This window comes from Rhinolophus sinicus, chromosome 17, assembly GCF_057876585.1.
Source record: "Rhinolophus sinicus isolate RSI-liver-muscle chromosome 17, RSI-T2T, whole genome shotgun sequence".
NCBI classification, from domain to species: Eukaryota; Metazoa; Chordata; class Mammalia; order Chiroptera; family Rhinolophidae; genus Rhinolophus; species Rhinolophus sinicus.
The window spans coordinates 87,329,911-87,474,089 of NC_142517.1; the positions used below are offsets into that span (position 1 = coordinate 87,329,911).

The following is a 144,179-nucleotide window of genomic DNA, read 5'->3' on the forward strand; positions in this document are numbered from 1 at the left end:
AAAGTGGAGGAAAATATGCAGAACAACACTAATTCATTCAAGTCTAGTTGATTTCTAAAATATTAATGATTGCATTTAAGAGTAAATATTCTTTCTCATTGCCTTTAAACAAAGAAGACTGAGTAATATATTATGCTCTCAGACAAGAGAAGGACTGACTGTGGATTTTTCCCAGTTAAGTGGCTGCTTATAAATGCTTTCTTACTCTAATTTAGTCTCTGCCATTCTGTTGCATTTTGAAGAACTGTATGAAGTATTAATTGAAATGACTGACAAAGCAGGTGCAAAAATAGTACTAGAGGGACATCAAAAATTCCTAGCAAAAGTGTCACACTGGGTGTTAATATGCAAATTTTATGAATATTCAGGGCAGGTGAATGTTCCAGGAATTGGTGGTGGAAACAGATGGGAATGATAGGACATTACGAATTGCTACACATTGTCATATATTATAAAGGACATCATAAAAAATACTGCAGACTGGGCCGAAGTAAATAACAATGCATGAACGGTGCTGAAAGAAACTATGGCTGAGGGCCAAATTTCAAGCCCTGAGAAGTTGATGAGAAGCAAACACCAACTGTCTTGAGTACATCTCCATAGAGTCTACACTCTTACAGATACTGTGTAGCCCATTTTGAGGATCACACTCACATTTCATGAACATCATCTACCTATAGTTTTAACATTATTATCTGGATAAGAAGACTCTCTGACAGTTTGTGTAAGAAAATCCTTAGATGCTTTGAGTGCTATATTCTCCTTAGAGAGGGAAATAAATTGGTAAGTTAAATGCTGTTTGATGTTATGGTTAGCAATCCTGGTTTGCCCACACTATAACTCTACATTACACATCATTGAAAAAGTCACGTACACATTGATAAGCATCACCATAGAATTGCATTTCGGTTATTGGTAAGTTTGACGTCAAACATAGATGAAGTAAACTGAGTGAATGTGCTTTACAAGGAATCCAAAAGGGTCCAAAAGAATAAATAATAATAGTATCAGGCAATTAAATAAGTTTCTTAAAGGAAGTTTAAAATATTCTACAACATATTCTATAGCTATGTATCAAAATTTATTTAACATATTTTATTTACAATGAAATGATTTTATTTTGGTGGAGAAATGGTCATTATGAAAAAAAGTAATGAAAATAATGGCATCAATATAGATATTAAAATATGCCAATCATATAGGTAGTTTATGGTAATAGTTAAAAATACCTTGTAGTATCTTATTTTGTTCTGTCTTCATTTCTAAGCAAACATAAATTATAAGGATTACACTGTAAAGAGGAAACTCATGCAGAAATAATTTCCCTGTAATGTTTCAACTAAAATGTTTTAGTTGGAATAATAATATAGTTGTTTTTAAATGAATATATCTATGGTTTTTTAAATGTTAAATAGTTAAATCTTAGAATTTGATAAAAATACAATGTGAATATGTGGAACAGTACACCACCAAGCCCAATGATTTGATTTAATGATTTAAACAAAAACAGCTTAAACAGGATAGGGACAGTGAAACTAACGTTATGCTGATATAGAATGTATCTGTGTAACTTCAAATAATAGGAGAAAAATGAAACAATATCTATAAAATATCTAGGTTTGATAGTAAACGATACAAAGATAGAGATCAACTTAATGATTAATTACAAAAACACCTGCTAAAAACAGTGAGGAATGAATAAAAACAGGAACCTAATATGTAGGTATTTAAGACTGAAAAGGATTTGACTTTGAGCATTAAATCAAATAAACATGTAGAGCTAAACAAATTTATTGTAAATTTGCATGCAAAGTTAAATAATGAAAAAGAGAAAATTGAATATGATTAAATCCTGAGTTAAATTAATGAAAACATGTAAAGGGATGTAAAGAAAGGGGATACTATTATTCTCAAAAGTGAAACAAAAATGTTATATTCCTAATCTTTCTTATGGGAGTTTCAAATTGTTATTATACTTTAACATTTATAAGAAAAATGGGAACATACATTTTTAAAGTTTTTCTCATAAGGAAATATTGAATTATTTTGACCGCAAAAAGGGCTCCTAGAATTTATCATTAAGAAAATAAAGTGCATGAAGATATTCAGTACTGTGTTATTTTTAACAGCCAATACTTGGAAACAGTCTCTTTAATACTAAGGAAAGGATTACATAAGTACATTTGTTCATAATATAATTTAATAACTAGACACAAAAGTGATGGTGAAAAATAATTAATAATAATATGGAAATATGCTTAAAATTTTGGATGAAAAAATTCATGTGTATGTAATTTATATGTGCATGTACACAGACACAATATACATTACATACAAAGTACATTAAAAATCAGCCTAAACTCTGTAAAATGTATGTTCAAATAAATACACAAAAATTGGTTCTTGTTTACATAATGGTTGTGGAACTCTAGGTAATGTTTCCTTCTTTTAAAACACACACATACACACACACACACACACACACACACACACATACATCATGATAGTTATGTTCTATAAAATCATCACAAAGGCTGAATTAGTGAATAGTGAACCATTACTTCTGGGAAAAACGTAAGGTTAGGGCCTATAAGACTATGATCACAACATTTTAATCAAAATATCAATATATAACCTTGTTTTACATGTTTCTATTTAAAGACACATTATTCAATATATTTTTCTTACAAATAATTTTATGCAGTATTTATTTATAACAAAACACTAGCCACAGAAGGTTTAATGTTTTCCTGATTCAGGGCAAGTGAATGTAAATATCTTTGGCTTTCAGCTTCACAATAGTAATGTCCAGGACACTTTTCTTTGTAATTGAAATATATTTGACATACAACATTTTGCAAATTTAAGGCACACAGCATGTTAATTTGATACATTTTTATATAGTAATATGATTGCCATTGTAGTGATGATTAGCACCTCTATCATATTACATAACGATCCCTTCTTTTTTGCAGCTGAAATCAGTAAGTCCTAGTATCTTAGCAAGTTTGATGACTATAAAATGATGTTGTCTATATTCAGTATACTGTGTATTAGATCTCTAGGGCTTATTTACTGCTTGTTGCAAGTTTGTACCATCAAACAGCATCTGTCTTATCCCCCACCCCCATCCCTGGAAACCACCATTTTACTTTCTGTTTTTTATGATTTTCTCTTTTTTTAGATAAATATAAATGATATCATATAATACTTGCAGGAAATGTTTTTTTTTATCCATGGTTACCTCATGAATTCATAAATTGAGCCATTTTCTGTTTTTCCATAGCTTCATACAGAGCATTTTTTTCTTGTTTTTCCTGGATCTACCATATTGTTGAGCCATTAACATTAGACTCAAGGACAACAGCCCTAGAACTCATGCCTGAATGAAACCTATCCAACACACAGATTTTTCCTCCTTAGGACACATCATAGCCTTCTGGTTTTTAGGACACTAGACAGCACTTTAGCCCTATGCATAGGGCCCATTTTAAACTACAAATTACCAACAAAAAGCACAAAATGCAAAATACATGGCACTAAATGAACTGCAGAAAGGACACTTGTTTACAGTATAAGAGCTGAAACAAGAAGGCAGAGTATCTCCTTGTTTGACCTCAGCTGGGAATATACCTGGGGTGCCAAAAAAGTGTATACACATTTTAAGAAAGGAAAAAAGTGTATTAAATTGTAATAATATATACTGATAACAAAAGATGAATACAAGTCATGTGTATACATTTTTTGGCCATATATATATATATCTATATATATATCTATATATATATCTATATATCTATATCTATATCTATATCTATATCTATATCTATATCTATATCTATATCTATATCTATATCTATATATATATATATATATCTCAATACTCAAGCCATGTTTTCAAAAGTGGAGTATAAAACTTCATAGCAAGCATTAAAACAAATTTTAGTCCACAGAAGAGTAGGTTGAAAAAATGGAGCATAACAGATAAACTGAGAACGCACCTTATTATATAGAAGCACTTAATAAGTAATGAAGAGAAATCACAACTTAGCAGAAAAAAAGAAAATCTGTTAGTAAATAGTGTAAGTTTAATTGGGACGCTTATTTATTAATATGTGTGTGTTTACAGAGATATTTTAGAGTTTTACCTCACATGCTGCTTCAATATTAATTACAAATATTGCTTTATTAAGTAATTGCTTGATTTAGAACAAGCCACTTAGACCCTCTGCATCATGGATCCTCCGTTTCTAAAATAAGGTGGTGGATCTGTCATTCTAGAAAGAATGGTAGGCTACATTAAATGATGTTCTGAAACAGGCTCACAGGCTCAGAAAGCTGATCATACAGCTCTCTTCCTAGTTCCATTTTTTTTGTGACAGCAAGTTGGTAGCTTGAAATTGATCATGGTGGGAATATTTATACCAGGGATATTGGTAAATGATGCGAAGTACACTCCCCCCAAAGAAAAAAAAAACCAGCATTTAGACACTTATCAAAACACCACCTACTTATACCTTTATAGATGATATCTGTGTTATCATATATAAGATTTGTTAATCCCAAATAATTTACAATGAGTAGCCATTTCAAATAGCATGAAAGGAGTTTTTGCAGAAAAATCGGAATGCTGTGAAATTATATTTGGTATAAACATTAAATTAGAGATTGAAGACACTATGGAGATATTTGGGATATAAAATATGAGGTGATGTAATTTCAGGCATGCAAATGATCTAGGGTAGTGACACTCAGCTGTCTACACATTGGAATCACATGAGACACTTGTTGGCACCTCCGTTCCTCCAAAGCTTTTTATTCAATTGGTTTGGGTGGGGCTCAGGCATCAGTGTTTGTTTAAAAGTTCCCGCAGAGTCAGACTGTCCTAAAATAGTCACCAGTGTTCTCTACAATTAGGGGGCTTTGCCTTCAAAGTTCCCATTTATGCTTAGATGTGCTTGAGTATAAAATTTTGTTTAGTTTTAAAAGTTGCACTTAAAATTCCAGTTTTCATACCTTTGACATTTACAGATTGACAAAGGTGAATGTGCTAAATGAAGGAGCTCAAAGCTACTTTCTTTGGCTATTAGAAAAACAATCTGCCGCTGTGGATAGAGGGGCTATGATTCTAAGTAAGGCTGGTATATATAATTTCCAAATCAGTGGAGGGGAAAACTGGGAATAAGGAAAACTCAGCAAGCCAATAGAAAAAACAAAAATGGAGAAAAGTAAATGGTGCGTAGAAATAGCAGCATTTTCAAAAACAATAAGATGGTAGAAACAACAGTTACCATAAACATAAATGAACTAGCATATAAAAAATGAAGACAGACTTTGTTAAAGAATATCCCAATTATATGTTATATATGTACAAAGAGATACACCAGAAACATAAAGAAAAGAGAAAGTTTTAGTCATTTGCTTTTCTTTCTTTCTTTCTTTTTTTTTTTTTTTTTTTCATTTAATCAAAAATTGTATACTGTGTTGGGCAGCATTCTTTGTTCTAGAAGTAGAGCCATAAACCAAATCCCTCCCCTCTTGGAGCTTCCGTTCTACAAACACAATAACTGGTGTTAGTAAGAGTAAGTAATATCGGGAAATAAAAAGCAGAAAAGGTCTATAGAAAATGTAGAGAGAATGATCAGGGAAGCAAGACTGAGAAGATGAAATGTGAGTTAAGACTGAAGGCCACAAGGGCGCAGCAGCACGGATATTGGGAGCAAGAGCCCTGCAAGGAATTGGCCCACCTGGAAGCCTGCCTGGATGCTCAAGGACAGCCAAGGTGAGCAAAGGTGGAGTACAGGAGGAGGACAGAAAGGTTCTGGTCCAACTGTGAAGAACTTTTTAAATTATTTAAGGATTTTGTCTTTATCCTGTGTGAAATGGAAAGCCACGAAGGTGTTCCAAGCAGTGGATGAACTGGGCTTATAGTTTAAGAAAAACCCTCTGGCAACCATGTTGAGAATAGATGGATGAAGAACCAGTTAGTTAGGAGGCTGTTGCATTGATCTATGTGAGAGAGGTGGTGATTTAAACCAGTATGGTAGCAATGGAGGGAAGGAAAGGTAGAGCCTACTAGATTGTGAGTCAATTGCATGAGAACAAAGAGGAATCAGAGATGACTCGTATTTTTGGCCTGAGTAACTGAAAGTATGATGCTGCCATTAACTGAGGCAAGGACGTTTTTAGGAGTTGCAGGTAAGAGTGGGAGAAGGTAGCATTTGGAGTTCAATTCACTGTGAACTTGACAAGAGCAGTTTCAGTGGAGATTAAGTCTGCATGCAGTAAAGTTGAATAGGATGGAAGGGGAGGAATTAGGAACAGTGGATGTATGCAATTGTTTCAAACAGTTTTACTGTAAAGAAAATAAAAAAGAATGGGACAGTTGTTGGGGGACAAAATAATGTCAAGACTTTTTATCCATGGACTACATAAGAGCCTGTTTGTTTGATGAGGAGGAACATCTCAGGTAGGGAAATCATCGTGGTGAAGAAGACAGAGAATGCTTGATAAGAAGGTTCATTTGGGTGAGAGGGAATAAGGACCCAAGAAACTGAACACCAATAAGAAGTGTTGATGGATTACAGGTCCTTGTAGGGCTTAAGCAGTGTTGAACTTGAGTTACCAGAAATATAGTAGGTGATGTATGGAAAGTTGGATATTTTGATAGAGATAAATGGATAGAGTAATAGCATAGTCTAATCTATGCCCACTAGTGGTGGAGGTTGGGTGAAAAAGAAATCAAAGAACTGAGTGGCCAGTATCCTGGAACTGATTGACAAATGCATATTAAAATCAATAAGAATTATGTCAGGAATAATGTTGTAGAGAGTGGCAATGAATCCAGGATTCTACTGACGACAGCAATTGGAGGCAGAATAGATAATGTAGGTAAATGATATATGAAGCTGAGGATATTTGGGGAGAAAGGGGTGGTGAATAATCTGAAAGCTGGAATGAGGAACAAGGGGAAAAGCGTCCCTACTTTTTGACCCGACAACACCTGAGGTATGGAAGGGAGAGCTTCTAAACTGCATAGGAAGTACTGTCATTCCCATGGGATATCAGTAGGGAGTGAAAGACACAGTAAGAAGAGTAAAATGATGTAACAGAAAAATTACACAAAACAAATTGGTAGTGCTATGTTAATTCAGCCAAAACTGACTCAGGCAAACAAACAACAGTGGGGATGATTTTAAAACTGTTCAACTCCATCTGTTCTTTTAGACATGTCAAGGGCCCAAGTCACATAACTCTCACTTGTTGTCCTCCAGAAAATCTACTTGGCATCCACCAATGCACCCCCTGAGAGTGCAAAGAGTTAGCACAGTGTGAACATTCTTGACTAATGAGGACGGGAGTTCTTTGCTCCATGGGCAAATAGTTTTGACATGAATTCGTAAGGTAATTAAGAACATCTCTGAAACCTACAGCACTAGACTAATTCCACAAGGCGTCCTTGATTGGCTTTCCTTCTTTCTTTATTTCTCTCTGCTTGTTCCTCACTCTTGCTCGCTGGCATCATCTCCAAATAAATTACCCGCCTGCTTCTGTCTCAAGCTCTGCTTTTGGAGGATGCCAAGTTTAGCACATGATTATCATATCTTGTGGCCAGTCTATATACGTGTGTGTATGTGTGTGTGTTTGTGTGTGTGTAAATGGAACTACGTCTTATAATTGGTCTTATTGTGTTGATTTATGTGCAACTTGTATACATTTATAGGTTTCAAACACTTGAGAGAACCTGGTATTAGTCATATGGTTTTGATAGAATATTTAGGATAATTTGATTAAATTTATTTAATACATGTATAAGATCAAGATATTAAATACTAAGCCAGGTCATGACAGTTCCTCTGCACAAAGTACCTCTCAGATATTACAAAATAATGCAACAATTATAACCAGTTTTTTAAAGAGCAGAGGGAAATTCTAGAATTCTATAAATTCTTCCTTGGGAATTCATGAGATCCCTGAAGATAAACATTCCAGGAAGTTGAGGATGATGGGCCCTGGGCCTCAGAGCAGCACAACCCAAGGCCTTAGGAATCCTGAGGGGTGGGATGCACAGAGGATGCTAACTCCATCTGGGGTCCCGTAACATATGCACATTTCTCTGATCTCTATCCCTCTCTTTTGAAAGTGTAATGTCTGCACTTCCCTGGAGCTTGTCGGTGAATTCCCAATTTTAACAGCATCATGTTGCCTGTTTTCTCCCTCTCCCTTATAAAGGAAGCTCAGAACAAAGATATTAAAACCTGAGTATACTTCTGAGAAAAAACAGTTAAAAACATTTTTTTTTCTTATTAATTTATAATGGCAAAATAACCAAAAAAATGAGGGACTCATTAATTTTTTAGTGAACATGTTACTCAGTAATGAATGTTTCTCCTATTTTGAAGTATTTCTTTAGGAAAGATTCCCAGAACTGGAATACTGAAACAAAGTTATTAAAAAATTAAAGGGCATTGTGTTTGAAATACACTAGCAAATTTAACCCCTTAGGGTACTCAAGGGAACCAATACACACACCAATTTGCCTTCATTGTAACTGGCATTGTTTTTGTTTTGTTTTTCTTTTTTTTTTTTTTTTGCTTTGTTTTTTAATCTGCAGATTTAGTAGTGAAAATAAAAACTGATTACACAACCACTAGCATCATCTCTTACACCTTCCACTTTATATAATTCTATTCTGTAATTTTTCTAAATCATTTTATCAATAAGCATGTGGAAGCAGTCCATTTTTTGTGTTCAGTTCTCATTTGAAACAGAAATTATTGTTTAATTATATCATCGTCCATTGAGATAGTCACCTGAGCAATTTACAACCAGGGAGTCCTCATTACTTATAAAAGACAAGTGTAATCAGTTAAATTCTTCAGTGAAGCTGAAAGAATTGCCCCCCAAATATTTATTCCAATCACCTACCAAGAGTATAATGTATACATAGCTAAAGCATGAGCTTAAGAAAACACAACCCTCAGCAAATTGCTCTTTCTAAACTTTAGCATTAAGCAGTTACCAATAACCACAACACTTAATTAGTATCCGCCAATATTGACGAATAATATGATCAGTATATTCAAATGATTTAATATGTTTGGTAATTAGTAGCAGGATGTTTATTCTCCTTCCAAAGCATGAAGTACATTGGACTTTGGCAAAGTTAAGTCCATGGGAACTACAGCAGAAACCACTATCCCTGTTAGTTCAACATTTAATAGTAATTTTGTTGTGAGCGCTCCAGTTTTCCATCTGGCTAAGATATAATTGGGAGACATTCTGCCCACCATTTCCAAATTTGGAGGCATTTCAAGGATGCAGCCTTGAGAGAGTAAGGTGTTGTTGAGACCATCTGGTCTGCATACTGAGTGAACCCTGTTCAGGCCTCTATATAAACTTTTAAGATTCTGGCAGACAGGTGCAGAGATTTATTCATCTTGCAACCACCCAAGGGAAGCCTCAGGAGTGAATTCCCTTGCTTATTAAACCTGCCTCCTACCCTAACAAACCAGAGTGGTCCGCCTCTCTCCTTGCCCTCTGTAAACAGGGGAGGGGGGACCAGTTTCAAATTCCACCCAGCAAACTCCCAAGGGTGAGAACCAACAGGAACATAAGTCAGTGTTTTAAAAAATTGAAATGCCATGAGTTTTACTTCAATAACAATTCATTACTGTCATGCGGGGCAGCCTGCGGGGCCCCCTGTCCCACTCCCCACACCAGAACACAGGATTTGGTGAGGCCAAAAAGGAACACCCACAGAGCCATAGGTAGGGGAGTCATACTACTATATTATCGCTGGCGGCTGGGTTGGAGAAACAGGAAGCAGGAGCCACACGATCTGCAATCCACACTCCACCACACTACGTGCTCGCCAGCCACCATCTTCTTGCTAGCCCCCATTTTTTACCAGCATAGCCATGGCAGTTATATTCATGGCCAATGGCTCACTGGTTACAGCTGACGGCCAACTAGCCACAGCTGATGGCCATCCAATCACAGTTGATGGCCATTTACTACCTGAGCCAGCACCTGTCTATGTGAGGCCGAGAGCCTGGAAACTGAACTCCTGGCTCTGTCCCCACAATTACACATTTTACCAACCTCTTGAGTGTTCTTAACAATTGTGGGCCTTGAAACTAAAGCATATAAATTAAGTAAAAAATGAAGTACATACTACTGTTCTCTTTTCTTTATTAGTTAACTCTATTCCTTTGAATTGTTCCTCTTAATATGCTCAAGGTAAAATATGGTTATGCCTAATATCTTAAAACTAAGACAAACTGTATGACAAGCTCTACTAATATCATTGAAATTATATTTCACTGAAGTGAAAAGTTATTCTTTTTTGGAGTGGGACAAGGATACTTTAGGTACAAATTATAGATTTTATAGTCGTCGTGCAGTTATTATTTTTCTATATAACATAACATTTATCTTTTATAGAAATTATCCTTTGTAAACTGGACACACATTTCCATTGTAAGTTAAAATACCCGCAAATGCCCCAAAGCTAAAGAATAGATTAACATATTCATAGTAAAACTATAAAAAGCTCTGAATACCTGTACCCACATGGAAATCATTCAAGCTATTCTCTTCATCTGGAATGTTTTTCCCTCTTCTTGCCTGCTGTGTATTGGTTTTGTTTGGATTTCACATCCACTTGTTTAAGACTTAAGTGAAGTTGTTTTGATCTAAGGGTGAATTTGTTTACATTGAGGAGGCTGTGCCAGGATGTTGTCATAAACACACAGTAGGTCAGCAATTGATGGGGGGACTTACCAAGAAGAACATGGGAGGGGGGACAATCAGGTGATGAACTTTTAAACTTTAAATACCAAGAACTTGTGAGGACTGACTAAGAGTGTTTGGTGGGCAAGGTTACTCTTTGCTACTCTAAACAGTTCTCTGAAGATCTAGAGGCACTCGCTCCTGCCATGACCAGGCTGTAAGGGGGGAACTTAAGAAATCAATAAGTTAGTCAGCCTACAGCTTGATTCACCTCCTAGTTTGCTATTCAGTTGTTTTCTCTTTGTTTCTCCCCCTCACTGCCCAATGTAACTGCTCTGCTTTCCCAAGGCTACGTGCATACCTTGTTAATCTAGTGAATCAGCAGAACTCTAACTTGCAAGAAACTGATACAGCCCTCGGGACACCAGCAAACAGGCGGTGATTCTGGACTGCGATTTTCTGTCAGATGACAAATGAATGACCCATAAGACAGGGTTCGAAATAATCATCGCAAAACAAACTGGATCCCAGGAAATGTTGTTTGGGAGGAGGCTCATAACTCCTCCTTTCCTTTTTTCTGCTTCTTCTTGTCGACCTATAAAACCTGCTGACCATTCTAGGAACATAGAGAATGGTCTTTGGAACAGGAGTTGGCCATCCTCCTGGAATGCTGGCCTTCTGCAAAAACCTGCGTTTCTTTCCACCAAATTTGTCTCTTGATTTTTGACTTTTTCAAGCTGCAGGCAGCCGGACCTTAGCATGATAACAAGGCTACTCTTGACCTGCAGGAGTGTTAAATAACTCAGCAGTTTCTGGAACAGAAGGGACATGTGTTTCCTGCCTTGGTGGAGCTACTCCTAGGAGGCAGTGGTGCTAGTGGTGTATTGGTCTTTGGAGTAATTACCTTCGGAGCAACCCACCTTGCCTGCAAACACTGGAGCCTTTGCCTGCTAGCTAAGTAAGTAACCCAGCAGCGAGGGAACTAAGCCATCAGCTGACACCCAGCTTTCAGTTGGAAGGATTGACTCCACCAAGAACCAACTCCTAGAAAGGTAGACCCCAACTAAATTTGGACTTAATTATCTTTCGTTTTCCCTTTGCTGGAACAATAATATGATTGATCTACTTTGGTTTGGAGTATATTTCTTTATTGACTCATTAAGAGACATTATCTTATATGCTATGGACTTACAAAATATTGTTATAAATTATAATTCCCACAGTAAACCTGTGTTCAATAAATTATTGGCAAAGACAATCTCAATCTCTGAGTATAATTTGCCCCAGATAAAATATTGCCAAATTTGTAAATTCTACTAATTATGAACAAGTTAATTTTCTGCCTTTAAAAGTGTTATTGATAATATAGCCTCTAAATTTAGTTACCTTAAACAATGGTCTCTCCTTTTCTTGAATTCCTAGAGCATTTATTGACAGTGCCTTCTCCTCGGAAGTTAGCTTAAGTTGGTTTGTAGTATTAGTTATGTTTTGTAAGTGTTATCTCTCTGAAAAGACTTCTTGTTCTTAGATCTGAGGGACTGACTCATAACTGTTTGTATCCTCTGGGCTTCAGGTGGTATCCATTTGTGATTATTGGAAGTTAAAGGAATTTTGTACTGATTAAAATTTTGAGACTTCTTTAAATTATTTGTATGATAATTGGTAGAAAGAAATAACAAATCACAAATATGCATGCATATATTATCATTGCACTTTTGTTAGTGCAATTTCTTCATGTAATTTGAAGGGAAAAAGATACAAGATAAAATTTGTATTTTATAGCGAGATTGGTAAATTGTTTTTGTTAAAGGCCAGGTAATAAATATTTTAGACTTTGTGGGCTATATTATTTCTGTAGCAACTGCTCAACTCAGCTGTTATAGTCTGAGAACATTTATAGACAATACATACACAAAGAAATGAGCATAGCTATGCTTCAATAAAACTTTATTTTTCAAAACCAATGGCAGGCCAGATTCAGCTGCTGAAATATAGAGGGTTTTTCTAGTCTGTTGTTCTACAGTGTTGATCAGAATATATTAAATTAAAAAAATACATCTTATTTCATTTGTACTTAGTGAGACAGAGTAAATAAACCAATATTAACTCAGAGTTTATTTTTCTCACATATTCCCTGATATTCAGCAAACTTTATGCTGGAAAACACATTTTATGTAGACTTTGGTATTGCAAATTTTGAAAATAGTAGTACAGCATAACTTGTCTGTGTTTTAAAAGTGTTATATCTTTTTGTATATATGTGGTTCCAGTGGTAAGATTATTTAGATAAAATAATAAAATAAATGTTTCATTATTATTGAGAATTGAAACACACAGTTATCATTTACTCATGATTCAAAGTTCATTTTAGACAGTTTAATCATGAAGTATGACTTTTATTAATCAATAAATGCATTTGGGAATCTTCTAAACAAATGCCACTTGAAGGGTTATTCCAGGCACCAGGAAAAACTTTGTCCAACTATGTACCTTCATCCTATTTGTCCTAAAAACACATTCCATGTGCATACTTGATGCTTCTCTTTTGTGTGACTCCAGATTATCGGAAGAAACAATTATAGATAGGAAGATGGATAGACAAATAGATAATTGTCTCTGTATAATTCATAAAAATATTGAGAAGTCAAAGTCAAGCTTTGGATTTTTATTTACAGGTATTATTAAAAATAAAATTATATTTATTTTTGAGAGAAGTTTGTTTTCCTGACAATAATCAATATTCACGGATCAAGTTGAACAATTCCTTTTGTTTTCACTGCTTTAAGTGTGTGGTAGTGCCACCTGCTGGTGAACTTTAAGCAAACGTTAGAATCATGAATAAAAGCAATCTACATGTTGGAGATACGGTAGTATAAAAATGCCTGTGAGAAGCTGCAAAATTAAATTATGTTGAACACTATGTAAGGTATGTGAAGTTACTTCATCTATTTTTAATGTTATTGTTTAAAGATTCATCTTTAAAGGCAATAAAATTGTCTGAGACCTTTAATGATCTTTTCTGTTATAGTAAAACTTTCTACTAAGGAATTTATAACTTTAGGTACCAAAATTGTGTTTATGCAACTTTTTTGTTTGAAGCTTTTCTAAAATTTCTTTGTACTTCTCAGTTTACTCAGACAGAATATTCCTAACACGATTTATCTGATGCATACTCATTGATAGCAAACATACGTTTAATCAGCTTCCACTCGATTTCCCAAGTCAATTGATGAACCATCACCATGTACTGTAATGAAAGTATTTCACAGTATTATCCTTTCTCTTCACTTCCAATTTTCTTTTTTTAAAAAAACAAAAAACAAAACAAAACCTCTTACATTCGTGGAAGCTTCCTAAACAATTTTAAAACATTTAACCTGCTTAAAGTAGAATTTTAAAATAATCATAATGGAAATATTACTGTCAGTTTGCAAAAAGGAGTGTAATTTAATGCTAGAATGTTTGTAGCGGGAGAAGGAGAGCAGACACAGATCTCTCTGCCTTAGAAAGATTTTTCGTTTGTTTGTTTTAATGAATGAATAAACCCAAAGTTTTAGCACCACGTATTAACTCTCAGTAACCGACTCCAACCTTCATTCACCCCATTCCTTCAACATCTTTTGGATAACAATTAACTGCTTTTTTCCTGGGTCAGAAAAGTAAGTAGAGAAGCAGATATATCTTGCAGGTGGAATTGAGTAGTAGACAAAGTTCATACAAATGTAATAGTTCCTTCACATTCACGTTCTGAGTATTTCTAAGAATCCCCTCTGACAACCATCCCCCACTTAGTATGTGTCTTCACACAGCACTCTAGCTACACAATGACTGCCACTAAAATACTGAATACATGGGATATTTACTGTCTCCCTTCATGCAGTCATCAGTACATAACAGGTCCTGGAATAATGTCCTTTCGTTCAATGTTGTTCCGTTATAACATTAATGGGATGCTCTAGGAAATTAACTCTTGTTTATATTAATTAGTCTATGGTAAAAATGGTTTTGTTATACATTGTTTCACCTTAAGTTGCATAATTTATCAATGACATTAAATGAGACCAAAGGCCATTGTACCCCTCTCTGCCTCCCTTCTACTGTATGGCTTTCGACATTTCTTCCTTATTTCATTTTTAATTGTCTAATTTTAAGTGCGTTTACCACAGGCAACCTCAAATTCCTTTAAAAGCAGTCTGAGTATAAAAAATAAACATATTCAATAAATAAATACCTGTTGCATAGGCTTTTTTTTTTTTCCCCTTGAAGACCTTTTTCTGAAAAATGATCTGCAGACCCAGTGGCTTAATGAATTTCTGGTTAAGGCTTTGCATGTTTGAGCCTTTTGAAAACTTTGCTTAAACCAAAAGGAGTCATATGAATGTGAGCATCTTATCTACCTGATATATTAGTGCTAGGTTATGGGGAGATATGAGGTCTTGTGGGTCTCTGGAAGTCCACCACATGTTTATTGCTTTTTCTACCCCAAATTAGAGCTGATCCAATGGGAATTTAACATGAAGGTGCCAGGACACTCTCATCTTAGTTTTGTTAGCATCACAGCCTACTTTGACAAAACAAAGAAACAAACTAAAACTTTTGTGCCCTTGCTAATGTGAAACAAATCTAATGTGACTTCTGTAGCAGAAACATTTAATGCTTTATAATGCTTATATACTCCACTAAAATGTAGCAAAGCCATATATTATCCCCTGTCTCTGTGGACACATATTACTTGACTTGAGTAGAGAATACTTTGTATTAATTCAAAGTATTAATCTTTTGAGGAAAACAATCATTTTTGTTGCCCTGTGGTGCTTTATCATTAAATGATAGTCAGTGCCAGCCATCTGCTTGAATGAGCAACAGGAAAAGTGACTAATTCTTTTTGGTGCTAATTCGTTGAGGGCTTGAGTTGGCATATCATTGAGGCAGCCTTCTGTTATTTCCTTAAACAGCTAATCTCTTTGTGTAAATTTGCTAAAGTACCTTGTCTGTCTCTAAAGAACTGTTTTAAGAAAGAGTTTCATCTGAATAAAAAACTTCATCTTATCTTATTACGCTCAGAATTCTAAATTTGCTCTTGGAGACTGTCTAGCCCGTCCTTGACAACGCACAATGCAGACTGTCTTAGTGACTATATCACTGTCAGAATAAACGGGACACTTTTTCAAGGTGTGCGAATTACCAGGAGCTAGCAAAATGAGATTTAGTAAAAACGAATGCGAATTTACTGAAAAGTGCCTGCTTGTACAATAGAAGATTATTTGCTATAAGAAGGTAATGACAAATTTTCTGCTTGTGTTATTATTAATACTCGTAGTGACTAACTAACAGTCATAGCCTAATTCAAAGACAGAAAGGTATGCACATGATTTCCTTAAGTACAAGAGTGCATATAATCCTAGCAAAAGTGAATATCCAGTAACTGTCCTGCGACCCAGTGCCAAAACTTGGGACCTTGGAAAGCATAATAAGGATTTCCGAAGTTATGAAGATCCTGTGCTAGAAAATACAGAGGCTCAAGTGTTGGTCCATTGCTCTACCTAAGCTGAGTGCTAGTATCATTTCCCACTCTGGATATTGACTTGGCATATAAAGTTTTACACTGAGTTATATTGCTTGCTATTGAGATTATAGGTAAAACTTATGAAATAGTTGAAAGGGGGCCAAAAAAATGATCCATAAAAAATAAATAACCCATAAACATGCTCACTAGTAATAAAAAATAATCACATTAAAAAGCAACAGTCAGTGACCATATTCTTTCTATCTACATATCGTTTAGCCCTTGAAGGGTATGTTGAGAACTTCACACTCATAAACAGGTAGTGAGAGTATAAATTTTAAAATCCTTTATAGAATGTAATTTGGCAATATGCGTGTAAACTCTGAAAGTGTTCCTATCTTTGAACAATTCATTTTCATAGCAATTCATTTTTATTAGTCTATTCTAAGGAAGTAGATGTTAGCAAATAGTAATTTGAGCATTATGTGTTATTAGTCAAATATTGAAATTGCCCTAAATATTCAAAAATAAGTTAGCATCAAATACAATAATATATATGAGAAAATATTATGTAGACCTTTAAAATATCTTTATGAGACATTTTAAAGACATGGAAAAGTTCTCATGCTATTAAATAAATATAATATAAACATATATTGACAGAAATTATTAACCAAATTACGTGTATTTGGCTAATTAAACACATATATCCTAATATTTTTGATGTCTTTCTTGTCTTGGTGTTTTCTTTCTTACATGGGCAAATGTTATTTTAGGCAAATAAAATAGGCTATAATTAAAAATTGATTGTAGGTTTTAAATTAGAGCTCATAATACTAAATTCAATATTTTTTTTTTTTAAAGATTTTATTGGGGAAGGCGAAAAGGACTTTATTGGGGAACAGTGTGCACTTCAGGACTTTTTTTTTTTCAAGTCAAGTTGTTGTCCTTTCAATCTTAGTTGTGGAGGGTTCTATTCAGCTTCAAGTTGTTGTCCTTTCAGTCTTAGTTGTGGAGGGCACAGCTCAGCTCTAGGTCCAGTTGCTGTTTTCTAGTTGTAGGAGGCACAGCCCACCATCCCTTACAGGAGTCGAACCGGCAACCTTGTGGTTGAGAGGGCATGCTCCAACCAACTGAGCCATCTGGGAGCTCAGCGGCAGCTCAGCTCAAGGTGCTGTGTTCAATTTTAGTTGCAGGGGGTGCTGCCCACCATCCCTTGTGGGAGTCGAGGAATTGAACTGGCAACCTTGTGGTTGAGAGCCTGTGCTCCAACCAACAACTGAGCCATCCGGGAGGCAGCTCAGCTCAAGGTGCTGTGTTCAATCTTAGTTGCAGGGGGCAGAGCCCACCATCCCTTGCGGGACTCGAGGAATTTAATTGGCAACCTTGTGGTTGAGAGCCCACTGGCCCATGTGGGAATCGAACCGGCAGCCTTCAGAGTTAGGAGCACGGAGCTCTAACTGCCTGAGCCACCGGGCTGGCCCCATAAATTCAATAAAATTTTACATAGCTATCACAATCTAGTTAACAAAAGGAAGAAACATATCTGCTCATTTTGATCAATATGTAAAATATATATGTATATTTACATATATACGTATATATGTATACATATATACACATATATATGTATGTATATATATGTGTGTATATATGTTACATATATATGTAACATATATATGATCAATATCTAAAATATATATATATATTTTTTAAAAACCCTCAATTCTTAAGGCACCATAGGCAAATCTGGATAATGGATAGATGTTTTTTATTTGATTTGCATTAATCTTTACAAGATAAATATCATTGCCCTCTTCCCTGCTTTGTATATATTCTTAGCCTCTCAGTGACAAGCTGTCCCACCAGGATGCCCAAATTAAGTATTCCCACCATCCAATCCTAAAGTCCAAGTCAATATGTGCCTATTACATGTCCAGTTGGGATTCTGTCTATATTATATAAATCTTACGATTTGTGGTTATGATGGGTCATAACTACATTTCCCCAACCATAACAGAGATGCATAATATAGAGCCCTATATCCTGGTTTACCCAGTTCACACTTGTTATCTGGTATAATTGTTAATAGTACCCACTTTCCTTCTAAAGACTGTCCATATTTGGATAATAAATTATATGGACACCCTAATCATTAGAGAAGGTGACTGTTTTAATAAAATTTAATGAAAGGATAACCAGTGGTTATCATCAAAGACTTATCAGTTGAGATAATTGTCAAGAAGGATTCTAGAAAGGTGTGTTCAATAACATCATGTAAGCAGCTATTAATTAACCGACATGTAGGACTAGTCCTGTTATTGACTTAGGGTTAGAAATGAAATTACTCAGTGCATTATGGTCACTCACTCATTTTATTTTTGCCACTAATTAAAATAACTTTCTGAACCTTAATTTCCTCATCTGTAAACTAAGACTGCTATTTCCTGTACTAATTACCAAAAATTAATTGTATAACTTAATAAATTATGTATATTAAGTTCATTGGAAGAGAAAATATGCAACATGATTTTACAAAAATTTGCTTTTTTTGGTTACATCTATTTTGGTTACTTCTGGTTTTTTTTTTTTATTAATGTGTCTCATTTATTTGCACTTTCTTAAAACATTATCATTTTTCTGTATCTTTATAATAAGGCTGATTTACTTCTAACCAAAGGGGTTAAGTTTGATTTTTTTGAACTTCCCATGAAATTATTCATTTCATTTTCAAATATAATCTTGCAGATTTTAATATTAAATATTAATTGTAGAAGGTGTAAATGTTCTTTCTCCCAGCTATGCTTTCAGTAAACTAGATAATCATTGCATTGCAAAAAATCCTTTAAAACCAACAGATGTGCTTACGCCAGGAGCTAGCTCCTCTAATCGTGGTGGATGAAGCCAGGGAGTAGGTGGAAACAGACATGATTCTTACTTATCTCAAAGGTGTAATTAAGAAAATGTAGTAAGAACCATCATTCTGGAAAGAAGTGCATATGAAGAGATTTTACAAAGGTTATATGATAGTGACATTCTTTTCAGTATTTTTTTTTTTTTAATTTGTTCAACAAGCTCCAGCTCCCTTCTACATCCCAGATTGATCATTCATTCATTCATTTGGATAAAGTTAGATTTGGATTTTTTCAAAAAGCTGATATTAGAAAACAGCAGTGTAATTAGGATATTGCCCTAGTGGCCATGAAGACAAATAGGAAAGCCATCCCAATTGCTTGCTGTATCTCCTCTGGCAGCCTCTGCAGCTTCTCTCATTTGGCCTTTAGTCTGGCTAGTCCACAGTGCCTTCTCTCCAGTTCAATTGCTACCCATGCTTCAAGGCTGCATTCCAGGCTTAAGCTCTGTATAAGTAATTTTCATAATGACCTCAAATTAAACAATATCTTCTTTTGCAATCTCCTTTAAATTAGTCTTAGAATTGAGGGCAGAAATTTTTTGGAGATGTTAGTTTACATTTTCTCCTTGTATTTTTTATCTTTTCTTTCTCCATCTTTTCTTTCCATCTCTTCAAGTGTGTCCATGGCTATTGTTGCAAGGCTTTCAGGATTATTTCCAAAAGTCTAAATAAAGACATGAGGAAAGGGAGATGTAAGCCCTCAAACTCTTGCAGCTGAGAAAATAGAGTGAGGTTGATACTTGGAGAAGAGGAGACATGCAACTCTCTGGAAGGACCCAAGGACCTCAGAAAGGTTGGTCACAGTGCTTGAGAAGGTGCAATCCACACCCAGAGCTCTGCACCAAGGATTTCTGTGTCACAAGCATGGCAGAGATGTAACAATGAAGACTTGGAGACCATGTAGGTCAAAACAAAAAAGGTATCTAAACAGTAACCACTGCAACCAAATGATCATACCTTCAGAGACTAAAGACGCTGAAAAAAGTGGGGTTGGGGAGCTCCAAGAATACCTTAAGGTAAATTTCCCACCAGCCTTACCAGATGAAGTATTTGAGGTAAAAAGGACATGACTTACAGAAATTAGCATATATAGTATTTCTTCTATAGCTGAATTTATGAGTGGATATTCACACATGTTGAAATTATTTTAGAGAGCCTCTTGGGAAGAAATTATACCCCATCATCCTTCTTCATTATAAAGTAGAGCTCATTGGAAGATGTTTCTTATCAGTATCTAGGTGTTTAAACATGTATAAGGCTAAAATCTCTGACTCCGTCAATGCAATTGTTTTTTACCAACCTCACCTCTGGTTGGGGGTGGAGGGTGGGGAGGAAGCCTTTTAGAATTAATATTCATTAAAGTTACGCTCTGAGAGATGACTATTGTTTTTGAGAGCACTTGCTTTGCCTTTTCAATGCTCCATTCCCAAAGTCAAATGGCTGTAGCCTGGTGGGGGCAGGGAAGGATTTCTCATGCACCATGATGCCTTCAAAAAGCATAAGCTGGGTCCTTGAAGTGAGAGTACTGAGTGATAGGAAAGAAAATATGGAACAGGGACAGTCAAAAGATTCATAGGCTTCCATCCAGAGCTGTCTCTATAAGGTTTGTTCCTTTTGAGTATCTCTACCCACACCAACTACCACTCAATTTCTTCACTTTCATCTACTCCGAACCTCTTTAATAAAGTCTGAATTCCAACCTCTAATATCTGATCTCCCTTTCACTTAATCACTGAGTAATCTGGTTTTGTATTAGATAACTCTTGATTTTTGTTTTTGCCAATGTCTTTGTTTTCTTCTTTAACTAAACCTCAGTTTTGTTGTGGGTAGCTACACCTTCTGTTGAATAAAATATGATACATATAAAATATATGGCAACTAAACCCAAGGTCTTGAATATTACTAAGGCAGGCATTCACTTTTCCATACGAAAAACAGATCTGGTATAGATTCACTAATATGTTTATCTGCTTGTTTTTATTATCTGGAGATTTTCTTTCTTTCTTTCTTTCTTTCTTTCTTTCTTTCTTTCTTTCTTTCTTTCTTTCTTTCTTTCTTTCTTTCTTTCTTTCTTTCTTTCTTCCTTCCTTCCTTCCTTCCTTCCTTCCTTCCTTCCTTCCTTCCTTCCTTCCTTCCTTCCTTCCTTCCTTTCTTTTTCTTTCTCTCTCTCTCTCTCTCTCTCTCTCTCTCTCTCTCTCTCTGAAAGTATTAAAATTAGTATATTTATGGTGATTGTGATATATAGACATTTTTATATGCATATATAGCCAACTATGTATGTCTTTTCCTAAAAGAATCCTTTTATTGTTTTTTAAAAGTCAACTTCCATCATGAGATTAGATACTCACTTATAAATTCTACTTGCAAGATTGCATTTTTTAAAACAAACACTTTAATCCCTGTGTACTTATTTGGCATATTCTCAGAAGTGAAACTCTTAGTCCAATATATTTTTCAAAAGTAAGCCAAGTGTCACAGTACTATTTATTAAACAATACTTTCTTTCCCTACTGGTTCTTACAGACAGCTTCATCAAAAGTGAAATTCTCACATTGATAATTATATAAATGATTCTGAAATTATTAGTAGAATTTGAAAAGTTATCATAATTATGAAATACGAAAAACAATTTTTATTAAAAAACAATCCATTATGTTTTTAAGTTAAAATCTTGCTTTCTCTGTCTTTTGGTTCAAAGCATTACCAGTGACCTTTTACAGGTGCTGGGCATTGATTTGAATATGCTGATGAAATCACTTGGCTTGAAAGATGTTTGATAGAAAAAAATGAAACCTTAAACTACCAACTGTGTTTGAACAGATGATGTTTTTCTGCCTTATGCACCAATATTCATTAAACAGAAGTATGTGTCCAAAGTTCAGGTATGAATAAAAATGAAATGGATTTTCTGGGTGCTTACATGTTAATCTCCATTAGGTCATCGTTTCTCAGTACCTTTATGATTTGTACTTTGTTCTTCCATATAAAAGAAGCAATTAAAATATTACAAAGCCTCCATGAACTCTGAGGAACTTTTGTTCTCATTACTAATCATTTTTTAAACGGAATTCTGTAGTTAGCCTTACAAACTTGCGTAATTATCTAATTCTAAGAAGTTGTTCTACTCCTATTTTCATCCTTCATATCTCCCTACATTTTTCTCTCCAGATATTGTATATCAAGTACATACAAATAGAGGAGATTCTAAGAAGAGTAATTTAAGAAGACAACATTCACTGTAATATTTTACACTGTGCTTACTATCTCTACCATAATGAACTGAATCATGATGTGGTATAATTTTCTTTTATATATATCACTTGTAAAACATGATCACATCCCCTCCCCTGTATGTCCCGTGTACCTGTTCCTAACTACCATTACACCAGATTCTCAATGGGTCTTCTAAACACATGGTGTATGATTAATCCTCTCTACTCCCCCATCTCTTTTCCCACAACTCCCTCTTCTTTTCCATCCCCTTCTCTTTTCCCTGACCCTTTCCAACCTATTTGACGTCTTGGAAAATATGTAGTGTTAAAATAATTCAAATAAAAACCATTGTTTATTTCACTGTGTATCTATTAGTCAATATGTGTGTTTATTAAAGGGAAACGTATTTTATTAAATGATTATCTGTGTCTTTTATATTTTGTAAATATTATCAATATTTTAATCATTCATGACTTCTGAATCATTGATTTAATTTTATATTTTATTAAATGACTCCATTAAAACTTTTAAATTGTCATTTATCATAATATTCCAAGAATATAAATGTCACTTCTTTTAGTTATTTTATGTGTTCAAGTTTATTGTCATGTACATTTTCAGGTCAGTTCACTGTTTTACTCAGATTGATTATTTATGATGCTTTCAAATTCAGAATTTAGCTAATCTAGTTTTTAAAAATTCTGTCTAAACACTTTGTTTGCACCCTACATGTTTTCTGAAAAACTGCGGGAGAATAGCTTTATCCTCAGAGGTAGTTCTTTTTTCAGTGTACAACACAGTGGTTTTTATTTGCATAATCAACCCAGTGCAAGGCAAGTATTTCAGGGAGAGAAATTCTAATTTTATTTCCCCTTTATTGAATCCTTCAATTTTTCTTAATTAAACTTCTAGGCTCCTATCAAAAATAGGTAAATGCATTTTTTTTCAATTCAGAGACCTAAGATCTACACAGCTAATTATTCATAAAAATATATATGTAAGCATACATGAGCTCGCGTATGCATACCACATATATGGTTCATTGCTATTGTTCAGGTCCTGAGGAAATATTATATAAATTGTCGTAATCTGTTCTTTCCAATTTTCCTTGCAGAGACAAACACATTCTATTTGCTTAACAGACACTTAACAAAACTTAAGTTTACCTCCACAGACTTGTTCAATCACTCTACTGAAAGTATTCTAGGACTTGATAAAAAAATATATGTGGAGATATTAAGATTTTCAAAGTAAGTACAAGTAAGAATATTTAGATATTTCTGTGATACTAACAATGCAAGAAATATAAAAGAAGCCTTTTCAAAGAAATATAAATATGTTTATGTGGAATAATCCATATATCTAACAATGTGGGGAAAATATAGGACCGAGATTAGCATAAAAATCACTTGGAGATTATCAAATTTACAGTCATTTAAATAACATATGATGGAATAACATATTTCAAAGCATGTCGCACAAAATATTCAACAGAGTAGATGTTCAATGAACAATAATGGAATCTAAATTCAATTTAAGAAAGGACTTATTTTTCTTTAAAAAATGTTCTTTTCTAATAATTAGGCACTAAATAGTACTTTGTGTCTGCGTGCCAAGAATTCTCCTCAGCACTATTCTTAAATAATATCCCCCTATAACCGAGACTTGTTAGTACATTTAGTTAGTTCACCCCATTTGACAAGCCATTTATTTTTTTCCCACTTAAATCATTAATTGAAAAAGATATAGCCATATCTGATTCAGAATAGTATAGATTTATGAAAGTTTAGGTTGTTAGATCTTTTGTTCCTCAAATGATTACACAGAAATTTCAAAGTATTTCATCTGTTCATGACATTTCTGCACGATAAGTAGCAAAGATGAAAGCAGCATAAGTTATACTTTTAAACATGGTAGTAAAAAAGAAAGGTAAGCAGAAGAGGATATACTAAATGATATAGATAGCATTTTAGGGTAGGTAGTGTTAGAGCAGAATGTAGTATGAATCTGTCTTCTGAAAGCCTTCTAATTCTTCATTGTGATCTGAAATAAGTATTGTTTATCTTTACTTTTATGAATTTCTTTTTTACCAGCCATTGTGAATTACACAGAAATGAATGGATTTTTCCGTTGGCGTATTCCAGCCCTCCTCAAAAACAACACCAAACACTGAGGCAATCCCAAATAATCAAATGTAGCCTTTGATCTCTATCAGAGGAAATGAAACACCTTTCTTTCTTTCACTTTGCACCCCTGTTTACATTGTCTCCCTTCGACAACCCCTACATTAGATTATCTTGTGTCATGAACTAAGCCATAGCCAGATGATTATAATTAAATAATGTTGTTGCAGTAACTAAGGAAAGTATTCTGCTTCTTTCATCTTCGGAGATGCCTAAATGAAAAAGGATTCAGACTCACTCGGCACAGTATCAATTAATTTGCTGTGTTCTGTATTTATTTCTTGTTACACCATATGATATCCTTGTGTCACCCAGTAAGACTACTAAGGAGCTAATCTTTTTTTTTTAACATCAAGAGTATAAAGAATAAAAATATAAGATTTATAATTCAGGTTCAAACAGCAAGCCTCTCTTGTGAAAGATTTATACACTCCAAAATGTATCTTTATGCATCATATATTAATGCTGCCTAATAAAATTCAGGGCAAAGAGGTTTTCCAACTAAATAATTCAGACATATTGTTTAGATAAGACTTACTCTATTTAAGTGAATGAGACAAGTGATAAATCTACCTGTGAATTCCAGTACAACAGGGATATGGCCCTTATGAGTGAACATCATTACTAAGTCAGCGTCTCACCTTGACATTTATTTTCCATAAGTAACAAGTTTACCCTTTAGACAGCATTAAGAGAGCATTCATTTTCAGCAAGTTTGCAAGCCATTGTAATTATGTCTTCCTTGGGCAATAAAGAACCTTGGTTTCTGGATATGCAAAAAAATTAAACAATAATGAACTGAATAATGTGCACATTCATCGCTGCTTTCACTATCAATAAAGAGCCACACATGACATGCATGACTGTTGTGCACTTTAAATAATGTCTGCTTCCAATGTGACTGGATTCCTTTTCAGGCCATATGGTTGTATAATCTCTTTTCCTAAAAAACTGCTTTGAGTAAAATTTATCATCTTTTCAAAAGTTATGAGTTGTGGGAATACTACATTTTATTGCCACTTAGACTAACTGAATAAATTAATTTAGATTCATTTTCATATCCTGAGGGGCATACCCCCATTTTTATCTCTCTCCCTTTTTCTATTTATATATATATTTATATATAGTATAACATAATATACATTTTTATGTATAATATATAGTATAATATATATATAATATAATACATATTTATATATATTATGTATGTATAAAATAACCACACATTGCAATCAGTTTGATGTGATTTGAACTGCAAGTTGGTGAAGAATGAATTATTATCAGCAATTGAACACATTATCGAATAGGGTAAAATTACTCAGCAGTGCTAGTCCATTGCTGTACAAGAAATAATATCTATATTATTCATGTAATATACCTGAGTACTAATGCAGGTTTATATAGAGATCCAGATGCTGAAAACATGAGAGCACTATATCTGTTAGAGAAAATTAGTTTTCTTCCATGTTTTCTCTCTGAATGCGTGTGACAAACCAAATAGCTACATATAGAAATACATAGATAGAGATGTGGAACTAGAGTTAGATAAATCTTGATATCAGTATTTTTTTAATAAAATATATGACAGCATTATGTAGCTTGCTCAGGCTTTAATTGACTTGGATTCTTATACCAGCTCTACTACTTACTATATGGCTTTGGTAAGTCTTTAATCTATGACTCCGTTTTCCAGTCTGTAAAATATGAGAATCAACTGAAATTATACCCATAAACATTCATTATTATTAAAAATTCACTTATTAATAATTGCTAACCTTATTAAGAATGTATTATATGTCAAGCATTTTTCTAAATGAAACAAGTATCAGTATTATCTCCATTTTATAGGTAAAATAAACCAAGACACTGAAAGGTGAAGTTACTTGCCAATCATTACATAGTTATTAAGATGTAAATTGGGTTAAAACTCCAATGACTTGGTTCCAGAATCTATCTACATGCTGAACCATTATACTATACTTTTCAACTGAAGCAAAAATGTAGAAAAATTAGAAAACATAGACATGAAAAAGAATAAAGTCTTTCAATTCTATTACCTGGAGATAAATAGATTTGAGTATTATTTCTTAATAACATAATATCATTTTTTCTGGGTTTATATATTTTCCTAAAATGTGATCATTCTGTTAAAACTTAAAAAATGTATTTTTAAAAAATAATCCTTTGCTTAATTGAAGAGGAGGTACAGTGAAAGAACCAGACTAATAAAAATGCCTGACCAAGACTTCTGCTATATTTTCATTTATTACCTTAACATGAAGTGGATTTTTCTTTTTATTCAGTTGATTTCAAATTGTGGTACAATTTTCATTCGTATCTAAGCAATTATAAATGAACTCTAGAAATGTAACAAATAAAAATCTTGAGAGGGACATTTTAAGCCTCCAAAATAACAACAACAACAACAAAATAAAACAGAAATAAAACCTCTGGTTGAGAGAGAATTTTAAAACTTAAAATCATGAAGAAATGCACAAAAGAAAAGATCAACATATTTAATTCATACAAAAACATTATGTATGTCATTGTCCAACATACATTTAAAAGACAAGAAAGAAATTAGGAACATTTTGATAATAAAATGATGAAAGCAATGAAAATTAATATTCATAATATTTTTTAAAAAACAATAGATAAAACTGAAATATGTTAAATAAAGGGCAAAACATGATATCTCTCAATTAACTAAATGGTAAGTACAGAGAGCTAATGTAGATATGAAAAGATAGCATATTTAGTATATTAACAATCAAAAATGAAAATTAATAAATCCAATTGTCTTAACAGACTAATAAAGCCTAAGCATTTAGACTCTATTACTGACAATTACATTGATAATACAAAAAGAAAATGTCAGTTTTATTCTACTGGTGCTATTGTAAAATGGTAGAACACTATCAGTCAAATTTTAAGGATGTCTTTCTAGATAACAATCCCTCACTGTCTACAAGTGCTTAAATGCTTACAGTGCAAACCAATCCATTTTCATGTGTGGACATGAGAACCATGTTGGAACACACCAATAGCCATAGCCAATCAGTGTGTTTCTCTCATAAATGTAGACTGAGAAACAGCAAGGTAATCTCTTTGCCTGGCTAAAAGCTCCAGGCATAATCTGGAGACCTGTGAGGTGGCATAGATGGAGACTCAGCCAGGCTGCTTTGTAGAGAGTGGAGAAAGTGAGGGACATAGAGGAAAAGAGTAGGAGAGTGAGAGAGATGTGGCAAATGGCTTTCCATTTCCTACTCAATCTCTGCCTGTAGCCTGATCTCCTTTTTTTTTGTTCTAAGAAATCCCCATGTCTTCTAATAATAACTATTTTTTGCTCAACTTTATATTTGACATCAAATCAAAATAAAACAAATTATTTGAAAAAGACAAGCCATTCCCTGGGAGAAATTATTCACAGAATTATGTATTGTTATCCAAAATATACAAATGATTTTTAAACCTAACAATAAGAAAACTAACAACCCAATTTAAAAGCAGGCAAATGATCTGAACAGGCACCTTACTAAAGAAGAAATACTGACGGCAAATAAGCATTTGAAAAGATGCTTGTCATCAGATGCCATTAGAGAAGTGCAAATTAAAACAATAATGAGATACCACTGCATACCTACTGGAATGGCTAAAACCCAAACTACTGACAACACCAAATGCTGGTCAGGATGTGGAGCAACAGGAATTCTCACTCACTGCTGGTAGAAATATAAAATGGAACAGCCACTTTGAAAGACAGTTTGGCAATTTCACACAAAACTAAACATACTCTTACCATATAATCCAGCAATTGCACTCTTTGTTATTTACCCAAAGAAGTTGAAAATTTAAGACTACACAAAAATCTGCACACAGACGTTTATAGCAGCTTTACTCCTAATTGCCAAGATGTGCAAGCAACACTATGTCCTTCAGTAGGTGAATGGATATATAAACTGCAGTACATCCAGACCACGAAATATTATTCAGCACTCAAAAGAAATGCTCCACCAAGCCATTTAAAGACATGGAGGAAACTTAAATGCATATTACTAAGTGCAAGAAGCCAATTTGAAAAGTGTACATAGTGTAAGATTCCAATTATATAACGTCCTGGAAAAGGCAAAACTATGGAGGCAATAAAAAGATCAGTGGTGCCAGGGGTTAGGAGGAAGGAAAGAATGAAGAGATGGGGCACAGAGGAATTTCAGAGCAGTGAAACTATTCCGTATTATATCACAATGGTGGATACAGTCATTATACAGTTGTCAAAACCTGAAACTAATATGAAACAATATTGAATATCAACTATAACTGAAAACAAAAACAAAAACAAAAAAAACCGAAACAAAACTAAGTATTCTAAAAATCACATTTCAATTTGTTTCAGAAAAATATTTAATAAGAACTGACACTAGAGTATATATATATATATATATATGTTTAAAAAACATAGAGAGTACAAGGGTGAACAGTGGATTTGGGGGGATAATGATGTGTCATTGTGGGTTCATCAGTTGTAACAAATTTGCCATTTTGATAGGGGATGTTGATGGTGGGGAGAGCTATGAATGTGTGGGGTCTAAGAGTACACGTGAACTGTCTGTGCTTTCGGCTCAATTTTGCTGTGAACTTAGAACTATTCTAAAAAATGGCTTTTTTTTTTTGTTTTTAAAGCAATTTGGAAATGTTTTCAAGAACTTTAAAAATCTCATAAGACAAATTTAATACTCCTACTTCTAAGAATATATCCTAAGGGGGGAAATTCAAAACTATCCTGTAGCTATACTATAAAAACGCATTGTGTAAAAAACCATTTTGGACAAAAGAATTAATTGCACTATTATTTATAAAAAGTGAAAAGGAGTAAAATAAAACAACAATAAAAAAGATTAAATTGTAATAGATCTATACAATTCAATAGTATGTAAAATTAAAACTGTTTATAAAAATCTTATTAAAACTGATAATTAATAGTTTATAGTAGTACTAAGGGAGAAGACTATATTGGGAACATTTATTTCCTGGCTTTGTACAATTTTAACTGTAACATTCTGGCTTGAATTTTACAGCACAAGTAAATATTTAACACCATCTTAATAAGGAAATTTTGTCTAAGATTGCAATTTTAGAATTTTAGGTAGCATGGCAATCTGCTGGGAAAATATTTTTGTGTTTTGTTCCAGGCAGGTTTTACAGTGCTCTCCACTATTTATCAATGATTGATACACTTTACCAACATATTCCAATGACTCTAAATAATAATAGCAAAATCATTAGGGGCAATATTCAAGTGCTATTCTCTGTAAATATCATTTACTTAATTTTCAAAACATTCAATGCCCAATAAACATATTTATTTAGTTTCATTGGCAAATTTTCTTTATAAACACACTGAAAAACTACTTTTTTCAGATATGTGAGGTCTAAAAAATCACAAGAATTCTGCAAGAGTAAAATAAGTACTTTTGATTACCTGTAATCTCTCATTAGAGAAGATTAGTAGAGCTTCAAAGATACAGAATTCAGGATGGAAAAATACATCATTTTAAGAATAAATATTTTTACAGGAAATATCTAATGATTTGGGCCAGCTTATAATATCTTTTCTTTCTATAAAATATTAACTGATTATTAACAAAGCATTCACGTTTCAATTTTTTTGAAAATGTATTCTGGTCAATATTGACATTAAATTAGCACAAAGCAACCAATTCCAAGTTCCAATCTTGAAACAGTCCATAATATAAAATTTAAAGAAAATCTAATGAAGCGTGGCCCTTGTTGATGTCAGTAATACCTATGCCTGTCAGGTTACTTCTGTTTGCTATATTATCCCTTGTATACATTCTGAAAATAGTATTGCATTCTTCCTCTGTATATAGAAATCATTTTCATTGTAAAATCTTGATGCTGATATTTATCTTTGAATCAATTGTTTGTAATATATTGCTTTTTATTCCCATTCTCATATAATATCAATATACTCTGTGTACAAAGTTTGCACCCAGGGCTACCATGATTACAACATGCTCTGGAGTGGAATGGCTAAAATCAGAGGCCCCGGTACAATCCAGTGTAATGAGGATAGTATATGTATAACTCAGACAAATGTGAGATTCGCATGACACAAATGTAGAAAATGCCTAGAATTTTGTAGGCATCCAGTAATGGCTTCCTAAATATTCATTCTTAATGAGTAAATTGAAGTCAAACAAGAGCTACTATTGCTCATGTTCATCTTGTGTATAGATTTCTACAATTTTATTCAATAATTTTCCATTTTCCATTTATAATATTATTAAATTGGATTTCATGGTTTTTTTCAAAATTGTATCATTGAGTGTGAATCAGTAGTTGGCAATACATTCTTTCTCATATTTAGTTTTCTACGCTTCTTTCAATTTAAGTTTAAATATTCATAATTCCTTAAAATTATGTAATACGTTCTCTTGTTTTGCAAATTTAATGAGAAGTTATCAAGAAAGAAAAAAAAGCCCTCATATATATAAATTTGTCATTGTGTTAGTAACAAAAAGACACCTACTATTTTTCAACTTGACTGTAGCATTATTTCTTTGAGGGACTTTTCTTTTTTTAAGTTCTTGATGCCTTTCTAAAAGGTCTGAATTACTGAAGTTGTCAAAGCAAGTTTCAGATTTCTCCCTTCGCCTTAGTCCATACCCCAGGACCAGCTTTCCTTTTGGGCATGGATTATGTTTGAGTTAGAAGGAAGACAGTTCAGATTGATAAAGCAATACCCCTGGGAAACGATGATTAACATGTATAAAGGGATTTCCCTGCAGTATAAATACCAGCACGCGCCCTCTTGGTGCTTCAGAGCCTTCCTGATGTATATATGCAGGTAGTGAGATTTGAAACAGCCCTTTGAGACGGTAATATAATAAAACTCTGATTTGGGGAGTAGCAGTTCTCCTCATTTTTCTACTCTCTTGTGGGAATGAGTTGCCAACCATTTACTTCGGCTGAAACTTTTATACCTCTGAATTCTGAGTCTTCTGCCACTCTGCCTCTGATAATGCATCACAGCGCTGCCGAGTGCCTACCAGTCTCCAACCATGCCACCAATGTGATGTCTACAGGTACTGACTCCAGTTACAACCTACAGGTGGCTGGGCCTAAAGATTTTAGAATGGATGCTTTGAATCTTGTTAGTTTAGAATGTGTTTGCTTCTTTGATTTTTCCCTTTGGTTTAATATGTCTTAAGTTAAATATTAAGGATATTAAAGAAGCCAAATGTCTAAGAAATTTTTTAAAATAATATTAATAAGTGCAATAATTTATTGTTGGTTTGATGATAAAGATCTGTTCTTTACATAAGTAAACATTGAGTTTGGCTACCTTTAATCCAAAACTATTTTAATGGAAAGTTTATGGTAAAGAGCAAAACTAGAGAAATAGACTAAAAGAATTTAGTGTTTTAAAAGTGTTACTTCTTTAACTTAAAGATTGATTTGGATTTTAGATTACATTTGTTACCATCCTAAAAACAGCCACATACCTCCTAGTAAACACAACTAAATAATTCCCAATACCAACAACAGTGGATTTCAAAGAACAAGATAATTAAATAATTGTAATAACCTTACCTTTTTTCGTATAATTCAAACTCAAAAACAAAGTTAGATGCGATATTAACATTTAGAGCCCAGGAACAGATTTAAATTTTTATCAAGATTGAGTTCTGAAGAGCCTTTCAACCTCTAACCAAGTTTTAATATTTTCTTACATAACTTTCTTAAATGAAAATTAAACTTGAGAATTCAAATATATTATCTTAAACACAACTATCTGAGTATGGTTTGCTAATGCATAATCCATTCTTGATGCAGTAACAAGTGAAAGTGTTTTAAAGTAAAATTATTATTAGATAGTCTTGAACTGAGTACATTTCTTCCATTAAATAGCAATATATTATTCATTTTCCACTTGTTTTGAAAGCAATATAAGTATGAATAAATTTTACACATTTAGAAATCAAAATTTGAGTTGATAAATTTATATTCTGATTTAAAGGGTTTAAGCTTTATCTCTTATTATAATTAGACAGTTTCCAAATACATATGTAAGTTTGGCATTAATCTTCAGCTGAATTTTAAAGACTATAGAGATTACATAGCTGTATTTTAAAAATCATTGAAAAATTTTTCATCTACCTAAGATTTGTATAATTTAATTGAAAAGGTAATAATGGAAGTACACTCAAACATATTTTTAGAAATTATAATAAAGTATTTTAACCAAAAATATGTGTTATAAAAATTTAAACTATTACCACATAGCTTAATTGTATAGTTTCAATAATAGATCTTTCTTTCAATAGAGGATGAGGAGAATAATACATTGCTTGTTAATCTACTGTGTGAGCATTATTTGGCCAGAATGAAAACAAAATTTAGAACTGAGCTAATGATTTAGCATGTTTTGGCTTAAAACCTGATTTATTTATTTTTAAAAAATGTATTTAAAAAAAAACAAAAACATACATTTAGTAAATTAGCCTATCATTTATTCAACTTCTCAAAATTAGAGAAACAAAAAGTATTTAAACTTTATGAAGTAAAAAAAATTACAATGCATAAAAATGACCTAAATGTATTTTACATAATAGCATTGATTTCATGTTTTTTTTCCATCAAATTATAATCATATACTTCTCATTATCTAAATAAGGAATTAGAAATAATGGTTATAATGAGAAGAGCACTTGGGTATTTAATATGTTTCAAGTTTATTTGTTTAATTTTGGAATTCATAGCAAGGTTTTTTATGTATAATCATTCTGTAAAATGATTTCAGTTCTTTCTACATGTCACTTGTAAAATAAAAATTTATGCAGATATTTTAAAACATTAAATATTGTTCTATAGTAACAGAAAAATATTTTATTTTCTGAAGAGACCTTATGTTAATCACTAAATTACATCTCAGTATTTTCAAAGGATCCAAATTGTACACCTTGTAGTATCTCTAATATTTATTCAAGAAGATGTGATTATATTGTTTATGAAAGTCCAAATACTATATTCAGGATATAAAGGAAAATAAGGAAATAAACTATTTAACAAAACATTGGCTAATGATTTTATTGTCATAAGTCCATTATTTTAGTCATCTCGTTTAAAGCTTGATTTAAATATATATATAATTCAAATTTACTTTTAAAATATACATTGATTCCACAAGGTATATAATCATTTACAAACAATTTTATGTTTATATACTAGGCACAACCTTTATAGCAATCTCATCACTCAAAAAACAATGAACTCATTTTTTGACCAGCTTTATCATTAGAATTGTTAAGTTGATTGTGTGCATGAAGGAAACCTACAACCTCAAGGTTTCAAAATCAACATAAACATGTCACACACTGTCACAGGTTTTTCATAAACCTCTAAATTTAGTGAGATTATTATGATTGCATTCAATAGGAGGTTAGTTGCTTTGCCATTTCCTCTTTGATGGAAGACATTTGTTAGAATAAGCACAAGACTGTTCAAGAGTCAATTTCTCTATTCATTCTTCCAGAGAAAGACCACCTTATAATACCATGTTGTAAAATAATTTTAAGAGACTATTCCTCTAGTCAGTTTATTGCACTGTCTATATTGGATGGAACCTACAAGAATTCTGCAACTCTCAGTTAACCAAGGTCCAAATTGGTCCATCATCCCCTCACAGAGCATAGGATAATCAATGAAAGCTATAGTCTGCTTTGATGATGACTAATCTCCTTACTTGAGGCAAACTTAAACTCCTAGTTTTAACCTATTTATCAGATAACTTTTCTCCAAATGAGAATGAACAATTAGCATAACAATTTAAGAATCCGTAAATGTGTATTTTTGAAATGAAACGAATGTGTCTTGAATCCTCATACATTTTCTTACCAGTCCCGTCTATTTTGTCTTTGATCCAAACTTCTAAATGTTTGCATACATATTTCTCGATGACAACGTTGGGAAACACAGCAACGGGACTTCATTATTCCGTTCCTTCCTGTCATTACGGAAACCAGCCATCAACCTATGGAGTGATGGCAGGTAAGAAAAATTATCTTTACATATGAGATTGAGTTTGGGGACATTTAGATAGTTTTCCTGGGTCTGAGGGAATTTTAAATAGAGTGTATCATCAAATTCTGATCTCTTAACCTTGAAAATTGCTGGTAAAACCACCACTTATTAAAATATTCCCTGATATGTAGTGCATTCAGATACCATAATGGTTATACCTAATTGCCCTTATTCTACACAGCGCTTTGCTGCTGTGCTTCTTAACTCATATTTGCTTTGTATGATTTTTATTCTAATTCACTACTGTCGAACTGCTGATTGTCACTTGTTGATGCTATTTGTGGGCTTGCTCCAGTAACAATATGGTAGCCATTAGCCTCATGTGGCTATTTAAATCTAAATGTAAATTAACAAAAAATGAAGTCAGATTTAAGATTTAGTTGCTCAATTGCACTTGCCACATTTCAAGTGTTCAATAACCTCATGTGGCTACCAAAGTAGACGGCACAGATTGATTCTCCTCATTGCAATATTTCTTCTGGATGTTTGGTCCATAAAGATAAATAAGATGTTGAAGGCTAAGAGGAGTTTGCAGCATTTGCTATTGGAGGCTTTAGCAATTCTGAGTTCCTTCTGAGTCTTAAATGAGACAGGAATAGTTGAAGTTACATATATTTCTCTTCTGGATAAATAAAACATCACTAGATGAAGACTACGTATTTATGTCTGTGTGAGGCATTGTAGCACATTGCTTAAGGAAGAGGGAAATCTGACTCAAGGAATCCACTCATCAGAAAACTCATGACTTAATTTTAGGATGTATCCAGAGAAAGTATTTTCATCATTTAATAAAGTGCACAATTTTGTTGTGCACAGATTATTGTTTAGATATTATTTGATCTCTATATTTATTACTGCAGCAGGGAGAGAAATATTATGGGTGACAAACTACTATGAGTGTGTGTGTGTCTGTGTGTGTGTGAGTGTGCACACACGTGCACACTTGTGTAATACTGAGAAAGAAACTTTGGATAAAGGAATAATATTAGGAAAATTTTTTCTTATGTTTTGTTATCATCCAGAATAATGAAAAAATCAAACATGGATTTATGCCTATAAATTTGAAACAAAATTAAACAAAGAATTTAATTCACCCACCTTTAATTTCTCAAAATTTCTCAGTTTAAAACTAAATGAAACATTGAAACTTTAAAATGAAAGATTCCAGAACAAAATAGCTTCTCTTCCTTTCTGTTCAGCTGCATTTTGAATAAGCTAGTATCATCAACTTCGTGGTAAAATGAACTGGCGTTCTTAATGATTACCTGTGAAACCTAATGTCTCTTTTTAATAATTAAGAAATAAGGAAAGCCATATTTTTGTCTTCCCCGTTGAAAACTGACTGGTTATGACTCATACACTTCCTAATCCGTATTCATTCTTAATGACAACAGCCCTTGTTGATGAGGAAGTACTTTCATTATGAAATGGTGAAACAACACACATTTAGTCAGTAGAGGTGCAGGCAGAATGCTTTCCATGACCTCCACCACGTTTTGACTATGAAGACAGAAAATGACAAGTACACGGTCGTGTGCTGCTCTCTCTTGGAGGAGAGGCCTTGCTGTTCACTCACAGTCATTTCCATGAACCCAGGTGCAACTTTACGTTCCCTCAAAACCCAGCAAGAGGCAGCAATGGGTTGAGGTTTGCACAAAATTAAAATCAGCCATGGACCAAAACGGTTTTTGCTAGCAGCTCCCTCCCCACCAGAGCCTGAGGGGCCTAGTGAGTTCACAGCTGCCCTGAGAATTCCAACGTCCTTACAGTCTCCAGACAGCACTTCAGGTTCACACTGTAGGCCACGGGCAGCTCAGGTTGTGCTGGTACTAGTCCCCTGGGCGGGCACTCAGCAAACCCAGAGAGGCCCCTGGAAAAGACCTTTAAATGACTCAAAGCCTGGGGTAGCGACATCAAAAACAAAATGGTTAGCCTAAGATTTGGAGGTATCACTGTAGTTTTAAAACAAAATTAAATATGTCTGTTACTGAAAGAAAAATTCACCATGGCAAGCATAGCGCGTATATTTGAATGTATTTTGAGAGCGATATCATTAAAATGCGATATGCTTTGTACTTTGTTAGAATGTCACTATTTTGACATATATTCAGTTATTAGCATTTACATCACGGCAGATTAAACGCAGAGAATCTGAACTATCCTGCCTTCATCCCCAGAGTAGCAACCCAAATTGAGTTATAAAACACAGGAATTCAGAAATCAGATAGCAAAGGTATAAAATACACAAAAGAAACCTGGTTATGGCATTTGAATTTTCTGAGAATTCTCAAGGCGTTCATCAAATCAGCCATTTCCATGCAAGCCACAGAAGCATCTTATCATCAACAACAAAGACAGGTTCATTGTCACATACTCCATATAAAGGTGAAGCTCCAGAAAGCACTGTATTTCAAAGGATGTGAAATTACTTTATTTTAATGTGGTTATCTTATTACCCATACTCTGGTGCTCATATTTTGTTTGAGCATTTCATTAAATTAATAACCCACTGGAAGGGAAGAGCTATAGCTAATATTTTGTTACGGTTAGTAGGAAGGGCTTTAATTACCGGGTTAATCCACTGTGCCTCAGAGCCAGGTGTGGGCAAACCAAAGAGAATGACGAATCAGGACCAATGAATTAGCCACACCGTGAACTAATTATGAACCCTGTTCACGTCACTTAACATCTCTGAGTTTCAGTCTTTTCATAGTTAAGATGGGTAGGTAGTACAACTCTACTGGAGTTGAGTTGTGGCTAATTTGTAGCAATTCAACCTGTCTTTCTCCTTTGGTTTTCTCTTTAGATACGCTTGCAGCTAACCTCCTTCTTCTGTACCTTCACATGTGAGAATTTAGATAATTCAACAGTCTACAGTACAGATAACAGAAACCAGGGAATTATAAATGCTATTCAAAATCTTTTCTAGATAAAAACAAAAGAAAATAACAACAAAAAAACCTAAAACTGAGATTATTTCTGTCCTCCGTTTTCTAAAGCTGGGTGAAGGTTAGGAAACAAACTCGGTGGGCTGTCCACTGAGAAAATCAGCTACATGGTGATGAATGCTTAACCAGCAAAGTTATATTACATAATGGCCAAACCAAGACCTGGTGTGAAAGTCTTTGTTTAAAAATTAATTTAAAAAAATATATATATCTACACATATATAACATATATATGTATGTGTATATGTATATATATGTATATATATATATGTGTATATATATATATTCACAGGATGTGGAGTGCAGCGTAGGGAATAGAGTCAGTAGAATTGCAACAGCTATATACGTCAGAGGAGTAGTAGATTGGGGGAGGGGGGTTATCACTTTGTGAGGAGTGTAAATGTCTAACTATTGTATTGTTTTATACACCTGAAACTAATAATAATAATAAAAAGTGAAAAAAGTAATTTAAAGAGGAAAGCAGAATAAATGAGGTTCGGGAATTAACCAAAACGATGAATGTCCATTAAAAAAAAATGAGAAGTCCATAATAAGAGAAAAGATTACTACTGCTGAAAGTACCCACTGTACCCAGACTAATACAAAAGGCAACAGAAATCATGAAGGGTCTTTTAATAACAGTGATATGATACATTTTTCTTAAGTTTTTTAGTTAGTCTCTGTCTCAACTACTCAATTTGGCGATTTTAGCAAGAAATCAGCCATAGGCAACATGTATACAAATGCGCATGGCTGTGTTCCAAATAAACTTAATTTAGAAAACCAGGCCGAGGACTTGTATTGTGCATGGATAGGATTTACTGATGCCCAGAAGAGAAAAGATCACAATTCAGATTTATGACTTGCTTCACATTGTCATGCGTGGGGAAAAAAATAAATGGAAATATTTAAATGAGCATTCCTGTGCATATTTATAGCAAGGTGGTGTGTTTTACTGTGTCCCTCTGCTTCCCCTGCTTGTTCTTTTAAGGCTTCAAGCCCATAACCTCAGAAATGTTGTCAGTTAGCATCTGGCAGAGCCACATGCTGCAAAAGAGCAATTTGCCCCATGCCATGGTACATTGAGCCAGTGCCCTGCAAGGCAAGTCAGACCTCTTCATCCTCATTGCCTGCGTTAAAAGATTTGCCCTCTGTTCTCCTGCCCAGGAATACATGCAGAGCAATTCAGAAAGGCTGTGGTGGATTAATCTGCAATGTGAAAATATACTTAGGGCTGTAAAGAATGGGCAGACGCTTCCAAGCTATTTAGGTGTGTGCTTGTCTAGGCTTAAAGACAATTGTGCTGTACTAATGATTTGGCAATTGCCTGTGAGAACTCTGCTGCACGTGACTCACTGCATCTTTTATCTTCTTCTTTTTCCTTTTTCAATAAACCAGGCTTTAGAAAGATTTAAAAAATACCTTGCTATATATACCATACCACTCACTCCCACTTTCCCCCAAATACAGGATCATATGATAGAAACCGCAGTTAGTTAGGCTGTGTTTATAACTGTCGTCATGAATTCCTATTTAAGGTTAGTTCCAGAAAAATGATGTCCCTGTGGATAATCGTGAACACTTTCACTTATTGAAAAATAAAAATGTAGCACACATTTTTTTTTCTTTTCTTTTGACTCTGGATGTCAAACCTGTGAACATGGTATTTCCTGTGTTCTTTTTATAGACTCATGTTAACATTTATTTTCTAAATGTCCATTTTCTAAAGTACTTATAATGTATAAACTACCTTTAAAATTTTCCATAAACAAAGATTGGACACTTCTAATATTTTAATAAATATTTATAATATTTTTGTGTAAAAGCATTTGTTTAACGTAGGCAAATATGTTTAAACTGTAGAAGTCCTTAAAGGAAAATCATTGGGTTTACCTGAGGACACACTGCCTGGAAAATGAATTAGGTGATTATTTTGATGTGGTTTATTGCAGTGTCCAGTGGACTTCAGTTCTAGTTTCAACTGTATAGTTAATTCATTGTGGTACCTAAGGTAAGTTATTTCACTTCTTCTACTTAAGTTTCCTAAATTTTAAATAGTGGGTAAAAAATATATATCTTTCCTACCTCGTTTGTTTATATAAAGATAAGAAAATGACAAATGTGAAATGAACACAAAACAAATGTCACCTAGAAAATTTGTAGCAGTGCATGACTATGATCAGCAAGAAAAAATTGAAAACAATGATCAAGATTGCTAACAAGTTCAGACCTTATGGCATCTCATGTAAAAGATATGCAACAAATTACTTATGTAAAATAAAATTAATTTGACATAGGTTAAATGAGTTATCTAAAGTGACTTAAAATACATTTATGTGCAAAATCAAACAGCAGCCTGATTTTTGCTCTCTGTACTAATTCTTAGAGTATTTCATCATTAAGTATATTAAGTGATATTTATATTTCTGAATGATGACAGAAGTGAATATTATATATATATATATACACATATATATGTATATATACATATGTATACATATATACCAACTCTGAAAGTCAGAAGCAAAAGAAAAGTCTTGAGACAGCTATTAAGTAGATGCTAAAATAAATGTGATGAGTTTTCTTTTTATATATTTTTAGTTTTTCTTTTACTTCAACTAGGAGAAATCTAAAACCAATGGAAAGCTAAACATGTACCCCAAAAGTAATAAACATTTTCAATAATTAGCTATGTAATAAATTAAAAACGATACAATTGTTTGAAATTTTACCTGATCTGATCAATATATCACCCACTGAAGCATTAAGTCGATGATTAACTGATGTTTTAAAAAGTAAAACTGGATAATTTTGGTTTGTAAAAGTAGTATGACCTTGTTAGACAGGAGTAGCTTCTTTCAAATATTTTTCACATCTATGAAGCAACTCAATTTATTTTATGCCTTTTTGTTTAATTTCTCACTTGCATGTTAACTATGCCTCAGAAAAACAATATAGTCTATCGGATAGACACTTTATAATTACATATTTTCATATAAATATAATTACATACTCTCAAGAATTTGCTGACTTACACTATTTTTTGCTCATTACATATTGATATATTAATGTAAGATCTATATATTCTGGCAAAATACACTATTACTCATGTCTTTGACTTGTGAATGTATTTATGAAGAAATTATAAGTAGCATGAAGTCTTAATGTACTTTTCCAGTGTTTCCAAGAATAATTATTGCATATATTCTGTAGTAATTTATTTTTTAAATATTTATTTATAATCTTAAGAAACATGATTAATTCCTGAATGTTTTATTTATATCAAAATGTCTTGATTATATATGTGTCATTTAATATAAACTGAAGTGAAATCTCTGCCAATTAAAACCTATTATAGTGATGGAGAAAACAGAATAAAATGTGTGGGAATTTGGATTATATTATCCGCTTGCCCATGCTCCCCAACTGAGATAGATTCTTCTCTACTAATGAAGAATAAAATCTGGAAGCAATTTAACAAGTTTTAGATACTTTAGTATTTTGTGATTTATCATTTAACCCATTTAGTCGACACAGTGCTTCATTATTTATGGGTGATTACCTATCATATCTAGAATTGCACTTATTTTTGTTTCTTGTATAATAATCAAAAATAATTTTGTTGTACTGTATACTTTTCAAGAAATCTTTTTGCTGATTCTTTATAAAACTTAAAAAATTACCTTTTGTTCACATCTATTCACTCCTCCAATCTGTTTAAGCATATTTCTTTTTTTTATTTGCCTTTGTTAAATTAAAACAAAACAAAACAAAAGGAAACACAAAAAACATGAGACTTTCTCCTTGAAGTTAAGGATTTACTGATAAAAAGGTCAAGCTTCTAAATATTGTAAAGTCAATTTTCTGACGCTAAAAAACTTGCCAGCATAGCATGTAATCCTGTGCTTTGATTATAACAAACATCACAGATTATTTGTTCAACGAATTAAGAAAACAGAGATCAAAATACTCATTCTGGCTTGAGTTGAACCTCAGATTCCCAGGAATAAGTGACTTTTGAGAGGAAAAAAAAATGATGGAAAACTTAACACTTCTGAATTTGCTTATTTCTATTTTAATTATTTGCAATTCCCTGCTTCTGTCCTTTGGCATTATCTTTGTTTCTGCTGCTCTGGGGAAGGTGGAAAACAAATAATCACATCTATACGAAGCTACTCTGACTCCTACTTCAGAAGACTGTCAGTTAACCTTCCAAAATTGAGACTGTCTGTAGTAGGACAATGGGCTCTAACAGGCAAAAACCTTGCTTGCATAGAAATGGGCGTGTAATTACAAATGGCCTTTCCTTTTCTTTCTTTCTTTGTTCACAGGTAGCTTAACCCCTTGTCTTTATAAGTTTCCTGACCATACCTTGAGTCATGGATTCCCTCCCATGCACCAGCCTCTCCTGGCAGAGGACCCCACAGCTGCTGATTTCAAGCAGGAACTCAGGCGGAAAAGTAAATTAGTTGAAGAGCCAATAGACATGGATTCTCCGGAAATTCGAGAGCTTGAAAAGTTTGCCAATGAATTTAAAGTGAGAAGAATTAAGTTAGGTATGCACTTTTTAAGAGCAACAGGGCACACAAGTTGGTCTGCAAAGGCTTACTGTATTACTGTTCAGTCTCTTCTACTCTGTTCAAAAGTTAGTCCAACAGTGAAAAATCCTACAAAAACCTTTATTTCCTCGTAAATTCTTAATAGCCTAAATACATAGATTTTTTAATTAATGGGTCTCATTTTCAACTTAACTGCATCAAGATTAGTTGAGAAGTGCCTGGCTTTCTTTACATTTTAATTGAACTTTTGAATAGATAATACATTCATATGATTCAAAGGCATAAAAAATATAAATAAAATGTATACCTTCTGCTTGTCTTTCCTATTTGTCAATGTTCTTTTTGTGTGTGTATTCTTTCATATTTTATGCATATATAAGCAAATACATATATTTATGTCTTCATACAATTTTTTTATTTAACTATTTATTTTGGAAAGCTTTCCATATTAGTTTTACAGAGCTTTTTAAAAATGGATTTGTCATATTCTATTTCACAATGTATTTAACTAGTGCCTTACTGATGGTGAATTTATGTGGTCTCCAATCTCATGCTGTTAAAAACAATGCTGCAATGATTAACTTCATAAATGTCATTTTGCACATATATATGTGTAGAAAACATATTAAACACAAAATTACTTGATCAAAAAGTATATTTGTAATTTCGATAGATGTTGTCAAATTGGTCTGTATAGAAGTTGTTAACAAATTTTCCTGCCATCATGAATGTCTCTTTTGCCACCCTTCAGAATATAGTAATCTCCATGAAGGCAGAGATTTTTGTTTGTTGTTTATTTGTTTTTTGTTTTCTCCTTAACGGCATATCCTTAGCAGTTAGTGACTAGCACATAGAATAAATAAATACTTGTTGAAGGAAAATATGCAATTAGTCTTTTGGATCTTTGCAAATCAAATAGGTCAAAATGGTACTTCATCGTTATTTCCTTTTAAATTTCTCTTCTGAGTGAAGATCAAAAGTGTTCTTTCATGGGGCAGTTATCTGTAATTCCTTTTCTATGAATTATCTGTTCATACGCTTTGCTCACTTTCTATTGAAAAGTGTTTTTAACATAAAATAACTATAACAAGTAACCATGATTCAAATTCATGAAGCAGTATTTTTTTTTTTTAATGGACTGAAAATGATAGTTCAAACCTCTGTATTTGTGGAATGAGCCACAGGTAATTTTGTAATAGTATTTATCAATGGGTAGCATATGTAACCGCTTTATGCATGTAGGTATATAGCCTTAGGCCCTGCATTAATATTCGGTTACTATATGTAAGAAACACAGCACTAGGCATTCTATAACCTTCATTTTCAGTTTGCTATTTACGTTGCTGTGAATGTATCAAATTTGATATTAATGGTTTATATCAACTTGTACACTAAAAATGTTTGGGACAATAAATGAGGATCTTTGCTTGGAGATAGAAGCATTACCAAATGACATAATAAATGTGCTTGGAGGTATATATAAAATGTTGGGTGATCAATCTCATAATAAACATGTCTTTAGGGAAAGTAAGCATAATTTTTTATTTGGTGCCCTTCAACAATATAGTTGATTTTTTTCACTGTTACAGTTGAGATAAAAATATTTATGATATAGCACCATATTTTTTGCATTATGTTTACTACAGATTGTTTAGTATATGTCATCAGATATTTAATAACAAAGAGTGCAAGAATTTTTAAGTGTCATAAAGTGTTTATGAGACATCTATCCAATTTGACTAAATGTTACAAATGACATATGTTCCTATCTGAATTCTTTTGACATCTAGAAAAAAACAATCAACTAGAAGGAATATTTTTTGAAGTACTGGATGATTTTACACTGAACCTTACTAAACAATTCTAATTTACCAACAAATATATGCTTAAAAGCAGTATTTAGTAATTGACAAAGAAAGAGACACGAAGCATTCATTTTGGTCCAATATCAATTTGTGTGATGATATCAGACCAAAACAAATGCTTCCTGAAAGCTGAAGCTAATGGTCTTTATTGTCCTTTCACAGGATACACCCAAACAAATGTCGGGGAGGCTCTGGCAGCTGTGCATGGCTCTGAATTCAGTCAAACAACTATCTGCCGATTTGAAAACCTGCAGCTCAGCTTTAAAAACGCATGCAAGCTGAAAGCAATATTATCAAAATGGCTGGAGGAAGCTGAGCAAGTGGGAGGTACTAAAGCTACATCTCTGAAGTCTCTGTTTTAACCTAAAACAACTGGTAGGATTCATGCTAAAGTTTAGTTTGGTTTTGTTTTTCTCTTTGAGATAAAAAATAAGTATCTTGTTTCATCACACTAAAAGAAATGAAGGCAAATTCAAGTGTAGATTTGAGACAGGGTGGCATAGGTGTGAAGTGGTGAAATGAAATTTTTTAACACATCCAGATTTTTTTTTTTGCCTCTGTGCTATAGTGTAGTGATTGTACATGAATCATTTTTATAACCTGACACTAGTGTAACAAGAGCATTTGGAACACACCAGTCTTCCAAGTGAATAACGTAAGTAATTGCTAGATACACAATTTTTATTTTTCAATTCCAGTTGACATTCAATGTTATATTAGTTTCAGGTGTAGAATTTAATGTGCTAAAATGATCTACTCATACTAACGTCAAGGTTTGACAGCATTTAGAGCAACAGTTCCAACAAAAGAAAGGTAGAAATATGATTTATAGACAATTGTCTTTGCAAAGTTATATTTATTTCTGTATTAACATTTTTCTCTAGAGCTTATGTAAAATGACATAGATTGTAAAAATTAAAACAAAAATGCACGGTGATTTTATTTTGCATTGTTTTATAAAGAAAACCTGAAACATAAATCTAAGGGCTTTTTTTTTTTAACCCTATTTTGTTTTTGTAATTATCCTCCTTCCCTCCATTACAGCTTTATACAATGAAAAAGCGGGAGTAAATGAAAGGAAACGGAAACGGAGAACAACTATAAGGTATGCTTCTGAGATATTAAAAGTTACTAGAGGAAGAAAAAGATGTTTTCCAAATGGAATGAGCTTTTAGCGTATACAGGTACAATATCACATATAAATATAAGGTGAATGACAAAACAATATAGGATAAAAAAAGCATGTTTTAGTAACTTAATAGTGAGAAGTGGAGAGCTAATAATTTTAAACATTTAATGGGAAAGTATGTATTGTTCGATTCAAGGACACTTTTGCTCTACAGTTTTAGATAAAACAGAAACTCAACTATCACTTCTAAAAAGAGTGACTGTTTCTGTTGTCCAGTTAGATATGAGTGTTGCTCTGACAATATGGTATTTGTGTGATTAAAAATAAAACCATTAATCAATATTTCAGCATCTTAAGTCCAAGGTAACTCCTTGCGATTTAAACCAGAAAGATTGTTCTTTGATCTTTTTGTAATGTCCATGGGCTCACAAAGGAAATGTTAAAATATAGGTTTTGTTTTGGTTGGTTAGTTGTTCACTAAACATTTAATCTCTTGCAAATAATTTAAATGATTTCTAGGGGACATTTAGAAGTGTTCCCTTCCTTCTCAGCAAGTCAGTGCCCTCTTGTGGCACCGAGTGGGATAAACATAGAAAGTTTGGGTTCCTGTATTTATTTCTTCTCTTGACTCTGGTAATGGTACCCTGACTATGACAAACATCTAAAAGTTCAACAAATGGTACATTTATCTTTGTTGAAGAGCTTTAAAAAAGCGTTTTCAGAGCCTTTAAGTTTTGTTTTCAAGTTAATATTGAAGGAATTCAAACTAACTTAATTTTGATCTGCCAGAAACATCACTAAAAACATACTCTCACCTTTTCTCTTTACCTCCATCCTCTGCTGTCAATCCCATATCCTAGTATTGCTGCTAAGGACGCTCTGGAGAGACACTTTGGAGAACAGAATAAACCTTCCTCTCAAGAGATCATGCGGATGGCTGAAGAATTGAATCTTGAGAAAGAAGTAGTAAGAGTTTGGTTTTGCAACAGAAGGCAGAGAGAAAAACGGGTGAAAACAAGTCTGAATCAGAGTTTATTTACCATTTCCAAGGAGAATCTTGAGTGCAGATAAGATTTCCTATTGTGAAATTGCAAATTTGCCTATTTTTCATTCCTTTCTCTTCTCCAACAAAAATAGAAGTTAGTTATTTGGTTGGTTTTAAAAAAATTATATCAGCATTTGCAGAAGATTTTCTTTTCTACATTCTAAAAAATACAATTATATTGACGAATTATTTTCTTTAAAATTATTCTCAGAAGCTACATTTTACATTTTAACCCAAAGATACTAATAGGAATAAAATGATCCTTTCTCTCAATCTCTATCCATCCACCCACCAACCCATCTATCTATCCTGTCTGTCTATCATCTATCTATCTATCTATCTATCTATCTATCTATCTATCTATCTATCTATCTATCTATCTATCTATCTGTCTATCTATCTATGTGTCTATCTATCTATGTATCTATCTATCTACACACACACACACACACACACACACACACAAATGAATGTGCACCTCGGTCTTTTAGTTTTAAGGTTCCTTTTCCAATGGGTGTATATTAGCTTTTTAATATTTCAGTCAGTAATGTCATAGTTTAAGACTATCACCAGAGATCCAATTAGATCATTCCTTAACTAATGTCCTGTTCACTATCAACTCTAATAGTTTGTTTGAACTCAAACTTTTGCACTTAAGAGCCTGAGGTGCCTTAGAATTTTCTTATTGTGTTTAGGAATAAATCTTAATCAGAAGTGACACCTTTGAAGCTAATATACATATGGCATGTGCCCAAAGAAGTGTCTCAATAGAGATTTGTAGGAACATTAATTTATGACCTTTTTATTCTTCCCCGACGTTAACTTTTTTGATGTTTAGTTATAGAAAATACACTTCATGGATTCTTGAGCTCCAAACTACTAGTCTGTAAGCTGCAACAGTGCAGGGAAGATGTCTGCTTGTTTGTTGTTATTTCTCCAGTGCCTGGGAAAGCAATTGCTCTTAGTGTGCAGCCTGTAATTTAATTAACAATTTGTTCATCATTAAATGAAGGACGGGGTATGCTGTTGATAACAGCTACAAATTTGGAGGGCAACTAATTTAATAGCATTATTCTTGAAATCTCACAACCCACAAAATCATCTGGGGTCCTATCAAATAGGACTATCACTTTTAGATTAATTGATTAGAATATGATTGATTATTCATAAAAAAAAGGTTGGCTATGTTGAGCTTTTAAATTCAGGGAATTGTATCTCAAAAGGACATTCATGTATGAGAATGCCCTTCTTTGAAACTTTCAAGTAGAAGCATACTACAATGTTATATCAAATATTAAATGGTAACTTTTTTTGCATTTGAAATTAAATCTGCTGGCAATGTTTACCTAATTTATTTTATATAACACAAATGGGAACAATTAAACCAAATTTTATTATTAATTTAGAAGGCTTACTAAATATACTGTCCAGTCTCTTGCTTTTCTGATGTTAATAAAGATCAAGTATTATTATATAAAGGTCATAACCCACGTAGACCATGTATGTTTGTGCACACATGATCACCACCAATTGGATGACTAGAAATTTTGATATGCTGACAACAAAAGTTTTCAGTGGCCTGATCATCCATTCCTTGGCACACATCTAGCACCCAGGAGGTGTTAAATACAATATACCTATAGAGGCTTTTCTTATTCAACAATAGATTCCAAATTATTCAGCTATATAGGTATCTTAGTTCCTTCTCTGGATAATTCACCTGATTAACACATACATTAATGGGGAAGGGATTCTTTAGTTTGCAAAAGACAGGGTACGATGTACACATATAAAAATATGCATGTCTTTGAAACTTGCAAATAGAAGCAAAATGTAATGCAATATAGATCTAGGATAGTGACTTTTTTGCACTTTAAATATGAATCTGCTGGGAATGTTTAATCTTACTTTATGTAACAAAAATAAGCATGAATAATATATGCTTAGATAACCATCATATATGTATGTTTAGATTATATAATCATCAGACATTCACCCATAAGATCATTATTTTCAAGTTTATATACAACTAATATTGGGAACCAATTCTTCCCTGTAAAAGAAATTATTTTGAATCAATACTTAATATTGAAATAGCAATGTGATTTAGCTATTCATAAGTTAGTTGTAAACGCACTGGTATTTACTATTAACTTATTTCTATTAATGAGTTTTGAGACTATATTTTCTAACTATATTATTTTAATAGATATTGATCTTTTTAAAAAATAGAAAATGGTTAATGTTATTTAGAATCCTAAACTGCAATTAAACTGCATTAAACAAATGACAACTGTAATTTACTGTGTAGTATCTATGTATTCATTCTTTCCAGAATAAATGTGAAAAGCTGGCTTTAGCCATACAGCCTTTCTCTTATGTTCTTGTTATCTCTGTAGTAAATCTTCAAGAATTCAGTAGAATAGTCCCTTAAAATGGAGAGATCTGCTTGTCACTTATACTGATTGGTACATTCAGTTTTACCTGGTAGAGGTGGTTGACAAACTCATTCATAGAATTTACCTTTCCATTTCTAATGGTGGAAGGATTTGCCTAGTTAAAGAAATATTGTCAGTTTGGGGATGGAAGGTTTTGTGTGTGTGTGTGTGTGTGTTTTCAAGTTCTTGGGAGGATGGTGGTGGTGGTAAGGGGGCAATGTGTGTGGTGTTCCAACAGTATTGTATCTGATATCAGACTTCACAATCCTTAGGCTTCCTCTGAGGTAAACTGGATCCAATTAATTGACTCTTGAAGGAATTAAGGTTAGAAGAATGGTCTTATAACGCTTTACGGGATTCAGCTTCTACAGAGAGGAAGCTGGAAAGTTCATGTGTTTTTCTATAGCAGCAGACACCTAGCAGAGTACTAGCATCAAAGGAGACAGTCATCATAGGTCTCTTTTCACACCTGGACACACACCACTTTAGTGTATGAGTACACTGAAATAGGAGCACATGTTCAAATTAGGCCCCCAGGGATCAGGCTAAAAGTGTGACGACTGGGCTAGTAAGGAGTGTCCATGTGGCCAAGTGGCGGGTACAGACTTCCCCTATAGGCGCTCACATGCAAGTAACAAAATGCACGTCACTGTACTCATGAAATAGCATAAAGCCCATCAGCTGCCAGGTTCCCCCCTCTAATTTATAGAGTCACCGTCTTGAAGCCCTTTCCACTGGGCCCTGCATAAGCCGGGTACAGGGTCTATGCAACACAAGTGTCAGACAGATGCTAATTTTATGTTTTCTAAGACTAGGTGCTATTATTGGTATTGATGTTTGTGCACCACATTCCACCTCTCTGATACTCTGAAATCTCCTCTCTCCATGACTTTTACATCAGTAACAGAATGTGACACTGGGCTGCATCCTCTGGTAACACGGAAACTGCTACCCTCTTCTGCTTTTTCTTTTGGCAACCTCTTCTTTGAACACAGCTGTTCAAGAAATCCTTTTGCCAAAAATAGGAAGTTAGGAAAAGCAAGTTCAAAAAATAAAAGGTCAATATTTTCATTAAACTCAATGTATAAGAATCCTTGTTTCTGAATCTTGGGACCAAAATGAAGTTTTATTTTTACAAAGAACAGACAGACGAACACTACAAATTTACAGTGTTTGTGACAACTGCCACCAGAGCATTTTATAAATGTAGCCAAATCAGAATGACTCTGTTCTCTCCTTTGGGTCCCAAAACCTTCTGTGGCATCCACATTTGACTGAAATAAAAGAAACCATTAAGACTTATCTGTTAAAAAAAAAAAAAAATTAAATGTTTATCCTCTGGAAGTTCTAGGAAAGGAATTGTCAGATCAATTTCATATGAAACCACCTAATTCTTAGGCTTACTCCATTCACAAACATCAGTCCTATACCAACTGTTAATTCTTAAAAAGACAATTTTTGTTAAAATGTAAGTAGCAGAGTTATCTAACTTTCTTCCCAGGAAAATAATAAAAATCATTCTTTTGAAAAATTACCAGATATGCATAAAATTTTTAACTTCAGCAGAAGCCAAAAATAGAGTAAAAGAGATTTTTTAGAAAGCATTAACAGCAATAAGTCTTTATTGGGATTTTTTTTAACAAAATAATTTTTAAAAACAAAAGTCCCACATGTAAACAAGAAAGTAAATAACGTTAGTTGGCATCACTATGTACATCCAAGAATCAAAACAAGTCCTGGGTTAACATTCCATAATCCAGTAGAATCTTTTGATCCATCAATGTTTAGGGTAACGATATTTAACACTACCAATAATGCAACCTTTTCTTTGAACTTTATAAAATGGTTTATAGATTATAAACTGTATCATTTAGCTTTTCATTCTTCCCACCAATCCATATGCCACATATACACTATTTCTAAAATGTTTTTGTATTTTCAATAGTCCAAAATGTTCATCATTCCAAATTAACCAGGTTACACCTATCTGGTCTCCTCCAGGGTTTTTATGGTGGGATGTGCTAGAACCCATATATTACAACATCATTTTTCAAAACTAACCTAGTTCTAAGTTCTGTCTCTAACTAATCTGCCAGCTCTTCATTTCTTCTCACTTTGTATACATACATTAAATACCAAAGCAACTTTACCTTAAAAAATGCTAAGACATTAATACACATTTAGGCAGTAATTTCTGACAAAGCTGTAGTTTATTTACCAAGAAAAAAAGTGCTAATTTTTATTTTAAAATTTAGGTCGAGTATTTCCATAGTAGTGTTCCTTAATTGAGAGAATGATGGCTTCAATTTAGAGGGTTCCAAGTACATATTAATACAGTTCCAAATTAAACAGATTAAATTATAATTCATATGGAGAAAATTTCCTCAGTTCTTGGAAGACCAAAATATATCGTTTTATTACTATAAAATGTTATTAATTCAGTGTTTGTTTTTGCCAATGTATTCAATTCACTTTTATAAATTTTACAAAAGACAGCCTAGATAATTTTTGTATGAGGCTTCAGTTTGAGTTTAAAATGTAATTCTTTTCTGTCAGTTAAATAAAGATGTGCACAACGTTTGTACTGTTTAAGGCAGGTGCCAAGAGCATTTTAGAAGGTAATAAACTTACCATGTAGAATGTCCTCCCAAAGGAAAAAGAAAAAAAAAAAAAAAAGCTCATGACAGTTTTTAAGACTGATGTTTAAATAGCACTCTTCTTTTAGACCATTTAAAAATAATTTGGCAGCTGAACTGCCTATGGTCATAACACATATCACTGACAAAGGACAAGCAACAGATACAGAATTAATGAAATGCTTTTAGTATTTTTACAAGACTCTTCAAGTTGGTGCCGACTGGCAGTTAACACGATTTTTGTATTCAGTGTAAAAAGATTTAGGACATAAACTACACTAAGTAATGAATATAATTTCTCGATGCCATGCAGAAAAGTCAACTTTTACACATCATCACTCCTAAATAGTTCTAATTAAAATCCAACCTGTTCCCATTTTGCATCGTTATTCTTTGGCAAAAGATTCAAAATAGCCATGGGTTAGGACAACTGGTTCACTCATGGTCTTCATTTTTTTTTTTCCCCCAAAATAAACGTGTTTTGTAAAAGGAATCTGCAGTGTGCCTGGTTTATACTAAATATAAGCAAAATATTATGGCTTTTTTGACTAATCTACTCCTAAAGCTTTGAGTTGTCGTTCAATCTCTTCATCAGAGATTGTAGCTTTTGAAGTAGAGGCAGATGGTAAGCTTCGGGCTGCTGACGGAGCTTTGGCCATCTATGTTAAAGAGAGAAAAAGAGAAAAAAAAAAGTGTATTATTGAACATTGGGGCTAGGATATAAAGGATGCGCTACAAAGAGGTTTAATTTACTTTTCAAACAAATATAAAAACATGCACCTTGTTGTAAAGGACAACTTAAAACAATTAAGGGATGAAAAATGGTAGAAATTATTTCCAACTGAGAAGCGAAGACATTCATACCTTTCCAGAGATTTCAATTCCAATCTCATCAAGAACTTGGTTCACAATATCTTGGCTTTCTTCTTCATCATCAGAGCCATCAAAGATGTCATCAAGTGTGTCATTGACTTGGGGGGGGGAGGTGGGGGAATAAAGCAGTTACTTTCAAATGGATTTCAGGTTAGATTTAGATTTACATTCTTAGAAGGTGGCCCAACTATGTGTATATATTTTGTATATAATAGAAGGGCAAACTTAGGTGAACCAACAAATTACAAAAGTCACTTTCAAATGTCAGTGAAGTTCACTGATAAATAATTTTTTGAGGCATTAAATCTGAATACTATTCACTGCAACACAAATTATTCTCTAAGAAAACAAGTCTACTTAGATTAAAAAAATTATTTAAAAATATTTAATAAATAACAACTATATGATATTAATAGCTACAGGTTTAAAGCTTTTAAGTATGATTCCACAAATTGAATTCATCGAGTTGGTAGCTATTAAACCTGACCATGAAAGAATCAAATATCCTGTAAATATTTGGGAGACGACTTGCTCTTTTTATACCTATAATTATATTTTCAACTTTCTTAAATTTACATTCAAAATGTAGGCAGGATATTCTATCAAAGTCTAAGGTTCAGTATTTTATTAATATTGAACGGCATAAGAAATATAGTTAATAATATTACAATAACTATGGATGGTGTCAGATGGGTACTAGACTCATTGAGGTGATCACTTTGTAAGTTACATAAATGTCTAATCACTATGTTGTACACCTTAAACTATTATAGCATTGTATGTCAATTTCCGAGATCAGATGAGATCGGGCGCGTTCAGGGTGATATGGCCATAGACTGTATGTCAACTTTAATTGAAAAATTAAAAAGAAAACACGCTTGCAAAAAATGATGCCAGCTTTGACATCACATGTAAGTAATAATTAAGTGTTGACCGGGATGCTGTAAAAGGTCACTCATTCATTATTGGTGAAATAAAGACAGGTATGGGATAATCTTTCTGAGAAGAATTTGATAGTATGAACCAAAAGCATTATAAAAGTTCATACTCTAAGGAGATTTAATAAATTTAGACAAAGATAATATAGAAACATTTATCAAAGGATTATCAAATACATTGAAAATTTAAAACAGTATTATTGACCAATGCAAGAATGTTTCAATAAATTCGAGTTGATGTTATTTAATACTAATGTTATGCAATATTAAACCATTTTTAGAAAAAAGACCGAGAAGATTTAAGGTCATGAATATATGCTTATGTTACACTATTGTTTTTTAAAAGCAGGATCAGGTTCCCAATTTCACAAGTAATATGATCTTACTATTATAGGATATGGGAAAATATAGGAAAGAAACATATAATATTAACAGTAACTATATCTGAGTACTGTGATGATAGATGTTTTTATAATATGTTTTTCCCTTTGTTCTTCATATTTTTACGACAACACGTAATTCGTTTATAGTCAAAAAAAGAAAACTAAATTTTAAATAACTTTGGAAGGGGCAAAAAAAAAAAAAAAAAAGAAAGAGCTCCATTAGCTCAACCTCCAATATCTATAGTATGAAACAATCAACATAACTTAAATTACCCAATTTATATCAGGAAGAATTATTTTATTCACAAGTTGGTTTTGGTCCACTAATCAATAAAATAAAACTGCTGGGGCCCAAATGGCATAGAAATATGGCATAACATATTTTACATTTTTCCTTCAGTTAAACATTAATAAAATTTTGAGATTTATAAATTGCCATTTAAAAATACATTGCAGTTATAATATAGACTTCTATCTAGAAGGGTACTGTATCATTTTTTCCCCCAATATTTGTGCGTTCATGGATGAGAATAAGATGCTGCAAGTAAATAAACTTGCCTAATTCAAAGATGAGAAAACAGTACATTTCATTACAGGTTATTAAACTTACTCATTTCTTCAGTCATTTCCATTTTCATATTTTCCTTCTGGAAATTCTGCATTGTTTGTAATGTTTTTTGTGGGTCCACCTTCTTGTTAACTGCCTGCATTGTCTTTAAAACATGAAAAGATTCATGTTAGCTACATAATTATGAAAATTTTACTATGGATAAGTCCAATGGGAACATATCAAATAGAGATAGGCTTTGAGAAGATACATACATAACTTAAGATACTCATAAGAATGTTATGTATTCTAGAAAAAAATAAAATACTTGTTTGGAAACCATCTGCTTAACATCTATATAATAAAGACTGGTGTGGAACAAATCTCATTTGAACAGTAAGCAAAAAATTACGTAATAAAAACACTGTCAACATAAAATCCATTGCTGTTCAAGTGGGAAAACTACATTTGCCTATTATGTGATGAGCAGGTAATGTCTAAATTAAATAGAATTCTAATTTAAATTTTACAAAAACTTTCAGTAATTTAATGTCTAAATTAAAAAGGATACACCAGCATATAATACTTAATCCATTAATGTATTTTAAACCATGGTTTAAAGAAATGAACAAAACATTGAGTTTTGCAAAAATATGTGAAAAGAATTCTTATGTTTTATATTCACAAGTTATTTTATTAAGAGATGATGTCATCTAGTATAGGCAAAATATATTACATACCTATAAAATGTACATATAATATATATATATACACATAAAACAAATTTAGGTACAGATCGTATGTGTCTTATATAGTTAGCTCAGAATTAAAAGACACTATACAATATAAAACATCAGTTTCAAAGACATGAAGCATAGTCTTTTCTCCGACAATCTGTACGCAATGCATCAGCCAAAGTAATGTTTAAATAAATATGACACTACATTTCCCCCAACCTCTGTCAGTCCACACATACCTAACTCCCCAGCAGCTTTCCATTGCTTTTAGTATTAACAGTCAAATTCCATAATTGGCCTGTGAGACCAAATAGCAATTGAACTTTGCTTAATAAGCCAGTCTCATTTTGCACCAGTGCCCTCTAATCACACTGATTTTTCATTTCATTAAATGTGCCATGCTGTCTCCTGCCACAGGACCTTTGCATATGCTGTCCCTCACCTGGAATGCTCTTCTCTATTTGCTTTTACCGTGTTTCCCCAAAAATAAGACCTAGCCGGACAAACAGCTTTAATGCGTTTTTTGGAGCAAAAATTAATATAAGACCCGGTATTATATTATATTATATTATATTATATTATATTATATTATATTATATCATATTATATATTATACCCGGTCTTATATTATAATAAAATAAGACCAGGTCTTATATTAATTTTTGCTCCAAAAGACGCATTAGAGTTGATTGTCCGGCTAGGTCTTATTTTCGGGGAAACACGGTACTATCAACACTTCAGATTTCAGTTTATATACCACTTTCTTAGGAAAGTAGTTCCTCATATCCCAGATTAGAATATGTACCCCTGTTAAATCCTACTCACTATAGGAGAGATTTCATATTTATTAGTGTCATTTATAATACTTTACTTGCAACTTATATTATTGTAAATAACACAATTATTCATTACAAATTATTGTAAGCAATAAGAATTATAATAATAGAGTAGTGAATGCCTATATAACCTGACTGTGTGTCAGGCACTTTTCTAAACACTTTATATATAATAATATTTAAAGTTAAATGACATTTCAATCTGATAAATCTTTATGTGCTAGGTACCACCATTTTCCCTGTATTACAAATAGAGAATGAAGACACAGAAAGGAGAAATAACTTGAACTGGTCACATAGCTGCTAAGTGGAGGTGAGACTTGAACCCAAGTAATCGGCTCCAGAACTTACATTTGTAATCGCTGCACTAAACTACCTCTCAATGGGCAGCTTTTTAAGTAGACTGCGATCTATTATAGGTTAAGCCCTTGCCTGGTTTTGCTTTCCACTTCATCCCCATCACTTGTTATAGTTCCTGCCTTTAGGTTCTAAACAAATATTTTCTGAATTAACACATTTCTAAGACATTTAAGTGAAAATTCCAATTCAGACATCTGTCTATGGCAGGGTCTCATATGGTACCTTTTTCCAGCTTCCCACTTTCAAAAATTGCAAAACAATTACAGTTGATCCTCATTATTTTTGGATCTCATATTTACCTACTCACTAACACTTATTTGTAACCTCAATCAAACTCGCAGTACTTTTGTGCTCATTTGTGGACATGTACAGAGCAGCCAAAATTTGAGTCGCCCAACATATACATTTTCAGCTGAGACCAAACAATACGACACTGCCTTCTTGTTTCAGCTCTCACACTGTAAACAAGTGTGCTTTTTGCCGTTTACTTATTGCCGCATTCTTGTGTCTTTTGTTGGTGATTTTGCTGTTTGAAATGTCCCCTAAGCAGAGCACTAAGGTGTCATTTACTGTTCCTAAGTGCAAGAAGGCAGTGATGTGCTTACGGAGAAAATATACTTTGGTAGAGATAAGCTTTGTTCAGGCATGAGTTACAGTGCTGTTAACCATGAGTCAATGATAATGAATCAACAATATATATTAAATATAGTGTCTTTCAACAGAAACCCACATAAAGCAAATTTCGGTATGGATCGGTTGACAAAAATGTAGCCGAAGGCTCACTGGAACCTAATCCTGTATTTCCCCAGGAGCAATGGGTCAATATTCACTAATTCCATGTTCTGGACTTTATAGAACATTAACTACTGCAAGTAATGAAAATCAACTGTATATACCGTTTTACTAATGTGAACCTCATACTTTCTCTCCTCTGTGGCTTTTTCCCCTTTTGTTCTTCATATTCATACTCCTCCTTCCCTATATTTAACACCTAGTGATATTTTTAAGACCTAGGTCTTTTGCAAAGTCTTTCAGATCATTCTATTTAAAGATCTGTGCAGTCCACTGAAGCTTAGCACAGACTGAGGTATAGTAGGTAGTTTCCTTTTCAGACATATCTTAACCCCCCATCCTCCGCCCCCAACAGCTGAACTGTAAGATCTGTGAGAGCTTCTAATTAAACTTCTTATTCCTCAAAGTACTTCATATACATCAAGAAACTCATTATCTATTAAAACATCAAAAGGTTCACAATCCTTTAAATTCTATAGTACAAACATTTTTTATATAAAAACCACACATTAAACATAAGTTCCGATTAAAATTAGTTGGTAAGTCCTTCTGATAGTTAGTATTCATGTGTCCCTCTGACATATACATGAAAATGAATCAAGAGGAAATTACAATTCTAAAGGAATCAAAATTTATAGCTTAATGAAATAAGAAGCCCAAAAATCTCTGACAATTTAAGAGAAAAAAGGCAAACACTGCTTTAAGCCAATTTAAAAATCTAGAATTTAAGTATCTAGAAGAAGTTACATGAATTATCTAGTATTATAACTCATGTTACCAAAAATGACACAGATTCTATATTACATATACATCAGGAGGTGCTCTTAAATCTGATTTGAATATTAACATTTAAATATCTTAGATTAAACTCTAAGTCTATGGATATAAAGGCTCCCACTTACTTTTGCTGTAGTAGACATCGCTCCAGCCATCTTCATCTGGGAATTCATCACTTTTGTTTGTGTGGACATAGAAGTGACTTTTGAACTTACAGCAAAAGTTCTTGTTTTCTGTTTCCGCAGATGTACAAGCTGTTTGGCTAAAACTCTGCAAGCGTCTTTATTACCAATTTTGGCCATTTTCTTAATTTCTAACTCCTAAGAGAAGAAATAAAAAGAAGGGAATAAAACCATTGAGGGGTAGGCCTCAATGCTTTATTTCAGAAGAATTGATTAAATATGCATAATATACCCTTTTCCCCTGATCACGAAGTGAGGCAGAGGCTGTCATAAAGTCATAGAAAAGAATAATGTGAGAGAGCAATTTATTCCACTTGTTTACATGGGAAAGACAGAATTAGTACCTTCATCCACAAATACAAAGCTGGTTCACAAAACAGCACTCACATAGAGCCCAGAAGAAAATTAAAAAAAACTCAACCCAAAAGTAGGTAGGAAAAAAGAAACAAAACAAATGAACAGCTGGTGAGACATAGCAAAAAAAGAACACAGTGGTAGATTTAAAACTAATAATATAGACATATTAAGTGAAAAGATCCATTTAATATCTCAATAAAAGGAAGGTTGTCAGATTAGATAAGAACCTAAACATATGCTATCTCAAGAAACCAATTAAAAAAAACTAAGTAAAATAATAGAAAAATACATTCTATATAAACACTTATTAAAATCTGGAAATTAGGAGTGGCTACATTAACATCAGATCAATCAAACAAACAAACAAAAAGCAAAACAAAACAAAAAATACCTTGAGTACAAGGAATATTACCCACAATAAAAAGGGGCATTTCATAATGATAAAGGAATTAATACCTAAAGATGTAAAAGCAACGCTAAATGTGTATGCACCTAATAGTAGTGCTTCAAAATATGTGAAGTATGTATAGCTGATAGAATTGAAAGGAGAAATAGGTAAATACACAATTAGCATGAGGGAAACCAACAACTCCTTTCTTATATTGCTGTAACTGTTAGAACAAGTGGACAGAAAATCTGTAATCATACAGAAGATTTACAAAAAAAAACACTACTATCAACTTAACCAATATTTATAAAAAACGCCATCAACAGCAGAATACTCATTTTTTAAAAGTGTACACTAAAAGAACAAACAAAAAAAAACCCACTAAAATATACCATATTCTGCATCAGAAAAAAGGTTCAATAAATTTAAGAGGACTGAAATGAAACAAAGTATATTCTTTAATAACAATGAAATTAAACTAGAAATCAGTAAAGGAAAATTACAAATGAGCAGAAATTAAACATGATTCTAAATAAGTCCTAGGTTAAAGAAAAAAAAAGATGCCACATATCAAAATGTGTGGGCTACAGTTAAAACAGTTCTTAGAGGGAAATTTATCACATTAAAACTTATATTTGAAAAATATCTCAAAAGCTTCAAAACAGAAAAGTAGAAAAAAGAAGAGCTGAAAAAAAACACACCACTAAGTAAACAAAAGAAAGGAAACAGTATAAACAAGAAAAAGAATCTATAAACTAGAAAAGAAAAAAAAAGGACAGAAAAATTAATGAATCAAAGCATTTTTTGTTTGTTTTATTAACAAGTGATTGACCATATTGATAAACCATTAACCAGACAGATGAGGGGAAACTGAGACAGACAGACAGAGAGAACACATGAATTACAAACATTGGGATTGCAAAGGGGGGTCATCACTTCACATCCTAAAGATGTTAGAGTAATAAGAGAATACTATGAACAACAATATGTCATTACATTTTAACATTTAGTAGAAATGGACAAATTACTTGACAGATGCAAACTATCAAAGCTCAGTCAAAAGGACAGATAACCTGATCTATTCTATATTTGCTTTTCAAAAAATGAACTTGTTATTTAAAAACCTATCCACTAAGAAAACTTCATTCCCAATGGCTTTATTGATGAGTCCTATCGCATATTTAGAAGAAATACACAAACCCTTCCAGTAAAGGAAAGAGTAAGTGGCACTTTCTAACTCATGCTTCAGATCAGCATTACTCTGATTGTCAAAACCAAATAAAAGACACTACACAAAAAGACAACTATAAATCAGTATCTTTCATGAACACAGATGCAGTATTCTTAAATTTTCAGCAAATTGAAATAAAAATATTTAAAAAAATACATTACTTATGAAGTTTATCCCAGGAGCAAAAGCTTGATTCAACTTTGGAAAATCAATCAATGTAAGTCACTACATTACACTGTAGTGTAGTAACACGATAATAACCTTAAGAGATGCGAAAAATTTAAAAACAAGCGTATGACAAATTTTATTCCTGATAAAAAGTCTCAGCAAACTAGATTTAAGGAGGAATTTCCTCAACCTGAGAAACAGCATTTACAAAAATCCTAGTTAATATCATACTTAACGGTGAAAGACTAAATGTTTCCCCTTAAGATCAATAAAAATATGACGATGTCTGCTATCAGCACTTCTATTTAACATTGTAAGTTCTAGCCAGTGTAATAAGGTATGGAAAAAAAGCATCGAGATTGGAAAGGATGATGAAAAGTTTAATTTATTCACAGATAAAATGATTGTCTATGTAGAAATCTAATAGAATCAATAAAAGCTACAGAATAAATGAATTTAGAAAGGTTACAGGATCCAGATTAATATACAAAATATTAATTTATTTCTATATACCAGCAAGAAAAAATCAGAAATTGAATTTGTTTTCAAAATATCATCTAGCATCAAACAGTTAGGGATAAACCTGACAAAAGTGCAGGACCTGTTTAATTACGATTACAAACCGCTGAGAAATATTAAAGGTTTAACTAAAGGAAGAGACACAGCATGTACATGGATTGTAAGGCTCAATACGGTTAACATGTCAATTCTTCCCAAATTAGTTTACATGTGTAATGTAATCCCAATCAAAATCTGTTTTGTAGAAACTGACAAGTTTATTCTAAAATTCATATGGAAATGCAACACCTAAAACTGCCTAAACAATTTTGAACAAAGTACAGAGTAGTAGGGTTAACACTATGTATGACTTGAAGACTTACTATAAAGCTATACTAATAAGAAGTGTGGTAGTTGCTTAATTAAAGCAACTTAATTAAAGTTACATAGATCAAGGAAATAGCATAGAGCTCAGAATGAGGCTCATATGCATTTGGACAACTGATTTTCAAAAAAAAATGACAAGATACTTGAATAGGGAAAGCTGTCAGCAACAAATGATATTGAAACAACTGAATTTCCATATGTAAAAAGTGAACCTCTTACCCTCACACGACAACATAGTGAAATTTAATTCAATAAAGTTCACAGTTCTAAACGTAAGAACTAAAACTATAATACTTCCCGAAGAAAACATGAGAGAAACTATTAGTGACTTTGAGTTAGGCAAAGATTTTTTACATAGGACACTAAAAACACAAATCACAGAAGAAAAGAATAATAAATTGCACTTGATAAAAAAAAAAAAAAAATCTCTGTTCCTCACAAGATATTATTAGGAAAATAAAAGACAAGGTCAAGAACTCAGGAGAATATTCGCAAAACATGTATTTAATAAAGTAAGTATATCCAGAATATATAAAGAACTATTACAACTAAATAATTATAAAACAACTTGATGAAAAAAAAAATGGGTGAAATATTTCAATAGACACTTTGGCACAGAAGATAGGTAAATGGCAAAACTTGAAAAGATGCTAAACATTATTAGCAATTAGGAAAACAAAATTTTAAATGACAGTCTGCTACACATCACTAGAATGGCTAAATTAAAAAGACTGTCAACTCCAACTCTTGGCCATGATTTGAAACAACTTTACTCACATATATAGCTGGTGGGAACAGAAAGCATAGCCACTTTGCAAAATTGTTTAGCATTCTTATACAGCTAAATATACGTTTAACCTATGACCCAGCAATCCTACTCCTAGGAATATACCCAAGAGAAATGAAAACATATGCTCACACAAAGACTTCAATTGAATGTTTATAGCAACTTTATTCAAAATAGTCAAAATCTGGAAAAAATCCAAAGGTCCACTGGCTGGTGAAAGGATTCACAATTCATGGAATAGCCACATGATAGAATAACACTCATCAGTGAAAAAGAATTAATACTGATACATGTAACAACACTGATTAATCTCAAAATAGTTATGACTGAAAGAAGCCATATTAAAAAAAAAAGAGTTCATATTATATAATTCCAATTATACAAATTTCTAGAAAATATAAACTAATCTACAGTGACAGATCAGTGTTTGCTGAACTGGGGAAGAGGAAGACAGGAAGGGATGGGTAGGCAGGATCACAAAAGGAATAAGTTAATACATATGTCAAAATATATCAAATTGCATGCTTTAAAAATGTAGTCTACATAAATGCTTTAAATATGTATAGTATATCATCAATTATACCTAAATCATACTGTTTTTTAAAATATTTTAAGAAATATATTTAATAACATAACATAAAATATTTAAAAATAGCCTATCTATTTTTAAAATTACATTCATTATCACAGAAACAATGATAGTTAAAATATCAAGTAAGTTAAAATACAAGTTAACATAATTATTTTCTTGTAACCCTCTCTTGTTTTCCAGGACTATTTTATCTTTGTTATAAACTGAGAAGAATGTCAGCTGTTTTGAGTAACATTACTTCCTTGACATGCATGACTTTTAAAATTGAAGAATAATTTGATTTTATAATCAGCAGAATACACAGAATCCTGATAAAAGGCAGCAGAATGACACAATAAACAAAGGTAAGCGGGAATTGCAGAAAGGCATAAAATTCCATTTCTTAGTAAAGCAAATCACTTACCACCTGCCATGTGTCTTTTTCTTAGTTAGCTAATTATTCCAACACTAATTTCCAAATTTGTATGAAAAGTTAAACTGAAATTTAATGTTCTACTTACCAGCTGTTTTTCTTGTTTCTCTAATGCTGCTCGATCTCTGCTTATAGCCCTCTGTGTACATCGTAACTCTCGATTCTGTTCCTTTATCACATCTGAGAGAAACACAAAAGAAACCTTAATGTATGGGTTGTAAAACTTCCTTCAATACCATTTAAATATTGGACTTATGTCAATAAAATATAAACCTTGATTCACTAGGTGTTAAATCTTTTTCTTTCAATCCAATGTACTAAAAAATTAGCCAAATATTCAAACTTGAATTATAAATACTGATTATATAAAGAATTACAAAAGTGAGTGCAAGTATGCTATAACCTAAGGTTTAGCTAAACGTACATATAAATCATAATAAAATACTGCCTTAGAGAATTGATTAGTATACTATGTTTTATATGGCACATATGTATGTCACAAACATACAGCCTTTTCAGTTTTCCTTACTCCAGTATTATATGAAATCGTAGCAAGACCGGTTATGTGATGATTCAATCTTTTTTTCTACACTAAGTTACAACAGAGTGAAGCAGCAGACCTTCCAGTAAGTCCCACCTCTGACACTTGATCATTATAGGATGATACGTTGGAAAAGTTAGTTAACACTCTAAACTTCAGGCTTCTTATAAAATAGGGATTGCTGGTAAGGAGCATATAATATATACAATGTCCTGAAATACTGCAAGTGTCCACTCAATGTTTTTCTAATTTACCTCAGTGCATCTAAATCCACTGGATACCTTTTGAAGAATTAAAGTTTTAGTCCAGGCCCGATAGACAATCATTTGGATTAGTTGTTGGTAAATAGTGATTTCTTCAAAGGATCACGATTTAGATGGTAATTCTTACCAAAACTGATCTCTCATTGTCAGGAATCTTTTAAGTGCTTTACATATATTATATAACATAATGTTCATAATAATGCCATGGAATTGACTTTTCTATTATTCCATGTATAAGAAAATTGAGGGTCAGGAAGTTTAAATAACTTGCCCAAGGTCACAAGGTGGTCAGCAATAATGCCAGATTTGGATTCAAGGGTTCTGTCTCCTGAATCAGTGATCTTAATCACTGTAATAGAGTACCGTGTTTAGTAAAGAGAAACATTTTAAAAAGCAACAGAAAGAATAGTCTCATCATCAAATGGTGCTGGGACAACTGGATATCCTCATGAAAAAGAATGAAACTGGAGTACTGCTGCACACCATATATAAAAATTAACTCAAAAAAGTAATGACCCAAATATAAGAGCTAAAATCATAAAACTTAAAAAAACACACAGGAATAAATATACATGAGCTGGGATTTGGCAATGGATTCTTAAATATGACACTGAAAGCACACACAACAAAAGAAAAAAATATATAAATTAGACTATGAAAATTAAAAGCTGTGCATCAAAGCACATTATTAAGTGAAAAGACAACCTACAGAATTGGAGAAATATATGTATATTATATATTGGAGGTGCCAAAAAAAGGTACACAAGTGGACACTTTGGTCAGCGTTGCTCAAGCAGTAGTTCGCCGTAATCAGAAGTGTCTGGATGCTGATGGTAACCACTTTGAGCACCTCTTGTAATTGCAGAAGTCAAACGTGACTTGTATTCATCTTTTGTTATCGGTATATATTGAGCATTGAATTTCTTAAAATTTGTATACATTGTTTTGGCACCCTCTTTGGTATATGGCAAGAGTCTATTACCCAGAATATATAAAGAACTCTTACAACTCAAAAAAAAAAAAAAAAAAAAAAAAAGGACAAACAACCCTATTAAAAATGAGTGAAAGATTTAAATAGACATCTTTCCAAAGAAGATATACAAATAGCCAATAAACACATGAGAAAGATGCTCAACGTCATCAGTCATTAGATACCACCTCACATCCACCAGAATGACAATAGTCAAAAACAAAAAAGGGAAAAAGCAAGTGTTGACGAGCCCATGCAGATTGCTACCTTTGCATACTGTCAGCAGGAATGTAAATTATTTCAGCCACTGTGGGTAACAGTTTGGTGGCTCCTCAAAAAGTTAAACATAAAATTATCATGTGACCCAACAATTCCACTCCTAGGTATTTACCCCAAAGAACTGAAACAGGCACTTAAACAAATACTTGTACACAGATGTTCATAGCAGCACTATTCACAATCGCCAAAAGGTGGAAACAACCCACATGTCCATGAACAGACAAATGAATAAACACATTGTGATATATACATGGAATGGAATATTATTCAGTAATGAAAAGAAATGAAGCACTGACACTACTGCAACAAAGATAAACCCCAAATATACTATGTTAAATGAAAGAAGCCAGACACAAATCGCTACGTTTTATGATTACACCCATATAAATATCCAGAATAGGTTAATCCACAAAGACAGAAAACAGACTGCTAGTTGCCAGGGTTGGGGAGAACGGTGAATGGTGAGTCACTGTTTCGTGGGTGCAGAGTTTTATTCTGAGGTGATGAAAATGTTTTGGAACTAGGGATGGAGGTTACACACCACTGTGAATATATAAATGCCACCGATCCCTTCACTTTCAAATGGTTAATGTTACGTGAATTTCATTTCAATTAAAATAACAGTAAAGCCAGCAACCATTATCCTTTTTGGTGATGGAGCATCACAACTTATGTTCTACCCTTTCTATGTATAGTATGACTTTTCTCAGAATAGAAATAACTAATTATACTGAGTAATAGGCACTATAATACGTGCTTCACAACAACCCCAAAATATAGGTACTATTATCTCATTTATTTAAAAGGAGGTAATTGATATTTGGTGAAGTAATCTGCGCAAGGGAGAAAAAGTACTAGAATTCATATACAGGTGGTCTGATTCCTAGGGCTCTGACTTTAACTACAATATTATGTTGTGAAGTTTTTCGGGCAAAGAAGATATAAAACTATCAGAAGAGGGGTTGGGGAGCTGGGTGAAAAAGGGGAACAGATTAAGAAGCACAAATTGGTAGTTACAAAATAGTCACGGGGATGTAAAGTACAGCACAGGAAATACAGTCAGTAATGTTGTAACAACCATGTACAGTGCCAGGTGGATACCAGACTAATAGAGGGGATCACTGCATACATTATATAAATGTCTAACTATGCTGTACACCTGCAAGTAATATAAAATAATAATGTCAACTGTAACTGAAAAAAATAATTTAAAAAAGTTATTTCCCCCAAAATAACAAAATAAAAGTAGTACATTTTAAAAGAATAATAGTAATAAACAGAAATAGTTATCAGAGACATATTCCTTATATAGACCCATATCAATAAAAACATACAGTATTTCAAACTGAATGAAAAACATATAAAGTCATTACATAAAATATAACTAATCAACTAAAATGACAATTTAGTCTACAACATACAGCATCTTTCTTCTGACATCTGTAACTGACACTAAACAAAACAGCAAAAAAAAGCTCTCATTTCCCTATCTTTCAAAGAAATCAAAAGCTTTTTCATCTTCAATACTCAAATACTCCCAATTTTCTTCTTTTGCTCTTAGTTCTATATCTTGCCAAAGCCAATGGATTGGTATGAAAACATTCACCCCTTACCCTACTGTTTCTACAGAAAATATGCTCTAAATTTAAAACTGTGAAATTGGAAATGAACTTTTGTATATAACCACTTTGTGTACCAAAAACTCCCTCAATTCTATTACCGTGTTTCCCAGAAAATAGACCTAGCTGGACCATCAGCTCTAATGCGCTTTTTGGAGCAAAAATTAATATAAGACCTGGTCTTATTTTACTATAAGACTGGGTATAATATAATACTGGGTCTTATATTAATTTTTACTCCAAAAGATGCATTAGAGTTGATTGTCTGGCAAGGTCTTATTTTCAGGGAAACACGGTAATATAAGATGAAATACTGAGATAGTAATGATGGTCTTCTAAAGTTACAAGGGTACTAACTAAACTGAAAAAGAAGCCACTGCATTAATAAGTTAAATTGAGGATAGATAGACACAGGTGCAAAGCATCTGCTGCGAGCCTTGATGGCTAAGATCTAGAATTCTACCAATATACACTTTTTCATTACTAGGATGGCATAATGAAAAAATATTTGGTCTTTGTCCTGAGTTCCTGGCACAGAGCTCCTAAAACCCTTGGAATTTCCTGAGTAACAGTAACGTCTTTTGACTCAGGACGGGGGGGCCCTTATATAGCTTTAGAATGGGGCTGGTTACAGAAAGACCAAATACTTGGTTAGAGGGTGGTAACTTTCAGCCCCAGCCCTCCAAGGGTAGTGAGGCTAGAGACTGGCTTATAGAAACTCTTGCACAAAGAGACTGGTAGAGCCTCTGGGTTGGTGAACATACTGACACGGCGGGAAGACAGCATGCCTACAGAGGGCATGGAAGCTCTCTCTGTCCACTGGGCTCCCCACCCCGCCAATCCCTTGCTTCCATTTAGCTGTTCCTGAGTTTTCGCCTTATGATAAACCAGTATTAGTAAGTAAAGCACGTCCTGAGTTTTGAGAGTTGTTTTAGAGAATTATCAAATCTGAGGAGGGAGTTGCTGCGATACCTGAATTCATAGCTCACCTGGAACTTGTGACTGGCATCTTAAGTGAGGACAGTGTTGTGGGGATGAGCCCTTAACCTGTGGGGCCTGTGCTAACTCCAGATAGTATTAGGATTTAACTCAATTGTTGAAGACACCCAGTTAGTGTTGATCGGAGAATAAAGAATAGTTACAGCCATTTTTGTTGAAAACAAGTATTACGACACGAAATTTTAACAAAACAGAATTTAATCGAATAGTTTGACTTCGCTTGTCTTGATTTTATGTAACTATGTGTACCATAATTGTCACTGTATATTAGAGAAGGCAAGATAAAGAAAATTAACTACTACAAATTCTACAGCCTATTGTTAATAGGCCTATTAATATTTAAACAGTTCTAAGCTATAAACTGAGAGCATCTAATGTTATATACTAAAATCCAGTCATAACATTTTAAAACATGTTATGGTAAGTAGGAAAAGGTAGTAAAATATTTTTTCATATGAGAGGTATATCCTATAAAACAAACAGATTACTCTTTTTTTTTAAACAATCCCTAATGAAACCCACACTTAATGATTTAGTCTTCTAGATAATTCAGAAGGAATAAGATAAGAAATGTTCTGAGACACTTTTAATGTTTTTAAGGCCAAGTTCATTTTCCATTACAGTTATTACTTAGTAGGTCTGAGCTCTTCCCCAAATTACAAGCTCTTTTAAGAGTAAGGAATGCATGCATTTTATTTATTTATCTATTTCTATCTCCACTTTTATGCCACTAGTATCCTAACATGTTAGTCAACAGCAATCTCAGGGAGTATAAACATATATACTGAAAGGTAAAAGCATTTGCCTTATAGGTATATTAAACATATTCCTTTAAAATGTATAATAAAATTTATTGGGTATCAAGAATTTAACAACAGTAAAATCTGAACTATGACAGTTATCTTTCTACAATGCATAAATGGAACACTGAAATAATCAGACAATTCTCCTATAACTTTCTGCTTTCCCCTCTTTTCATTCTGAGTCCAGACAATGACAGAAACATGTATAGCGTATGGCTGACATCTAGGAGAGATGGAAGACTTGGCTCCTGTCCATCATGTGCTTCCCTGTCCAACCTCTGCTTCCATCGAAGCACTCCACAATAGGTGACAACAGAAAACTTGCAAACTGTGAAAATGTCATAAATATATGGATGTACCTATGGCATGCTCTCTCTGTCACATCTGGTGAGGTAAAGCGGGTCTGGGGGCTGCCCCACCCACCATCCTCTTCCCGCTCATCCCCAGCACAATACTTAGAGAAGCCCACCCAGGCTAGCTCCACTCTTGGCATTGAAAGCCTGCCTCAAGCCTTTCAGACCCTTAGCGCTAAACAAGATAACACTGGAGTGAAAAAATCACAGATTTCAATTTTGGACTTAAGATACAGACAGAAAAGGTTGTCCTGCCTTCTTTGGTTGTTCTACGTCAGTAAAGTCTATCTGCTTACAGAAAATAAGTAAGTAAATAAATAACACATCTGAAAGAGCCTCCCATGTGACCCAGCCTAGCTCACTAAAATTCTCCAATGGAGTTTGAGGTTGACCCCAACTTGAATTATGGCTGTCCTTCCAGACCTTGTTCATTTATATACAATTTACACATTTGAGAATTAAAGCAAAAAATAATCATCAACTCTAAATGTGGAAACTCATTAATCTGTGAGGAACATTGTTTTTTTAAGTGCCTGCCTTTTGAGAGAAGGGAGGGGTCTGTCTCAAGCCTGCAGGACAGTTCCGATGACTGCCCCAGGGGCCCTGAGGCACACACAGCTCCCGCATGGAACCCTTAGCGGGATTCCAGCTGGTCTACCTGACAGCACCCACTACACAATATACTGGGTTCAGTGCTTTACTATAAGGTCGCGATGGACTTTTTAACGTAATTTAGCATATTTTCTGCTTTTAAATGTATTTCTTTAGGGCAAAAATCATTTTGATTTATGTAACTTCACTGCCTATCAATTATCTTGAATCTAACCATCACATGTATTGAAAAAGGAGCACAAAATGGCCCCACATCCCGCTTTACCATCTCCATTAGAACTCCTTGGGGGGGATGAAGATCCCGAGATGAGATGAGAGGGAGCTCCCACTTTAGCTTTCATCTGTAAGCTCTGCATCAGCTGGTATTACTGGATATGGTGGGTATTGTGGCACTGGGATGGTGGGACAATGCGTATTAGATAAACCCTGATCATGACTACAAAAGCAAGAGCCAGGAGTGTGAGTTCTGCTCAGGTGAGCACGGCAGAGCTCAGCGACAAACAATAAAGTGGGCAGGGGCCCTGCTATATGGGGATATACCATCTTCTTGGATTGATGAGGAGAAAAATACTGTGCAAAGATGCTATGAGCTCAAAGGTTAAGGTGTAAGAAAGAAACATTAAAGGTCAGTTCCTAGAAAACGCTGGCTCTAGAAACCAAATTTACTCAAAGGCAGAAGGGAAGTGACAATGAGAGAGTAGGTAAGAAAGAATCAGAATTTGATGTTCAAAGCAAATTTGTTTCTCAAGCTTTGGAAACGGTATATCAGAAATCGGAGGAATGGCATCAGCTTAACCCGTTATGATAGATGGTAAAGAAAAATACAAAAACAACAACAAACAAAAAACTATGAAACAGAAAGAACAAGGAGTATCATGCCAACAGCTTTACTCTACATACGGCCCATGGAGTCAAGGATCCACTTAAAAATGAGGTTGAAGTTGAAAAACTCAGCACGACTTGCTTGGAAGGAAGAGGCAGAATACTAAAGAGCAAACAGGAGACTCTATAGCCTTATGGTGGCATAAAAGGAAGTAAAAAGGAATCACCATCCCCGCGCAGTAGTCTCAAAATTCACTCCAGCCCTGAAGAATTCATTAAAATGAATTTACTTTTGTTAAAGTATTGTTTTTTTTTTCAAGACTGAAGGAAGGTATTGAGATGGGTCACCTGTCAGCAGATCTTGGGTCACATTTGGTTCTCAATGACACGGGCTTTGGTGGTATCATCAACAACAGCTTCAATTCAGGAAACTGTCAAACGGCATTTTTCAGCTTAAATCAGTCAGGGAATGAGAGGGAAAACTCTGAAAAAAGTCTCACAGACATCTGGACTTGAAGATAGGCAATGGTAGCATGAAAAGAAATACCAGTCTTTGGTGTCATGATAGGGATGGAGAAATCAGAGGGGAGACATTTTCCTGCAGAAATATCTCAAGTCAGGAAGAAATATGGAGAACGTTGCTCAGAAAAACGCTAAGAGAGTACTGTGTGCCTGAATCCTATACGTTGTTGTTGCCATTATTATTATTATTATTATTATTATTATTTTGGCAGGCCACGAATGTAGCGGCCAAATAGAAAGTAAAATTTGAGTTTTTAACTATTCAGAATAATAAGCACTAAGAGAACACACAGCATCCTAGGGAAGATCTGAGTCCTGTAGGTAGCACCATAAGAATGTTTTATTTTATTTGGAAGAAAGCAGAAATATTTCTGGAGGGAATTCAGTTTATATACATGGTAGATTGTATTCTCTCTGGAGCTATTGGACATGTAGCATCACAACCGACCTTTTGACAGGAGATTTATCCCAATTTAGTCAAAACTCCACAGGTTCTGAACTTGGAACAACCAGCATATAAGGACACTACCCCAATGAGGCAAAAAACAAAAAGCTCTGTTCCTATTTGTTAGTAGCATGCCTGAAATTATCTCTAAACTTGCAGTAAAGTTCAAGGTAGGTAACTATAATATGGATGTAGACTATGGCAAACTTTGCACACTGGAAACACTACTTTGGGTTAGTAAATTCTATTATTTTGCAATTTAGTTTCTAAATAATAAATTGCTACAGAGATATTTTCATTTATCCTGAAGATTCTCTGCAACCTAGTAAATATGGAACATAGGAAAAACTTAGAATAAGCATAACTGAACTTTGGAAGAACACAGGATCTACTTTGGTTCCTGAATGCAAGTCAGGAAGAAGATGCTTAACACACACACACACACACACACACACACACACACACAGAAGGAGTGAGGAATTTGACATAATTTGAGGTGACATCAGAGAAGAATTACTTTCGAAAAGGAAAAAGACCTGAGATAGTTCAGGTTCGCTAGAGGAAGAGAAAAAGGTAATTTTTTGCATAAGCGCGTGATAAAAAATATGTCCGAGTGAGAAAAAGCATGGTATATATACAGATAAATACGAGGATAGTGTTGCTGGACAGTAAAATGTCCAGACATGGCCAGAAAGAAAGACAAGGACCAGACCAAGGAGTATCATATATGCCTTATTAAAGAGTGCCCACGTGATGCTCTTGGTACCAGCGATTCAATAAAGGGGTTTATACTGAGGAGTAGTGTGGGAAGATTTGGGTTTCAAGTATATCAATCACACAAATGACTTTGTAGATGAATGACTTTAGTGCTACGAAGCTATAGCAAAGAAACACAGAAAGGTGATATAGTAAAGTGCAATATAAATGGGATCTGAATTAGAGCAAGGATTTGAAGGCATACGGAGCAAAATCAAATATTTAAGAAGCAAAAGGAGCAGGATTTGGAAATTAAGTGAAAGCAAAATTAAGAACTCCCAAATGCTGAAGGAGGAGAATTCAGGAAAGGAACCAACCAAAAGGAGATGGTAATGAGTTCTGTTTGGGATCTCTATAATTCCACATGTTTTGGGGGCATGTAGGTGGAGATACTTAGAAAATCGTTGGATATATTGGTCTGAAACTCGGAAAACTATGTCTAGAGAACCAAGCTGGGAATCCATCAACATTTAGGTTATAACTGGAATAACAGGATTTTGGATAAGATCATGCAGTTGGAGAATGTTCAGTTAGCACAGTGGTAGCCTAAGCTGGAACCAAGAAGAACACTAATATTTAAGGGGTAGATTAAAAATGAAAGAAAGGAAGGAAGTGAGAAAGGAAAGAAGAAAAACCTGAAAGGAGAAAGAAAAAGAGTAATCAGAGGAATAGGAGGAAAATTAAAAGAGCATTATGTCATGGAAGCCAAGAGTTTCAAGGAAGAAATTATTATAAGGATCAAATGCGAAACATAGGCCCAAGAGATGTTCAACACAAAATGGCCATTGAATTTGGTGATCTAGAAGTCATTGATGATCTTAGCAAACTCTCACTACATGAGATGTAAAGTAAACTGGTGCAGAATGGGGGGCATCTGAGAAATAAAGAGGTGGAGATAGGAGATATCACTATTCCTGCATGAGGTTTAGACGAAGAGCAAAAAGAGACTGGATAATACTTCCTAAAAAACGATCTGTCAAGAGAGTCAGGAAAAAGAGGGTTATTTGCAGTTCTACTACCATTAGATATTAAAGTTCTACCACTAATTCTGAGAGAAAAGGGTCTGGTTCACGGACAAAAGGTGACATTACATAGTACCTACCGAAAGTTGAGAATTCCAAGTACTTAGCAAAAATAGCAAAACTAAACTGAGCCACAGGGTATCTAACAACACAAAATAACAATGAGTACACTCAAAAGGATGAGGCCTGGCTCTGCCACTTAGCAGCGGTGTAATCTTGGGCAAGATACTTAGCCCTTGGCCTCTCAATTTCCTCATCTATAAAGGGCATAATAACAGTGTTATCTAATAATAAGATACTGCATACAAAATGTTAACTTGGTTCTGGCTTAGAATAGGACCTTAAATTTGCTTTTACTTAGGGTAACAGACAAAATTACACAGTGCATACTGAACTTCACTTTTTAAGAGGCATATTTAGTTGTGCATTTATGACAAGTCCTCACGGCATCCTGATTTACAGATTCATAATTAGCTCCAATAAGTAGGTCACCATTCATCTACTTAAGGAACAAAAAAACTGTAAATACTTTACCCTAATATATGTGTATATATGTTATAAATCAGTAAATAGAAAACCAAGGACTCAATTGTAATTTCAAATTCAAAAGAATCTTCCTCTTCTATGGCATTGAGGTACAATTCTCATTAATTTCTGTAACAAAGTATACACTGCAGAGACTTGTTCATCTCTGTGTCAAAAATGAATTAAACATAACTCTGAATAGTAATAAGTGCTATAATGTTGTCTCCCTTTTTAATTTGCATGTGCACTAGTCTTTAATGATATAGTATGAAACTCTTCCAGCCAATCCAAAGAGACAAAAAGATTCAATTATTCTTCAGATCTATAAACAGTTACATATTTCCCTTATATATCAGAATTTCATTACAGCTGAAACAGATAAAAAGATAGCATATAGTAAAAGATCTCATGATCAATAATCAGTGAGTCCAAAGACCTGGGAGAAATGCATGAGAGTACATTAAATTTCATAATATATAGCCTCATTACTGCTAGAAAGAATGCTGTCACCCTTTAAACAACCAAAACTTCTTTTTAATAAAATAGGAGTAAAAACATCAGTAAAGCTCTATATCAAAATAATAAAAGTACAGTTCTAGAATTAAGATGTCATCAAGTGATTTGAATTGACATGATAATTTAAGAAAACATCAAGTATACAGTTTGGTAGTTATAGTAAATGTACATGGTGGCCAAATTTACATTCAGAAATTTCATATACAGATCTTTAAATCAGTAGATAGCTCCTAGCAAAAGTCTTTAAGACTTTTTTTATTTTTTTTTTCCACAAGTGAGTCTATTTGAGCAAAAATATTTCTTGGATGAAATTAACCCAACTGCAAACGAGTATACAGTTAATACCATCACTGCACATCCTGTCTTTTTTTTTTATTCATCTTTGTACTTCAAGCCCTATAGTCCTTAGATTGCCAAAAGTACCAGAAGCACAGCAATGAGAATACAGAACTGATATTTACATCTTTCAAAATGTTTGACAGATATTAAGCAATTAAAGCTAGGACATTTGGCTGTTAATGTTAAAAATTTTAAATTTAATTTGTAACATTGCAGTAAGAAAATTGCAACCCTTTTCCTCTGTTTAGTAAATTCTCACTATATAAAACTGAAACAAAGAAATAAAACCTATTTTCCCACCGTAGTGTTATACAATAACTGACAATCACAATACTGGTACTGGAACACTGAAAATAAAAAGTGCCATGTTAAAGATTAAACAGCATTCTCAGGAATAACACATAAAACCCATTTCACACAACTGTATTACATCCTATAACATCTTGGTAGTCATCCCGGTACTGTAAATGGTTAATAAGAAGTCTCAATTAATAAAAAGTGAATAAGTTTAAAAATACATTTTCATCCACTCAGGGTAAGAAAAAATACATTACTGGGGTAAAATGACATTATGTCTTGAAGGGTAGAGTGGCAGAGTAAAAATGACGTCTTTGTTATCCTCTCCAAAATAATTCTGCTGGCATTGGAAGTGTCAATACAAAGGAATGAAGGAGTTAGCCCAGGTCTAGACTGAGCACCCTGTTTGTACCAATCACTGTCTAGCTACCACTGCTCCTTTTGTGGCAGAATTGGATCCCTACAAAGAAGTGATTCTTTGGTTGAACCATCAGCAACGTAGACTCAACATGTAATGGGGAACACGATTTTTAAATCACTTGAATGAATTTGATTCCTGGTAGCAGTCAATGAAAATATCAAGACTATCAAGACTAATCAGCGTCATATAAACATACATTACAGGCAGAGCTTACAAATACCAATTTGTGTACATTCACTTTTTTTCCTCTAAAGATGACATTGAGCTAAATGTCTGAAACAATACAATCATTTTAAAATGTCAACTTCTATGCAGATAGATAATACACATCTCTTAACTTTAGATAGTAAAAGATAATCATAAGAGAGAAAAATCCATTATGAAACTAAAGCCAGGCACTTCCGTTGGGTTTCTTTTATTTCTCTACTGGAGTCAGTCAAGAAGAATTTTCACATCTCTACTGATAGTGTGTTTTTAGCACAAGACCGATCTAGACCCAAGTTCATACTGATAATTGGAGGCTGTTACTCCCCGCCCCGCCCCCACTTCGCAGGCACAGGTTTCCGGTCTGCATGCCTAGAACTAGTACAAATCCAACCTGAAGCAGCAACAAACCAAGCAGACGAAACTAATAAGAAATTCACTAAAGCACCAAGGCTAACGACACTCTCAGGCCAGCAACATCCTGCCTCCTCCAAATACTCAGGATCTCGTTAAAGAAAAAAACGGGGCGGGGAGGTTGTGTTCTTAGAGGAAAGAAACCAGACTGCCCAGGTGAGGTTGATGTGGGGCAGTCAGACGAGATGGGGAAGCAGAGCAATGACGCAGAGGGCGGTCACCTGTGGGGCCGCCCGATCCAGCTCCGCCCCCAGGGACAGCAGCGAGAATCGCGGCCAGAAGCTCCCAAAACACTACAGGGAAACAGAGCTGGGCCCCTTCGGCCCGGCCTGGAACTCACCGTCCACGGTTTTCTTCTTGAAGAGGGACGCCATGGTCAGGGACCGCGCCCGGGTGGCCCGGCTCGGCCCGGTCCGGCCCGCGACTGGGAAAGGACAGGAGGGAGAAGTCAGGCTCTAGGAGGGTTCGCAGTGCCGGAGCCGAGGGGCCGGAGAGGAGGGCGGGGTCTCCAGGCCGGACCCGCAGAGGGCGGTATCCGCAAAGCCTTCCGCAGCCGAGTCGTCCCGAGCTCAGGTGACTGTGAACTAAGACACTTTTTGGAGAAGTCACTTCTGGGCGGCGCCTGCGCGTTGTGAGCACGCGCCTGCGCACTGCGGCGCCTGAAGCCGCCGCCGCTGCCCTCACTTCAGCTGCTGCCGGGTCCTCCGGCTTTTGGGGTCGAGCGCGGCGATCTGGCAGGGGCTGGAGGTCGTAGCAGATGGTGGGAGACTGCGGGCGGTGTCCGGGGGCTTCCGTGTGCGGGTTCCGTACTGAGTGGTGACAGAGATGAGCTTTGATTAGCCCGTTCCTCTTTGCCCCGGGGAAACTGGAAGTAGGGGTCCCCTGAGTCCTAGGACAAGTGTGAGTGGTCCCGGAACCAGTTGATTTATGATCATCTCGTTGCTGTCAGTATCAGTATTTTCATAAGTGCAGGGTTTGCTGGTCATGCTGAGGTCCGTGGCCCCGTGTTGTTTGTCACCGGAGTTCACGTTCTTTTCCGCCCTGACTCGCTCAGCTGTCGCCCCGGCGCCCACCCGCGCAGCCAGCCCCGTGGGGGACCGGAGCGTTAACCTGCCGCCCTGGGCCTGGGGCTCCGAACACCCGGTGTCGGTCTCCGGAGATCCGGTTTCTAGGCCTGGGCGGAGAGGAAATGAGGAGCACCTTGAGTCATGCAACACTTTATTTGATGTTCTTGGCTGGAAACATGAAAAAAAAAAAAAAGTATACCGGTTAACATGTTTCCAACTCTCTTTAAAATCTCGATTATTTGTAATTGCTCAAGAAAAATTCATGGCTATACTGTGAACTTATCAGAATGCTGCATAACTGTATATTGTTTACTGTGGAAAAAAAGCACTATCATCGTGTTGAAGGAAAAACATACTGGGTAAAGAATCCTGTGTGTATAACATAAATATGAAAAATTCAATTTTTGGATCAAGACTTTAAGTTCATTGTTCACCTCAGTGTGTGTGTGTGTGTGTGTGTGCGCGTGCGCATGTGCACGCACACACACATTAGTTTTATATCTTATTTCACTATTTAAAATCTTAATTTTGCTTTGAACTTTTTCTTCCTCATGTTTTAATAGTGCTTTAAGCAACACTGCCTTCCACAGGATAAAAATAATAATAGCCTTTTTTTCATTGATGTGATGTCTGATAGGGAAGATATTCCAATAATAGTGTCAATATTATCAGTCACCTCTGGCTTTATGAATCATCTCAAGTGTTTTTAAGTATTTCTGGTATTCAGACTTCCTTCCCCACTTTCACCCCCCATAAGATATGAAAGCCCTCGGGACTACTGACCATAATGCTGTTCCTGCTAAAACTGAGCTAAGAGTTTGCTCATGAAAACTTATTCAGAATGACATAGTAATATGCAAGGTAAAACTGTGTCTCCCCTCAAATTATTCTAGATATTACGGGAAGGTGAAGTAAGGAATTAGGAAAAACTGTAAGTGAGAAGACTTAGTCTCTGCACCCACGGCCTGGTCTTTCCTGGAGTGAACTCTGTGTCAAAAAGGCAGTTTGCCCTAGCTGCCTGTTGTAATGAATGGCATTGAGCTGTGCTTGAACGCATGAGAGGCAATAAGCTGTTATGTGTGTAGTAATCATACTCCTCCCTGCTGCAGTCACCCTTGTTTTATTACTCCTACATGATTCCCCCCCACTGACCCAATTGTAACAGTTGGGAAAATGCCAAAATACTTAGCAGCAACCATATGGAAGACCCTCCAAAAGTGCACAGCAGGAGCTGAAGATACGGCTTGTTCGTTACAATCAAGACAAAACAGAAATATGTAGTATTTAAACTCAACACTGTATTAACCTAATTCCCCCATAGTTTGAAACAGGCTGACATTTAGCTGATGTGCACCAGACTGGCTGTGATCCATTTTGATTAATTGGTGGCCAAAGTGTACTGGTACATATTTTTTGTGTATATCATGTCACTCCATATTTGAAAGGCATGTACACTTAAATATAGTTGAGATTTAGGACACCAAAAAGCCATAAACTACAAATACAATCGTATTTTTCATTTGTTTAAAGGCACCGTCATCCCATACAAACTTAATTGAATCAAAATACATACATATATAATAGTGGTTAGAGAAAATATTTTGATTTTAATTATTTTATAAATAATTAAAAATAAATGTTTTATTTTTAATTCTCATTAAGAAATAATTAACTGTATCCTATGATCATATCATCATGACCCAATACTCTTCTTCCAAATTGCTTAGACAGTGAAAAATACTTCTTGCATACCGAATGTATGTCCTGGGGACCTACCAGTGAAGAAATAAATACAGTTCCTTCCCCCTTTTCCTCTTACCCACCTTCCTACCAGGTTTTTCATCTTTTCTCATTCATTTGTTATAATTCTGACACCAATTCCCATGTGTGTGTGTTTTTTTCTCTCTCACCAAACAATTCTCAGACACCAGTGGGTGTTCTATAATTCAACTTAATTCTGACACTATCTACCTGGAGATAGCATCAGACTCCACAGGTTAAAGATTAGTCCCCAAAGATTGTTCAGACTCTTCAGATGCCAGTGGCAAGTCCAGCTGGTTACCTGTGCTTCTGACTTACCAACTGTAATCAGGTTCCCATGATCCCCTCCTTAGTTCCATTATTTGTTAGATTAGCTCACAGAAGTCAGGAATCCTGTTTCCTCACTCGATGGCTGGTTTATTACAAAAGATATTAAAGGATAAGAATAAAAAGCCAGAAACAGAGATACACAGAGTAAAGTCCTGAATGCGGGAGCTTCTGTTCCCCTTGGAATTTGGGGCTCAGACATGGCGGCACATGGATGTCTTCTGATTCACCAACCTGGAAGCTCCCTGAACACTGTCCCTTTGGGTTTCCATGTAGGCTTCACTACATTGCCATGATTGATTAAATCATCAGCCAGTGATGACTAAACTCCACTCCACACCCTCTCCCTTCCCCAAATGGGACTGAAAGTTCAGTCCCTCTTAATCACCTGGTTGATTCCCATGGTAACCAGCTCCCATCCTTATGTGCTTTCCAAAAGTCACCTCATTAACAAACTCAGGTGTGATTGAAAGGGGTTTGTTATGAATATCAAGGTACCTTTATAGATTTTATTGCTTAAGAAATTACAAAGGTTTTAGGAGCTCTTCCAGAAAAGGAGACAAAGACAAACTATATATTTCTTATTATAAATCACAATATTACACTTGTCCATCACAAAGCAACAGGTTTTGGCTTAGAATAAGAAAAAGAGCTTTAGTTATAAAATAAATAAGTCATACGGATGTAATATATAGCATGGGGACTATAGTCAATAATATTGTATTAACTCCATATCATGAAGATGGTAACTAGACTTATTATGACAATCATTTTGCAATGTATGCAAATGTTGAATCACTTTTATTGTACACTTGAGACTAATAGTGTATGTCAATTAAAAGATAATAATATAATCATAGTACTAAAAACAAAGAAACAAAAAGAGAGCGCTCTTAAAACCAGAGCTATTCTGAACTGGGATGATATATGAGATGGTGAGCTCCTTGTCAAGGAAGAGTTGAAGAAGGAGCAGGTTGATTGTTATAAACAGGATTCCTTTAAAGAATTAATGGTTTGATTAGAAGATTCCTAAGGTTTCTTGAAAATCTGGAACTTTATTATGAATAATATGTAACTCAAGCCAAATGCCTTGGTGTGTGGTGTTTCACATCCTATAGAAAATACTACCAAATCTTATTGGCTTCATCTTTAAAGATATAATGAAGCCAGAAAGATACAACATTTCTGCCACCCAAGATACATTGCCTTGTGTTTTGATGGCCTGCTATTAGTGCACCTCCTGTATATTGAATATTATATTATATGTTACTTATTTCTTCATCTATATCTACATATTTCAATATAAAGAGATTAGTGAGTTTGCATGAAATCATAGGTCTATGAATTTCATCTCACTGTTTTGAATCATTTGCATTTAGGTAACCTTCATCTCTTATCTGGATCATTACCACCTATCTTATTTCCCTGCTTCCATCCTTACCTCACTCCACTCTTGTGAGGCGTGATCTTGTTAAATGTGAATCAGATCATGCTATTCTGTTTCTCAAAAAGAGATCAATATATTGTTATGTCTGGACCACACACACGTGCGCACACACACACACACACATCTGTTCCACAGATTAAACTTCTGTTGTTCATGCATTGAATGTCCAAATTTTTACCATCCAGGTTGCCCTCCTAATTATTTCCCTTCATTATGTGTCACTCAGGTGGAACATAATTGTTTGGATTGTGTCATAGAATTATGCCATCTATTACCTCCCTTGTTCTGTACACTGTATTTCTGATAGCATTCTATTTGATTGCATTAGCATTTTGACTATCATATTCTTTGAATCGCATCAAAGCTTTAGTCAAGTAAAACTTTTAGCATATTTTTTAAACTTTAAATTCCTACTCATTCCTTCCCATCCTGTACTTGATTGATAGGTAATTTTAACCCAAATACAGAAGTTTTCATGCATCACTAGAGACATCTATTCATTTTTGCATTGATTAACTTACAAGCACTTTTGAGGCATTGTAGTGCTCTATGAATCCATTCCTACTAAATCATCGAGGACAGCGAAGAGCGTGGACTCTCTAAGGTTGCTACTTCCAACATTCACTCACAAAGGAACACCAGGTTTGACTTCAGGGAGGGAGCGGTAAACTAGAGAAGGATCTCCTGTTGTACCTTTTCTTCCTGGCTCCCAGTTCTCAGTGCTCTATATCTACTCTTCGATATCACCCTCTCCATGTCTCCAAATTCAGAGCAGATAGGCATCACTTATTCTACCTGATTAAAGGACAACACTCAAATGAAATTATTTCAAACACATGGATAATTTTTGTACATTTCCAGCCAAATCATGGATGCAACACTTTTCCTATATTTCAGCATGTTCACCATGTTTTAGTGTTAAATTTTAGAATTTTTCCTTTAACTTTTGCACCCATGCTTTGACAGTGCCAGAAATTCATCTCATTTCTCTCTTTGTCAAATTTTGCTTTTAAAAATATATGCCATAAGGAATGAGTCAGGCTAGTCAGACATTTCGTCAATGAAAAAGCTAAATGAGTATCCTAAATGTGTGTGGCTACACATCATTGGTTTTATAGTCTAAAAGAGTTCATGTGTTATTTGGAATATATAACAACATGATCCTTCTTGAAAAATAAACTAAACTTTGCCCTGAATTCCTCACAGTGTTAATAGTAGTTGCACATGAGTAAATCAAGACAGAATTTGTGCCCTCTAGCACAACAGAACATATGTATATATTTGCTTTTCAATCCAATCAGGGCTCTAGAGTGCAGAACTACTACCATACAAAATAAAAATGAACCTCAATATAGGGGTAATGGATTTGATTCTTCAATAAAATAAACCTTAATAGCTATCTTACTTTCTATTTCACCTGAATAGAAATCAAGATAGGCTCTGGATGTTAGATTTTGGTAAATTGTAAGTATGAATAATTTGCTAAAACAATGGCATTGTATTTTCTATACAAATAAGGTGGACTTTTTATAATGATACCCATTTCAAGCTACATTTCAGTGCGCTTCTTGTCATTGCTTTAAGTCAGATAACAGACATCTATAGAGCACCTACTATACGAAATATATAGTTAGTAATTTTGTGGGATTGAAAAATAAACTAGACATGGATTTTGTTCTAAAGTTAAAAGTCCAGTAAAGGCATTAGAGGTACAGCAAGACTTAAATAAAAAGACACACTATATGGCTGGAAAACTTGAGACCACAAACAAAAGTACATAATTAATTGACTTTATTACCATAAATTTGATGTTTGCATATATTTCAGATAGACTATAATTAATATATTATATTTAGAAATATATCCTCATTTTTAAAATGTCGCCTCTTAAATTTGTTTCTTTTACATGCAAGGATGTGAGTGATTCAGAAGCTCAAAGATGCCTAAGAACACATGAAAACTTAAAATGATTTTGAAAATAATTTTAGGTATTTTTGATGTAAAAATATAAGAATGTCTAAAGTATATAAGCCTGAATTTACTGATAGACATAATAATAATGATAAGTAATATCTGTATGTATATAGTGTTCAGAATCTCAGAAAATAGTGTATCATATTTTCAGTTCAATATGAGCGTTGCTTATCTTCCATCTCTCTATTTCTACTTTATTTGTGAGAATTATAATTCATGCTACAAACTATCATTTCAAAACAAAATAAGAAATAAAATTTTAGTATTAGTTATAAAATTATAAGATGACCATTCATAAACAAAGACCTGGGCATTCAGTTTGTCAGAATCTTGCTGCTAATATGTAATATGCCTTTGGCGATGCGGAGAGTCTCAAGTACAATTTTGAGATTAGCTGGCATGGGATATTGACTTGTAAGGGAGCCTGCTCAGTTGTTTTCTCCTGAGCTCTCTTTTGGATGCCCACCCTTGGTTTTACTACCAGAAGGATGCTGTATGAGTTTCCTATTGCTGCCATAACAAATAATCACAAACTTGGAGGCTTAAAACGACTGAGATGTATTATTGTACAGTTATGGCATTCAGAAGTCTGAAATGGGTCTCACTGGACTAAATTCCATGTTTCATCAGGACTGAGTTCTTTCTGGAAGCTAGAAGGGTAAATCTGCTTCCTGCCTTTCCAATTTTTAGAGGAAAAATTTCTCTAAAATTCCTGCCTAAATTATTTGCCTCTTTGCCTCTTCAAAGCCAGCAGTGTAGCATCTTCAAGTCTGTGTCTGAGTCTCACCTTTCTGCCCTTTTCCCGCATTTAAAATCACTTGTGACTACATTGGACCCACCCAGATATTCCAAGATTATCTTCTTATTTTAAAGTCAACTGACTAGCAGCCTTAATTTCATCTGCCATCTTAATTCCCTTTTGCTATGTAAAATAACAAATTCACAGCTTCCAAGCACTAGAACGTGGACATTTTTGAGGGATAGCATCCTGCCTACCTCAGATGAGGCTAACTTTTTAAATAAAATATGAGTCATTGGCTCCATATAACATCTTCAGCCTATTCTAGTAGTAGATTGTTTTCCCAATGGTACCTAACACCTCCCGATGGTTATAAAGAGCACTGTTGACCTTATCAACAGACAGTAACTACTGCTATTCTTTTCTACTGTTGTACATTATGAGTAGATGTGTTCAAAATGTTAACCTAGCTAGTCTTCATTTGGCAAGAGTAATCTTGGTGCTTTCTCACATCAGCCCTAACAGATTTTTAGGAAAGAGAGTAAAAGAGATTTAGACAAATCCTGACAAGGAAATTTTCATTAAAACAGACTTGGTTTTATAGTTTGTTTCAAGTCTGCCCTATGGATAGAGTGCATTAGTATTAAATAAAAATTTATTCAATTGATATTTAATTTTGGACTCAAGCTGTGTTTATAGAATTGACCTCCAACAGATTTAAATGTTTAAATAAATGCATGTTTTTTCTTTTATCTCCCACATATATCTGGCACAGAGGGACCCAATAAATATTTGTTAAGTATTAAATCAACAGTATTCAATCAACATTTAGATTATAATTTAAATACATCTCAAAAAAGCATATTTGAATAATATCACTCAATTTTATTGTAAGAAGGACAAACCTGTTAGAACTAAACCAAATTGCTCATTGATTTTATTTAGCCATTCATTTCTTCATTCGTTGATTCACTTAAGATATAATTTTAGAGGTGAAAGAGATTTTACAGGTCATCTATTATAAGCTCTTCATTTTACAAATAGACATATCAAGGCCCATAACAAAGTATTGTTGAACCTCACTGTTGGTCAATAAAAGTTCTAAAACTCAGAACCCAGATGACCCAACTGCGAAGTCAATGCTGGCGCTGCCCTGTAGATCTGTCTAATGAAGAAGCAGAGAATAAAGAAGAGAATAGATCTGAAAAGCAGTCTCTGAGAAATCTACAGGCATTGTTAGTACATTTATACATTTTGGCTTATGAAGAAATGACAAGATGTCCCTGCCTCCTTCAGTCCTAGGATGTAATCCGTATAATTCATTGAAGCTGGTTGTGTAAATATGAGAGGACAGCCCTTTGGTTAAACTTCTCATTCTCTTCAGTACATTTGAGCTATGAATTGTTTTCTTTTTTTTTTTTTTTTTTTTTTTTTCAGTAAATGATTTCTGCCATTCAATCTGGAGATTCAATGGAGTATTCAGTTATATTTTTATAAAGATGTTCTAATTTTAACGAAGACCAAAAACAAACAAACAAACAAAAAAAAACACACCAAAAAACGACTTTAGGTTAGAAGCTTAAAAGGGCAGAGATGAGATCAGTCCCTGAAAAGAACGATTCAGAAATGGCATTGGGATTAGGGAGATGGGATTTTTTTAAAGCTCTATCCACAATCTGCCAAGGAAAATAGAAAGCGATGAAGGCAGTCCCAGTGAGCAAGTCAGGATGTACGCAAGTATCGAGATCATTATTCAATTTCTAAGCCATCAGAAACGTTATTCATTCTCACAGTTCCCTCCAGCCTAGCCTAGAGTTACGCTGGTTTGGAGTGGTGGGGTAGGGATTGAGAGAAAATACTAGTGTTTCCGTGGGACACCTTCTGCCTTGCAGAAGCAAAAAGCATAAAAATAAACAGGGAAGACATTTTAACACAATTAAAATTACAAAGATTCTGTATCTTGTAGGATATGTTTTCAAATTGAAAAATAAATCACAACAGGTCTTATGTCAAAAGAATGCCTAATGACAAGGAAGCTTTCCAAAACAGAATTACAAATGTTGGTCAGATAAGTTATATGAATACAAATGTAAATTATGGTTAATGTTAGTCATTTTAGTAATATCTGACATTACAAGGGAGGACAGTTTCTTTCTCTACATTTTGCCCCTAACCCATTACATAGTAAAGCAGATCTAAGCACAGGGACATGTTACCAAGGGAGTTGGGGACCCTGTCCTTTGGGGTCGTAAATATAGTTTTCCATCTGCTGGAAACTGTTTAGGTGAAACATGCCTGAAGTCGGGGGCTGGATCAGATGATCTCTGGGGGTCTCTTCCAGCCTTTTGAGTCTTTGAGAGAAATTTCTAATCAGCATGTTAATGAGTGCTTTAAATTTGTAGTCTGGTTTCCTTGAAGATAATTACCAGAAACACTATGTGGAGAACAGCATTTCTAAACGCCTGTTTAAAAGAAGAAAAAGAAGAAGAAGAAAAAGAAAACCATGATTCTGTTTAAAAAGAAAAAAAGAGAGAGAATAAAATATGACCCACTGGATATCAGAGAAGGCAATTATCTGAGAAGGTAGTATGGTTCAGTGGTCTTGGGAACGTCTGAGAAAGTCCAAGGCCACTGCATCTTTTCTCTCTTCTCATGATGTCTTGCTGTGTGACCCAGGGCAGTCACTTGACCTTAGTTTCCTCATCTGAAAACACAAGACCCCAGGAGTTGTGCTTGATTACCTGACTAATATCAAGCTACAAGAATTAAATGAAGAATGGAATTTCATTTTTTGGCTTCATCACTGCTGCAGTGATGACAGATGGGAATCATATGAATTAGGTTAGCCCCTGCGCTTCATTAACTGACAGAAAAAAAAAAAATGTCTGAATGACATGGATGGTAAACTAAACTTTGAAAACCCCTGAGAAATTTTAACTTGGATATTATATAGATGATAAATATAGTAAAGATTTATTTCGATTTCTGCATTATGGAAAATCAATTGTGAAATTGTGATATTATCCCTTAAGTTCAATGAATCTAGTTATTTTTAAATTAGTCCCAGAAGAAAATGTTAGATTGATATCTTTTCTTCCTTACTTAATTTTTAGAGGGGAAAAAACCTTTTTATTAATCTTGATGTATAGCTGCTTTATAAATAAGGACAAATGTGTATCAGTCCAAATTATTTTTTATCACTGTCCTTCCTTTCTTTACTAGTAGTAAAATAAGTTTAAACTGACTTTTTATATTTCTTGGCGTAAATGTGATTTTTCCCTGGGTGACTAAGCTGGCATGTTTCCAAACCTGGCACATAGGGTTAAATGCTGAGCTTCACGTTATTTTCAACAACACATTTTTTTCCACCAGAGATCATTGCTTGTTTTAATAAACATGCCCTAAACAAGAAATCAAACAAGGAAGGAATTAAAGTTATGTGTAACACAGAAGATAATGCTTTGCAAAATCAGCTAAAAATTATGTTTCTGACACACTCTTTGGAGAAGACAAATAACGAATAAAAAAAACTTAGATGGTATAAAAATGAATTGACATTATTTTTGTTGAACAAACTTGGAATATTTTGGTATGTTAACATCGTAAGAAAATGTTGTTGCTTTTTTAAAATCAGGTTAAATGTGATTCTCGGAGTTTTATTATTATTATTATTATTGTTATAAACCATTATCTGTATTTTAATACACTGTATATTTTCATTAAAGTGAGAGAGCCAAACGCATTCTGAAAAAGTAGTTGGCAATTTGATTAAACACTGCAATTATATGCAGCCTTTTGTTCAGAACATTAAAGAGAGGGCAGAGGTATCTGAGGACAGGAAATATTGCTCTACCTGAGGTTTGGGGAATCATAAATTCTAGCTCCAACTCAGCTATTCGGCTTTTAGATGGTATTATACCTTAGCACCACCATCTGTACAGTAACTATAATCATATCTTGCTAACTCACAGGTGTGTTGTAAAGAAAAGACAAAGAAAATAAATGAACATACAATCATTCTCAGAGCTCAGACTACAAGGAAAACAAATGGTTAAATGATACAAAGCAAATGGGTTGAACTTTCTAATAAAACTCTGACAATCACATTTAACCTGATTAAAACAAACAAACAAAACATTTTCTTGAAATGTTTACATCCCAAAATTTTCATATGACTTAATTTTATCCACAAAATGTGCATAATTTGGACTTTAGAATTTTATTCCAAAGTCTATGAGGGACAACAAAGGAGAAAACACATCTTCATTCTACAGTGCTTTTGTATCTCTTCAGGGATCAACTAATGATAGATTCTCACTGTAAGTCTATAGAGTAGTATTAAATTACACCTTTAATTGGAGGATTGAACAGTATATTTTATCTGAAAAGCAAGTACTAAGCAACTGTTAGTTGAAGAAATGCTTTTTGCTCCTGATATTTACACTTATTAACATGACACAGGAAAAATGTCCAACAAACTGTTGTGTCTGCCCATTCTAAATTTTGAATTCCAAAGATACCAAATTTATATGCCCAATGTAGTCAGATATCTATTCCAGAATATTCAAGTATGTTCAGAATAGAAATGTCAGAGTGCACATATGGTCACTATGTTCTCATTTTTGCTTAATAATAGACTGTTCCCAGATATAGGAAAAATCAAAATCATTATGAGCCAAAAAATCACCCTAGGTGATGTCTTCTAAAAACATGTCACTAAATGCGAATCATCCTTTGGTGTAAGGGAGAAAGAGAGCACTCAAACTTCCTTCCCTTCATGCTTGAGAGAACATTTCCTACCATCTATTGCCTGAGAAACACCTTTTTGTCTTAACCCTTTTACCTTTCATGGAAAAAAAAAATCAGAGTTTGGAAATGCTGAGTTAGAAGTTGTGTGTTTTCAAATTTATTTCTTTATGTGACTTTCTGGGAGGATTCTGCTCTCAACGTACCAATTTCTTTTACTAACTTCTCTTAGCTTCTTCATTTTATGAAATTTGAGCTTCTTACAAGAAAAAAATGGAATAAACACAAGTAAATAAGTCAAGAGCCTTGGTTCAGCATAAGGAGTGTCAAAAGGAAAGAGAATTTCAAGGATGGATAGTCAAAATTGATAAAATCATGCACAGTGGATGAAAAGTATAGGGCAGAATAAGGCTTTTTTATTTTGCGATTATCATTGGTGACTTTCAGAAATACAGTTTCATTAGTGTGGGAGCAGAAGGTCAAAATACTTTAAGAGCAAGTGATGGTGAGAAAGGAAGTGGAGTCAGCAAGTATAGAATACATATCAAATTTTTTAGTTAAATAAAAGGAAGTAGATTGTTTTCAATATACTTGAAATATAACCTCACATCATCTGGTGGTGTTTGTGTAGGTTCAGGAAAACTTTTAATTAGTGAACCCAAACCTGTTTATAGAAAAATGTGAGAAATGTCTTTGTGTTTTGTACAGGGCCCCTTGTAGTTTGTGCCCTATCAGCCTTGACTGGGTGCCCACAGTTACCTTTACTTTCTTAATCACTTTTCTCTTTTTTATCCTCATTCTCTTCACTCTCAAAGGACCAAGGTCAATAGCATACCTGGTAGTCAAGGCAACTAATACCATTGTTGTAGGGCTTCAGTTTAGAATAGTTTAGAGCATTTGGATTCTTTTGAATGTTAACATCTAAAAAGCAAACATTTCTCTACTAATATTGACTGCCTTAAAGGAAGGAAGTGCACCAAAGGAACAGGAAACTTACATTTCCCCAGGAACTTCTTATAGCAACATGAGAGCTCCTAGTGGAGATGTAGAGATGAAAGATGGTTGCACAAGTATTTATCAAACTGATTTGAAGACTACCTACATCACAATCACCTGGAGTGCTTATCTGTGTCACAGATTTGTCAGACAAATAGCAAAAGAGAGTTTATCTTTGGAAAGGAAAAGGGATATATTTGCCTCTGAGATTTAAGCAAAGGAAAAGGGGCTGAATGAGATTTATGGAAAAGTGGACAAGGGAGCACATAAATAGTTTACTTACAACACCTCACTTCTCTGAGTAAAGTAGGGAGTGAAGTCATCTATTGAGAAAGAAGTAAATGGGTGGAATCATGAGCGGAGAAAAAAAATAGAGACATTTTAAAATGGTCACTGAACTGAATTCCCTAGGAATCAACAATGTTTTGTTGTTTACAAGGTACCATTTTTTTCCTCTAACATCAAAATAGCTAATGGCAACTTAAGATCGTTGCTGGCTCAAGCTTGGTATAATTCCTATTTCTAGCATATATGGGAACTCAATCATGACTATTCATATTGTCACTTAAATTGATTTATGTGCATTGTTGAAAATGTCATCAAAAAGATTTCTCTGTGATTCAGCATTAAAACAATTAAGTTATTCTGTACTCAGAAAAGCATGGAAATAGAGAAGAGGGGCATGCATTTGATGTTAATGAAGAACATATTCATTAGAAGGAGAATAGAAACAATTCTATAATTTCTCACAAAGAACAACCAAAAGCTTCAATGAGATCCAAGAATATAAGATATACATATATTTATTACTGAGATATTTATATGTTTATTTCTTGGTTATCACACCCAAGAAATGCAACTGAAGGAAAGAAAAAAATTTCCAGGTACCTCAGAGTAGATGAATGAACTTTCAAATCAATCAGAAGTTGGCGTGACTAATTCAATTGTAGCACAGGATTATCTTTAGGGTGTTTGACATCCATTGGTCAGAAACTTCCAGATAATTGAATAGTGGCACTTTCACTTCCAGCAATATCTGAATCAACTGAAGAAAACTGAATAAATATAGGTTTAGTCAAATAGGATAAGCTGATAAGTCCTAGAGTTCTTTGACAGGCCACAAAATTATACTGTCAATACCAAAGTATTAAAAAGATGAAGTTCATGAGCATGGATGAAGAAAGGCAATGTATCGCCATGAAGCTGCACAGAACTACCAATGGCCAAATGCTTCCTTCATGATGAATTTTAACCTCAAATTATGTCTAAACAATATCTCCTCAAAAATGTTACTCTGCTTGGTACAGCCACTATGGAAAACACTGTGAAGTTTCCTCAAAATATTAAAAATAGAACTATAATACCATATGACTCAGCAATTCCTCTACTGGGTATTTATCTGAAGAAATCAAAAACACTAATTGGGAAAGATATATGCACCCCTATGTTCATTGCAGTGTTATTTACAATAGCCAAGATATGGAAGCAACCTAAGTGCCCATCAATAGATGATTGGATAAAGAGGAGGTGGTACATATTTACAATGGAATATTACTCAGCCATAAAAAAGAATAAAATCTTACCATTTGCAACAATATGGGTGGACCTGGAGGGTATTATGCTAAGTGAAATAAGTCAGACAGAGAAAGACAAATACCATATGATCTCACTTATGTGTAGAACCTACAGAACAAAATAAACAAACAAAAATGTTACTCTGCATTTGCATGCACATGTGCGTACGCCTACACGTACACACACAGATGGTTTAGGAATGGCTGAGCTGATAAACTGGATAAATGTTTTCTGAGTGAGACCACCTAGGAACTTTTGTTTACAAGTACCAGTATTTTACTTCTTAATTTTAGATAGTGGATATGCACTGGACTAGTTTAAAAATAAGTTTACAAAAAACTATAATGACTTAATTGTTTATGCTGCCAGTGTAAGGGGACAACTACAACCTCATGGTTTTCAATCAATTAACCGTTTTTTAAGCACCCTTTAAGGAAGGGCATGGGTTCTTGTTGGGATAAAACTATTTTTTGACACTTGCTAGTACGATTGATAAAGTATGAGATATCAAAAAGTGCCAAATGGGAGTCAAAAGCCTAGATGAAAACCTTGAAGAAAATAGTGAAGATGTAAGGAATTACTGTGCACCAACAACAGACTTAGGGCAAAGGATGATAATTGGTATGAAAACATGGTAATTGATGAATAAAAAGAAATTCAAAAGAGTGGGCTCTGAAAGTGAATATATTTTAGGAATTTCATAACCAATTGAAATAGAGAATTAGAAAAGTTATATAACTTGCCCAAAGTGATATAGCTTGCTTATATTTTTATATGTAGGCATAAATCACATTTAATAATTTTTGCATGTCTAAGTAAGTCTGAAAGAACTCTTTCAATAAGTATAAACTGTTTTAAATGTAAGTTTTAGGAAAGCATTATGTCATAGTTTAATTGGCAGAATTTTTTTCCTCAATCACATCAATTCTGAGAATTGATGGCATATTAGAATGAATAAAGTACTGTAACAGGAATTTTTATGATATTATTTGCCACTTTTCTTTCTATGCATTCTCACTCATCCATTTGTGCAACCCATAATAAGTAGCAACTTTGTTCTAGAAATTCCTCTAAAAACTAGGGATAGAAAGGTTGATGAAGCATAGGCTTGTGATTAATGTGTTCACAGTCTAGTTGGGGAGGAAAATAGAAATAAATAATTATAATATATGGTGATAAGCACTGTTGTAAAGGTATATACAAAAAAATGCGATTATTGGAGCACCTATGAGGACGTCACTGGGTCTACCTGGAAATTTTGAGAAAATCTCAACAGATGAGGTATTGGGGATTAAATCATAAGTAAGAGTTCGTTAGACAAAGAAAACAAAATACTTTGAATAGAGAGAACATTATATACAAAGGCCCAGTGGTCCTAAAATATTCAACAAGTAGTGTAAAGATCAGGGTGACAGAAACATTAGTAGCAGAGGAACTTAGAGGGCTAAATTGGAACCACATTCCGACGTACCATGTTTGCAATAATGAGGAGATGGTGATAATGGGAATCACTAAATAATTTTTTCCAGCATTTGATTTTTAAATTTCTTTTTATTGTGGTAAAATATACATGACATAAAACTGACCATTTAACCATTTTTAAGTGTACAGTTCAGTAATATTAAGTCCATTCATGTTGTGGCGCCAAGATTTTATTTTTGAAAGGGTAATTTTGTGGTGGATAAACTGGAGTGCAAAGCCACTAGTTAAAAGATGAATTAAGTATTTCAGTTGATGTATGATAGGATCAAAATTAGAATTGAAGACCAGTAAATTAGGACAATTAAAATAAAGTTAGCAGGAGGACGATTATTTGAAGGGAATACAAATGAGTTCCACTGCAGACATATTATGTTTGATATGTGTATGAGACATCTGTGGGAACCTCTCCAGTAAGGCATTTATTTGGGGGGGGGGTGCAGTGTGAGGGGTGGATTTGTTTTTAGATTGAGGAAGACTTGAACTATTTTAATTAAGTAAGTAAAACACAGTTTGAATAAAACAAAAGAGAAAGAGGGTAACTGGTGGAATGAGAGTCCAGAGAAGGAAAGAGAATAAAATTTCCATTTCCTGGGTCAAAGGTTTACTCTCTGAGAAAGGAGCAGAGATCTCAGATATAAAAGAAAAGAATACGTGGCATTATAGGTATACTGACAACTGAGTATGGTAGGGAAGTTATGAAGTTCTTGACTGACATGCATCTTTTCTAACAAAGTGGGGTATTGTTGGGGATTTAAAGAGTATAATAAATATCTGCAACAAATGTCTTAATGAATTGGAAAAGTAGAGAATTTTAATCGTGAACACCTTAATGGTACAGCTTAAATTAGAAACCGTAACTTTGAGTGATTGTGAATAAACTTGGTTTCATCATTCACCTTTACCAGTGTGTGAGGCATTGATAATCAAAGGTGGTGCTTGCATTGCTTCATGAACAGCTATTGGTTCTGAGAGAGTCATAGAAAGATGAGAAAGGAAGACAATTCAGAAAAGTGGTGAAAATGCTATTATGGTGGAATCAGCACAGAGTTGCTAAGCAGGATGGGGTTAATTAGAGAACTTCTAGTTGGGATCAAAGAAGAAATGTAGTGCAGAGATAGAGACTGAGAAATATGAAGTAATATATGGTTGTAGGAAGAATACCAGAAATTCAGAGTTTAAGATTTCAGGAACACTCCTGAGAGTTGACTAGTTCCAGTGTTCCAAGAATTTTGCTAAAAAAAAAAAGAAAAAAAGAAAAAAAAGAAATGAGAAGTCCCCAAATGAAAATCATGTCTGGTAAAGAAAATGGGTGTTTTAAATAATTTGAATTTTACCCCTGGTTGAACATTTCTTCCAGCAATATCATTCAACAGTGGCTCTCAAAAGCACAATTCTCAAAGAAATGTATTCTCAAAAGTACAATTCCATCAAAACCACAGAAATTCCTAGGCCTGAACAGGATTTCATGAAAATTAATCTTTTTACTCAACACTCTGAAACAGACCCTTTACTAAAACATAGGACCAAGGGCAGCTCCTTTTGACCCCGAGGTCTGGTTAATGTATGTAGCTACTGCTGCTACTCTTATCTCCAGAAGCCTTTGTTTTCCTCAAGGTCAAAGCTTGGAACTACAAAAATATAATCATTACTCTTCCTCAAAGGTTCATTTTCGTATTCATGATCAGTCACTGATGATTGGCAACCATTTTTGAGGAAATTTGCTCATGTTTTCATATCTCTTTACTAAGACCATGCTTAAGTATTTGCATAGTATAAATTTGCATAATGTACTCCATCAGCGTTTATGTGACATTTTATTATTTCATCTCTTCTATTGTCTTCGCCACCCTTTGCCTTTAATTGTTGCATGGTTACAATAAGTTTATTCCAATGACAAAGTCACCCTAAAATAGAGTATAAACAAATATCCATGCCTGCTATTGTACTATTTTACTATTTAGATAGTAATAAGGCAGGAGATTTCTTTCTGAGTTGAACCCGGTTCACATATTTTTCTTTTAATCAAGAATATGGAAACCACCTGACCAGTCAGATCTCTATACAATCAGCTAACTGTATTTATACATTTTCTTCAAAGCTAATGTCATTTATGATAATTAATATGTAGCAACATGGGCACCTACCATGCTTCCTGATCTTATTCAAGTGCTACTTATTACACAATCTTTCATGATTTCCCCAGGCACAGTTAATTACTTCCTTATATGTGTTCTCAAACAACTCTACTCATATATGTCATTTATCAATTATTGTGTTATGCAATTCGTATGCAGGTTTGGCTCTTTCTTTAGACTGACCCACTTGACGATTGAGGCTATCTTATTTATCTTTGAATCTACAAACACAGTAAGTATGTAACTCAGATTCTATATAATTCAAAACAAGTTTTTAACCATTTTTGTTATACCATAAACTGTATACAGATTGTACAAACCCCAAGTGTACAACTTTATGAATCATAAAGTGTACCCAGCTTTGGTCATGAAACGACCCCCTCACAATCATTTTCAGTTACCTGTCACTCAGAGAGACCCCCTCAGACTTATCCTCATGACACGTCAGAGTCACTGTCCCTTCCCCTTTTCCAAAAGTAACCACATACAGACTTTAACATTATAGATTAGTTTTGCAGTAAGTGGTATGAAACTATTTTACATAGTCTTTGTGAGCCTACTGTGTTTCCCCGAAAATAAGACCTAACCGGAAAATAAGCCCTAGCATGAATTTTCAGGAGGACATCCCCTGAAAATAAGCCCTAATGTATTTTGGAGCAAAAACTGATGTAAGACCCGGTCTTATTTTCGGGGAAACACAGTATGTAATTTTTGGGTAAATGAATTTTTACCTTCTTTGTCTTTTCTCTTTATTTTAAGTATATATTAATAAAACACAAACTGATGACAAGTTCAAGACTCAGAATAATTCAAATTAAACTATGCCAATAAAAGTGTCAAGTAGTGTTGATAATGCTTATTTAATTTGAGCACACAATGAATATACTCGTATGTATGAAATACTAAAAAGTTCCTGACAATCATTTATCATTCAGGAAAAGAGAAACATGTATTTTTTTTACATTTTATCTCAACCAACACACAATTTCTAAGCCAAAAAATGATGACTGTTATGAACTGAATGTTTCTGTTCCCCTGCAAAGTCATATGTTAAAGCCCTCAATGCAATGGTATTTGGATGTGGGGCCTCTGTTTAGATGAGGTCCGGGGGATTAGGTTCTCCTGATGGGGTTAGTGCCCTTTTAAGGACACACCCTTGAACTCTCTCTCTCTCTCTCTCTCTCTCTCTCTCTCTCTCTCTCTCTCTCTCTCTCTCTCACCTTGCACAAACAAAGAGGTCACATGAGTCACACAGCAAGAAGGCAGCCATCCACAAAGCAGGAAAAGATCTCTCAGCAGAACCTGATCATGCTGGCACCCTGTTCTCAAAATCCCAGCTTCCAGAACTATGAGAAATAAATGTCTGTTGTTTAAACAACCCAGTCTATGGTATTTTGTTAAGAGTAAGACAACAGTATTTAGAAATTTTCATAGTATTTGGACCTTAAGCTTCCTGTATATTTGCAATAATATTTCAATTTCTCTGAATGTGTACAAGGAAATGAGAAGACTGGTTCTGTCTTGCCACAGATAGTATGTGTATTATTTCCTTAAATCGAATTATGCAACTGTGAGTTTGGTGATAGTTCCTTTTTCCAATGTTAATGATGTAATTAAACACTGTCAAATTTAGATTAGGCCTTCCACTTAGAGTCCTGGTTCTCAAGGAGGGTGATTTTGCCCCTGAGGAGATATTTTCTGTTGTCACAACTCATAGTATGTGGGTGGAATGGGGTGGACAGTGCTAATGAAATCCAACAAGTAGAAACCAGAGATGCTGCTAAACATCTCGTAATACATGGAACAGTCTTCCACAACAAAGAATCGTGCTGCTCTGAATGTCAATAGTGCCAAGGTTGAAAATAGCTGCTTTAAAAAGATTTTCAGTAGAAAAATAAATTTGATCTTATGTTAATTTGTTATATCCTATTTGTTAGATTTTGTAATGTCTAAATGGTAACGTGTTGAATGATATATTTGTGTCGTTTTTGTTTTGCTTTGCATTTTTAATTTCAAGAAGATTAATATCAATATAAGGGAAATTAAACTAGAAATACAGGGAGAAATTCAGCAACTAAAAATGCTCAAACGTCACTTTTGGTATCTTTTGTCTTGTAAGTTTCAAGGAAGGGGCTGCCTTGGTTTAAAGGTGCTTTGGACCATAGTCAGTTCCAAGTAGATATTACTATTTACAATAATAATATGGACAGTGTGAATCTTCAAGATACATTCTTAACCTCTTAGTAACACTACTGCTTTTTATTTCATGAAGTATGATACCATGTTCTAAACATTTTTTTTCCTTAAGCCTCCATTGGAGTATATTTGCATCCTCTGTCTGCACAAATTAACAATATGTGAAAACAACTTTTCTGGTGCAAAGAATACCAGATATAACTTACTTTTCAGAGCGTAAGTCATGGAATAGTCCCATATACTTACTTGAATATTGAGTTTGCCTTTTAAAAAAAATGGTGACCTATAAGCAAAGCAGTCATTCTTTATATGACTTTGCCGAGGGTAGAACTGCAACTAATGGTGTCACTTTAGTAGACAAATGCTGCTGTTTACTTCTTATCATGCTTCACAATAAGGCAGGTATATTAGTAAAGAAGGAGAGGAGGAGAGAGGCAAAGAAAGAGCAGCAGAAGAGACAGATTACATGGTGCTGTATATATTATCACCCTGAAGTCAGTAGGGAAGGGTGCTAAATGCTCTTACAACTATAATAGCCTGTCTCATGTTAATTCTAGCCTGGAGCTTCCTGACACTTCTTGTTCAGAGATAATGGGGACAAAACTACTCTTTTTTTTTTTTTTTTTCCTTCTGGTTGAACAGCATTTTTCCCCCCCAAGAATGTCAAATAAATTAAGCAGTCTTTGCAAACAGCAATACAAAAGCCTTTTGCTTTGCAGAATTCCCAGTAATAACATGCAAGAGTTATTACCCTTGATATGGCTAGCAGTAATCGTTTTGATTGAATATTGGCTTATAATAGGCTTGTAGAGGAATTCAAGTACCCTTCACTGCTTTCAACCTTACCTTCCTGGGCCTTGGGAAAACCTTGACAAAATAGATCTTGGAGTCATTAATGTGGAAATATTTTATAAAAATGAAAGTTAATACCTGTTAATCTCAAAAGTGAAGCCAATTAAAACTGACTCTTTATATTAATTTTTCATAATTCAATACATTATTGATCCTCTTTGAAACTGAAAATTACTTATGACAAGTTGTAATTTAATTCCCTTGGACATTCAACTCTCTTTTAAGCAAAGAAACTTCATAATTTTCACAATTTCCTAGTTGATATAAAGCAACCAAGATTTTATGTACTGAATGCTTCATCTAATTATTCCAGATTTCTTCAACTAGTTGGGGAAAAAATAGGGATATTTATTAAAAGAAAATACATTGTTTGAAATATTGGAAAGCAAGGTTGTTTTAACGTTTTGTTTGATATTTATGTCTCCTCGGTGGGAATGCTTATAGGCTATACTCTGTTTTACTAGACTGTGAGAGTAAGAAAGAAATACTCCAGAGGCTAATCTATTGAAAAATATGTGAAGTGATTCCACTCTGGGGCTGCAGAATCCACTAAAACTCAGTTTCTACAGCATGAAGGATCGCAAGGGAAGTAGGTTTGAGGCTAGATTGGACTCTGAAGAATTATGAAAAATGATTTCTTACTTGTTGTTTTATCACTTCCTATCTATCAGGGCTGGATAATATCAGTAACTGAAAAACACACTAGTTGAGACCCTGGAGTGTTTCTGCCCAAAGGACCCCACAGCATAAAGCTATGGGGAAAATGGTTATAAATTGGAAGGTCTGCATCTGCTACTCTTTTCTTCCTTTGAAACTTGATGGTAAAAATGTCAGAATCTCTTAGATTGTCAAGGAATTTCCATTAGTATTAGTTTTTTTAAATCTACTAAATGAAGTACTTCTGGACTACTTTTGGTATTTTCACATGTAGATTGTAATATTTGTTTAGTTTTCATTGGTTGATGATTTTGATTCTATTCTATACGGGGAGTATTGAAATGCTTACTCTGTCTTTACAACATGGAAAGAGTCCATTGCCTTCTTAAATATACACAATCTCACCATGACATAAGCTTAATTAGGTCAGAAAACCAAATAAAAGTCCTATATCTAATATTAGTAAAGAGATGTTCTTTATGAATAAAATATTAGCAAAGAGATGCTTATATAATATTGATGGAGGAATATTTTCCTGTGAGTCCCCAAGTGATGTAGATGATGTTGGATCTGCCGGCAGTTTCTGGGTGTGGGCTGGGATCCTGTCTCGTGAGACTGAAGAATGGACACATGGACCCACGAGAGGCAAAGAGTTTTAAAAAGAGGGTAGTTTATTGAAAACAAAGGGTTAGAGCTCATGAGCCGGAGGGGGTCCCGAATGGTGGTGCCCCGTGACTGAGGCAAAAGCTCTTACTTTTATACCTTCCCTTGCCTGTTCAAGGAATGGGAGCTGTTTGAAGAAGGAAACTTGTTTGAAGAAGGGAACTGGGCCTTCTAATGAAATTCGTCTACCAGGTTTGTTCTGCTTGCCCATCTGTCATGCGGGGTGTCATGCAGGGTCTCTAGTCCCGCTCCCCACATAAGAACGCAGGATACAGTGAGGCCAAAAAGGAACACCAGGGAGTCATAGGTAGGGGAGTCATACCACTATATTCTCGCTGGCGGCTGGGTTGGAGACACAGGAAGCAGGAGCCACATGATCTGCAACCTGCCATCTGCTTTTCTCTCTGCCAACCAACCTCACTTGCTAACTGCAATCCTCTCTTGCTAGCTCAGGCACCATCTTCTCGGTAGCCCCGTTTTTTCTGCTAGCGTAGCCACGGCAGTTATATTAGTGGCCAATGGCTCACTGGTTACAGCTGACGGCCAACTAGCCACAGCTGATGGCCATCTACTACCAGCACCCCTCCACGTGAGGCTGAGAGCCTGGAAACTGCTCTCTGGGGCTCTGTCCCCACAGTAACTCACTCTTATCTATCAGCTTTGTTCCATTTGTCAGGCCAAAAGGAATTTTATGATTAATCTCAAGGCCTTGCTACATTTTGTCCTGGAGCGAAGGAGTGATTTCAAAACCTGGAGTTTTAGGACATGACTGTCTTTGTTTATTCCACCAGGGACCTCCCTGCCTACCTAGGGACATGCTAGCTAACCTGTATAAATATTTCACATTTAAAAGACCACTTGATTGAAACAATGCCAAAAAACATAGATTAAAAAATACGGTGCACTTTCTGACTTGTATGTACAAAGTTAATGGTGATGACCCATAATCAACAGAATATGTACATTAAATTATTTTCCAGGGCTGGTATTGGGTTATGCCAGTTCCTTTACTGATCACAAGAGAGTATTTGTGATATCGACTTCTGGGGCTGATGTTAGGAGCTGTCACCTTAACATATAATCAATGGGATAGGGGACACTAACTGCTCCTGGTATAAATCAAACATATGACTTTAGCATACTTAGTATTATATTCCAAGCGCACATTTAAACTTAACAGTAAATTCTGAATAATCTACAACATTCACGTTAATGAGTGATCATCTGTCTTAACGTTTCTCCCTCACCAGGCGTGGTCCCTTCACCCTCCTTAGTGTCTTTCCTGCCACTCTGTAACTATCTTGGGACTACAAGCCTCCCTTAACCCCATCACACATCCCCTACAATGATGTCTCAGGCCAGACTCCTTGCTGACACCTGCACTAATAGCAGGGTAGATTATCTACTGTTCTTAATTATCTCTCCCACAGCTCGCCTCCATTAGCGTGGATAATTGACTGTATGTATAACATTCATAAGCAGAACAATGTGCTCTAGGAAAAAAATTAAAGGAGAGAAAACATTAAATCTTTAGTTTGTATAAGATTAGCTATGTGTGGTGTCAGACGTTGCACAACATCTGGAGTTTGAGGGGGAGCGTCTGCTTTCTTTTGTTGGGAAAGACATTAAAAATTTGGAATGAGATTTTTCAAAGGATAGGAGGAAGTGGTGAATTATTTTTTCCTTGAAAAGCTATTCAAGAAAAAGAGTTTCAATGAGGGAAAGTTACACTCTCATGAGTGCAAGTTCTGGAAACAGTAAACGATGAGAACTGATGAACAAAAAGATTGGCCATGAATTACAGAGCTGCCTAGGATTCCTGGAGAGGGCAGAATACGAATTGAGTGGAAATTGGTCATCAACAGAACAATTGTGGGAGAAGAAGAAAAATATATTTTGCATATTTTTTAAGTCAATCCTCTAGATTGTTCCTGCAATTTTTGTCCCTATGAAATAGGTAGTCATTTCTGTTATATGACTATCAAGTTCATGTATTAAAAAGATTTAGCAATTTCCCCAAGTTGAAAAATGAGGAGACTGGAATTTAAACCCAGAGAGCATAATGCTCGAGGAGGCACTGATTCAGCATGCGCTTTGTACCATGTGGACTATTTCAAACACCATAACTCAAAGTTGTATTGCTTTAAAAGAGAACAAATAACAAATACAGGTAAAACAAAATTATTACTACAAGTATATTACCTTAAATATGTAAATAGTGACTATAATAAATAAGGAAAGTGAGACTAAAAATAAATTTGCGATTTAGTTGCTGTTATCAAAGTACTTTAAAAGCAAAGACATCTCAGGGATACTTAGCTATAATCAGGATTAGAGAATTGTTCGGATGTAAAGTAATAATCCAACATTCCATCTTTCTTTGTGTTAGGTTAAATAATAGCACAAACTTCTTTAAGTTCACATATTTTCAAATTAATTTTCATGATAAACGTGAAGGTCATTTATATACTTATATATCAGGAGCACTTTACCTGACCTACTAAGACTTCCTGGTATATTATTATTGATGTTCTAGAAAATAGAGGTGGACATGTGCTCTAACACCTCTTTTGAGTTGACCTCACACAAATGAATGTATAAGAAAGAAAGTGTGCTTTAAAGTGATTCATTAATTGATCTGGAATGAGACATAGCTGCTTAAAGCTTTTTTTTTTAAATTTAGGTTTCATCGTGCTTTGTTTGTTTTTCATGCTAGCTGGTAGAAGTGCTTGAAGCTGAAAGGTCTTCATTTGTGTTTCTGCTGACTCGCACATTTGCACAATAAGCCTTGTTATTAGGGCCTGATCATGGTCAGTGCAATTTGCAGTGTTAGCTAATTTTTGTAAGTAGTAGTGAATTTGAAATTAATTACGGACTATTTTGGGTTCATTAGTATCTGTGAAAGGTTGTATGGCTGCTTGTTTGTTTTTAATGGAGTAGACGGGATGGAAATAACAAAGCTGCTTTCTCTCAGACGCAGAAATACAGTGCTGCTTGCTATCTTCAACTGAAACACTGATAACAGTAGTGGCAAAGACACTATAATCAAGTGATTTGGCAATAAGAGAAAATACGTATGCATCCATCTTATTTGTTATCCCAAAGCATGGAATAAGAGGGGCAATATTAAAATAAGTAACAAAAACAAAGAAAATAGCACAAATGTTGCAATTTCATGCATATTTACCAAAAGGGGTCAAAGTTCTAAGCATTCCATATAATCAAATAATTTATTAGGTTTGTGAGGTTAACAGCTTACAGCTAAACAACTTGTAGCCTAATTGCTTCTCATACAAGAGTAGAGTTAGAAATGTCTTTCTGCCCCTTATCCCCAAAGCGGGGAAACCCAGCCTCAGGCACTGAAAGTGCTATACAGGAAACAGTAGGTAGCATAATTCAGCCATGTCAAATTAATGTTGCTATCCTGGGAACATAGATAGCATAATGAAGGAAGAATAAGGACATTTAGGAGAGACAGTCCTTCAGTAGGACATCTCTCTGGCTTCTATTTGTGTGCCAAACATCATGACTTATATCCCATTAAAATAATATTCTGAAAATTAGCTTTGAGGGACTACATTTTAGATTAATCCATTCATTTTTCTCCTTTTTATTATTTGGTTAATTCTCTATAGTGACTATCTAAGTTTTTAGAAAGGGTAGGAGGGTGAGCATGCATATGACTTGAGCAGTGAAATATTGAATTGAACATATTTTAGCGTGTGGAGTTCAATGCATAAATCTCTTTGTAAGCCAAGTCCATGACTGTTCTTTGCTCCTGTGGTTTAAAGTCATCCTCTCTCTTGTTAGATGATAGATTATCAGCAGAGAGGAACAGCAGGTTTGAATTCACAATGATAGATAATGGGCTGAATAAAAGTATATTCTTGAACTTGGTTGAACAGCCAGCCTCATCACTTGAGACATTTAAAAATACGCTGTTTAAAGAAAAAGAAAATGCCCTTCAGGGAGAAATCTTTTCCTATATGCGTAGGTAATCTGTCTTTTCAATATTTTGTTTTGTATGAAAAGTAGAACTAATGATATACCCAAAGGAGTCTGAGAACTCTTCTTTAACACAAAAAAGAACTGGTATCTGTGATGTGAGAGTGGAAGGAAGGCGGTCTGTCATCTAACCTTGGACATGGAGGGACAAGTCTAGGCTGGGCTCAGCTCCCTCACTGTTTATCACTTAGCTGAGCATCTGGTGGCAGGCTCTAGGTCATCTTTTAAGTGCCATTTTTGTAATTCACAGAGAAAGAATAGGAACTAGAGGTTATTCATGCAAACGATTACAAAATTATCTTAGATGGTGAATAGAGAGGATTTCACTTTTCCATAATTCAGGAAGTCATATTTTGGAACACTGTGGCAACCTCTGTAGAAATAACCTGTTTGAAATACTCAACAAAATACGTAAAGTACTGATGAATGAGAGTTTCTAAATCACTACTAAAAATAAATAAAATACTCAAACAGTTCTCAAATTAAGTTTCATATGATTAATAAAATTTAGAAAGTTATAGCCATCCAAGTGTTAAAGTATTAGCTTTATTTCCAAAACAATCTTGGACACAAGTGCAGTGGTGATTAAAAAGAGAGACAGACAAAAAGCCATCTTACTCCATTATTTGTTTTAATCAGCAATAGCAAATGAGATATGACCTGTTCCAGATATTTAGATTTCTTAATGTGTCGTAGTAAATAGATTGTTGCTCATATTATAATAGATTGGACTCATTGCCTGGGTAGGAGGACTGCATTATAATTAAAATGTTGCCAGAGGGGTTTACCAGAGAATATTTCCTCCAGTTCTTGAATCCCTTAACCAGAAAGTTCCCTGTGTTTTTGCTACCATTGAGAAAACTTCCAAGATTTTGATGTTTTATTTTCCTTTCTGAGATAAGCACTAGGGCACTTTATATTATCTGTTCAAATGCATAGTGTATCTGTGGCTGAGAGGAAGTCTGTTCTATCAAGTGTGGACAGAAAGGAGGCTATGCAATAACGCTGACAAGCTGAGGGGGCGCCACATGGCAGACAAACTCAGACTGAAGGTAACCATGCAGGATGAAAGTCTGATCTCAAATTCCAAACTGGGCAGGTCATAGCGAGTAGTCATGCTCCAGGCATGTAGTTTCCTTAGCAAAGGTCAATCTTTACCTTAAGTGAGCCCTGTCCGTTGCTCTTACGCATCTAGGATCACATACCTTTGAAATGTCAGAGTAACTTTCTTTTCCTACCCCTAGAGGGCACAACCACAGGCACCAGAGCACAAGGCCACAGAATTTCTCCTTGTTGCCTTGTTTCCTACATACCATCTCGATGTGCTGTAAATTAACTATCCTGTACTCACTAGGGTTAAACAAGTATGTGTTCTCCATTTTGCCTTTTATCCAAATCCTAGGGATTTCCCCACCCCATGCTTTCTCCTGCCTCCTTAATCTACCACCGATGGATTTCACGTAACCCTCTTTACATCTCCTTCTTTTAGTCTAACATGTAAAAGAAGCTACAAAACTGCCATTCTCGGGAGCATTGTCTCAATCTGCTGAGATTTTGCTTCCTGGCATATGTTGTCCGTTTGGTTCAAATAAGCTCATAAAAATTTTCTACAGATTTGGACGTTTCTTACGTTGACAAAAGAAAGAACCAAATACTGCAAAGGTATATCATCGTATTTTTATATATCTTTGAATACTGTACATATATAAATACATCCTCTAGAAAACTTTCTGATCAGTTTCTGGGGGAAAAAAAGTCGTTGGCATAAAAAAAGTTGTTTTGTTATATTTATCTGATCCCCAAACCCGCCTTTACTTCCCATTCTCACTTCTCACAGTAGTACTGTGTTTCCCAGAAAATAAGACCTAGCCAGACAACCAGCTCTAATGGATCTTTTGGAGCAAAAATTAATATAAGACCCGATCTTATTTTACTATAATATAAGACCAGGTATAATATAATATAATATAATATAATATAATATAATATAATATAATATAATATAATATAATACAATACTGGTTCTTATATTAATTTTTGCTCCAAAAGAAGCATTAGAGCTGATTGTCTGGCTAGGTCTTATTTTTGGGGAAACACAGTAATTCAAGTTACTTGCCAAGGGTAAGGGAAGTTTACCCAGGGCAAGGATCCCCTTGCTGTTCTAACTCCCAACTCATCACTGGGCGGCTCTGGCCCTCTGAAGGGTTAGTGACTAAAACTGGGGAGGTGTGAGAAATAGAAAAGAGCTTACAGACAGGCACAGGGTAGCTTAGTGACAGGGTACTGTGAATGTGGTCCTTTACTAACACTGCTATTCCCAGGTGGGTGCCTTCCTGGCTCCCTCAGGTGCATGCCTTGCTGGGGACTTCTGATCGCAGTACCTCTGAGGTGGGTGACAGGGGCCTCAAACAGTCCATTCTATTTATGATCCGTCTTTCAGGTCTCTGGGTATCCAGAAGTCCATCCCTTGGTTGGGGTCACATCAGCGTACGAGGCAGTCATCTATGTGACATTGAAAAGGGCTTCATCCTGCACACTTTATACATCTTGCCCCCATGCTTTTCTTCCTTTAGTGAAATTTGTTCCCTTGATAGCGTCTTTACTCTGACATCCAGTGTGTCTTCTGTGGACTTTTTAACATATAGTTCTAGTGCTGGTGTCTATACCCAACACATTTCAAGGGTCAAGTATTTATTAGGTTGGTACAAAAGTCATTGCGGTTTAAAAGGTTAGAAATAATTGCAAAAACAGCAATTACTTTTGCACCAACCTAATATTTAAAGATCCTACCAGAGGGAAGAACCACCTGTCCCTCCCCAGTGCTTGGGAGCCTGTGAGTGCAAGTTCATGCTCCTGTGTGTGCCTGGGTGCAGAGGGAGGCTAGGTGCTAAAGCACCTTGCAATCTCTACAACCTCAACTTGGAAGTAGGTGATAGGTTGAGGGTTATAAAACAGGCTTTGCCACCTTCGTAGTTAAGCCACATAGAAAGTGCACCCCCTCATGTTTGGAAAGTGGCAGCATAGAGCACTGTTGTTTTGATTTAGACCTTAGTTAAATACAGAAGGAATTGTGCTTTAACAACCTTTTTCATGTAGATGTGCATTTGGATTTATTCTATCATGAATGGAGAGTCCCTGTCTAATTTTAGGTAGGTGAATAAATAGAATCATATTTTAGGAAATTCATTCCAGCAGCAGCTTAGAAAATAGATGAAGGAAGCGAGACTGGTTGTAGTAACCTAAGTACGACTTACTCAAGCTTGAAATGGGGCAGTAACTGTTATGTCAGATTGCAGAAACATCAAGGAATTAGAATCTGTATGTCTTGGTCATTCATTATAGACTGGGTCTAAATGATAGGAGACATCAAGGAAAATTTCTGGGTTTCTGGCGTAAGTAACGGAACAAAGAGTAGTGCAATTAACAGAGATGGGGAGTACAGGAGAAGGAATGGGCTTGGGTGAAAGATGGCAGTCAAAGAGCCTGTGAGTTATGTAGCAAAGACAGATATAGCTTTCCACACGTGTAGACAGGTAATCTGTGCTAACATTAATGTCTAGCATGTCAATTCTTCTCACCTAATCCTTTTTGCCGCCTTTACAAGGATCCACGTTGAAAGACTTTGCAAAGAAGCACAGGCTTCCATTGAAAACTGCGAACAAGATTCTGGTGCTTGGAACAGAAAAACAAACTATAAGCATTGCTTGTGCATTTACACAGAAATGACTAGAGTGTTCCATATGCACTTTCAGCTAGAGATCACAGGCATGTAGTTGGAATGCTAACTTTACACTGCACTATTATGTTGAAGTTTGGGAGGCCAATTCAACTGAGTAAGTATTTTTAAGTGAATAAACTTTATTCATCACTTCAATGGCTACTCTCATTCAGCTAATTTAAAGTACAGAAAGAATGGGAATTTGACTTGTTGACGTGGAATCAAGAGGCTTTAGCCTGGAAACCTTTTTTTGTAAATCAATAAATAGTTTAGCTGAACCATGACTAAAATATTTCAGGGATTTCTGAAGTCCAATGGACTGGCTACTTTTTTCATGGTTTCATTTCTATGTTAATGTTATGGAGAGAAGGCTCTGTGGGGAAAAAAACACCAAAAAAACAACAACACACCTGTTTGTCAATTATGGGGCCCATGTACTTAGATTAGGCATCAGCTCAGTTAAAAAAAATAAAATAAAAAATTATTCCTAAATTACCCAGAGTGGTGATGGTACATTTCAGAAATTACCATAATTCTTTTCTGTTATTCCTTTCAAGACTTGGAGTCGATTCTTCCATTCTTTGAGCCGGGGCTGGCCTGGTAACTTGCTTCGGCCCAAAGAATTTAACAGAAGTGAAATATTGGTTCTCAGCCCAAACATCTGACTGTAGATACTTAATGCTAGCCATAAGAGCCAATTATTAGATTAGGTACAAAATGCCAGTTACCATATAACAAAACATCCAGATTTGGGACCACAACTATAGTTTTTTTATTTGTGTTTTTTATATTCATTATAAAGTATGCAGATACAACATTGACTGGAGTGTTATTTTCTAATTTTGGAATCTTAGATTATTTGAATATTAAAGAATATTAGTGGTATTGATATTTTAAAAACAGAAAACAGCAGATAGTTTCCTCAATTGTTTGCCTTATATTTTAGAACTTATATCAAAAACAAAAGATAGTTAAACAATTTTGTGCCCATGTTGCATTCCTATTTTACTGCTAATTCAGCTATGTGATAAAATCTTATGTTCTAAAATTAAAGATATTTAGACCAATACACAGGAGATATGTGTGTGTGTGTGTGTGTGTGTAAAACATATTTTTAAAAGGAAAAATATCAGCAAATAGAGAGTAATAAGGCCACGATTTTCTCTCATGTTACTCTGTCTATCATCACTGGTTTAACTAATTCCTACTGGGATCAGCAAAGAACACACTGTGACTAATTATCTAATCTATACCTTCAGGGTTTTAGTTATGGTCTCTTGTTCAATTAAAACAATTCACATGCAATATGAGATTTTCTGAATCCTTTAAGAAAAACTTTTGGTCAATTGACTAATAAGCACAGTTAGTTATGATATTAATTGACATAAGTCTCTTTTGAAACACTTCCAAAAAGCAATAGTCAGTATATGAAAATAGATATCCTATCTTTCAAATGAAAATATGTTTTATTCATGATAAAATATAAATAGAAGTCAACTGAATCCATTCTATTATGATATTATTATTTAATAAAATTATTTTTAAAAGAATAATATGAGAGCAATAAGATTAATTAGCATGATCACATCTTTGGGTATATTAGCACAGTTTCCAGGCTAAAATTAGGAAAGGTAAGATAAACATAGTATTTTTATTTAACAATCACTTATATAATTTACTGTGGCAGACACTGTTATAAGTGTTGATGAATATTATCTCCTTTAATCCACATAACAACCTTAGAGATACTATTATCATATTCATTTAACAAATGCAAAAATTGAGACAGAGTGAAATTAAGACAGAGATAAAGAAATTTGACCAAGGTTACATGGATAATAAATGACAGAATATGGATTTTAATTCATGAAGTCTGACTCTTATCACCTATATTTTAATGACTATTCTATAAAGTAAGTTTGCTCCCTGAATCCATCACATTATAGATATCATTAAATATCTGGTCTCATATTCCATAAAAGAGGCAGTATTACTTTTCTAAAACTGTGAGATAATTTCCCTGGTGTGGGCCATTTTTAGCTATTGTATGCAGTTGTTTTATGATATTGCCCTCACAAAACTCAGAGTTAATTTGGCCATCTTTAGAAACCTAAAGGGATGCTAGATATACAGATAAAGCTGAAACTTTGTTTCAAACATCTGAATATTTAGCCTAACCAATGTTAGATATAGAAATGTTCCTGAATACTTGAGCCAATATTATTTATTTACTTATTATATGATATGCATGCATATAATTTGATAAAATATATACGCATATATATTTAAACTAAATTTCACAGTATTAAACATAATTCCAAATACTCAATATTCTAGTTGCTTAAAACTCAAAGTGAAGCAACAGATGGAGGGGAGGGTTACAGAGAGTCACCAGGGGTGCTTGCTAATTATCATGCACTACTGTAGGCACCAGTACTGTATGTAAATTGTCAGTTGTATATTATATTTATCACCAATGTCATCCTTTATCTGCAGGCTATTTTCAGAAGCTAAGTACTCTGCCCAAACTATTAACCACTTCATTTAGCCCAAACTGGAAAGGGGGCTTTTATGAGTAAAAATGTATGGATGTAGCAGTTGAATTCATAATTTAGTAATGCATCATGAATCCTTAACTCTCCCATTTAAATATTCCACTTTGGGGGCAAATATAGATTCTCTCTCAAAAATATGGCCATAATATATTATCTCCAGGAAATAAAAAATAATTCTGATGTGGCATAGCACCAATATATTATTTTTCATTCAACTTTTAGATATATTTTCCTTGGGGCAATATTTAATGCTGCCATTATAAAATATTTTGACAGAACATAATTTCTGTAAACCTAAAGGCTGCAGCATTTGAGATGAACTCAATCTCATTGTGGAAAATTCAAATTAACTTTTTTAAACATGGGAAATTGTGTTCAATAGAAGGAAATGACTAATATTTAGACAAAACAGTATAATTTCAGGTGAAACAATTTGATCCCTATACTATTCTATTAAGAATGCATTCAAATTTTATACGTTAAAGTGGAAAAAGTTGACAGATGATGGCTAGGAGTACAAGTGTAACCATCATTTAGAAACTAAACATTTTTAAAGTCAAGAGATGAAATTAAATAGCAAAAGAGTTGGTGTTATAACATATCAAGTATTCTAGCAACAAGTGTTTGAAGACCTAAATGGGTAAAAGAGCATTAGGAAGCAAATTTCTGGTGGAACAATGACAGTCAGTGGAGGTATGCTTGTCTGTTCTGTGTCTTTTCCTAAGACTTTTCTCCTGACATACTACTGAGAACAGAATGAGGGGGTAAGAATGAGAAGTTCAACTTTAGGTAACTTTAGGGAGATTATATGTTACAAACACTCTGAGAGAAGTTAAACATATTATCAGCGTTTCAAGACAGAGCTGTCTTTTTCTTGAAGTATCTGTAGGGCACACACATATCAGCTGTGGCGTGTATGAAGTCAGGGTGACTTATTCTGAGGGCTTATGAGCTTAAGGGCTGTTAGAACAGTCCATAACAAGTATTGTGAATTTGCTTCAGCACAATAGAAAGAAAATGAAATACAAAGGTGTGTTATTTTCTACATTTCAAGTGAAAATGTGAACAGATTTTGAATCAGGCAATTAGGAAATGTAAAAGACAAATCAACATGAGGAGAGAAGATCGTAAAAGAGGTTACACCAAAACAGTGATCCAAATAAATGCAAGTTAAAATAGGATGATGTATTGTTCTTTGTTCATCAAAATGGAAAGATTTTTTAAATGGTAAATTAAAATACTAAGTATCGTGTAGTGCAATGGGTCTCAAAGAGGAATCTGGGGACTCTAAAAGTCCCCAAGAACTTATCATAGAAACCACATGGTCAAAGTATTTTTATTACACCATGACATCATTTGCCCTTTCACTCTCGTTCTCTCACAAGTGTACTGTAGAGTTTTCTAGATGTTACCTAATATGTGATGAGTCATCATTCTGATAGTTAATGGAATGTGTGCTTATGTGTTTATATTTTTTTCTTTAATTTCTAACATGGTAAATATAGGTAGCACATGAACAAAAGCTCTCTGTGGTCTTCAATAACTTTTAAGAATCTAAACGCATCCTGAGAACAAAAAAATGAGGGCTGCTTGTATAGTTGTAAAGAGCACATCAACAATCTTTCAGAGTGTGTAAGCTACTTAGTTGGAATCAGGAACCTTAAAAATAATTATTTCCTTGATGCAGTTCTTTCATTGGTGACAATCAAATCTCAAGTAATCATCAGAAAGCAGACTAAATATTATTTATAATGATAAACATCACAATACTAACATTAAAAAAAATTGGAATTATCCAAAAAATGAAAATGTTTTATTTAATAAGTGCTACTAAATCCAGGGGATCAAACATTCAGGGGTTTAAGAAATGGTTTACAAATAATAATGGTTTTAAAATAATAAACTCTAATATAACAATCACGGTTTATCTGCTTATCAAGAGGGCTGAATTGTATAGTGGTTAGAAGCGTGCCCCCTGTAGGCAGGGTGCCTGGGAGCCTGCCACAGCTAAAACTGTTGGCTATCATGTGACATTTTACAGTCAACTTAATAATTTTAAAGCTCATATTCTACCTCTGCCAATTGAGCACTATACTGGTCCCTACCAAACAGGGTTGCTGTATTAAATGATATGTTTGCATGTAGCACTGAGCATGAGGCTTGGTATATTGATCAATACATGCTACCTATTGTAAATATCTACGAGGTCTGACAATTACATTTGTGAACTCATCCTAGAAAGAGTGCTACATACCTCATTGCGGAATATCACTATGTTCACCTTCGAAGTACTCCCCTTGGGAAGCTGTGCATTGATGGGAGCACCTAGTCCACTCTTCAAAGCAATTTTGGAACTTTTTCTGGAATGGCCATCAGAGCTCTTGTCGTCTTACCCTTGATGTCCTGAATGTCATCAAAATGTCTTCCTTTCAGTATTTCCTTTATCTTCGGGTAAAGAAAGAATTCACTGGGGGACAGATCACGTGAGTAGGGAGGGTATTCCAAAACAATTATTTGTTTACTGGCTAAAAAACCCCTCACAGACAGTGCAGTGTGAGCTGGTGCATTGTCGTGATGCAAGAGCCATGAATTGTTGGCAAAAAGTTCAGGTCGTCCAACTTTTTCACACAGCCTTTTCAGCGCTTTCAAATAGTAAACTTGGTTAAGTGTTTGTGCAGTTGGTACAAATTCATAATGAATAATTCCTCTGATATAAAAAAAGTTTAGTAACATTGTTGCAACAAATTCACGAACTTGTCATACCTTGTATGTAAAATATTGGAAATTTAAACTAAAAATTATTCATTCACTTAACAAATGTTTGTTAAACATGAAACATGTACCGTAGACTGTTCTAGGCACTTGGGTCAGATTTGTGAACAACAATAACAAGAAAACACAAATTACCGCTGTGAAACACACATTACAGCTGGTTCTCTTTAGATGGTAGGATTGTAAGTATTTTTTTTCCTCTAGATACATCATATTTTTCCAAATTGTCTACCATAAACAATAATTAATTTTAGCAGAAACTAGAAACATATATTAAATATAGAAGTAAATGGCTTCTGTTCTTGATCAATATTTCCATTATCTTAAATGTATTAAAACCTAAATTTGTGAAGAAATTATATGGTTTATTTTAGGAAAAATAATATATATATTTTAAGGAACTGTAACTAGCAATAATCCAATATCTAGCTAATTTTTCTAATACGTAAAACCAGTGGAATTAAAATAATTGTATGATAACTGGAAAGTTAAATTTAGGGATCGGTTAAATACATTTTATAAAAGTCATATGGTTAATGATTAATTAAAAAAGTAACGTGATGTTTTAAGCTTTGTGAAAAACAATTTCCAATATTCATAAAATATGACCAAGTAAGTCTACTGGGAATCTATAACAACAAGTAAGTTATTAGAAAAATATGAAAATATTTAGGTGAAAGGTATCTATCAAGGTACTGACTTCGAAATGGAAAAGGTAAGGAAACAACCTAAGTATTGAAAAAGAGAGAAAAGTTAATTGTATGTTTATAAAACAATATCTAATAAAACCACTAAAATATACTTTAATGATGCTGAGGAATAATTTCTAACGACAGTATTATGGATGAATGTTGTGTTGTCTCTCCCTCAAAGTTGTATGTTGAAATCCTAATCCTCAATGCCATCATATTAGGAGGCAGGGACTTTAGGAGGTTATTAGGCCATGAGGGTACAGCCCTCATTAATAGGATTAATGCCCTTATAAAAGCCCCAGAGAGTTCTCTCATCCCTTTTACCATGTAAAAACATAGCAAGGGAATGGCTGTCTAAATTTATACTAAACAAGAGAAGATAAGGTGGGAATAGAACCAGAAAACTAGCTCTCCCCACCTTGAATCAGCCCACACTTGATCTTAGACTTGCCAGCCTCCTATGAGAAATAAATGTTTGCTGTTTAAGTCACCCAGTCTACCGTATTTTTGTTATAGCAGCCCCAACAGACTAAGAGAGATGGAAACGTGTTCATATGGTAGGAAATAGAAGCTCAGACTGTGGCAAGGTATACAAATTGGATTTCCATTATACATATCATAGTCATAAACGTGCAGACTCATTCACTGCCTCTCCCCATATGCTTAGAAAAAGAGCCTGACAGGAAACCCTCTCAAATATCACAGCAATTATATTTTAAATGTTGTAATGTAAACATGTATTATTTTTATAATTTGAACAAATCAGCCTAAGAATGAAAATATCAGGAGTGTGTCACGTATCTTGAAGACTTCAGTTTTCTGATTTTTATATTGGTACTGTGACATGATCTCAGATCCTTTGGCAAGAAAAAAACCTCTCTATCAGGGTCCCATGACAAAGCTGTTATCTTCAATCTCTTTTTCATCCTATACATCCATAACTGACATGTCACCAAGTCCTGTCATACTCTTCTAAATATGTTCAAATAGCCCCCACCTTTGTCCTCTCCCTACCCTGTCTTTTCCTGTTTGGTATAAATCTAGATCGTCAGCCTTTCTCTCCTGCTGTGTGGCCTCTGACTGCTCTCCTTGCCACATTCTCACCCTCTCTCATTCTCATCCTCTACAGAGTTCCCTGCTGGTCTTTCTGAAAGATCTGTCCACTCATGTCAGTACCCTGCCTAAAATCTTTCAAAGATTATGTGTATTGTTCACATAACAAACAAGGCTCTTCATACTTTGATCCCTGACTACCATGTTTCCCCCAAAATAAGACCGGGTCTTATACTAAGTTTTGCTCTAGAAGACGCATTGAGGGCTTCTGTTTAGAGGATGTCATCCTGAAAAAAGCATGCTAGGGCTTATTTTCTGGTTAGGTCTTATTTTCAGGGAAACATGGTAGTTTTCCAGCTTTGTGTCTTAACCAACCCTAGCTGCAATCTACCAAATCATTTGCTTTCCCAAGCGACCTATATATTCCTTCACAGTTCCATGCCTTTGTTTGCTTATTATCCTGCTTGGAAAGTGAGTGACCACCTACAAACTTAATAACTCAGTTTCCAAGATTTAGGTAAAAATTTCTTTCACCATTAATCCTTCTCTGCCACCTCCTAAGAGAACTCTGTGTGTTCTTTCTCTATGCTCCCAGAACACTGCCATCCTAACTCTCTGTTGCGTTTCCTTGTGGTTTTGTGACCATTTACTTACTTAGTAATCTCTCTTAAGGTATGTGTAAACTTCCTTATCCCCAGAACTTGGAAAAATACCTGGCTCTCTGAAGATTATTGTAAAATATCTTGCTTCATAAACATTTTACTTCTCTCAGCTCCATTTCTCTTTGGAATTTCTCCTTCTGGCAGAACACACCTCTACTATCAGGATACACCGAGAGTGGGGTGTATGGTTAAACAAGGGAGCTCCCTTTAAATAGATGGTACTGCTTGGGAAGGATCGCACTAACCTAATCTGCTAGCCATTTCCACAATATAAGACTGTTAACACAAATGTTAATCTAGTAGTACTTTAAATATTCCATGAATATCTAGGCTTATAGGAAAAAGATATTCTGTGGTCAAATGTGCATAGGCAACACTGAATATTGTACTGTCTTTTTTGGAGAATAACAGTCAATGCATATAAATTTATAAAAAGTGTTAGGAACTCCTGCAGGAAAGAAATATTTAGTTTGAAGTCAGAATTTTCCCAAATCATTTACCATGGATTTCCCTTCTAATTCAGAAATAAGTACTAAAATAGAATAATAGAATAGAATAGAATAAATAAAAATAAAAATAATACTTATGAACATTTCAGGGAACTCTTGTTCTGAGGAACAGCAAAATTTCCTTTAGGCCCCAAACAGTGACACATCTTATAGATTTCTAGAACTTTTCCAAGATACTCTTAAGAAGAACTCACTCCCTCTGACCCCCAAAATAGGCTTTATTCTAGAAGGAGATCAAACTCTCCTCTCAAAGGGTTGTGAAGACTAAATACTTGTAATAAAGTACATAGCACAGTGCCTGGCACCCAGAAGGGACTCAATAGACCATAGTTATTATTATGTGTATGATTATTATATTTTATTATTATATTAATCATAATAATAATTGTTATATTATTATATTTTACTATAAAATTGATCGTCCCACCAGCTTAAAATAATTTTGTTCATAAGTCCTGTTTTAATTTTCAAGACTTTTTTTAACTGTAACATTTGAACTACATATTTTACCTATAAATAATTTATGCATTGGTTATATTGCAATGCCAGAACTTGACATTTTTATTATTGAAGTGTACTATTTTTAAGAATCATGGACTTTGTAATTAAAAATGTTAAAAATGTTTATAAATGGCATTAAGTAAAATATCATGTAATATGGTTTTAAAACTATTTTTTATGAATGAAACTTTGTAAAAAATCAAATTATAGAGAAGCCTATACCAAAGAGGCAATTTCTATAAAGGGATGATATTTACAGGAAATATGGTGAAGATTTAATATATTTGATTTTTAAAAGCACATAAAACTTAGAAGAACATAGAACAGCAAGCCCCTGATAAGTGGTAAAATGTCATCACAAAAACTTTGTTTGCATAACAAAAATTCATTAGGAAACATATGGAAATATGTTGAACTTCATTAATAATAAAAGAAAAACATAATTTAAACAAAAATAATACATTTTTTGTAATACAGCAAAAATATAAAATAATTAAAACGCTCATTGTTCATGAGAATGGGTGGACATTTTTAACTAATACATTTAAAATTAACCGAACATTTTGGCAAAGCAATTTAGCTTGCATTTAAAATTTTTTTTAAGTGTTTCTTCTTTTTACCCAATAATCCAAGTCTTCATAAATTCCTTGCTTGAGAAGGAAAAAAAGCTTCAATATTCATTTATTATGCACCTTACTTAAAGATGCTTGAGAGCATTTATGCATTTGCCCAGGTCAAATGGCAAGAGAACATCCTGCTTTTAGCCTCTTTTACTCATTTAACTTGTCATTATTTCGAATCAATATTCAAACTGATTAGACTTTCCTAATAAAACCAAGATGAAAATTATAATTATGTTTTAATTTTGTGTGTTTTAAAAAATACATAAATTTCAGTCTGAGGACTACAGTATTTTTGTCTAAATTTCTTTTTTGTGGCATTTGTTTTTTTAAGCCTTGGAATTACATTTCTAGACTAGATTGTGGACTCGTTGCCAGACAAGTACTTCCTAGAGAACAGGAATTCTCTCATTTATTCTTTAAAGCTCTGTGCCTAGCTGGGTAGCTGGCATGGAGGACACACTTAATACACGTTTGTTGACTGAATGTATGAATGAACAACTTCCAAATATTAATCCCTTCTACTTGGAAATTTTTCTTTTTCTTTTCTTTAAGGATGCATTCTTTGTATTTTGGATTGGTTGTTTCTATTTAAATATATTCAGACCCTAAGGGATTATGTTCATCTAATTTTAGTCAGATGGTTCCAATCTTAAAAACAAACACAATCTTTCAAATCATCTACCGTTACTAATTTTTGGCCATTTTCCATATTTCCTTTTCTTTGTCTCAACTTCTGGGATATTTTATGGCTTAATTTTTTAAAGCTAAGCCATAGCTTTTATGACAGAATGAATAGTTGGGAGGAATTTTAGAGACCTATTAATCCAAACTTAGAGCTGCAATAACTGGGTGTAAAATAATTTCCTCACAGTTGTAAAAATAAGGAGAAGCAAAGTCAGGACTAGAACCCAGATCTAGATTGCATTGCTCTAGTCTTCTTTCCAATATAATCCTAAATTTTGACTATTATTTTTCTCTTATTTTTTTCTTGTATCTGTTAATTAATTAAAAAACCATATACTGAAGGCATATTTGTTGCCAGGCCCTGTGAGGGTCACGTGCAATAAGGGCAAATGGAAAGGTCATTATTTGATTTAAATAGACACACCAGACTGCTAGGAATACGAAAATGTTCTCTCCCTTGTGTGTAACACTTCTCAAATCTTTTCAGGTTTGTTGTTTTGTGTCTTAAGCTGATTCAACCTAGTGTTCAACACACTAAGTTGTGTGTTTTTTTGTTTTTTTGTTTTTGTTTTGTTTTTTATCCCTTTTTATATTAGAGCCTTCCCTTGAGAAACTTGATTAATTCATATTGCTGAAATTATCACCTAGTGCAAATGACATATGGTTTCATTCTGTGTCTAGTCTCTCTGGTTTGGAACATATTTTTGAAACACTAATAGATTTCTTATCCTGGAAGCCTCTTAATGTTTTGACATTAAACATAGGCATTAAAAAATGTAGTGGTGTTAATTGAGAATGGTAATCAGGATGTCACCACTGGGTCCTATTTCGTGTGAGTTAATGTAACTCAATTATGCCTGGTATCCTTAGAACGGAACTTGAACAGTGAGCTATTGTTTTAATTTTATATTGTTTCTATATAAAACTGTGTTCTTTGTAAAATTTTCAAAATATAAGAAATACTTAATCGCCACTATAGTTGATGTTAGTGTTTACCAATGTTCCTGAGGTCTCTTTTTTCAAGTTCATTTCTTTTAAAGGGATATTTTGATACTTTAAATGCAACATTCCTTATAATACTAGTGGTTCTCTTTTTATTATTTAAAGAAAGCCTTGCCCTTAAGTTTGAGAATTCAATGAATTTTTTTTTTTTTTAAATTGCCAATCAGCAGAAATAAGCAATAACAAAAAGAACGGGTTGCCCTACAATGTCCATTTAAAAAATTAAATTTAAATCTAAGACTCTTCTATACCAGATTTATTTTCTCCTGCCCTACATTGACTCTACCCTGGTGTTAATATCTCCAGGCTGTAAAACTGGGGCCAAGCATAGAAATATCACAGTAGTTAAAAGGGCTGCTCACACAGACAGTGAGTTCATCGTACTGAAAATTATCAAGGTCGATGCTGTTTGACTCTGGCAAGATACTCTACAACTTGTATGTTTAAAAACAATGAAGACAAATTGAAATGGTGGATACTAAATCTACTCCTGGAATTCTGGACAAAGTAAATTTTATGGCAGAAAATCTTTTGGGAAGGCAACTGCTGATTTGGCTTTTCAGTACCTGACTCTAGTTCTCTCCATTGTATTTTTGTTTTGTTTTGTTTTTAAAGAAGGACTTTAACATCTCGTGCTTTGCTTCTTTATTTGTCATTTTCTTTCCATCCTCTCAGCATTACTCCTCTAGCTGCTACAATTTGGATCTGGTCTTTCATTTTAACATGCTCTACCCCAACCCACACAATACTCTGGCTCCATCTTTTCAGAGGCCTCTCTTATTTGCTAAAATTAGCCCATAGGATAGAGACTTTGGTTCAGTTTTTGGTCTGTGTATCCAGTTGACACCTTCCTGTTACGATATAACAGAACACAACAATGTGTAGTGGCTTACACATTAAAGTATCAGGAAATTATTCACAAAACCAAAGTCCATAAACAGAGCAGGCCATAGAATAGTATGATCAGATATTCAATAATGGCCTCAGATACCCGTGTTTCCTCCACCATTCTGTCATCCTCAGTGTCACCTTCACACAGAGCTAGTTTTCGTTGTGCTTGCACCACACAAGGGAAGAAGGATTATAACTTTTTTTGGAATGAAAAACTTTCTCAAATGTCCTCAGCTGACTTCTCGAGTTTCAGAAATCTAGGTTGGATCCTGAACATGGGATTTCCATGACTGGTTTAGAAAACCCATTTGGGCATCAACTATACTAGCATATGGTTTCTGGGAGAGTAGACACTACGTGTCTAGTTCATGACTATTCCCAATGCCTAGATATTTTCTAGCACATAATAGGGCTCCACCTTTCAATTGTGAGGAGGTATTCAAAGCCCCATGACTACTACATATGGTAGGTAAGACTTACAGATGATAATGCTCCCAGGAAATCAGCTAAAAGAGACCATCTGCCAGTTATCTCCCTGTGCTTTCCTCAGCTCCTTAAGAACCCTATCCATGCAATCAACCCTGTCTTAATTCCTAGACCAATCTGGTCTGAAGAGTTGAAGCCAGCCCCTCTTTTTGTCTTTAACTCCTTCATCAGCATAATGGAATTAGCAATGCTTCCCGTTAAAGAGTGGTTGTGACGATTAGGAAAAAATGTATGCAAAGCATCTGACACTGTGCCAGACATGTATGTCTACCTTTTCATCTTCAGTACAGGAATCTGGACTATTTCAATAACCCCTCTTCTTGCACAGGCATTGCTCAATTATTAATTTTACTTGCAGAGGTCAATTCACTTCTGGTTTTACAGAGAGCAAATGGTACAGTGTGGCCTGCGTGCCTGAGTTCCTGACATATGAGACTGCACCCTCTTCCTTTCATGGATGAGGACATCTCTGGGCATACTACAAACATTTCAACTGGAATCAATCCTCCATTGGCTCTCTATACTCCACTTGAGTAACACACCCTGATTTCAAAGAAATGCTGACATGTGGAAGATTAGCATGAAGGTGAGAGGGAGGAAAGAAATCAAGCCAGTAAGCCCTAAACTTATGTATGTGTTGAATATTTCATGGGTAACTGCATATGGGATTGTGTTTTTTCTTAAGTATGTGTAACATCTGGTTCTTTTTTTCACTGAAATCATGTGCAGAGCTTTTTTTTCCTACTTAAGAGCAGATTTTCTATTGTTTCATAAATAATTTTGCTTTTGTACCAAAGGCATTTGTATTAATTCAATATGGTGCAATAAAAGTATTGTGTGGAATGAATTTGACCATATTGTTTATTGATCTCTCCGCTTATTGGCTTTATGATCACCATTAGCCAGCTATCCCATCAAGTTTTTTGCTATTCATTAGAAATTAGAGATAGAAGGAAATCCTACTATGTGGGGTTTTTTTGTTGCTGTTGTTTTTCTTTTGTTTTTGTTTGTTTGTGCGGTTTTTATTTGTTTGTTTGTTTGTTGTTGTTTTTTGCCTGGTGCTAGGAAGGCAGGAAACAGGGAAGAAACAGAATTTAAGGCCTATTTGTTTTGCAAGGAAAAAATAAACATACTGCATGTAAATGCTTCTGTCTTAGCAAAGCAACATCGTTGCTGTATCTGAGACTTACTAGTACATAGCAGACCAGCAGAAGGATGCAATTCCAGCTTGGGGTTGCATTTTGCCACACAGATACACGTAAAATGGACCTGAAATGTTTTTGAATATGTGGGAACCAAAGTGGATTTAAAGCTCAATTTGTCAGTATTATACATAGAAAGATTTATTCGATTTTATGATAACTATGACTTCCTTTTACACTTCCAGTCTTATGATGCAGGATGAAGACCTCTCCCCTTGCTCAGTGATCAAGCTAAAGGCACCCAGAAAGATGTCAGTCCTCTCTCTCTATCGGTAGGCACCCTGGAAAGTATTGGTCTTTTATATCTTCCTTTATGCTACATTTCTGTTCTGCCCCACTGTTAACTCAAAATGAGCATGCCTAAACTGAAATCAATGTTTATTTAGACTAAACCAGCATTTTCTTCAACCTCTCTTAATTCTTAACAATGGACCCATCACTTCACTACTTTTACTGCCACCACACGTCATCCAATTCACATCACCTTATGGCTTGTCAAATTCACTGTCTCCTCATTGATCTGCCTGAGCCTATCTTCTAATTGGATTAGAAAACTGGTGCGTTGATTGATAGGTTTCAATCCATATCGTTGGCCTACATACTTAAATATACAGCTTGACTGCTCAAATTTTCCCATGAGTTTTTGCCTCTTAAAAGATAATGCATAAACATTTAAGCCTGGGGTGAAGAGTCCTACACAACTCAGGCACCATTTACCTAATACTGCACTGCTTGTCATTGGTAGGCGCTATTGCAGAAGCTTCATGGTTGTGAAAGCAATTGACACATTTGAGTTGGGGGATATTCTACACCCTTCCAAATGTGTTACCCTGTAATTCAGAACTCTTGGTTCTTAATGGCCACTATTCCCAATACAAACTTTATTTCTGTTTAATTAACATGCTCATTAAACATACAAAATGTTTGAGATGTGTTTTCTACATATCCAAGATCAGCTTACCATGGTCTTTACCTGAAAGACCATTTTAAATCGCACTTTATTCATGCATTCTTTCCTGGCCACCAAATCCCACTCTTTTGACTTTATGTTACATTTATTGCCAGAATCTCTTATTCAGTATTATAATTCATTGGTATGAATTACTTATTTTTTTCTATCGATATGTGCTTTTGATTAGATTGTAAATTCCTGAGTAAAAAGATTTTGTCTTATATCACTTTGTTTCCCCACATCACACTGCACTATGCACATTTAGATGCCACTAGATGTTGGTTGGCAATGTTAACAATCCTTTAACTTCACCATCCGTGTGATTCCAGGTCAGCTTCCAATGTCCAGCTCCAATCTGCCTGCTGCATCTACCTTGTCTGACTATGAAGCCTAAGAAATTGTACATTCTCTGCAAGTTTTCTCATACTTTTACCCAGTTTCACCTTTTCTTATCACAATTAAACCTCTCTCTCTCTCTCTCTCTCTCTCTCTCTCTCTCTCTCTCTCTCTCTCTCTCGTAAACATTCTGGGCACATAGTAAGCAGTTATAATAAGTATTTATGATTGACTGGTAATTCCTTTGAAAACATTTGAATCATTTTCAGGTCACAAATCTGTAGACTTGTATGAAATTGTTGTGCTGTGATACAGCTGGCTCATTAGTATACCTGGAACTAAATAAGAGTGTATGTACAACCACAGAGTATACTTTTCACCTCCAAGAAAGCATGTCTGCATAAAACCCAAACTAAAGGGCGACTTGGATAGCTCAATGAGAATTTGCCAGCAAGCTGGACGATTGAGGTGACTTTCTCCATTACTTCATGTGCTCTGCTCCTGCATGCACTGCTCCTGGGTATGTGAAGCTTGGCACACATTTGTTAGACTAGCCAAAGACCTGAATAGAAAGGACATAATTCAGAAACCATAGGGCACAGTGCCAGACTAGCAGTTTCCATTATTGTAGTCCCAAGCATCTCTAATGACTAGACACACATTTTTGCATGACTTCATTTACTGGTTTGTGCCAAATAAAGACAACAGAAGGAAAGGTCTCGTGTAGACAGCTATGCAAAATGGATGTGGCGCCACGGCTACCCAGGAGTGTCACTCCTAGTAAACTAGGGCGATGGAGACAGCCAACGGGTGGGGCAGCCCAACATAAATATAGATAATATTTGTGGTTTGACTCCCACACAGTTATGCAGAAAGCATTATGGATTGGCTTACAATTTGATCTGGTATTTTTAAAAATACGAAGGCATAAATAAAAACATGACCTAAATGCATAAATAAGGGTCTCTGTTTACCATGTGCTAGAAAAACATCTCAGGGTCTCAAGACTAAAATAAACATGATTTCTACCATGTGCTAAAACGATTGAATTTTGCCCAATTCAAAATTAGGCAAAGCGTGAGTATTTAATAGTAAAATTAACTTTCTCTCTCTCTCTTCTCATTATAGCTACAGGCAAAGAGAGGAAAGATGAGCAATTATACAGTGCTTTTAATTGATAAATGAAACCAATTGAGTTAACTCATTATAGAAAACCAGTTTCTCTCCTCTGTCCTGCACTTCTATGTAGAAGGAATTTGTATATTGAAGATAATTACTTGAACTTTTCATTTCATTTTTATTCTATAAACGTATCACTAGACTTTTTTATTGGTTTGAGTAGAAAAATGTGTAAACAGGGGGAGAACAAGAAAAGAACAAATACCTTCATGTAAAGACAAATTTCAAATTTTTAAGTTAATGTTGTTATTTGAATCACTATGCTTTTTTTTTCCAAAAGAGAAACTGAGAATAGAATAGAATAAATTGAAGGATGAGTCAAAAGCATCAATCAAGTATGGCTTCTTAAGTTGATAAGGATATCAACTAGTATTTGTGAGTCTGTTTTCCTATAAGGGAGTGAATAAATTTCTTTTCATCAGGAACACATTCAAAATTGTATGTGTGATTTCTCCAAAGCAAAATTACCTTTTTCTACAAAATTTATATAAGTCATTGGACAAGGTATAGTAGCTCTTTATTATCTGCCTAAGTTAGTCCTCATATTTTGATCTTTTCTCCTTTAAAGAGACACCACTTTTCCTTTGGTGGTAACTAGTCTTGACACTTTCACTTCTAGGGCTGGAGTTGGCTAAAGTTGGCATTTTCATGTCACAGAGTAGTTAATTGATTCCCACAAAATTGATATAATGAAAAAAAATACAAGCTTTGCATCACACAGAGAAGAGTTCAAATCCAAACTCTATGCTGTACCCTTCAGCGTATCACTTCATTTCTTACATCTTAATTTTTTTATTTATAAAATGATGATAATAATTTGCAGTTTTGCTGAGATAATGTATAGAGTGCCTGGTACACGGTAGGGTTAAATGCTGGTAACTTTTATTATGGCCTTTTAATCAAAGAGATCTATACTGCGATTAATTGTTTATGTATGACCTTGGGAAAATAACTCATCATCACTTATTTCAGTTTTTACAACAATGATAGTAAAAATACTAATAACACCTGGAGTGCCGAGCTAGTTGTAACAATTCAATAATTATGGACAAATCACTTGGCAAATAACCCTATTAACACAATCCAAAAGGGAGAGGAAATTACGTGGTGAAAGTAGAAAGAGTAGGAAATCAACAAGTTCAAGGCTAAGAATTCATTTTAGCGACAGAGTAACCCAGTATTTATATTATACAATCTAAATATTCCAGAAAAATCTAACACATTTTTCCTCCTTGGCTTTTCTACTGGTCTAAAATTCTTCCCCCCATTTTTCAAGTTAAAACAAAAAAAGGCAGAGATTGAGATCACGGTTATATAAATAATGTGTGAGAACATTTCTTTAAAAAGTGAAACAAAATTGAGAAGAAAAGATGAAGCATTTTAAATTATCTGTATTGACTAAGGAGGTTTGGGTTTGCAATATGTTTTATCAAAATTAATTTAGAGCCACAAAATCTAAGTACCTTATTTTCAGTCTCAGAATCAAGATCCTACAAGCAAAATATTAGAAATACAGGCTTCTCTTTTGATGTGAAAGAGATAATTTTGGATTTTTTTCTTTTTTCTTCTATTTTCTTTTCCACTTTTAGTTGTGCTAGTATTTCTCTACTTTTATGTTTTGAAAATATTAGTCCACTGATGCACACATAAAACAGTCACTTGGTAACTATATTCTTTCACTATGTATTCAAATAACACGGGGAAAAATATGTATGAAACCACGGTAAGTGTCTCTAGACTTACAGAGATAAAGGAGTTGGAACAGAGAGATCTGTACACCCACGCAACATGAAAGCACCTCGTAAGCTGAATGGATCTTCTAAGCATACCTGAGGGAATTCTTTCTGTGCAGGGTTCAGTCATGCTTTCATACCAATTAAGGTGATGGACTGTATATATTTAATAAATTTGTGAAAGAAAATATATATTGTGAAAAAACAAATCGCTAGGGCATGTTTTTATCATATTATAAAAACTGTTAAAACACTTAGTGACAATAGGAAATGGCATTTTGCCATAATTATTTTAAAGTTGTGCTTGTTTTATTTTTGGTTGGCACACTGTAGTATTTATACACAACTGTGGGCAATTTATCAGCAAGAGGAGGCTTACACACAGTTAATGCAACCCCTAATGGGAAAATACTATCAGCAATATTTAATATTTATATATATATTAAATATGCTTAATTCTAAACTGGTATCAGCAAAGAGAATCCCTGCCCTGAGGATATAGCTGTAGGATGCTATTTGTTAGAGATCACATTTTTGTATGGCTTGGGCCCAGTCATACAAATATTTCTCTGTTTATCTTTTTGATTTAAGTATGCGGTAGCTATTTTCTTGACTGAGATGCACAAAGTAACTTGAATAGAACCCACTGTTTCTGAATTGACCAAACAGTAAGAATGAGGGCTAATTCTGATTATTCATGAATTATCATAGTTAATTCACTATTTAGAGGTTGACCATATGGTTTATTGGTCAACCCAGCATGAGTCTGAGAGTTCATGGGAGCTCCACCTCATTAGTAATAAATCTGGGAGAACTATAAGCCGTGCAAAATAAACACCTTTTTGGTCACTTCTGTTATATGTGAAGGAACTTTATTAATATCTGCTTACCCACCTCTCCTACTAGTTGATCATGTGAATACCAATGAGGAACTTTCAAGTTCCTCACATTTACTGTGTGTGCAACAGTAAGATCACAAGTCCTGTGAGCATCTCTTTCCTCACCTTTAAAGTGGGCACAGTAATATGGTGGTGGTTTTGCATAAAGGTCTTGTCATGGTACCTGGGAAATAGCAGGTGCTCAGTTAATGATAGAGATTATTATTATCACCATTTTCCTTGAGTATCTTCAGACCGTGAGCAACCTAGGTTACGAAGGTTATAGTCCATAACACTTGGCTGAAAGGTAGGAGGTAAAATCTACATTGGATGACCTTAGGAAGTACTCTTATCATTGTATGACATTGAAATAATAGATAAATAAAAAAAGAAACCCTACTAGATGCAGATATAACACTGGGGAATTCCCACTGCTTTTTCCCACACATTCACGATGCATGTGTTTCCAATACCACTAGAGGGGTGGACCTTGATAACGCAGCAAGGAAAGGTAAGCGTACTAGTAACAGGTACCTTCTCACAGCCAATTCCAGCACATCTTTCCCCACCACCAGGGGCTCTACTCACAGCCCAACTCCAGCCTGCCATTTCCTCCTGTTCCTTAACTCAGAATTAAAAAATTTTTTTTGCACCGACAGTTTTGAATACCATCTTCTCTTTGATATATGCTTTTCTAATATTTCCAGGCCCCAAAATTTCCATGTCTTGGGCCATATACGCTAACATGCCCTCCATGTACTGTCCCTCCCTCCCCAAAATACTTCTACTTCAGACTTTTTAAAAAGTATATATTTCTGCCCTTTCCTAAGCTTGCAAAAAAAGAGAAAAATCTATCAGCAGTGATAGCTTTATGGTTAAGAGCATGACCTGTGGAATCAGACAGACCTGAATTTGTATCTGAATCTAACATTTATCGTGTATATGGTGATTTGGAAATTTGTTTTACTGAAGTCATAGTTTCTAGCTGTAAAACGGGGCTGATTATAGTGCCTCTTATGATTAAGTATAAAATGCATGCACTTAACAAAATATGTAGTGTGTAGCAAGTGCTTAGAAAATATTACCTATTTTTATTATTACCTGCTTTATGCTTCATCTTACTAGATTCTTTCTCTGCTTAACAAAAGGTACCTACTACATTCCACATGATCAAAGTTTCCATCAATTTCAAGATGCATCATTACATTATGTATTGCTAAGATGAAAAAGACTACTGCTAGCTAAAATATCAGACATTATAGATTATAATACATATTCTAATTTCAAAGATGTTAAAATATAAATTTAAAATGTACATTTTAGAATTAATGAATGTAATATGCAAACATTACATTTTGTTTGCATATCAAAGAATCTATTTTGCTGTATTAATGGAAGCAAACTAGAATATCATTTCTTAAACTTTGATATGCATGAGAATCATCTGAGAATGTTTTTACAATGCAGATTATAATTAAAATAAATAATTTTTGAATTAGATTCTGATTCTGCTATTGAGCCTGAGATTCTGTCTTTTTAAACAAGTAACCAGGGGATGCTGATGCAGCTGGAGTCCACACTTTGAGTAACAAGGAACTAGAATTCTGGAGTCCTAGCTGAGAATCATTGAAGTGAATGCTGTCAGAATGGCAAAAAAGGTATTTTCAAATTACTTGTGCCCAATACCAGAAATATCTGCTAGATCATACTTTCTCTCTTTGTCTTCCCTCTCTTTCCACAATTCATCTCTTCATTTTCCTCTCTTTCTCTTTTCTCTCTCTCTTCCCTCCCTCCCTCCCTCCCTCCCCTCCCTTCCCTCCTCTCTCTCTCTCTCTCTCTCTCTCTCTCTCTCTCTCTCTCTCTCTCTCCCTCCCTCCCTCCCTCCCTCCCTCCCTCCCTCCCTCCCTCCCTCCCTCTCTCCACAGTGAACCACTGTTACTTTAGTTCTGAGCTAAACTGTTTTTGCAGATCTCTCGATTTATGTCAGGAAACAAACATTCCTCCTTTCTTAAACAGAACACACCAGGAGGAACAATGCACAGAGAAGAAGAGAGAAGTTTGTTTTAACCATAGCCTTTTGTTTGGTATTCTAACAGATTTATCCAAAACTAGTGCAGTCAGGGTTAGCAAGAGTCTTTTGTATTTGAGGGGAAGATTTTGCCTAGCAGTAAGGCAACAGCTAACCAGAGCTAATGACGTTTTATTTGACCAACAGATGGCAGTAGCGGTCTCTTTTTCCCTGTTGGAGTAATCAGAAAATTGAAATAACCTGCTCATAAGATCCTTTTATGAGCACTCATCAACTTTTTCTAGGATCCTTGAGTTCTTGGCTGACTTCAAAACATTATCTCACTCTTTGAGCACTGGACCACTTAATCACTCTTATAAAATGTAACCCTATTTTCTGGAGACATGCTACCTACCAAATCCATATTTGCCTAATTTAAATGGAAAACCAGGAAACCGTGACTGTCTCATTTCCAATATGCATAATTTTTTATTTTACGCATCTGGATATTTTGGCTACACTAAAAATACATTTCCTTAAATTAAAAAGGAAAACTCAGATTTTGAAAATTACATATGTTTGCAAATGAGCCAGAATAAATTGTTTCACCAATCTCCATCAAAACTCAGTTTTTAGAGATATTCAGTTGTACATGTCAAGGATACCCAGTGTGTTTCTATCTATAGTGTCTCTGGGGATAGTTATTATATTTATTAAGAAATTGTGATATGCTATGTAGCTACTGAAGTCTGTTCAATGATCCTTTTTTACAAACCACCTATGTACTAATTGGTAAAACTTTTTTTAAAATATCTTTTTATGGAATTTCAATTAGGAGTTATAGAAAAACAATCCCCTTACCCTCTGGTAACCACTAAACTATTATCTGTGTCTATGAGTTTCTGTTTCTCATTTGTTTGTAAGGGGGGTGGGGGGTGGGGGGTGGGAGATGAGGGTAAGGGGGATCGAATATATGGTGATGGAAGGAGAACTGACTCTGGGTGATGAACACACAATGGGATTTATAGATGATGTAATACAGAATTGTACACCTGAAATCTATGTAATTTTACTAACAATTGTCACCCCAATAAATTTAATAAAATAAAATTAAAAAAGAAAAGAAAAACAATCCCTTGATCCTCAATGCTCTGCATGAGGGTATATGTGAAAAAAATATATAATTTGCTTAGCGTTCTAGAATTACAAACATTTTTATATGTAAAGCTGTTTTCTATCTAACAGCTACCATTAACGACAATATGTCTGAGCACCATAATTTAGACACTAACTTTAAACTTACACTCAAAATATCGTTAATACATCTAGATCCATTTTTATTCTCTCCCATAAGTAGTCAAATGAATCTTTATAATTCACCTGATCTCTTCTCTCCTTTATATTTGCTCTAACTGCTGGTTAGAGCTAAGGATTAGACAATTTTCTTTCCTACACTTTCTAAGACTTCAATGGACTCATCTGTTCGTGGGGTCACTTTGGCTTTTAGACACTTAATTTAGAAATGCAAATAAAAAACAGGTAACTCATATATTCATCTCTGGTGTACATTTTTAAATGGATTAATGGAAAAAACTGAATGTTCTCATCTAAGTTTGTGAACAAGGCAAAAATGTCCCTTCTCACCACTCACTGAACATTGTCTTGGAAGTTCTAACCACTGCAAAAAAGACAAGAAGAAGAAGGAAGGAAAGGCATACGAGTTAAAGCAGAAGAAATAAAATTGTCCCTATTTGCAGGTGCTAAGATTATCTACATAGAAAATCCCAAGGGATCAACAAAAATACTTCTAGAACTGACAAGTGAGTTCAATAAAGTTACAATAAAGTACTAGATCAGCACACATTTCTTTATACTGTGATGAATATGTGGACATCAAAATTAAACACACAGTATCATTTACAATAGCTGTAAAGAAAATGAAATATTAATATTAGGTGTAAATCTTTTTAAAAAGTACCTGAAAATTAGAAAATGCAATTCAATAAATTGAAGACTTAAATAAATGGATAGATATACCATATTCATGGATCAAATAATTCAACATAAGATGTCAATTGCCCCCAAATTGATTCATAGGTTTGATAAAATTCTTATAAAAATTGCAACAAGGTTGTTTGTAGACAGAGACAAGCCTATTCTAAAATTTGCATGGAAAGGCATAGAGACTAGAATAACTAAGACAATCTTGGAAAAGAAAAATAAAATGATAGAAATCACTTTACTGTGTATTAAGATTTATTGAATAGCTACAGGAATTAAGACTGCATGGTATCGAAGGAGGGATATACACAGAAATCTATGAAAAATATAGAGAACCCAGAAATAGATCCACAAAATTATGCCAAACTAATTTTAGGCAAAAGTATAAAACAATTCAGTGGAGGAAGGATAGCCTTCCCAACAAATGGTACTGGAGTAACTGAATATCCTAAGATAAAAATATGAACCTTAACCTAAAACTCATACCTTATACCAAAAATTAAGTCAAAATGGACCTTGGACTTAAATGTAAAATTGAAAAGTATGATAATACTAGGAAAAAAAAAGTGGAGAAAAATCTTTGGGATTCTGAGCTGGGCAGAGAAGGCTTACATTTGATATCCTACCCAAGTATGAGCAATAAAATGAGAGACACATTGGACCTCATCTAAAGTAAAAACTTTTGCCCTGCAAAAGACTCTATTCAGAGGATGAAAAGGCAAATAAGACTATAAAGCAAAAAATTACGAAGCACATACCTGACATAGTGTATAAATATATAAAGAATGCTCAAAATTCAGCAGTAAAAACACAAACAATCCAATTAGAACACAGGCAAAAGTCAATGAATAAACATTGTATAAAACAGGATATATAGATTGTAAAAAAACACATAAAAAGATGTTAAATATCATTAGTCATTAGGAAAATGTAAATTGAAACCACAACTCGATATCACCACATACCTAAAAGAGTGGCTAAAATAAACAGGTATATATATATGAATGTGTGGTGTGTGTATGTGTGTGTAATGGCTGAAATAAAACAAAAAATAATGGCAACACCAAATGTTGGTGGGGATGTCAGGTATATATTTCTGCTCAAACATGTATGATTGCAACAATCACTCTAGAAACTAGTTTGGCTTTTCTTGCAATTACTATTACTAGCCAGTGCACTTTCATGCATTTATTTTAGATAAATAAAACTTAGATTCACACCAAAATCTGTACACAAATGTTCACAGTCACTTTTTTCATAATATCCTAAAATTAGAAGCAACCAGATTTCCTGCAATGGGATAATGGTTCAAGAAACTGTGGTACATCCATACAATGAAATAGTACTCAGTAATAAAAACTCAGTAATAAAAAGGAACAATATACACACTATATGTTCAGGGAATCATGCTAGTGCAAAAGTCCACTTCAAAAATTACAAAATGTATGATTCCATTTATATAAGTTTTTGAAAAGACAACATTTAAAAACTGGAGAACAGATTAATAGTTTCCAGAGGTTAGGACCAGAAGGAGGGAAGGATGTGGGACAGGCAGGATTTAGATATGGTTATAAAAGGATAATAAGAGGGATCCTTGTGGCACAGGAACTGTTCTGTGCATGGAGCAGTATACAGAGCATCATGTATACACATACAGTGATGGATACATGATGCTACAGATGCGATAAAATTGTATAGAACTGCACACACACGTAGTATAAGTCAAACTGGGGAAATATGAATAAAACTGGTATATTGTATCAAAGTCGATATCTGTGGTTATGTGGCAAGGTGTTACTATTGGGTAAAATTGAGCAAATGATACACAGGATCTTTTGATATTATTTCTTACAACTCCATATAACTCTATAATTATCTCAAAATAAAAAGTTTAATTAAAAATTTACAAAAAGAGATAAAGAATTTAATCAGGGAAGGTCATTTTCTTCTTAATAAAGAAAGACTGGTCATAGAAATAAGAACAGCAACAAAAACAGACTAATGGTATGCTAGAAATGATATTGAACTCAAGTGTAATAATAAAAATAATGACTCCTGGTCTTCATCATTTATAAATGAATTCACATACAAAATCTCATTTTAATTTTTACAACTCTAAAAGTTGTATGGATATTTTTCAGTGGAGACTTCAGCTCAAGAATCTTTTTCGTCCAGAAGCTAACAAGTGAAAGAACTAAGATTTAATCGCGAGAATTTTGGTCCATATGTTCTGCCTAGAATAAAATAAAAGTATTTTCTATTTTACAGTAAGCTTGTATTTAAAGATACGTATGCCACGTAACATGTTTCTCATCTGACAGTGGAGCAGGGAGAAGCAAGTATTATCACCTTAGTATACTGCAGGTAGAAAAATGAAGCAAGGTGAGACTGCATTACTTCTTCAAGTGTTCTTTGCATTCCAGAGCATCCTAGTTTCTGAATAGGAGGTATATCAGTAAATTTCCAAACAAAAGCCATGAACAAATAAGCTATCATGGATTAATGTTCTGGAGCCATTGTGTCATGCTCAGCCTATGGTGAGTGCTGTAAGCTATTAAAATGAAGGTATGCAATGTACATTCCTGGACTTAAAAAATCCTATAATCTGGTTAGAGAGATCAAACCTCAATATACTAAAAGTGTACAGATAATTTTAGAGATATGTAATAATTTTAGACAATGACAGGAAAAAGGCGTGTCTGAGGTGATCCGTGAGCAGAACAGACAATAAATTGGAGGTCAGAGGAAAGTCGAAATCAGAATGGGCTGGAGTTGACAGAGAACTTCATATAGGGGTGGGAATTTAACTGGGCCTTGGGGAACGAGCAGTGGTTGGAGAGTCATCATTACCATTTTGCTTATATAAGAGCCGTTGTGCAACTATGAACCCTCACAAGTCTCCATTTGAAAGGATGCTTTCAGCCAGAAGTCTAAAAATAATTCCCTTTGAATAAGTGTTAAGAGATGGGGGAAATAGGAGAAAACACACTGAAGACTAACTTTATTAAAATCCCATTTTTCCCATTAGAACTGGTTCTGCTGGATTGGATTGTTGCTTTAAGATTCTCACTATCTCATGTGTCACTTGTGCCTAAACTCTCTGCACTTGAGACATGCATGAACCCTCCAGCTGCCCAAGTTCTCAGTGCTCTATTATGTTTTGTTTCCCCATGAAGTCAAAGTAAAAGAGCTCTTTCCCAACCCTTGCTGGTTTTCCAGAATGTCTACTTCTGGTTTTCCCAAGGCATTCTCCTGGGGTTGGCGAACATTGTGGCCTGGATAGAATCATGGCAGGACTGCATTTTGATACTCCTCACTTATCAATCAAAAAGCTGTAGTCAAAGGCTCTGAGAGTAGACAGTTTAAAGTTTCTACCTCTCTGAAGACTGGATGGTCAGTTGATGGGGATAGAAAGGTCAATTATTACCAATTGTCACTAGAAGCCTCTGGATTCACACACTGAGTACCTACCTGCTGGGCAGCAGACTCACATTGGAACAACTCTTCAAGAATGGCTCCCTGACATTTGTGACATACGTCCAGCATACTCTGGACATGTCCGTTCCCTTGGAGGTTTTCCCAAATACACATACACACAACAGCTTTATTATTATTTTTAATCCTTCCACAAAATATCATATTCTCTTATTTATTCCTACAGTGAGGCTAGGTGACCCATAAAGAAGACTTATTTGTTCATTAACTGCGAGCATTCAGCAATCCAAAGCTATATATTTAGATGCAACCAAGGAAACATGGGAAATCCTCTTTACACTCCTAATACATAAAATTGCTAGATACTAAAACATTTATTTAACTATATAACAAAGAAGAAGGAGGAGGGGGAGGTACTTTCACTTCGAATTTAGTCACTTTCAAATCAAGAAGAAAGATACAAACAGTAAATTGGAATCTACAAAATCACAATTTAGGATTTTCCATCAAAAGTATATCTATATGAAGTTCCTTTTACAAAGGTTATCAGACATTTTAAAAAATATATTATATTGACATTTTAACCAAGCTAAGAAATAAGTATAGAGTAACTTGCAGTCTATATAAGGCAATTTAAAGATAACAAACTGTTTTCAACAAAAAAAATACATTTTTTTTTTTTTACATTCTATCCTTATTCCTAAAATGCCATAATTCATTTTATTACTTTTGATTATGGCAGTGAAGTCCCCTCCAAGAAAATAATGTCCTCAGAATGTTACTTGTTCCTTACATATCTATCACCAGGGAAGGGTAATAGGATAAAGCAGCAACTGATAACTATTCTCAGAAGAATTTACTTCTTATACAAAAAAGTAAGATCTTAAAAGAATGACTTATAGGACAGGTAAGTCTGATTCAGGGGAGGAGCCAAACATGTCTGCACAGCAGAAATGGAATGGACCGATAGGAAGATTTCCAATTCTTGATTCTCAAAATATTTTCCGTAATCTAAAATTCTGCATTTCATTTTATTTATATAGGCCAATAAAAAGAAATTTCATAGAATTTAATTTGTTTGTACTACTAAGGGCAATGTACTAAATTTTAAGGGCAATTAAGGGAGATATGTTCAACTCAGAAGTGTAACTGTTGGTCTTCGGGTAAGATTACCAAATCATTCTGCGAAGTTCCTATTACTCACAGATCATCAGAACTATCAGTTTCCTGAAAATACACTTTAGTTCATGAATCATCTTGATCTTCAGTTGATTGGGGCCCTTAATTTCTTAAGGTCGTGTGTGTGTGTGTGTGTGTGTGTGTGTGTGTGTTAGGTTACAGTTTATTTGATTGTGGATTGTTTTAGTTAACAATAGAGGGTTAGAGCTGCATATTTTTGGCTTCATAGTAATTAAATTTTAAGATGTATACATTGTAGTTAAAATACAAAACATTCATATATTTATTGCTAAGACAAATATATACATCATCTCTACTCCCTCTTCCTTGATGAATTTCAACCACTTAACTTAAACTACACAATAAAGATAACTTCAATAAAATTATTGGTTTATTTAAAAAATGTATATAAAATATTGTTTCACAAAATAAAATCATGTGGGCAAGCCCAAATTCTTCCCTTGTAAATTAAGTAATTACTAAGTAATAAATACACACACACACACACACACACACACACACACATTGAATAAGTTGTCAGGAACAAATTTATTGTAACTTTTGTGTTTTATCCTTTTTTTACTGGAAAATGAGAACATGTGGGGTAAGGAGATCTTATGGTCCTTTACTCTTCTTTGGTGAATGGTGATTAACATTTTTGAGACCTTGCTGGCTCTAGAAAGCCAGGAGGCAGCACAAAGCTACAAAGATTCAGGAAAGGGTGGTCCTAAGAGGAAACTGGACACAATGAAGAAGGAAGGGCCACCTAAGCCAAACATGGATGCTCTCACAATTAGAAGTGGGATTGACCATCCTTACCTCATTCTAAAATTTAATAAATTTATTAAAATCTACTTTTGGCTTCTATTTAGTGTTAGGCTTGTGCACTAGAAAATGAGATCATCTGTGGATATTGAGAAAGGTGACTTACAGTCCAGATTAAGAAAGTTAAAATGGAATTTGATAAAGAGGATGCTGTAAAACACATTTAGGACTGAACAATATGACAACATTAGAAAAAATATATATCTGTACATATATGTAGATAGCTTTAAAGCCTTATATGTGTGTGTATATATAGATCGAAAGGAGGGATGCTGTTGAACATTTAATTACTAGTTTTAAAAAATTTAGCACTTTCTATCTTCTCATGCATAAAGAAACTGACACAAGAAGCTTTACTAAATGATTGTTATTGACATTATCAATTATAGAACCGGTTGCTCATTGCCAATAAAGATCTCTAGCTCTCAAGCACATTTCATTTATAATTTGATCTTTTAACTCCTACAGGTACTGAAACTCCATGGATATGAATTGAGAAAAGGAACATAAATAATTTTTCTCATAAAATTCCAATTTGTCAAAGATAGAAATAACTCTGTGTGGTGTAAAATTGGCTTTGCCTTAGAAACTATTCAATGATACTTTTATAATAGCATTTTAAATATCTTCTGAATGAAAATATAATTTATTAATTTAATTAGCAATATTAAAAATACGCTTAAAAATAAATAGTGCTTTGAAATATTGAAAGTGATGAAAACCAATGACCTATAACCAAGCAAAGCTATCACTGACCATTGAAGGACAAATAAAGAGCTTCCCAGACAAAAAAAGCTAAAGGAGTTCATCAAAATCAAAACACTATTACAAGGAATGTTAAAGGGACTTCTTTAAAAAGAAGGGGAAAAAAAGATCAGTAATATTGTGAATAATAAAATGGCAATAACTACATATGTCATTAATTACTTTAAATGTTAATGGACTACATTCTCCAATCAAGAGATCTAGGGTAGTGAAATGGATGAGAAAACGAGACCCTTATGTATCCTGCCTACAACAGACTCACTTTAGGTTGAAAGACATATATAGACTGAAAGTAAAGAGAGGTAAAAGATATTTCATGAAAATGAAAACAAAACAAAATAATACTTAAACCAGACAAAATAGACTTTAAAACAAAGGCTATAACAAGAGACAAAGAAGGACCAGTAATCCCATGTCTGGGTGTTTATTCAAAGAAACCCAAAACACTAATTTGAAAAGACATATGCATCCATAGTCCATTGTAGTATTACTTATAATAGCCAAGCTATGAAAGCAACTTAAGTATGCATCAATAGATGAGTAGATAGAGAATAAGTGGTATATATATGACGGAATGTTATTCAGCCAGAAAAAAAGAAAAAAAATGAAATCTTGTCACATGCAACAACATGGATGAACCTAGAGGGTATTATGCTGAGTGAAATAAATCAGACAGAGAAAGATAAATACCATATGATTTCACTTATATGTGGAATCTAAAACAAACAAACAAACAAACAAACAAACAAACAAACAAACAGAAACAAACTCAGAAACAGAGAATATTTTGATGGTTGTCAGATGTGAGGGGCGTTGGAGGGATTGGTGAAATAAAAGGGGAAGGAATTAAGTAGTATAAATTGGTAGTTACAAAATAGTCATGGGAACATAAAATATAGCATAAGGAATATAGTCAATAACATTGTAATAACTGTGAATGGTGTCAAATAGATACTAGATTTATCAGGGTGATCACTTCATAAGTTAGATAAATCTCTAATCACTATGTTGCACATATGAAACTAATATAACACTGTATGCCAACTGTAACTGAAAAATAAAATATTATTTTAAAAATAAATAAGTAGAGTAAAATAAAAGAAAATAAATGGTGCTTATGGTATATAGAAATTTCCTGCTACCATGGACTTGAATTTGAAGGCTTATGCCATAGCAAAAAATTTTCAAGAGCAGTGAATTTTATTGAAGATGTGAACATTTAATTATAATGCCAACCTAACATCTATAATGGGATTTAGAAAAAAATAAAATAAAGGTAGTTATGGGGGGGAATCAACATAGAGGAATGGGTAAGCAGAGGTGAAATTTAATCTTCCTCTGCCAGTTTTTAATTTTTGTTTTTTGGGGGGAAGAGGTAGGGAACTGCTAGAAAGTAGACAAAAAATATATAACTCATTTGTCATTGACAGCTGATAGGTCTTTTTATTTTAATTGTTAATAAATCCAATTAACCTGGCAATAGTAAGAGGATTTTCTTTAATTTATTAGAAGAATTCTAAAGCTAAATGACTTCAGAAGAACTGATGGACTTGTACAACATAGTATATTAGGGTTACCATTTGGGAGTGAAGGAAGGGAGGGAAGGAAGGAGGAAAAGAGAAAGGGGACGGGGAGAGAGGGAGAGGGATGAATAGCAGGAGGTGGATACTAGGTGACTGCGCCAGCTTTTCTTGGAGTATTGTTTTCCCTGAGGCATAAATCTCCAGGACTAACAGTGTGATTTTACACTATTTTAAACGCACTATTAAAAAGATTCTCTCTGGAGAGAATGGAGGAAGCTGAGATCCAAGACGGTGTATTGGATGAACAATATGCTTGCCTCATCCCATGAACACATCAAAATTACAACTAAATTATAGACCAATCAAACTGGAGAGCCATATGAAGTCTAGCTGAAGAGAAGTTTTATAACTAAGGATATAAAGAAGCCACATCAAGACTGATAGGAAGGGTAGAGAGCAAATCGGGCTGTTCCCCTACCCAGGTATGGCAGTTAAAAGTCAGGAGAAATATCTTGGCCACAGAGGTTCCCACAAAGAATTGAGGGACCCCATCCCCTCACACCAGGCTCCCAGACAGAGTACTGGCGCCAGGAAGAGGAGCCCCCACAACTTCGAACTGTGAAAAACAGTGGGAATTCCAACTATCCAAGTGGGATGGAAGGCTGCAGGAAAGCCAGACATCCTCTTAAAGGGCTGGCACAGGCACTCGCCCTGGGCTCTCGTGGAGGGATGGTGACTCTGCGGGCATCGGAGACATATGGGGAGAGACTGAGTTGTGTAACTTCAGGGCAAAGACTGGAAGGACAGTCTCAATTTTTGTTGTGGGGGGCCATCCTCCCATGCAGCCAGCAGGCAGGTGCCATATTTCCTCTGTTGAGCTTGCCCCCACAAACCGAATCTGAATCTGATTGGCCTGGTGAGCTCTGCTGCTACAACCTGTTGACTCACTGAGATCCTTTCTCACCCAACTTGCAGACCACAGGAGGTTTTATCAGCAGATGAACCTTATGGGAACCAGCAGGTGGCAGAAGGCCTCCGAGTGTCCTGGCTATTTTTGGAGCTATTCCAGACCCGGTACTCTTGGCAGCTGTCCTCGGTTCCCAGTGTGGCCTCTCCCACATGCCTCCAGGTATAGCACAGGCAGTGACCAACTGTGGATTTCCTACCAGGTAAACCCCAGCCAATCATAGTCAGTGGCTCACCTGGGTCTGCACTGGAGCCCCTCAAGAGGCCCCAAACCAACATAGTTGGAGGTTGGCCTCAGAACATAGCAGAGCACCACCCAATTAGCCCCAGAAATGGCACACACAAAGGGTGGTCTCAGTAGGCACCAGAGCTCACTGGGGCAAATCTAGATCTGTGGGGTAACCTGTCCCCTCCACCATGCACAACAACCCATAAGCTGTGGATGTGATCAAACCCCACAGCCAGTCAGTCTGAGGGTCAATACCACACACCAACATGCCAACAGCAATCAAAGCTCAACTATAAACAGGAAGAAATACACAATCCACACAAGGGACACTCCTAGAGCACCAAGCTAAGGTGACAAGGGAGACCATGCCACTGGACCCCACAGGATTCCTACTACATAAGGTCACCTGGTCAAAACTGGGAGACATAGCAGCCCTACCTAATATATAGAAACAAACACAGAGGAGTAGCCAAAATGAGCAAACAAAGAAATATGTCCAAATGAAAAAGCAGAAAAAAGCTCTAGAAAACAAACTGAACAAAATGGAGGCAAACAACCTACCAGAGATAGAGTTCAAAACAATGGATGCTCAAGGAACTTAGTGAGAACTTCAACAAAGAGATAACAAGCATAAAAAAAGGGCATAGTAACCATAAAAAAGAACCAGTCAGAAGTGAAGTGTACAATAAGTGAAATGAAGAATGCACTAGAAGGAATCACCAGCAGACTAGATGAAGCAGAGGATCAAATGCAGTGATTTGGGAGACAAAGTAGCATAAAACACCCAATTCCAATGGCAAAATGAAAAAAAGAATCCAAAAAATCAGTATAGTTTAAGAGACCTCAGGGACAACATCAAGTTTAACAGCATTCTCATCATAGGGGTACCAAAAGGAGAAGAGAGAAACTAAGAGATTGAGAATCTATTTGAAGAAATGATAACTGAAAACATTCCTATCCTGGCAAAGGAAATAGACATACAAGCCCAGGAAGTGCAGAGAGTTCCAAACAATATGAACCCAAACAAGTCCACACCAAGACACATCATAATTAAAATGCCAAAGTTTAAATATAGAGAAAGAATCCTAAAAGCAGCAAGAGAAAAGCAGTTAGTTACCTACAAGGGAGCTCCCATAAGACTGTCAGCTAATTTCTCAACAGAAACTTTGCAGGCCAGAAGGGATTGGCACAAAATATTCAAAGTGATGAAAAACAAGGACCTGCAACCAAGACTACTCTACCCAGCAAGGCTATCATTTAAAATCAAAGGACAGATAAAGAGCTTCTCAGACAAGCAAAAGTTAAAGGAGTTCATCATCACCAAACCAATATTACAAGTAATGTTAGAGGGACTTCTTTAAGGTGGGGGAAAAAAAAGATCAAAAATATCTGTCAACAATTGCTTTCAATGTAAGTAAGTTAAATTCTCCACTTAAAAACATAGGGTGGCTGAATGGGTAAGAAAACAAGGTCCTTACATATGCTATCTACAAGAGGCTTACTTCAGATTTAAAGACACACATAGACTGAAAGTAAAGTAATGAAAAATATTACTTCATGAAAATGAAAATATTATTTCATGAAAGAAAAAACTAGGGTAGCAATGCTTATACCAGACAAAATAGACTTCAAAACAAAGGTTATAACATTAGACAAAGCATTAGACAAAGAAGGGTTCAGTAATCCCACTTCCTGGTATTTATCTGATGAAACCCAAAATGCTGCTTCAAGGGGACGTGAACATCCATATGTTCATTGCAGCATTATTTACAATGGCCAGGATATGGAGGCAGCCTGTGTGTCCATAAAGAAAAGAATGGTTAAAAAGGAGGTGGTACATATACACAATGGAATATTGCTCAGCCAGGGAAGGAATGGTTTCTTGCCATCTGTGGCAGCATGGATGGACCTGGAGGGTATTGTGCTGAGTTGAGTATGTCAGACAGTGAAAGACAGATGCAATGGGATTTTGCTTATATGTGGAATCTAAAGAACAAAATAAACAAACAAAATAGAAAGAGACTCATAGATACAGAGAACATTTTGGTGATTGCCAGATGGCAGGGGTTTCAGGTAGTGGGTGAAGAAGGGGAAGAGATTAAGAAGTACAAATTGGTTATTACAAAGTAGTCATGGGGATGTAGGGTATAGCATAAAGATTATATATTATATATCAATAATATTATAGATTATATCTCAATAATATTATAATAACTATGTATGGTGTCAGATGGGTACTAGATTTGTTGGGGTGATAAATGGGAAGATGTTGGGGGCAGGGTGAAAAAGGTGAAGGGATTCAGAAGTACAAATTGGTAGTTACAAAATAATTCTGGGGATGTAAAGTAAAGCATATGGAATATAATCTATAATGTGGTAATAACTATGTATAGTGCCAGGTTGGTGCTAGACTAGTCAGGGGGATCACTTCCTAAATTATAGCAATGTCTAACCAGATGGTGTACACCTGAAATTAATATAAAATAATATTGAATGTTAACTGTAACGGAAAAATTAAAAGGGGGGATGGTGAAGGGCAATAAGTGGTCTAAATTTCCTGTCATAAAACAAATAAGTCATGGAGATGTAATGTACAGCACAAGGTATATAGTCAATAATATTGTGATAGTATGGCATGCTGTCAGAGTTTTGCTGGACTTATGGTGATCACTTCTTTAGGTATATAGATGGCAAATACCTATTGTGTACACCTGAAACTAATATAATATTGTGTGTTAACTATATTTTAATAAAAATCTTAAAAAAAAAAATCAAACACATAAACAGAAAAAAAGGGGGGGCAGGATGGAAGTGAGACCAGCTACTTACCTTCCAATACTGTTCTCTCCTGGAAAGAGTAGCTATTAGTCTATAAAGGAAATTGTCAAGTGAAAGACAAGAATTACTACTCTCTAAACCCAACTTCATTGGATTCTGGTAAAGACTAAAGAAGATAATAGTAAATATAAAGGAAGCTCAGTATATTATAATTTGTTGTTATTATAATAAAGTCTGACAAGGCTGAAATGAAAAAGAAAAAGAAGCAAAGTTCAAACTCCTAAAATTGTATATATTAAATATGTACAGTTTTTGTATATCAATTATACCACAATGAAGCTATTAAAAAAAGAAGTAAAGAAAAAGTCAAAGGAAACCAGATTTCAAAAAAAATCCTCTCTGTATCACAAAATTGATAAAAACCAACTTAGAGTAAAGATTTATTTTCAAGTGTATAATGTGAAATTGCATTGAGATAGGGACTTTTAATATGAGAACAGTTTATCAAAGGGGTGTCCTATCATAAAATAATTGATTTTCTCTTTTTCAGGGAAGTACACTGTCCTCCACATGAGCCCAAATTCTTTACCTGAGTAGATTGTTATGACCCTTAATTATCATGCCCACCTAGACCAGGCAAACTTGCTGTAGACTAAACATGTAAAGCGTCTTTGGTTTGCCTCACCAAAAGGTGGGGAGGGGGATCGTGGAAGAGGATAAAGAGGGTCAAGTATATGGTGATGGAAAGAGAACTGACTCTGGGTGGTGAGCACACAATGTGATATATAGATGATGTGTTATAGAATTGTACACCTGAAATCTATGTAATTTTACTAGCCATAGTCACCCCAACAAATTTAAGTTAAAAAAATAGTAAGGATACAATATAGATAACACAGTTCATGACCTCCCCCCCACGTTTACTTCCTAGATTTTTAAAAAGTAAAATAGCAGAATATATTAATATTTAGTACAAATGATTCTAAAATCATTGCCAGATTAATCCTTTTAAAGTTTAAATCAGATAATGTTAGTCTGTTTTTTTCAAAGTGCCATTTGGTGTCCCATCTCACTCAGAATAAAATCCACCATCCTCACGTGGCTCCTGTGACATGATCTGGTCAGTCTGTCCTTGGCCCCATTGCCTCTTCCTTCCCTTCACATTTATTTATTTATGTGTACCTGAACCAGATACACACGCTCCTACTGCAGAGCCTTTGAAAGGACTGTTCTCTCTGCTTTAAATCTTTTCCCCTCGGATATTTTTATGCCTTACTCTCCACTATGTTTCCTTGTTCAAATGCCACCTTTCCAGTGAATATGGTCCTGGCATCCTATTTAAATGAACATCCCCCATAACTCTCTATCCTCTTATGCTATATGGTAGATTAGTCATTGTTCAAAAAAATCCACTCCCCATTTTCCCATATTAGTGGGTAAACTGTATTCTCTGTTCCTCAGCCTTTGTATTTGTTTAGGTGGAAGCAATGCAAGTAGAATTTTCAATGCACTTCGTGGGTTGGCTTTGATCTCTTGCTCTTCTGATATCGTCATGGGGAGGACATGTGTGTAGCCTGTTGATTCCGAGAGGAGGGTGAGAGTGATGTGGAGCAGAAGCATGCCGGCCCAGCCATCTTGGTTGAGTCCAGCCAGTTTAGCCCGTCTCCAATGTGCAAACCAATGAGTGAACTCAGCTGAAATTTGCAGAACCACCCAGCTCATGCCTCGGCTGATCTCCTGCAGACTGTGGAAACTTGAGCCAAATAAATGTTTATTGCTGTAGGACAGTGTCGTGCGGGAGACCCTGCTTGCTCCACCATTTGTCCTGCGAGGCGGCCTGCAGGGTCTCAGTTCCCGCTCCCCACATAAGAACTCAGGATATGGTGAGGCCAAAAAGGAACATCCACGGAGCCATAGGTAGGGGAGTCATACTACTATCATCTCACTGGAGGCTCTATAGTCTCACTGGAGGCTGGAGTCACACAACCTCCAACCTGCTGTCTGCTTTTCTGCCTGCCAACCGACCAACTGACTCACCAACCAGCGCAGCTGCAGCAGTTATATCAGGGGCTAGTTGGCTAACTGGTAACAGCTGAGGGTCAATTAGCCACTGCTGATGGACATCTACTACCAGAGTCAACACCTTTCCACGTGAGGCCGAGAGCCTGGAAACTGCTCTCTGGGACTCTGTCCCCACAGACACTGAGGAGATTTTAAGTACAGCATTTTTGTGACAATGTCTGATACATCCTGATTTTTTAATTCACAATCATCATAACACATATATTTATTTATTATTTGCTTACCATTATGTTCCTCTTCTATAATACAGAGTGTGGGGGCAGAGCCCCAGAAAGTAGTTTACAGGCTCTCGGCCTCACGTGGAGGGGTGCTGGCTCGGGTAGTAGATGGCCATCAGCTGTGGCTGGTTGGCCGTCAGCTGTAGCCATTGAGCCATTGGCCACTAATATAACTGCTGCGGCTACGAAGGAGAGCCGAGGAGAGTGGAGGAGAGAGAAAGAATGGGGCTAGCAAGAAGATGGCGGCTGGGCTGGCAAGCGTGGATGGCGGTTTGCGGACAGTGTGGATCCAGCCTCCAGTGAGAGTATAGTGCCGCCAGAGAGAATACAGTGGTATGACTCCCCTACCTATGGCTCCGTGGGTGTTCCTTTTTGGCCTCACCATATCCTGAGTTATGAGGGGAGCGGGACCAGAGACCCCGCAGGCCTCCCAGCACGACAAATGGCAGCGAGCAGGGTCTCCCGCATGACACAGAGGGTGCCAAAAAAAGTATGCACGTTTTAAGAAAGGAAAAAAACTGTGTTAAAATTGTAATACAATGAATGACGACGGTAGCATTCATTTGATTAACGCCATCTTTTGAGCGAATGTCATACTGCACATTGCTACTGTAATTCAATTCAACTTCAAAAAGTAATACACAGATAACAACTCTTAAAATGTGTGCATTCTTTTGGCATCCCCGGTATATGCTCCTTGACAAGAGTGACTTATTCTGTTTATTGCTATTTTCCCGCCACCTAGAATGGTGCTTGGAACTCAGTAGTCTCTCAATAAATACTTGTGGGCGGGCGGGGGTGGGGGGTGGAAACCAGCCTGGAATCATGGTATTCAGAGTCCTGAGCATGAGGTCATTCCATTGGTATGAGAAACCTGGAGACAGAGCTTTCCCCAAACCCCCTCCCGCTCTCTTAATACCCTGCCTCTCTACCACAGACACATAAACACCTCAGGATGGCTGAGGGAGATGGGACTGGCCCTGGCCAGTCTGGCCCTAGCTCCAAGTCAGAAGAGAAAGAAGCATGAGGGAGGTTCTGGGTCCAGACTGAATGCCTCTGTGATCACCTTGCATCCCAGAAGTGGCAGGGGTTGGAACCAAAAGTGTTTTAAGAGTTACAAAATGTAACTCATGACTACGAGGGTCTGGAGTCAGCTTGACAGAGTGTACATACGTCATACACGTTGGTTTCTTTAACCACCGCTACAGCCTGACAACAGCCTCACTCTGCCCCTCTGATACAGCTTTACATCGCACAGGTGTAGGCAGTGGAATAAGAAGCTTGGAGGTCTCAGGTCGGTCAGCAGGGGAGCTCTGCTCACTGACAGTAAACATGGGGAACACACAAACCTACTCTAGATGGTACGACTGTGGGGCTAGCATCTCACCTGAGCCTCTCTGGGAACAGGATATGAAGAAGAGTGTGGGACTTTAAATACCACATTTAAGAAATATATGTCCATTTGGTTACTTTCACTGTCAATGAAACTTAGGAAGATCATCCACACCCTCATATTCCCAATTACTATGTACAGATGCAAAAGTTGGACAGTGAAGAAGGTTGAAAGGAAAAAAAAAAGATGCATATGAAATCCGGTGTTGGAGGATAGTTCCATGGATACCCTGGACCTCTAGATAGATAAAGAAGTAGGTCCCAGAACAAATTAAGCCTGAAACATTGGAAGAGGTGAAAATAACAAAACTGAAACTGTCCTACTTCGGCCACATCATGAGAAGTCAGGGTTCTTTGGAAAGGACAATAAAGCTGGGAAAATAGAAGGCAGCAGGAAAAGAGGAAGACCAAATAGGAGATGGGCTGACTCCATGAATGAAGCCAGAGGCAGGAGTCTACGGGAGCTGAGCAGGGCTGTGAGGACAGG

The 144,179-nt window shown here is 34.8% G+C and overlaps 2 protein-coding genes across 2 annotated transcripts; one reads left to right on the top strand and one right to left on the bottom strand.

The window, feature by feature from the left end:
- Positions 1–31,419: 31,419 nt before the first annotated feature.
- Positions 31,420–48,559, top strand: POU1F1 (POU class 1 homeobox 1). Its single transcript, XM_019745426.3, has 6 exons — positions 31,420–31,656; positions 34,550–34,621; positions 41,934–42,158; positions 44,189–44,353; positions 45,071–45,131; positions 46,016–48,559. The coding sequence occupies exons 1-6, from the start codon at positions 31,515–31,517 to the stop codon at positions 46,224–46,226; spliced, it is 876 nt and encodes a 291-aa protein (XP_019600985.1). The 5' UTR covers positions 31,420–31,514; the 3' UTR covers positions 46,227–48,559.
- Positions 48,560–50,228: 1,669 nt separating this feature from the next.
- CHMP2B (charged multivesicular body protein 2B) lies at positions 50,229–76,378 on the bottom strand. The gene is made up of 6 exons (XM_019745444.3): positions 75,582–76,378; positions 62,608–62,699; positions 57,643–57,837; positions 54,079–54,181; positions 52,139–52,245; positions 50,229–51,933 (listed from the first exon to the last, which is right to left on the bottom strand). Exons 1-6 carry the CDS (start codon positions 75,613–75,615, stop codon positions 51,823–51,825), a joined length of 642 nt encoding a protein of 213 aa, XP_019601003.1. The 5' UTR covers positions 75,616–76,378; the 3' UTR covers positions 50,229–51,822.
- Positions 76,379–144,179: the final 67,801 nt, after the last annotated feature.

What these genes read in the sequence shown, in the direction of transcription:
- CHMP2B (XM_019745444.3), bottom strand. Translation starts at nt 75,615, where the DNA reads ATGGCGTCCCTCTTCAAGAAGAAAACCGTGGACG. An exon ending in AGAAACAAGAAAAACAGCTG is followed by an intron (nt 57,838 to 62,607) that starts GTAAGTAGAACA and finishes TTCTTCTCTTAG; the next exon opens with GAGTTAGAAATTAAGAAAAT. An exon ending in GAATTGAAATCTCTGGAAAG is followed by an intron (nt 51,934 to 52,138) that starts GTATGAATGTCT and finishes TCTTTAACATAG; the next exon opens with ATGGCCAAAGCTCCGTCAGC.
- POU1F1 (XM_019745426.3), top strand. Translation starts at nt 31,515, where the DNA reads ATGAGTTGCCAACCATTTACTTCGGCTGAAACTTTTATACCTCTGAAT. An exon ending in GGAAGCTGAGCAAGTGGGAG is followed by an intron (nt 44,354 to 45,070) that starts GTACTAAAGCTA and finishes CCTCCATTACAG; the next exon opens with CTTTATACAATGAAAAAGCG. An exon ending in AAACGGAGAACAACTATAAG is followed by an intron (nt 45,132 to 46,015) that starts GTATGCTTCTGA and finishes CCCATATCCTAG; the next exon opens with TATTGCTGCTAAGGACGCTC.